At 45.0% G+C, this 143,374-nt stretch overlaps 3 protein-coding genes, 1 long non-coding RNA gene and 3 pseudogenes across 23 annotated transcripts in view; 2 read left to right on the top strand and 5 right to left on the bottom strand.

Moving 5' to 3' along the window:
- The window catches only part of LOC129028684 (uncharacterized), a 51,950-nt gene extending 1,001 nt beyond the window's left edge, over positions 1-50,949 (bottom strand). Inside the window, exons 1-21 of one of the 13 annotated variants that reach the window (XM_063653223.1) lie at positions 50,855-50,913; positions 50,141-50,243; positions 49,152-49,253; positions 46,741-46,865; positions 43,868-44,423; positions 42,518-42,627; positions 38,407-38,483; positions 35,904-36,022; positions 34,384-34,527; positions 30,017-30,142; positions 23,921-24,042; positions 21,414-21,572; positions 21,212-21,328; positions 20,655-20,798; positions 20,438-20,562; positions 18,575-18,753; positions 18,390-18,487; positions 11,624-11,758; positions 9,560-9,650; positions 4,445-4,551; positions 3,561-3,631 (exon numbers count right to left, since the gene is read on the bottom strand). In XM_063653223.1, coding sequence (XP_063509293.1) covers positions 3,561-3,631; positions 4,445-4,551; positions 9,560-9,650; positions 11,624-11,758; positions 18,390-18,487; positions 18,575-18,753; positions 20,438-20,521 — 765 coding nt within the window. In that variant the 5' untranslated portion in view covers positions 20,522-20,562; positions 20,655-20,798; positions 21,212-21,328; ... (10 more) ...; positions 50,141-50,243; positions 50,855-50,913. Of the gene's footprint in view, positions 1-3,560; positions 3,632-4,444; positions 4,552-9,559; positions 9,651-11,623; positions 11,759-18,389; positions 18,488-18,574; positions 18,754-20,437; positions 20,563-20,654; positions 20,799-21,211; positions 21,329-21,413; positions 21,573-23,920; positions 24,043-30,016; positions 30,143-34,383; positions 34,528-34,625; positions 34,775-35,903; positions 36,023-38,406; positions 38,484-42,517; positions 42,628-43,867; positions 44,424-46,740; positions 46,866-47,627; positions 47,698-49,151; positions 49,254-50,140; positions 50,244-50,492; positions 50,691-50,827 lie in introns of those variants that run through there. The other 12 variants (XM_063653221.1, XM_063653232.1, XM_063653222.1 and 9 more) reach the window with 12 other exon arrangements.
- Positions 706-8,793, top strand: LOC129028680 (golgin subfamily A member 6-like protein 7). 4 transcript variants are annotated; one of them, XM_054474317.2, is made up of 9 exons: positions 706-1,776; positions 3,309-3,437; positions 4,263-4,292; positions 4,558-4,608; positions 4,697-4,790; positions 4,873-4,979; positions 6,258-6,316; positions 6,645-6,786; positions 7,084-8,793. In XM_054474317.2, exons 1-9 carry the CDS (start codon positions 1,693-1,695, stop codon positions 8,215-8,217), a joined length of 1,830 nt encoding a protein of 609 aa, XP_054330292.1. In that variant the 5' UTR covers positions 706-1,692; the 3' UTR covers positions 8,218-8,793. The 4 variants fall into 4 exon arrangements, with proteins under 4 accessions (XP_054330292.1, XP_054330289.1, XP_054330290.1 ...); XM_054474314.2 differs by lacking the exon at positions 4,263-4,292; XM_054474315.2 differs by lacking the exons at positions 4,263-4,292; positions 4,558-4,608.
- Positions 50,950-75,811: 24,862 nt separating the features above from the next.
- LOC129028675 (golgin subfamily A member 6-like protein 7) lies at positions 75,812-103,905 on the bottom strand. Of its 5 annotated transcripts, none has more exons than XM_063653194.1 (9): positions 103,769-103,905; positions 84,141-84,269; positions 83,295-83,324; positions 82,980-83,030; positions 82,798-82,891; positions 82,595-82,701; positions 81,193-81,251; positions 80,722-80,863; positions 75,812-80,426 (listed from the first exon to the last, which is right to left on the bottom strand). In XM_063653194.1, exons 1-9 carry the CDS (start codon positions 103,775-103,777, stop codon positions 78,744-78,746), a joined length of 2,304 nt encoding a protein of 767 aa, XP_063509264.1. In that variant the 5' UTR covers positions 103,778-103,905; the 3' UTR covers positions 75,812-78,743. The 5 variants fall into 5 exon arrangements, with proteins under 5 accessions (XP_063509264.1, XP_054330268.1, XP_063509265.1 ...); XM_054474293.2 differs by lacking the exon at positions 103,769-103,905 and adding an exon at positions 85,863-86,035; XM_063653195.1 differs by lacking the exon at positions 83,295-83,324.
- Positions 103,906-104,100: 195 nt separating this feature from the next.
- On the bottom strand, positions 104,101-126,751 carry LOC129028709 (putative HERC2-like protein 3; annotated as a pseudogene).
- Positions 126,752-129,941: 3,190 nt separating this feature from the next.
- Positions 129,942-132,837, bottom strand: LOC129028708 (E3 ubiquitin-protein ligase HERC2-like; annotated as a pseudogene).
- Positions 132,838-132,846: 9 nt separating this feature from the next.
- Positions 132,847-138,004, bottom strand: LOC129028699 (uncharacterized). The gene is made up of 5 exons (XR_010124084.1): positions 137,774-138,004; positions 137,489-137,565; positions 136,854-136,955; positions 133,094-133,148; positions 132,847-132,968 (listed from the first exon to the last, which is right to left on the bottom strand). It is a non-coding gene; the product is annotated as an uncharacterized LOC129028699 (long non-coding RNA).
- Positions 138,005-139,040: 1,036 nt separating this feature from the next.
- LOC129028694 (COX assembly mitochondrial protein 2 homolog) lies at positions 139,041-139,601 on the top strand (annotated as a pseudogene).
- The last annotated feature ends 3,773 nt before the right edge of the window (positions 139,602-143,374 follow it).

Raw genomic sequence — 143,374 nt, 5'->3', positions numbered from 1 at the left:
GCAAAAAAAAAAAAAAAAAAAAAAAAAAAAAAAAAAAAAAAAAAACAGAAGAAAAACTTAGACTCCACTTTCTCTTGTGAACGTTAAGTACAAAATTACCAAATGAAATATGAGCAAGCCCATCTCAACCACACATAATATGGTATTAATCACATATCACAACAAAGTTGATTTAATTCCAGAAGTGCAATGTTAAACATTCAAAAGCCAATCACTGTTAAGTTACCTTATCAACATAAAAAGATAAGAAAAAACATTGCTCAATCAAGAAAGAAAAAAGCAGTTGATAAAATTCAGTACCTATTCATAAATCTTAAAACCTGTCAACAGAGAGGAAGCAATATGTGAGCTAAACACTCCCCAAGCTGAGAATAGTGACATAACTTATTTGCAGCCAAAAGATGAAAATTGCAGGCCGGGCACGGTGGCTCACACCTCTAATCCCAGCACTTTGGGAGGCAGAGGTGGGCAAATCACAAGTTCTGGAGGAGTTCAAAACCAGCCTGGCCAACATGGTGAAACCCTGTCTCTATTAAAAATAAAAAAAAATGAGCCGGGTGTGGTGGCACATGCCTGTATTCCCAGCTATTAGGGAGGCTGAGGCAGAAGAATCGCTTGAACAGTGGAGGCAGATGTTGTGACAGTGAGCCGAGATTGTGCCACTGCACTCCAGCCTGGCAACAGAGCAAGACTGCGTTTCAAAAAAAAAAAAAAAAAAAAAAAAAAAGAATGAAAATTGAATTGCAGTATAATCTTAAAATTTTTGAGAAATCTACGTTTTTCAGCTAAAAAGAGACAGACTCAGCCTTTTGACCTTTCTTCTTTCCCTCCTTGGAAGGCAATCCAAGGCCTGGAAAAACAGCAGCCACATTGTAACCAAAAGAATAAAAACATGGCTAAGGAAGTATCAGGAAACTGAAAAGAACTCTGGACTGCCTTCCTCTGCACGTTTTAAGTGACAAAAATGAAATCTCTATTTCTTTAAGTCACTGAATCAGATTTATTCTTTCTGTGGCTACAAGTAGCCCTAAATGATGTATTAAATACTAAAATAAATACTAAAATACACACCAAAATACTAACATTTTGGTCTTGAACTGCTGATCTCAGGTGATACACCCATCTCAGCCTACCAAGGTGCTGGGTTTACAGGCATGAGCCATCACACCCACCTCAAAAGCTTTGTGTTTTTAAATATATTAGACATGTCTCTAGTTTCAAAAAAAAAAAAACCCTTAATAATGTAGGAGAATAAGAGAAACTTTTTCCAAAAAAGAGAAATTATTGTGATTATTTTACCTTATTGGAATGTTGGATAACATAGTCAGCTTTATTAATCATCAAGCATGCTGTAAATTTTCCATTATAATAGGATTTGTACCTCAATTAAGGTGATAAAGTTTTAAAGCTCAGAAAGTGAAAGCCAGCCCCACCCCTCTCCTAGAGTGGGTGGGGACAGCAGTTGCATGGGCGCCTTTCCTTGTGACATCACAGGACCTTCATGACACGTGGCTGCTTGACCCCGCCTCCTTTCCCTTTCATCTTTCTCATTGACCAATGGGCTTGGAGCATTAAGGCCACACCCCTATTCTGCATTCTAGTGCAGCCCTGGTGACGCCTCCTCTGGCTCAGTCACACAGCTGCGTGGTACGTGACTGGAGGCATATCACTGCCTTTGCCTGGATCACGCCAATGTGGCCCCAACCCCACCTCCCTCCCCTCCCCATGATGTCAGAAAAAAACCAACAGAGCAAATTGCCTGAGGCCAAGGAACAGGTAAAACGCATAGGATTGCGGGACCCCAACCCCAACCCAGCCCCAGGTCCCCTCTGATGGCAGAACAGCTGTCAGAGTCCATGTCACTCCAGAGGTACACCAGGCTGGGCCCCCCCAATGCCTCTGGGCTCCCTCAACCAAAATCTTGTGTCAGCCCCAACCCCTGCCCTCACCTGACTTTGAGCGGGTGACTCAAGGGACTCCCTGCTCTGTACTCTGCCCTCACCTCCTCTTGCCTGAAAACTGACCTCCCTGGGCCCTTCAGGTTCATGTTTCCAAGGAACTGGATGCCCCAGCACCTGCCCTCACCAGTCACCCCAGGGTGACTTTGGGCAGGTGACTCCTGGGGCTCCCCGCTCCATACTCTGCCCTTGCCTACCGCTGCCCCATGGCTGACCTCCTTGGGCTGTTTGGGCTCATGTCTCCAAGTACCTGGGTCCCAACCCTGCGAACCCCAACCCAATCTCAAAGAGGCAACTTGGGCATAGCACTGATGTCACCCGTCCCCCACCACCCCACGGAGGAGTGGAATGTACTGACGGCACAGTCCCTCTAGGAACTGTCATTACTGCTGCAAGACTGGCTTTTGATCTTAGGACCCATCCCCTAAGTGTTCTCACCCCGTTTCTGGTTACGCTGGTTGCAGCACAAATTTCCATCTGGAAGGGGAGTGGGGACCATGTGACCTAGGATCAAGAAGTTTCAGGCTGCCTTACTCCCTTAACACAGAAGTTGACTGTTTGAAAAGCCTACACCTCCCTTGTGAACTCAAAATGTTGAGAGTGTCTCTGGGTGGCAATGGGAGAACGGGTTTGGTTTGGTTTTCTCCCAGGCTTCTACTCTCCAGAGAGACTTCAACAGTTTTTCCTAAGTTCTCCACCTCATATTTGAATTCTCCATGGTTCTGGCACCAGAGTGCCCATCAGTCAGTGATCTTTGAAGTGAGATTTGCTCATCTTCTGTGGAAGAGACCTTGGGAAACTGAACTTGACAACTTGAATCTTCCTCATCTCATCTCAACCTGGGGTACTTTCAGTGCCACAGGATACATATGGGGCATCATTCTGAAGCATCACTTTCCCTTGATTCTCTTGAGAGAGACAAAACATTAATGTTCTTAGGGATGACAGTCACACATATATTTCTAAGAGACTAGCAGACTTCTCTCCAAAATGAAGCTTGGGTTGTCCTCTTTCTGTTCAATTCCCAGATTTAACAGAAAGGCTGCCTTCTGCCCTGAGGATACGTGACTTTTACTTTTCTACCTCTGCCTCTGGTTTTGGTCCCTGGCAGCTGCTGATTTGTGGCAAAATCCCAGAGCTCGGAGGCAGAAGAATGAGTTTCGGTTCCATTATTGCCTTTCTTTTAGCCATGGTATCAATCTCTCTCAGTCACTAAGTGATTGCAACAACACCTTGTACAGTTGTCGGTAGCATTAAATCAGATAGTCTATAAGAGTATTTTGTATAAACTGTAAAGTGACTGTAGGAGCTTGTAGTTCTCATGAGTATCACTGCTCCTCTTTTCCACAGTTTACAGATGATCATCAGTGGAACAGTGCTGGTGCTGGTACCGGAGCAACCGACAGCAAACAGAAGAAAATAAATAATGGCACTAACCCTGAGAAAACCACTTCTGGTGGTTACCATTCACCTGAGGATGTGAGTCGTGGCTGGCTGGTCTCCTGAGGACAAGGGGCACAAGGGGAAGTCGAGGGTAACTGTTGAGATTGTGGAAGGAAGAACTGCTGGATACTGGTTAAGAATTCTGGGTTTGAATCCTACCTCTCTCTCCATCTGCGAGGGACACGATTTATGGCAAATTGCTTGAGTTCTTTGGACCTCTCTTTTCACATCTGTAAAATAGGGGTGGTAATGTTTTACTTACATGTGTGAAGCTTAAATCAGATTTGTTGTTGTTGTTGCTGTTGTTGTTGTTGTGTTAATCTCTAGTCCAGGGCCTGCTGTAAACTCCTCTCCTCTTTGGGCTTCCATTTCCTGAGGAGGTAGAGTTAGAGTATTAGAGGTTTCTGTTTGCTCTGAGACTCTGGGATTTAAAGATTCACTAGAATGGAAACCTTGGGGCCAAGGGCTCCTGTCTGCCTTTTCCGTCCTATATCCCAGCTGGGAAGAACTGTCCCTGGCCCCTATGTGCTTGCTCAATGCTTGTTGAATGAACACATCTTTCTAAATCACAAGCTAGCAGAAGGGTGGGCTTTTCTCACATTCCATGTCTGAAGGTTTCTGTTACTGTCTTTTCTGGAGAATCTAGTTTCAGACTTTCAGTATTGTGGCTGTGGGCAAAAACCAATAAAGACCCAAATCCTTTTTCTTTGGGCATTAAGGAGAGTTGATCAGTTCATGTTCCCATTGGGTCTAAGAACTCTGCCCTTAAAATCCATTCCTGACCCCTGCCTACCGCTTCCTGGCCTGGGGAATAGAATCGAGGGGCTACCCTCAGTCACCTTCCTTTGACTCTCCCCACAGAAACAACAGAACCGAGCTCAGCTGAAAGAAGTAACATGGTTTCTTTCTTTGCTCACGACATGACTGCTGGGTTTCGGGGGCACTCAGATGTAGAGGCCCCAGTCTCGTCTCGCCTACTCCCAGTACGGGGAGGAAGGCTCACCTCCCAGATTCCACCCCATCCCCACAGGGTCCCTGATAACCTGGTCCCATGGGTGGGCCTGTCCTGGGGCAGTGGTGCCATTCTGGGGGCATGTCTCTTGCTGTGCCATCTCTGCCTCCCTCTAGTAAGAGCTCTGTCTTCCTCTTCCTATAGGAAAAGCAGGAAAGCCACCAATATCAGCAAGCCCTAAGGAGGCAGCTAGAGGTGAGTGGAGGGTGTGAAGTTCCCTCCTGTCATCTGGAGAAGGTTTCTTTGCTTCTCTTTCAGCACTTGCTTGTCTTTTCTCCCAAAGGCCCAGGATCATACCATACGAATCCTTATGTGTCAGAAAACTGAACTGGAGACAGCGCTCTATTACAGCCAGGATGCTGCTAGGAAATTTGAAGGTGGGAATCTGGGCACCCCATCTTCCTTCAACCTGGCATTTTCACAGGCCTTTGGGCTGCATCTCAACCTCTCTCATTCCAGAAGAATCCAAGGATCTGGCAGGATGCCTGCATCATTCCTGGAACTTTGCAAGAGAGTTACAGCGGGCTCTCTCTGCTGTGTCCACACAGCACAAGAAGGCGGACAGGGTGAGTCCAATCACCTACCCGGTCCCCTGGGAGCCCAGCTTCACAGATGGAGGAATGAGCCTAAAGGTCCCTTCTGCAGGATGCAGTGTCCTGTCCAGAAGACAGCATGGGCCATTTCTTGCTGCTTTTGTATGTGGTTGTTAGAGGCAGGTTGGGGCTGGGTCAGCTGCTGTCAGTGAGTTTCGGGGCGCTGTGGGGAGCAAGCACTGGACACAGAGCTCCGAGGCCAAGTGCCCACCCTGCCCATACTTGGCTGTGCCCTTGGTCAAATCCTTGGTGGGGATTAGGGTACTTGTACCATGAAGGTACAGAAGAGTATCTTTAGTATGTTACCATTTGTGTAGAGAGAGGGAACACATGTACGTGTGTGTGTGTGTCTCTGTGTGTGTACGTATTATGGTAATATACATAAAACATGTTTGTAAGGATTCATAAAAAACTCAGGCGAGAGGAACAGTATTGGGGGGAGATATTTCCCTTCTGTACCTTCTGAAGTTTGGACTATGCCAATGTATCGTTCTTTCAAAAATCAACAAAGGATTAATTTCCTCCTCCTTATCTGTGCCCCTACCCCCACCAAAAGAATGGGTTTAGAGAATCAGATATACCTGGGTGTTGAAATCCCAGCTCTAAGTGATCTTAGGCAAGCACTTAACCTTTAATACCCCATGTTTTTCATCTACACAATAGAGGTGATAATGATAACTGTCTCCTATGGTGGTGGTGAGGATTAAATGGGATTGTTAGCTTAGGGCCTGGTGAAGCACTCAATAAAGTTTCCAACAGTGGTAGTAATAATAGCAATAGCAGCATTACTGTAATAATGCTGTATACAGTAATAGTAAAATTTTCTCATCTCTCTGGGCCCCTGTTAGCCAGCTAACAATTCAGTCTTTTTCCCTGTCCCTTCCACCCTTACTGAGTTCTTTGAAAAACAAGTGAGAGCCAGGTGTGGTGGCACATGCCTGTAATCCCAGCTACATAGAAGGCTGAGGAGAAGAATCACTTGAACCCGGGAGGCAGAGGTTGCCGTGCAGTGAGATTGCGCTATTGCACTCCAGCCTGGGCAACAAGAACGAAACTCCATCTCAAAAAAAAAAAAAAAAAAGAAAAAGAAAAAAAAATTATACCATGGACTTGGAAATGCCTTGAGAACATGTCAGGTGGGATTGAGAGGGAGCAAGTGTTACTGTGGAGTAGTCACTGTAGCTGTCATCACTGGTCGGTCAGCTGCTCCTCTGCCTGCTGTATCCTGACTTGACCTTTCTCTATTTGCAGTATATCAAGGAGTTAACAAAGGAGAGGGACGCTTTGAGTCTGGAGCTGTACAGGAACACGTAGGATAGGGGAAGGTGGGATGGGAGGTCTGAGAGCCCTTAGCGTGGGTGGTGTGCTGGGAGGTGGGGGGTACAGGTGAGCATGGCAGGGGGTCATACAGGTTTGCATGTGTGCACAGGGAAGCTCCAGTGCCGGCTGTGCCACTGACTCATGGGGTAGCCTCAGGCAACTCATGTCTTCTCTCTGGCCTGCCACCTGGGACTTTTAATTCCTGGGTCCCTTCTAGTGCCACGGTTCTGTGGTTGTGGGGCGAGGGTAGAGGGTCGATCACCAAAGCGGTCCTTTCTGTTCTTCGTTCATTCCTTTCTCTATTGCCTCCGGCCATAGCATAACCAATGAGGAGCTGAAGGAGAAAAATGCCGAACTACAAGAAAAACTTCGACTTGTAGAAACTGAAAAGTCTGAGATCCAGCTCCACATCAAGGAGCTAAAAAGGAAACTGGAGACAGGCAAAATCCTGCTGCCACAGGTGAGCAGCGGCAGCCCCGGGGGGTGTGGGAGCCCCATCCAGCTGGGACCATGGTCTAGGGATCATGCAGGGTATGGGGAGGCTCCAGCCAAGAGCTGGAAAATTTGGGTCCTTGTTCTGGTCCCGCCATAGAATCCTCTAGAGTGTGCTAAAAATCTACAAATTGGGACCATGCCTGGGAAATCAGAAAACCTCAGGGTTAGGGCTTAAAATTTCTTTTTAAAGAATCATAGACTAAAACCGTTATTTTATAGATTACATTTATATACCTAGCTTATGAGTCTATTTCCTTTTGAGGTTCAAACCAACACTTTGCAGGAGGAGAAGATGTGGAATCAGGAGGAGGAGCTACGGGATCAGAAGGAGAAGCTACGGAAGCAGGAGGAGAAGATGTGGAGACAGGAGCAGAGGCTGCGGAAGCAGGAGAAGGAGCTGCGCGAGCTGGAGGAGCAGATGCGGAAGAAGGAGGAGCAGATGTGGGAGCAGGATAAGCAGATGCGGAAGCAGGAGGAGCATATGTGCGACCTGGAGGGGCAGATGCGGAAGCAGGTGGAGGAGATGCAGAAGAAGGAGGAGCAGATGATGAAGCAGGAGGAACAGATGTGGGAGCAGGAGAAGCAGATGATGAAGCAGGAGGAGCATATGTGTGACCTGGAGGGGCAGATGCGGAAGCAGGAGGAGGAGATGCGGAAGCAGGAGGAGCAGATGATGAAGCAGGAGGAGCATATGCGCGACCTGGAGGGGCAGATGCGGAAGCAGGAGGAGGAGATGCGGAAGCAGGAGGAGCAGATGCGGAAGCAGGAGGAGCAGATGCGGAAGCAGGAGGAGCGGATGCGGAAGCAGGAGGAGCAGATGCAGAAGCAGGAGGAACAGATGCAGGAGCAGGAGGAGCAGATGCGGAAGCAGGAGGAGCAGATGCAGGAGAAGGAGGAGCAGATGCGGAAGCAGGAGCAGATGCGGAAGCAGGAGGAGCAGATGTGTGAGCTGGAGGAGCAAATGCGGATGCAGGAGGAGCAGATGAGGGAGCAGGACGAGAGGCTGCGATTTAAGGAGGAGAGGCTGTGGGATCAGGATGAGAAGATGCAGGAGGAGGAGGAGAAGATGCGGGGGCAGGTGGAGGAGAAGATGCGGGGGCAGGTGGAGAAGATGCGGGAGAAGGAGAGGACGGGAGAGCAGAAGATGCAGGAAGAGCGGTGCTCAGAGCCCTGCCTCCCTCCCTCCGAAGATCTGTATGATACGAGCCACCCTGGCAGCGTGAAGCCTGCACGAGAGGCCACGGAGGGTTCTCCTGATGACAATTGCACTGCACAGATCATGCAGCTGCTTGGTGGAAGGAAGAATGCCCAGGAGTGCCCAGTCTTAGGCAGCACCTCCTGCATCCCATTCTTCTACCGAGGAGATAAGAAAAAGATCAAGATCATCAGTATCTAAAAGCCGGCACTGTCAACAAGGCCTACAGAAGTGTAAGCCGCCACGTGACCTTGTGAATATCGTCTGAGAACAAACTTGAAAAAAGAAAATTTATTTTAAATTGTGGCAAAATACTGGCCGGGCACGGTGGCCTGCACCTGTAATCACAGCACTTTGGGAGGCCTAGGCGGGGGGATCACCAATCCCAGCTACGTGGGAGGCTGAGGTTGCAGTGAGCCGAGATCACACCACTGCACTCCTCTCTGGCTGACAGAGTGAAACTCCCATCTCAAAAAAAAAAAAAAAAAAAAAAAAAATTTCTACTTGAGGACTCTAATATCTATGTATGCTTCTATTTTTTTTTTTTCTTGGTCTTTCTCGTTTAGTCTTGTGTTGTCTTGTCTTATGGCATGCCTAGTAAACTTTTATCTGCCTCCAGAGAGTATTGACTTTGACTTTATGGCACACAATTGGCGTTCAAGCAGATCACCTTCATCTAGTTTGGGACTAAGCTGGCTCAAAGCAGGTTTTAGTTTTTGTGACAGCTGGTCTATTTTTTATTCTTTTGGATTCTTAGGGGTGGCCCTTCCAGGATCCCCACCAAGGTCCCATCTCCTTACTGGGACCCAAATTCTCAATATGTCATTTCAGCCCTGTGAGAGCACCAAACATTCAGCTAGGCTCTCCAGCCTCTTAACTATCACTTCATACTCAGTTTCTTAGCCTCTTAGCCCTCCACTGTTGACCAATCACCAAATGGGGGAAAGCACTACAGACTGTCAGGGTCACCTCCTAGGCCTGGTCACTCAAGTCCTGGCTGAGGTCTCCAATTACCTTCCAACAATTGTTTTTGATGGTGAGGGGGGACACATTTTTGTCCAGTTTTTCTAACTGTTCCTGTGGGGAGGCTAATCTATAACAAGCTATTCTGCCTTTAATGAATGTTGAAAATCTTTTTTTTTTTTTTGAGATGGAGTCTCGCTCTGTTGCCCAGGCTCTAGTGCAGTGGTGTAATCTCTGCTTACTGTAACCTCCGCCTCCTGGGTTCAAGCAATTCTCCTGCCTCAGCCTCCCAAGTAGCTGCAATTACACGCATGTGCCACCACCCCTGGCTAATTTTTATATTTTTAGTAGAGACGGGATTTCACTATGTTGTCCAGGCTGGTCTCGAGCTCCTGACTCAGGTGATCTACCCGCCTCAGCCTCCCCAAGTGCTGGGATTACAGGCGTGTGCCACTGCATCCAGCCCATCTGTCTTTTTAAAAATGTTTCTGATTTGAGGTATAATTTATATTCCGTGAAATGCACAGATCTGGTTTACATTTTGATGACTTTTAACAAATGCATTATCCATGTAACCCACCTCCTTTGAAGATATGGAACATTTCTATCATCCAGAAAGTTCTCCTGTGCTTTCATCCTGTCCGGCACTCCTCCAGCAGCTGATGAACCTGCTGAGGACATTGGTACAGGATTCTGGCCTCCCCAAAAGAGCTACTTTGACAAGACTGCTTGCCTTACCCAGCACTAAATCCCTGCCTGCTCTCTCAAAATTTCCATCTTTAAACTGCTTGTACCTATAACCCTCCCACATGAAATCCATAGATAAACCAGCCCACAGCCTAATATTTACTGTATACCCAAGCTTTCAGAAATATGACTCCCAGGAGTGGGGACTGATGGCTGCATCCCCTCCTCCTCCTGGAAGCCTCTACCAGCCTACAGAGCCCACAGAGTAGATCTCACCAGGCAGCTTGAGCCTGAAAGTGCTGCGGAGCCTCCTGCTGGTTCACCCTCACTATGGTGGCAGCTGCATGGGAGCAGCTGGGCTCACCCATTAAGCAAGAAGACGTTGGCTTGATACTGACACTCCAACCCCAGCCTGGGCAAGCCTGGCTGAAAGGACCCTTCCTTCTGGTCAGACTGTGGGGAGATGGGCCAGAGCATACACGCTCTACCGCCCTCCTCATGCTTCAGCTGTGCTTCCTTCTTAACAGAGGGAGCAGCTCATGGATTTGGCCAAAGTCTTCTTGAGGGCTGTAGGTTTGACAGGCTGGGTGTGTGGGGGCCACTGTGCTAGAGAGACAGACTGGTGTGTCAGAAGGCAGCCACCTGGCCAGAGGGGGGTCAACCCCCTTGGTAACCCCCTTCCCCCATCTGGACACAGAGCCCTGCACTCTCCACATGTGACTGCTCCCCTCAGAGCTGCCTCAAGAAGAGGGGTTCTAACCCTGTGGGTGGGGACATTGTGTTACTTTACAGTGGGCCATGGCTCCCTCTGATATCTCCAACTCAGAGGCAGTAGAGAGAAGATGAGAAATTCCCTGCACCTCTAGTCCTAGCTACTTGAGAGGCTGAGGGAAGAAGGTCACTTGAGCCCAGGAGTTCAAGGCTGCAATGAGCTATGATTATGTCAATGCATTCCAGCCTGAGCAACAGAGTGAGACCCAACCTCAAAAACAATAATAAGTTAAACATAAAACTACCACATTATTGGCCAGGCATGGTGGCTCACACCTGTAATCCCAGCAACTTGGGAGGCTGAGGCGGGTGGATCACGAGGTCAGGAGATCGAGACCATCTTGGCTAACACGGTGAAACCGTCTCTACTAAAAATACAAAAAAGTTAGCCAGGCATGGTGGGGGGCGCCTGTAGTCCCAGCTACTCTGGAGGCTGAGACAGGAAAATGGCGTGAACCTGAGAGGCGGAGCTTACTGTGAGCTGAGATGGCGCCACTGCACTCAAGCCTGGGTGACAGAGCGAGACGCTGTCTCAAAATAAATAAATAAATATGTAAGCATTCCACATTATTGACCAATTCCACTCCTAGGTATAGACACAAAGAATGAAAAGACACTTGTAAACCAATGTTCATAGCAGCATTACAACAGTCAAGAGACGAAAGCAACCTGATTGCCCACTGATGAAGGGATAACATGTGGCTTACATATATAATGGACGAGTATTGAGCCTTTAAAAGAAAATTCTGATGCATATGGATGAACCCCAAACACCTAAGAAGTTCAATAACCCAGTCACAAAAGGACAAATACCACATGACTCCCCTTATAGGAGACACCTTGAATAGTCAAATTCTGAGACAAAAGTAGAATGGTGGTTGCTTGGGGACACAAGGAGTTAGTGTTTCATGGATACGGAGTTTCAGTCAGAGAAAAGGCAAAAGTTGTAGAGATGGATGGTGGTGATGGCTGGGCAATAATGTGAATATACTTAATGCCAATGAACTGTACACATAAAAATGATTAAAACGGCAAGTTTTACGGTATGTATATTTTACCACAATATGTAAATTTTTTTAATTACATTTTTAAAATTGTTATGAAAAAATACAAATAATCCATCCAAGTCATTTAGAAAAGGAGCATCGGATCAAGCTTTTCAAAGTGCCAAAACTCAGAAGATTACCTGGTTGCTTGCCCCATACCCAGCTGTCCAGAATTGACTTGGCCCTATATACAGGTGCAGGAGTTTCTTCTTCATCTTTTTTCTCTTTGTCATTCAGATCTTCTTTCTTTGTTCCACTTGGTTCGACACTATCATCTGCAGAATTAAAGATTTTTTAATCTGTAACTGCTTTTCAGAATGTCATACCGTTAGTCTCTGCAAATGTCCCTCCCCGAAAAGTTACAACACACATCGTTAACTGAATGGCATGTGGTGTCCCCCACCCCCAGGGCTGTGAGCATGTGTGACTAATAAACTGCTATTTCATCTGTCCAGTGTCGGCGTCCTATGTTCAGCCATCCCATATCCCTAGGGCAGGAATCTTCTAGGGTTATAAACAGAACTTTAATCAACCTCTCCTTGGTTATTTTACTGGTTCCATGATACAAGTTTTTCTGTGCAAAAGATCTGAACAGAAACTTCACAGAGGATACAAGAGTGGCAAGGAAGAACATGATATTCAGCATCGTTAGCCATTATGGAAGTGCAATTAAAACCACAACGAGATCCCACTAGACTTGTTAGAATGGCTCAACTAAAAAACACTGAGAACACCAAGTGCTAACAAAGACACAGAGCAACAGAAACGTGACAGATTGCCAGCGGGAAGGCAAACTAAAACAGCCACTTTGGAAAACAGTTCAGCACATGACCCAACTTTCACACTACTAGGTCTTTATCCTAGGGAAATGGAAACTATATTCACACAAAATCTGTACAGAAATGCTCACAGCAGGATTACAATTGGGAAAGAAAAATGGAAACAACCACAAGGTCCCACAGTAGCAGAATGGATAAACACCATGTTGTACATGCACATGACGAGATACTATTCAGCAATAAAAAGAACTATCAATACACAGAACAGCAGATAAACCTCAAACATATAACTGGGAGTAAATGAAGATGGTTTCAAAACGTTACTTAAAATATGGTTCCACTCACATGACATTCTCAAAAAGAATACTCTATACTGATGGAGAACAGATCAGTGGTTGCCAGGATACGAGGCCAGGGAACACGTGATAAAAAGGAGCAGCACAAGAGAGCTTTTAGGGTGATGAAACTTCTCCATCCTGATGATGATGGGGGTTACGTGAATCTATAGAAGTCAAAATTTACTGAACTACATACCACAATAAAATAAATTTCATATAAGTATTTTAGTTAAAAAAATGTTGGCTGGGTGTGGTGGCTCACACCTGTAATCCCAGCACTTTGGGAGGCTGAGGTGGGCAATTCACAAGGTCAGGAGTTCGAGACCAGCCTGGCCAACATGGTGAAACCCTGTCTCTACTAAAAACACAAAAATTACTCAGGCTTGGTGGCACATGCCTGTAATCCCAGGTACTTGGGAGGCTGAGGCATGAGAATGGCTTGAACCTGGAAGGCGGAGGTTGCAGTGAGCTGAGATCACGCCATTGCACTCCAGCCTGGACCACCGAGTGAGACTGCATTTCAGAAAAAAAAAAAAAAAAGGAAAATATCTAGGTCCAGGGAGGACAGCTGGAATAGTCTGGTGGAATCATGTCAGAGCAGGGAGCTGGGTCTGGAGGGCTGGAGTAGGGTGTGGCCCCACTCTAGGAAGGAACTAGGAAACGCATCCTGGGTGAAGCAAGAGCAGAGTCCCGTTCTGCAACAGGTGAGCATTTATCTTGATCTGAGAAACTACATGCACATTTAATAAGTCTCACTTAGCCTCTTATTTTCCTTAACAACATGGAAAATGAGAGAACAAACAATTCAGAAGGTTAAGACATGAAATACATTTAATTCAGAAATCATACACAGGAAGGTAGGAAATGAATGGGGGAAAAAAGCAGCTAATGGAAAGTGAAAATGGGCCAGATGCAGTGGCTCACGCCGGTAATTCCACCACGTTGGGAGGCCGAGGTGGGCGGATCACTTGAGGTCAGGAGTTTGAGACCGGCCTGGCCAACATGGTGAAACCTGATCTCTACTAAAAATATCAAAATTGGCCCGGCATGGTGGCAGCCACCTGTAATCCCAGCAGTTCGAGAGGCTGAGGCAGGAGAATTGCTTGAACCTGGGAGTCAGAGGTTGCAGTGAGCTGGCATCTTGCCACTGGACTCCAGCCTATACAACAAAGCAAGACTCTATCTCAAAAAAAAAAAAAAAAAAAAAAAAAAAGTGAAAATAACCCAACATGTACTATGCAAAGCCTCTGGCCTAACAACAATACATTACCCTTTTAAATCTTTACAAACAACCTTGAAGGAGGCAGGCTTTGTTGTCTCCAGTTTACCAAGGTAGACACCTCGGATCACAGAATACAGAGTAGAACCCAGCCAGAAACATAGCTCAGGTGAGAATACAGGTGCTGGCTCTAAATGCCACACTCTGCCCTACGTGTATGTGTGTGTGTGTGTGTGTGTGTGTGTGTGTGTGTGTGTGTGTGTGTGTGTGGTCACAAACCACAGCCCAGGGGCCAAACCCAGTCCACAGCCTCTTTGTGTATGGTCTGAAAGCAGAAAAAGTATTTTACTTTTGTTGTTCTTTTGAGACAGTCTTGGCTCACCACAACCTGTGCCTTCAAGGTTCAAGTGATTCTCCCAGGTTCAAGTGATTCTCGTGCCTCAGCCTCCGAGGAGCTGGGATTACAGGCGTGCATCACCATGGCCGGCTAATTTTTTGTTTTGAGTGGAGATGGGGTTTCACCATGTTGGCCAGGCTGGTCTCGAACTCCTGACCTCAGGTGATCTGCCTGCCTTGGCCTCTAAAAGTGCTGGGATTACAGGTGTGAGCCACCACGCCCGGCCACTGTATTTTATATTTTTTAATAATTGAAAAATAATCAAAAGAAAAACAGTATTTTGTGACTTGCAAACATTCTGAGGACTTCATCTTTTGGTGTCCATAAATCAACTTTACAGAATGAACGTCCCCTGCCCGCTGACGCAGTATTGTCTGTGGCTACTTTGGCACTACAGCTGCAAGGTCCCATGGCTATGACAGAGACCATAGGGTCCATTGAGACCTTAAAATATTTACTATCTCACCCTTTAAAGAAAGTAGGCCACCCCTACCCTACATCTGGCTATAAATTTTACACGTTAAAAAAATGCAACATTCTTAATTTTAAACTCAGTACACTGGAACACTGCTCATCTCCCTTCTTCAAGATGAAAAGCTTCGACAGTCACCAGGAAGCAGACAAGAACCCTAAGTACACCTGAAGAGTTATTCTCAGGAGCATAAATTACAACATTTTACAACAGCAAAAGCAGGATGAAGTCACTGGAGGGTATGAAAACAACCAAGAGTAATTAGCACCACCAGCTCCAAGACCACACCACATCAGCTTCAAAGTTGTCTACTCTTCCTTTCACTACTGTACAGTTCAAAGTAGACACAGAGAAAATCGAACACATACTGCCCAGACACATTGCTTATGGAATGCTGGAGAGAAGGGAAGCGAGACCTCCCATTGGCCAGGTGTGGTGGCTCACGCCTGTAATCCCAGCACTTTGAGAGGCCAATGTGGGAGGATCACTTGCACCCAGGAGATCAAGACCAGCCTGGCCTACACAGCAAAACCCCATCTCTACTAAAAATACAAAATACGGCTAGGTGTGGTAGCTCACATCTGTAATCCTAGCACTTTGGGAGGCCGAGGTGAGAGGATCACTTGAGGTCAGGAGTTCCAGAGCAGCCTGGCCAACACAGTGATACCCCATCTCTACTAAAAATGTGGCTCATGCCTATAATCCCAGCACTTTGGGAGACTGAGGCGGGTGGATCACGAGGTCAGGAGTTCGAGACCAGCCTGACCAACATGGTGAAACCTCATCTCTACTAAAAATTCAAAAATTAGCCGGGCGTGCTGGCGTGCACCTGTAATCCCAGGTACTCAGGAGACTGAGGTGGGAGAATCACTTGAACCCGGGTGGAAGTTGCAGTGAGCCAAGAAGGCGCCACCGCACTCCAGCCTAGGCCACAAAAGCAAGACTCCGTCTCAAAACAGAAAACAGCAACAACAAAAATTCCACTGTCAAGACAGCAGCGTGACCACATGCTACATCTCTTTCTTCTATAGAACATCATTAGACATAGTAAAAAAAAACCAGTATTTTGAGACAGAGTTTCATTCTGTTGCCCAGGCTGGAGTGCAATGGCGCGATCTTGGCTCACTGCAACCTCCAGCTCCCAGGTTCAAGCGATTCTCCTGCCTCAGTCTCCCGAGTAGCTGGGATTACAAAAAAAATACATACATTTTAAAGCAGAGTAACAAATTGATAACTAAGCGTGGAGTGGAAAGAAGGGACCACCGAGGACTGGAAATGGCAACGTTAGACTATGAACTAAACTTCTCCCATGGTTGATTTGGCCTATGCCCAGGAATGAACAAAGACAGCAGGCCCGTGAGACTGGAAGAAAGATGGAGTCAGCCATGCTAGACTTCTCTCACCGTTATCATCTTTGCAAAGCTGGTCTCACCATTTATTGAAGTGAATTTTTTTTTTTTTTTGAGATGAAGTCTTGCTCTGTTGCCTAGGCTGGAGTACAATGGTGCAATCTCGGCTCACTGCAACCTCCACCTCCCAGGTTCAAGCAATTCTCCTGCCTCAGCCTCCCAACTAGCTGGGATTATAGATGCCCACCACCATGCCTGGCTAATTTTTGTATTTTTAGTAGAAACGGGGTTTCACCATCTTGGGACTCACAATACACATCAGCCCATCGCCTCTCCTGCTTGGCAGGGATGGTCATGATCCTCATTTCCCAGTTAAAGAAACCAAAACTCCATTATGGGGTTTCACCATATTAGCCAGGCTTGTCTCCAACGCCTGACCGCAAGTGATCCAAGCGCCTCGGCCTCCCAAAGTGCTGGGATTACAAGTGTGAGCCACTGCACTCAGCCAATTAGGAGGAAATATCCAACATTTAGCCAGGTGCAGTGGCTCACTCCTTAATCCCAGCACTTTCAGAAGCTGAGGTGGGAGGATCACTTGAGCCCAGGAGTTTGAGTCCAGGCCTGGCAACATAGTGAGACCGTCTCAACACAACATTTAAAAATTAGCCAGGCATGGTGGTGTGCGTCTGTAGTCACAGCTACTTGGGAGGCTGAGATGGGAGAGTGTTTCAGCCCAGAAGGTCAAGTAAGCTGTGACTGTGCCACTGTACTCCAGTCTGCATAACAGAGCAAGACCCTGTCTCAAAAAAAATCCAAAATATATAAATAATTGATACAACTCAAAACAACCCAATTTTTAAAATGTTTAAAAAAAAAACTTGAAGAGACCTTTCTTTAAAGAAGACATGAAAATAGGAAGTGGGTATCTGAAAGGTGTTCCGCATTGCAGATCATTAGGGAAATGCAAATCAAACCCACTGAGATACCCCCTCACACCCCTTATGACCATTATCAAAAAGTCAAAAGATAAATGTTGGCAAGAGTGCGGAGAAATCGGAACTTTTGCATACTATGGATGAGAATGTAGATTGATACAGCCATTCTGGAAAAGAGTATGAAGATTTCTACAGAAATTAAAAATAGAACTACCATATGACTCAGCAATCCCTCTTCTGGGCATACAGCTAAAGGAAATGAAATCATTACTTTGTAAAGATACCTGTATTCTCATGTTCATTGCAGCCTTAATCACAATAGCCAAGATATGGAAACAATCTAAGTGTCCATCAATGGATAAATGGATAAAGAGTCTGTGGCACACATACACAATGGAATATTATTCAGCCAGGAAAACAAACAAGGTCTTGCCGTTTGCTGCAAGATGGATGAGGCTGGAGGATGTCATGCTTAGTGAAATAAAGCATACACAGAAAATCAAATATTGTATAAACTCATTTATATGTGGGATGTAAAAATGTAAATAAATAAACCTACAGGGATAGAGAGTAAAACATTGTCTACCAGGGGAGGTAGGGGACGGGAGGAATTGGGGACATAGAGGCCAAAGGATACAAAGTAGCAGGTATGAAGGATGAACAAGCCTAGAGATGTTCTGTGAGACAGCTGATTTTTGTATTTTTAGTAGAGATGGGATTTCACCATATTGGGTCAGGATGCTCTCAAACTCCTGACCTCAGGTGATCCACCTGCCTTGGCCTCTGAAAGTATTGGGATTACAGGCGTTAGCCACTGTGCCTGGCCTGTATTGTATTTTAATGGGTGATGATTGGTTTTCATATTAAGATAGTGAAATCTAGCACAAAAATCTCAAAAATGTGTTTGGTGATTGAAGGAATATTCTGAAAATTACCTAGTATAGATGTTAGGATAAAGAGCAGACCCTTTTAAATATAGGTGAGAGGAGAAGTTGGAGGGTATGATGATACTCAGAAGTTTTTCACAGGCTGCGTGCAGTGGCTCACGCCTATAATTCTAGCACTTTGGGAGGCCGAGGCAGGTGGATCACGAGATCAGGAGATCGAGAGGCTGAGGAAGGAGAATTGCTTGAACCCAGGAGACGGTGGGTGCTGTGAGCCAAGATCGTGACATTGCAGTCCAGTCTGGGCAATACAGCAAGACTCCGTCTCAAAAAAAAAAAAAAAAAGAAAAAAGAAAAAATTATTACGTAAATAAATAGGCTGGGCATGGTGGCTCCGGCCTGTAATCCCAACACTTTGGGAGGACAAGGTGGGCAGATGACCTGAGATCAGCAGTTCAAGACCAAGCTGACCAACATGAAGAAACCCCACCTCTACTGAAACTACAAAATTAGCCAGGCGTGATGGCACACACCTGTAATCCCAGCGGCTCGAGAGGCTGAGGCAGGAGAATCACTTGAACCTGGGAGGTGGAGGTTGCAGTGAGCCAAGATCGCGTCATTGCACTCCAGCCTGGGCAACAAGAGTGAAACTATCTCAAAAAAACAAAAAAACAAAAAAAGTAAATAAATACAATACAGTACAGCTACTACGATTTACCTAAGAAGCTGTTGTATGAGCTGAACCAGAGGCAAACACTGTTTGCCAGAAGGCTCACAGATCCCCGTATTAATAAGGTCTTTATCCAATGGAGTCCTGCTTCTATGAAATGTTGAGGCATTCGCTTCCTGTTCATCAATTTCTTTTTCCTTCTGTGCTTCTTTTTTGGCCTCAGTATCCTGTAATTCATAAACAGAAATTGTTTACAAGTGATCTCATCAGCAGGTGTGAAGGCACACAGGCTGGCTGAGCCCTGACCCCAATGCCAAGCTATCCCAGCCTCCGTGGCTAACGCACACACCTACCCACAGGCCCCCACCTGCCCTGTTGGAAACCCTAACTCAGTTATGCAGTTCCAAACAGTGTCTTCTTTTTACAGATCCAAGGTCCAGGCTGCCTCTGCTGATGCTTTCCAACCTCCTTCTGTGAAGTCCCTAAAATCTTTAACCCTGCTACTGGCTCTCACAAAACCCAATGTGATCTGCCCCACACACGCAGCATCCAGCTGCTTTGTAAGGACAAGAAAAAGCTGGAATTCTCACACACACTGGTTCAAATGTAAATGGCAAAGCCACTTGGGGAAACTATGAACACACACTGACCCCAGGACCTAACAAATTCCACTCCAAGTGTTTACCCAAAGGGAGAACATATGTCCACTAAAGTACTTGTACATAGCACAATCGTGGCAGCTCTACACGGCCAAAAACCAGAAAGCCTGGGCATGGTGGCTCACGCTTGTAATCCCAACACTTTGGGAGGCCAAGGTGGGGGGATCACTTGAGCCCAGGAGTTCGAGACCAGCCTCTGCAATACAGCGAAACCTTGTGTCTACAAAAAAATCAAAAAACTAGCTGGGCATGGAAACATGTCTGTGGTCCCTGCAACACAGGAGGCTGAGATGGGAGGATCATTCGAGCCTAGGAGGACAAGGCTGCAGTGAGCCAACATCAGGTCACTGCATCCAGCCTGGGTGACAGAGCAAGTCCTTGTCTCAAAAAAAAAAAAAAAGAAAACAAAAACCAAAAGCAATTAAATGCCCTTCAATAGGGGAATGAATTAACAGTACTACACCTATAAAATAGAACACTTCCCAATAAGAAAAACGAAGTCACAATACACATAACAGTGTGGAGTGAATCTGAAAATCATTCTCCAAGGCAAAACAGGAAAGAGTGCATACTATACAGTTATATTGCTGCAACACTCAGAGCAGGCAAAATGAATCTAATCTCAGGGCAGGGGAGTATCCTGGCTGCAAGTGCCAAGGGCACAGGGATCTTTCCGGGTGACGGGAATGGTCTACATGAGGAACAGGTTACCTGTTAACTTCACTGAAACAGACAACCTGCAGTATTTCATCACAATTAAATCATAACTCAAAAAAATTTTAAATTAGCACATAAGGTCAGTCGCGGTGGCTCACGCCTGTAATCCCAGCACTTTGGGAAGTTGAGGCAGGCCAATCACAAGGTCAAGAGATCGAGATCATCGTGGATAACATGGTGAAATCCCGTCTCTACTAAAAATACAAAAACTTAAGCAGGCGTGGTGATGGGCGCCTGTAGTCCCAGCTACTTGGGAGGCTGAGGCAGGAGAATGGCGTGAACCCAGGAGGCGGACCTTGCGGAGAGCCGAGATGGTGCCACTGCGCTCCAGGCTGGGTGACAGAGTGAGACTCCGTCTCAAAAATAAATAAATAAATAAATAAATAAATAAGCACATAAAATAATTTTAATTTAAAAAATACTTGGATATGATAAAAGTTGAGTGTTTTACTGTGTTCTGTTATTCTTCACATGTGTGAGTGTGTATTTCCGATCTCAGTGCACCACCAGGTCATGTGTGCCTCCAAGGCCATACCTGGATCTCCGCAGTAATGGCTGCGTGTAAGGCTGACTCCAACCCTCCAGCAGCCATCAAGCTGCCCACCAGAAGATCAATCATGAATTGACGACCTGGACTTATGTTCACTTCATTGCCTGAAACTGAAATAGAAAGTGTGTGGCAATTGGAGTGAAACGCCATCCCCTCCCAGCACCCTGACCCATGCCCTCTCCTGTTCCTTCCCCGAGCCCACCTGCGCAGGGCAGGAGAGCAGAGAGTGCCCGGGCCTGCTCCTCCGTGGTGGGCAGCAGCACGGACAGCCGCTCTGCAGCACGGCCTGGGCAGCCGACTGCACGATGCTCAGCACGTCCGCGCTCCTGGCCAGGGTCACCACTGTCTGGTTAGGAACACAAACAGAAAACCAAAATTAAAAGCAAGTAGATCCCGTAACGTCAGACTATAGAATACAGAAAGACTTACCACAGGGAATCTAGAGTGGCCAAATGTTAAGAAATGTAATACTACTAACCAGAGACAATTCAGAGTATCAATCATTCCATTTCAACTCTCATTCTTAATAAATAAAATGCCCACACAGGAATGGCGGCAGCTGCTAACCAGCTGACAGCCCCCAGGCAAACAAGTCCAGTAACCACCAGGGCCTCTTCCCCAATGCCACTGAGCCCCACACCCACTGGATGACAGGGTGGGCGGCCTCATGAGGCCCACTGTACTCCTCATCTCTTCCTCCAGGGAAGCTGCCATGTGTGTCCTTGAGGGCCTATCCAGGGTGGCGAGAGCTCTACGTACCATTCTCAGTGACAGCCAGGGTTTGAGCGTCCCCACTCCCACACGCCACATCGGTGACCTTCAGTCCTTATTTAAGCCCAGCTACCAGCATCGGAGTGGCCTCATCTTCACTGGAGCCTTCAAACAGATAGGACAGAGGTTACTAAGTCCTGTAAGAGGCCACCTCCTGCTGCACGCTCCCACTCATGCAGAGCAGACATACCGTGGCCCAGCCGGCCGCAGTTCCCGTGGCCCCAGGTGTACAGCTCCCCCTCGGCAGTGATGGCCGCGCTGTAAGTGCTCCCGCAAGCGATGTGCACCACGTGCTTCCCGGCCTGCTTTCCAGAGAAGGCGGAGATCACCTTAGGCTCCTCCAGAGACCCTGGGGAGGATGGGAACAAACAGGAATGCCCTTCTTCTTGGTGTTTTTTCTTATTAGCAAAGGAAATTCAATATCCAAATTTAGACCATCACAGCATCAGGCCAGTTTCACCTTCCAGGTACTTTATAAAATAAGGAAGAGAGAATTCCAACACCTAACACCTCCATGACTTTTTGTTCAGTTGGAACCCGATGCCAAGCATGGTATCCAGTAGAAATATAAAAACAGTGTTTGTTAAAGACTCGTATGACAGGCCGGCCACGGTGGCTCCCACCTGTAATCCCAGCACTTTGGGAGGCCAAGGAGGGCAGATCACCTGAGGTCAGGACTTCGAGACCAGCCTGGCTAACATGGTGAAACCCTGTCTCTACTAAAAATAAAAAATTAGCTGGGCATGGTGGTGGGCGCCTGTAATCCCAGCTACTTGGGAGGCTCAGGCAGGAGAATCACTTGAACCCAGGAGGCGGAGGTTGCAGTGAGCTGAGATCGCCCCATTGCACTCCACCTTGGGCAACAAGAACAAAACTCCATCTCAAAAAAAAAAAAGAGACTTGTAAAGTCCATTGCAGCTTTATTCACAATGGCCCAAAACCATGGTCCATCTGCAACAGAAGGAATGAATTACCCATACACACAACAACATGGCGTGTTCTCAAGACATCTGCTAAGTGAAAGACGCCAGAAACAAAACACCATACACTGTATGGCTTTGTTTATATTAAATTATAGAAAAGGCAAAATAATAACAACAGAGAGCAGATCACAGGTTGTCAGGAACTAGAGGTAGGAAGTGGGGATCAAAAGGGTACAAAGACGGCCCTGGAAGTGACGGGAGCACCCCATGTCTTGATGGTGGTGACCCAACTGCGTGCACTTGTCAAAACCCACCCAACTCTACATCTGAAACTCATGCATCTGGTTGTATGGAAGCCTCATAAAGCTGACCGACATTTGTATGTATTTGTTAAATGAATATGGATGGAATGAACCCAGCACTCTGCAATCTACACTTTACAAATGAAAAGTATGAGGCAGTGGGGATTAGGGTAGAGAAGTCTTACTAGTTGAAGAAATTGCAAAGTTAGCTACTATGAACCTGACTTTCAAATAACTGATTTGTAACTACTTAATTTACTAATATTTACTAACACTTCATGTTAACTTTCACTAAATGCAAGTTACATACATGTGGTGTAAGGTCTAACATTAAGACCCAATATTACATGTTGCCTTGACATCTGCTATAAACCGGGAGGTTTTAATGGCCTCAGGGCAAGTTTCCCTGCCCCTGATGCCAAACAATTCTCATCACAGTGACCAGGCACAGGTACAGTTCCAGCTTATGCCTGAGGAGTAGGCCCCACTGCCCTGCCAGCCCAAGGAATTCTTAAAGCAATTATTAAAGTCTTTCTGCAGGAACCACAGCCACTCTCGTTACTACACAGCCTGCCTCTCGCAGCCCCTGGTTCTCTGTTCTATCCTGAGCAAAAGACTAAGAAACTTCCGTCCATCTCGTCTGCCCAGCGTCAGTACTGTGGGATGGAAATCCCTCCCACACTGACAAGGTGAAGAGGTGATTAAAACAATACATATAATGGAATTTTACTCATTTAATCCTAAGGCCACTGAAAATTATTCCTAACCTTACTATGGCTATCATATGAGATTTTCTCCACATTTACTTTACATAATGCTTCATGATGCTATTTAAAATCTAGTTTCCCCTTTCCCTTTAATCTATGTGTTATGGGAAATTTCAAACACAAAAAGCAGAGAGAAGGCCTTTTCTGACCAGCTGGGTCCATCATGTGCATATGGCTTTCGAGAGTCCCCTTGGCCAGGCACCCCTCTCCTGCCCTCTTCATTCCCAACACAGGAACCTCACACCCTCAGACAGGCCCTCCCCTCCTCCTCCTGCAACCCAAAGCCTGCTCTCCACTCAAAGCCAGGGTACACCTTAAAAAGACTTCTGCAATTAACTCCAGCCCACAGGCATTTTCTCTTCTTTCCACTATTTACTTAGCCTTTTAAATTTAATTCTCAATTACTATTCTATCTTCAAGGTAAACTCTTTACGTTCCTTAAAAACAATTACTTAGGTTTTTTTGTAGTAGTTTCCCCACAAAAGGCACTCATTTACGGTAGCAAATTGGATTTACAAGCCTTTCTAGAATGAGGCACATCACCAAATAAGGTGATCTGGTTGTTCTGTTTGTTCATGCATGGAACTGTACCAGGGTGTATGTGTGGAGGGCTGGGGGATGACAAGCAGCATACAATTTGCAAGCCTTCAAATTATAAAGCAGCCTTCTGCCACCAAGAAAATAAGTGATCTCATTCTGACTTACAGTTTGAAAATAGGACATCAGAGGGAATGTCCTGAAAGGAATGAGTTGCTTCACTATTCTCAGACCTGGTCCCACTCTGCTCCCTCTCTCTGTAACTGAAGGTCAATCACAGCCGGGAGAGCCTGCAACAGAGATATTTTTTATTCTTAAGAATTAGCCACGAGGCAGGGCCAGTATTAAAGACAGATAAACAGTAAAACTTTCTAAATTTCACTTCAACTAGGTTCCCAAACCACAGATGACAAGCTCCATGTGGTTCACCTGCCCAATTTACTTAGAGGGACTCAGGGGAGTAATCCCAACTGTGACCATTGCTCAACAAACACTGAGCAGCTATTATCTGCCAGGCACTGAAGTTGTAAAGACGATCAAAGGGCCTATCCTCAAGGACTCCACAACTAAGAGAATTAAAAATTCCAAAAATAACCTACTGATATTTTAAACACTTTTAAAGACCCTTATGATTTTCTGCTTATTCTCTTTGTGTGTGGGAGGGGAAGGGTTTGTTTTTTTTGTTTGTTTTTTTTTTTGAGACAGTGTCTCGCTCTGTTTCCCAGGCTGGAGTGCAGTGACGTGATCATCGCTCACTGCTGTCTCAAATGCCTGGGCTGCAGTGATCTCCGACCTCAGCCACTCAAATCGACAGGACCACAGGCGCATACCACCACACCTAGCTAATTTTTTTGTTCTGCTTGTTCTCTCTAAATTTTAACAAACTCTTTTTTGTTTTTTGAGTCACAGTCTCGCACTGTCACCCGGGCTGGAGTGCGATGGCACCATCTCAGCTCACTGCAACCCCTGCTTCCCAGGTTCAAGTGATTCTCCTGCCTCAGCCTCCCGCATAGCTGGGATTACAGACGTGTACTGCCATGCCCAGCTAATTTTTTGTATTTTTAGTAGAGACGGGGTTTCACTATGTTGGCCAGGCTGGTCTGGAACTCCTCACTTCATGATCCACCCATCTCGGCCTCCCAAAGTGCTGGGATTACAGGAGTGGCGCCCGGCCAACAAATTCAATTTTCACAATTGATTTTACTAATATTTGTAATGTGAACTTTCATTAAACATAAAGCATGTTAAAAGTGGAAAAAATACATCTCAAATAAAAGAAAATTATGAAATCGTTCCACCTTCTTAAATAATGTGGAAAACACATAACTAAAGAACAGGCAAAAATGGACTAGTATTCTAATAAAGAAAACCTAAACTAGGACCTGCTTTGCAAAATGATTATCAGTAGGCAACAAAATCACCAAAGTTAGCAAACTTTAAAAATCACACCAACTTGGCCGAGCATGGTGGCTCACACCTGTAACCCCAGCACCTTGGGAGGCCGAGGTGGGAGGATCACCTGAGGTCAGGACTTTGAGAGCAGCCTGGTCAACATGGTGAAACCCCGTCTCTACAAAACACACCTGGACAACATGGTGAAACTCCGTCTCTACAAAAACACAAAAATGATTTTTTTGTATTTGCCGTGAGAGCAGGTGCCTGTAATCCCAGCTACTGGTGAGGCTGAGGCAGGAGAATCGCTTGAACCTGGGAGGTGGAGGTTGCAGTGAGCCAAGATTGCACCACTGCACTCCAGCTTGGGCGACAGGGTGACACTCCGTCTCAAAAAAAAAAAAAAAAAAAAAAGAAAAGAAAAAATTGAAAAAATTACACCAACTGAAGTACACAGACACCATTAAACTTTTCACAGCATTTTTGACATTTCATTTTAACAAAGGCTTAGTTAAAGACATGTGGTAAGGGCCCACAATGAGGAACCAGGTCCAGAGATGTTAAGTAACTCGTCACACAGCTGAGGTAGCAGAAGCAGAAGCATAATCCAGGCCTCCTCATCTCTGCCAATCTCAGTCTTCTGCTGAAGAATTTAGAATCACTGTCTGTAGCAAGAAGACCAAATTGTGTAACCTAGTAACAAAGACCCTTCGCCATTTTTTCCAAACCTACCAATTATTATTATTATTTTTTTTAGACGGAGTCTCCCTCTTTCGCAGGGGCTGGAGTGCAGTGGCCCCATCTCCGCTCACTGCAAGCTCCACCTCCTGGGTTCATGCCATTCTCCTGCCTCAGCCTCCCGAGTGGCTGGGACTAGAGGTGCCCACCACCACGCCCGGCCAATTTTTCATATTTTTACTGGAGACGTGGTTTCACCATGTTAGCCAGGTTGGTCTCCATCTCCTGACCTTGTGATCCACCCACCTCGGCCTCCCAAAGTACTGGGATTACAGGCGTGAGCCACCGCGCCCGGCCTACATTTTATTTCCCATACCATATTTCACACATCCTGTGTTCTACCCCGGTCAGCACTCTGCTGCTATTCTAACTTGCTCCTACCTTTCCTCCTCCGTATTTGGTTGACACTAACTACCCGTCTGTTACGGTTACTTTGGTACTTAACTAGTATTGCCTTCACTGTGGCTCCCAGTGAACATGCGGCTTGCTTATATCATTTACTCAACCAACCAACACTTACTGAGCACGTACAATATTCTAGGAGCAGGGGTACAACAGCCCACATGGGGTTATCTCCTGCTAGAGGTAGGGCGAAATAATAAACGAAATAAAGACATTATTCTGGAAAAGTGGCAAATGTTATGGTAAAAAATAAAACATGTGCAGGGCACTGGGGAGTTGAGTTGGGGGATTCTATTTTAATGACCGTAGTTGGGAGGCCTTGCTGAGCAGGTAACACTTGAGCAGAAGCTTCCAAGAGCTTTTTGAAAAGAACAAAGGAGAGAGAAGCAAGTGCAGGGGCTCTGAGGTGTGAGCGGGTGTGCAGTTTCCTCAACAAAGGCCACTGTGGCTGACCTTGAGTGAGGGCAGGTTTGATGCATTCGCGTGAAAAAGCGAGTGTCGGCCGGGCGCGGTGGCTCACGTCTGTAATCCCAGCACTTTGGGAGGTCGAGGCGGGTGGATCATGAGGTCAGGAGTTCGAGACTAGCCTGACCAACATGGTGAAACCCCGTCTCTACTAAAAATAGAAAAGTTAGCCAGGCGTGGTGGCGGGCGCCTGTAATCCCAGCTTCTCGGGAAGCTGAGGCAGGAAAATCACTTGAACCTGGGCGGCGGAGGGTGCAGTGAGCAGAGATCGTGCCACTGCACTCCAGCCTGGGTGACAGAGCAAGCCTCTGTCTCAAAGAAAAAAACATCAACAAAACAAAAACAAACAAAAAACAACTTTAGACCTCTTAGTTTTTTTATGAAATCTTTACTGCTTGGTTTCCATTGCTATCTAAGTTAGCTTAGGCCTGGCTCAGTGGCTCACGCCTGTAATCCCTGCACTTTGGAGGCCAAGGTGGTTGGATCGTATGAGTCCAGGATTTGGAGACCAGCAGGTGTAACATGGTGAAACCCCGACTTTAAAAAAAACACAAAAATTAGCCACTGCACTCCAGCCTGGGTGACAGAGTGAGACTCTGTCGCAGATTAAAAGAAAAAAAAAAAAACTTTGTGACACTGGGTTAAGCAAAACTTCTTAGCTATGACAGCAAATCACAGTCCATAAAAAGAACAAATTGATAAACTGGATTTCATAAAAATTAAGAACTATTAGTCTTACAAACACATCATTAAGAAAAAGAAAAAGTTGGCCAGGCACAGTGGCTCATGCCTGTAATCCCAGCACTTTGGGAGGCAAAGGCAAGTGGACCACCTGAGGTCGGGAGTTTGAGACCAGCCTGACCAACAGGAGAAACCCTGTCTCTCCTAAAAATACAAAAATTAGCCGGGCGTGGTGGCGTATGCCTGTAATCCCAGCTACTTGGGAGGCTGAGGCAGGAGAATCACATGAACCCAGGAGGCGGAGGCTGCAGTGAGCCAAGATTGCGCCATTGCACTCCAGCCTGGGCAACAGTGCGAAACTCCATCTCAAAAAAAAAAAAAAGGAAAAAGAAAATGTGGCCAGAAGTTGTGTGTTGTACCTATAATCCCAACACTTTCAGGGGCTGAACAAGGAAGACTGCTTCATCCCAGGAGTTCAAAACCAGCCTGGTAATAATGTAATAAAACCCTGTCTCTACAAAGAAATTTAAAAATTAGCCAGGCATGTGGCAGGCACCTGTAGTCCCAGCTACTAAGGAGGCTGAGCCAGAAGGATCGCTTGAGCCTGCGAGGTTGAGGCAGCAGTGAGTCAGAGTTGTACCACTGTACTCCAGCCTAGGCGACAGAGAGAGACCCTGTCTCAAGGAAAAAAAAGAAAAATGGGAGGGGGAGGGCAGGGGCAGGGAGGGTACAAAGTGTCCAAAAACTTGAATGTTCTTAGCAGCTTTATTTATAATAACCAAAATGGGAAACAACCCAAATGTCTATCAACAGATGAATGGACCAACAACCAATTAAATCCATACAACAAACTACTACTCAGCAATAAAAAGAAATGAACTATCGATACATACAACAACCTTACTGAATCTCAAAATAATAATGCTGAGTGATGATTTCACAGGTGCATGCATATATACATACCAAAATTTATCAAATCATGCACCTGAAATATGTGCAATTTTTTGCACTTCAATTCTACCTTAATAGAGCTGTTTTACACACTCAAAATGATTTTTCTCTTGACCATGTAATATCCTCCCTTTAGGTACTGTCTTCCTTTCTGTTGAAGTCAAGTTTCTTCAAGAAGTTATGTATATGGCTATTCACTCACCCTTCAATCTAGTGTAATGAGACATCCTCTGGCAAAAACTGAAGCATTTTCTCACTGCCACATACAAAAGCCTCTCTTCACTCCGGAATTTCCTTAGTGTCTTTGCTGCATCTGCCCCTACAGATAACACCTGACTCCTGTGGCTTCAGAGATATTCACTAGCTCCTCCTCTCCTTCCAGTAACTCATTATAAGAGCCTATATGCCCAGGTAGTGTCACTGACCATTATCTTACCCTAATGACACTTTTTCTTTGGGAAGTATGATCTATATGTGCGGCTTCAATGACTTACAGGCATAAGATCCATACCTCAGCCCTGATTTCTTCAGTTTACATGCTGTAATGTCTACATATCATGCTAAAAAAAAAAAAGAGAGAGAGAGAACACTTTCCAGCCTGGGCAACATAGTAAGACCCCCTTCTCAATAAAAGTAAAAAAATATTACCCAGGCATGGTGGCAAGTGGCTGTAGTCCCAGCTACTTGGGAAGCTGAGTTAGGAGGACTGCTTGAGCCCAGAAGCTCAAGACTACAATGAGCTCTGATCATGCCACTGCACTCCAACCTGGACAACAAGACCTCATCTCTTTAAAAAAAAAAAAAAAAAAAAGAACATTTTACTTAGCACAGCTTTATGAAGGGCTTTACCAGCAGGTCTCAGCTGACTATTCCTATTTTCTAACCCAATCTATTATCTTTTTACTTTTTTGGTACATATTTTTATTGATGTATGATGTACACACCATGAAGCACACACATCCTAAGAGTATAGTTGATGAAGTAAACATGCTCATGTAATCACTATGCAGATTAAGAAATATAAAACATTACCAGTAACCAAGAAGCCCTCTTAGTTACTGCCTATGCCTCTTAACTAAAATATCCTAAACTCTAAACACATTGGCCTGTATTCTATATTCCCCAAATGTTTTACACACTTTCTTTACTGGACCTTCTGCCCTTCCCCTCCCGACACCATTTTCTCTTTCTCTCTTAAAGCTAAACACAGATCTCTTCCTCTATGGCATTAGCTCATCTTTGCTTACATTACACTCTAAATGTATCACCAACACAATGCTTTTTGCACTGTATTATGCCACCCACTTATTATTCACTTGGTAACTTTTCTGAAAGCAGTGACCCCACAGCACCATTTCTATATGTGTAACAACTAGCCCAGTGTTGCCACAGGAAAGTGTCTCCAATAAAATTCAGAGGGGAGGGGAGAGGGATAGCATTAGGAGATATACCTAATGTTAAATGAAGAGTTAATGGGTGCAGCACACCAACATGGCACATGTATACACATGTAACAAACCTACACATTGTGCACATGTACCCTAAAACTTAAAGTATAATTAAAAAAAAGAAAAAAAAAGGAAAACTTAAAATTCAAACTTTCTTTGGAGGAAGACCATTTGATATCTACTTTACCTGTGTGTGACATTCATTGCAGATAAATTTTCCTCTTGGCATCTCAGTCAATCCAAGGCACTCCAGGTGGAAAGCCCTGCAGCACTGAGCCTCACATAACAGCAGCTCACCTGATTTTTCACAATTCTGTTAAGAGAAAGAAAACATCTATCTGTTTTTCCATGTTTGAGAATGAAGAGTAAAACCAGTGTCAGTGGGTTAAAATAAACAAAGGTTAAAAGTGGCAGAAAATGAGGTGAGAAAGAGGCAAGGGCCTGTAGTTGTAGATTTTATTCTAGTTACAAAGGTGTACCACTGGAGAGCTTTGCCAAAGGAAAGCTAAAATCAGGTATTCATTTTTAAAAAGATTGTTCTGACTGCTACATGGAAAATGAGTTCAAGAGTAGAAAGGTCAGAAAAGAGCATAGAGATAAACCAGAAAGCTACTGAATGGTTCAAGCAACAGACACTGGCTAGCTAGACTTGGGCCATAAAGTTCCAAAAGAGCTCCCACCAAGGTCTGAACAGCCCTTTTGGGACACATCTAGAACCATCCCAGAGAGAGATCACTTTTCTGAAATAATCTCAGCTAAGATAGGGCCTCACTTAAGACAGGGGCTTAGGAAATAACAACAGGCATCTGTCATTATAAAACACTGTAAGATTTATGTATTTATTTATTTTTTTTTTTTGAGAGAGTCTTGCTCTATCGCCCAGGCTGGACTGCAATGGTGCAATCTCGGCTCACTGCAACCTCTGCTGACCAGGTTCAAGTGATTCTCCTGCCTCAGCCTCCCGAGTAGCTGGGATTACAGGCACGCGCCACCACGCCTGGCTAATTTTTGTATTTCTAGTAGAGAGGGGTTTCACCATGTTGGCCAGGCTGGTCTCGAACTCCTGACCTCATGATCTACCCACCTCAGCCTCCAAAAGTGCTGGAATTACAGGTGTGAGCCACTGCACCCAGCCTTGTACTACTATGAAAGGCAAACAAGGGGAAAGGTGACTAAATAACTTTTAGCTTCAAGAACTCATAGAAACAGAATAGGTCTTGATCACTTAAGAATTAAAGCTTAAATAAAAAACTAACTAGGACAGCTTTAGGGAGAAAGGTTAGAGAGGTAGGCTAGAATTGATAGGGGACCCCAGGGACTTTATCAACCTATAGTCTGAGCTATCCTCAAATGTCTGACTCCCCATTATCTACTATTCACATGTAAAAATTGAAAAATAGCATTATACATTGTACTTCGCATATTCAGAGTGCCAATAACATAAGTTTTTATATATAGTGAAAAAAAAACTGACCTTCAGCACTTAAATAGGAAAATGTTCATTACAATGTGAATTAGAAACAACATTTTTGCATTAACTAAATGTTATAGACTCATTCTTCAACTGGGATAACCATGTAATTTATCTTTCAAACTGGGACACTTGAGTGAAAGGAAGTGCTATTAATAAATTATGACAGAACAAGGGACCTACACAAAGACCGATCCAGACAAGCCAGGACCACAGGGTCACCTTACCTTTAATCTTTTTATTAAATGATCTTTGCAAAATGTATTTACACTCTGACCTGTCTCACTAAGTAAATAATGGGCATAACTGTTTTTGATGATTAACACTGTTGTTTGGGATCTGGTCCAAGTATGTAATAGTGAAGATAACAGGCAAAGAAATTCAATTGAAATTATATTGGCCACGATAACATTTTCTGGTCTGAGTTTACTTTTTTAGAGATCTCAACTTATTTATCTATTACTATTTATAATTTATGAGATAGGGTCTCACTCGGTCACCCAGGTGGGAGTGCAGTGGCATGACCATGGCTCACTAAAGCCTCTACCTCCCCAGCTTCAGGTGATCCAATGACCTCAGTCTCCCAGTAGGGGAACTACAGGCATGCACTGTCATGCCTGGCTAATTTTTTTTTTTTTTTTTTTTCCTTGTCAGGGTTTATTTCATCGGCTAACATTCATTCTCGACCTAGACAAAAACAATTAGATGATTATGACTTGCTTTTCCATCATCAACTCCTTTTTTTTTGTATGAATAACCAAAAAATTTCTTCAACACTTTTTTTTAAGAAGAAGCTATAAATAAATAAAGCTTTAAATGATCCTGGGTTCAAGTTAAACAGTTCCAGTTCCCGAAAAGTTCACAGCCTTGTTTTGTGGGCAGTTCTGCTGTTCCTGGCTTCCCCCTCCAGGAGGGGACGCTTGCAGGTCTGGGGGTCCTGGTGACTAAGCTGTTAGCTCCACTGCCTGCCTGCTTCCATCCTTGCAGCCCTGGGAGGGCCCCAAGTGGACACAGTCCTTACAATTTAGGAGATGCTGCTGGCGAAGGAACCACTGACCCAAAGCAGGTGGCCTGAATGGGAAGTGCCAGGCTGGACACTTGGGGGCTGAGGGCACTGCCAGCTGCCGCCGCCTCTGGACACCTCAGCCCGGCACTGGCCCAAGAGGAGACTGCTTTCCAAATGCAGTGAAGAGACCGAGAGAAGACCCGTGCTTCCGTGTGAGTTGGGATGCGGGGCATAAGTTAACACATATTCCAATATGTACAAAACAACCTGCGCTCGGGCCCGTGCACCCAGGAAGCCCATGGTGAAGGTGAGGCCACCTCGAGCCAGGCCTCTGGCTGGGTGTCCACCTGCTGCCGGGAGGCCAAGGTGCCCCACGTGGCTTGTGCAAGACCTCACGATCCCCTTAACACGTTCCTCCACCTCCAAGGAGTGTATCCGCTCCAATGCTGAGTGTCCGAGCAGATTCCCATCGACCCTGACCTCCCTTTGAAAGAACCACACCACAAGATCCCCTTGGCACTTGCTTCCTTAGTGTGATGCATCCACCCAGGGAGGTGGCCCTGCGCGACGCTGGCACACTGTCCACCCTGCCCTGTTGACCATCCTGTCCTTCGACCCCAAAGTAAAATGGGGCCAGTGTAGGAGGCCTGAGGGTGGGGCCCTTATACCAGACCTCCAGGGGTAGCAACCTCATCTGACCCCAGCTTCGCCTTCCTGTGCTGCAGAAGGCGCTTGCTCCCAAGCCCGTGGTGACCCATGTCTCCACCCCATGGTGGGGCAACTGTGGTGGCTGAGTGGAAGCTGGGAAAGGAGAGAGGACCCCCGCCAACCCCAGCCAATGCCTGGCTAATTTTTATATTTTTGGCAGAGACAGGGTTTTACCATGTTGCCCAGGCTGGTCTCAAATTCCTGGGCTCGAATGATCCACCCACCTCAGCCTCCCAAAGTGCTGAGATTAGTGCTGTGCTCGGCCTATGGTTTCAACTTAAAAAAGAACTAATATCCTCAAGTTTTTTGTTTATTTAAAAGTCTGTAATCTTGACCTCTTGGGCTACAGGTATGAGCCAATGCAGCTGGCTAATTTTAAAAAAAAGACAAACTTTTTAAAAATAGAGACAGGGGTCTCACTGTGTTGCCCAGCCTGGTTTAGAACTCCTGGCCTCAAGCAATCCTGCTGCCTCAGCTTCCAAAAGCACTGTGATTGTAGGTATGAGCCACTGCGCATTGCCTATCTTCAAGTTTTTATATACCAAATTTTAAGAATTACATAGGTACATCAAGACCATTAAAAAAAAATTCAAATGGTCATTGACTCTACTCACAAAGACTTAAAGGCTCTTTAACAATAAAGTGGAATCCCCTATCTCACAGAGAGGCAATCCAGCACAATGGTTAAGACTCTAAACCAACCAAGTCCAACGGAGCTTAAAGGTTAAAAAAAAAGGAGAGGGAGACTCCATATCCAGACGGCCAGGCTTCTCTCATGAATATAAGCAAGCTATTTATCCTGTCTGTAATTTAGTTTCCTCATCTGCAAAATGGGGATAATCACAGAACTCTACTTATGAGATTATTACAATGACTAAATAATGTAATATTTATAAAGTGCTTGGAACAATACTTCATACATAGTAAATACTGGATAAATATTTATTAAATAAATAAAATATAGATGATAGGCTTTCTAAAGTCACCACGTTAAAGGAAAAATATCTCAAAACTAAAATTACCCTTGAAAAGTTCCTTACAAACCCAAAGATTCTGACACCATGAGAAGTACTGGAGAATTATATTTGAATAAGCCACCAGAGATTCACATATTCCATCTCAGACTTGCTTCACAGCATATATTCCTTCATGGGCCTTAAGGGCAGGTGGTTCACCAACACTAAACTATTTCTCCAAGTATCTTTCTTTGTGGGAAGAAAAAAGGGTCAAATCCTTAAAGAAAGTGACTCTACTGGAATCATCCAAAAGCACTGTTATTCTACCAAGAAACCATCATAAAGAGATGGAGTGGGTTTCCCTTTAAAGATGAACATGCAATGAAAACACAAGTGGGCAAATATTTCTCTACCTGTCAAACATTCTCCTTGAGTGCAGCTCCTCCACCACATTCACCCTGCATTGTGTTAGAGGCAGCCATCCGAGGATCGTGTTCTATACCTTCCTCAACAGTCTCCTTGGGGCTTGTGGCCGTCCTGTGAGGCATTAGTTCTCCCTTGCAAAGAAAAAACAATGTCCCACATCTGTATTATTGATGTCTCTTCCATTTGACCCCCTCCCTCTGGGCTATTTGACTAGCCATTAAGCACTTACAGATGTTCAGCCAATCACTCGGGCGGACTGCATGCAACGTTAGTTCTAACCCTGCTGTGATTGGGCAGGTAGTGGGCGCCTCATGCCCTGCCACTAACTGCTCTGAGGCTGTTTGTTCCACTGGAACTTTCTGAGCTGTTCCATTTTAAGGTTTCATTAAGGGAGAGAAAACATTCTTAAGTTTATTTGATTACTTATTTGTCCTTCCAAGGTCAGTGTTTCCTAAATAATGCCCCTCTTGGGCATTCTATTCAAATCGTCCTGGAAAGAAACATTCTGCATCATAATGTGTGATGCTGACCTGACTTCTAACTCTCTTTTAACCTGAGTTGGAAACCCAAAGGTCATATCCATGATTGCACTGATGCATTACAAGGAAATGGTTTTAAATCTTTTGTTTCCTGAAGGTCAATATTCATAAAAATTGTCCTAAGATTAAGTGGCTGATGGTCTCAAAAAATAAGCAAGTAAATCTTCCCGCTGATCACAGCAGTCTCAACTTTTTTTTTATTTAAATAGAGACAAAGTCTCATTGCATTTCCCAGGTTGGTCTTGAAACCCTGTTCTCAAATGATCCTCCCACCTCAGCCTCCCAAAGAGCTGAGTAGCATGAGCCACAATGCCCAGCCAGCAGTCTCAACTTTTTTCTTTTGAAACAGAGTCTCACTCTGTCACCCAGGCTGGAGTGCAGTGGCATGATTTCAGCTCACTGCAACCTCTGCCTCATGGGTTCAAGCGATTCTTGTGCCTCTGCCTGATTAGCTGGAATTATAGGTGCACACCACCAGTCAGCTAATTTTTGTATTGCTAGTAGAGATGAGGTTTCACCACGTTGGCAAGGCTGGTCTTAAACTCTCAACCTCAAGTTATTTACCCGCCTCGGCCTCCCAAAGTGCTGGGATTACAGGCGTGAGCCACAGTGCCTGGCCAGTCTCAACTTTTATAGGGCAGTATCTAAGTTCCTTCAGGTCACATGTTGAGTTGATATTGTGCTCTCTGGTTTTACAAGTTTACTTAACGATGAAACACATATACTTGATTGGACACCTACAGCACAGGATGTGATGATCTTTTAAAAAGACCATATTGACAGTTGCAATACGTGCCTTGCCTTATTATTAGGATAAGGCTCTACTTTTCCTCCAGGATGCCTTGTGGCCATGAGCCACTTTGGTAGAATAGTGTTCTTAAGAAAACTCAAGGGAAACAGGGATGTGGCCTCTGGTGTGAAAAGTAGCTTCTCTTTAGAAGGTGAAGAGACCAGGAACTGAGTAATACCTCTGAGCACGGAATCTCTTTTGATGAGTCATCATTTTTCACTTTTTTGCATTGCATCTTGGCTGCAGCATGCCTCTGTCGTTTTTGCGTCCTTGGTTTGTCAAATATCTTGATAGTGCCTATGACAGGAAAATAGGTGCTATCTGCTGGCTAATAACACACATGTCCAAAATCTCTTATCCTATTATTAGAATAAAAACCAACCTTAAAACTCATTTAATTCTCCAGCTTTATGGATTAGGAAAATGGGGGAAATAAGAATTGAGACTAACTCATCATGACATAACTAGTTGGGAAATGGCTACATATATGTAACTTCTCCCTCATACAGATTAAATAGTAAGTGTATAGGTTATTACAGAAATTTTAATTTATGTGATTGAAATGACAAATCTTGTAGTTCCTCAAAGGAATTAAATCCTATAGATGAAGGGGAAATGCATTTTACTAGTCATGAAAAGATAGCACTCCCTAGGCTTCAAGATTGGAGACAATAATATCAATCACTATATGATTTAAGGATTAAGGGCCGGGCACCGTGGCTCAAGCCTGTAATCCCAGCACTTTGGGAGGCTGAGGCCGGCAGATCACATGAGGCCAGGAATTCAAGACCAGCCTGACCAACATAGTGAAACCCCATCTCTACTAAAAATACAAAATTAGCCATGCATGGTGGTGCATGCCTGTAATCCCAGCTACTCAGGAGGCTGAGGCAGGAGAATCACTTGAAACCAGGAGGGAGAGGTTGCAGTAAGCCAAGATCACGCCACCACACTCAGCCTGGGTAACAAGAGCGAAACTCCATCTCAAGAAGAAAAAAAAGAAAAAAAGGATTAAGATGGAGAGTTGAGGCTGGGCACAGTGGTTCACGCCTGTAATCCCATCACTTTGGGAGGCTGAGGCAGGCAGATCATGAGGTCAGGAGATTGAGACCATCTGGCCAACATGGTGAAACCCTGTCTCTACTAAAAATACAAAACAAATTAGCCGGGCGTGGTGGAGTACACCGGTAGTCCCAGCTACTCAGGGGGCTGAGGCAGGAGAATCGCTTGAACCCAGAAGGCGGAGGCTGCAGTGAGCCGAGATCGTGCCACTGTACTGCAGCCTGGTCGACAGAGCCAGACTCTGTCTCAAACCAAAAAAAAAAAAAAAAAAAAGAAATTCTTCTAGTCCCTCCTGCACTTTCCATTAAACACATTTCAACTGTGTTATAGAAACACAAAGAGGAATATAAGAGGTATTTCATAAAACATTCCAGGATATTTCTGCTAGTTAACAATATGAAAGCTGGAGTTTTGAAGACTGCCTCAGTGAGCTCTTTTTTTGACTGCCTGATTTGAGCTGGAGAAGCTCTGCCATCAAAACTGCTCACAGCCTAACACTATAAGACAACTTAATATGAGCACAACAGAAAGGTTTGAAATTCTCATAAGCTGGAACATTTACACAAAATTTATAATGGATAAAGTTCATGTTTTAGGTTTTATTTTAAAAATGAAATATAAAAGTATAGGAAAAGAGCTGATGATATTATTATTACTGCTATTATTTTAAGACACATGGTCTCTCACTGTTGCCCAGGCTACAGTGCCTGCTGTGAGCAACAGCTCACTGTAGCCTTAACCTCTAGGACTCAAGGGATCCTCCCACATCAGCTTAACAAGCAGCTGTGACCACAGACATACACCACCATGCCTAGCTGAAGTTTTTTAAATTGTAGATAGAGACAGGGTCTCACTAAGTGCCAAGCCTGGTCTGGGTGGAACACCTGGCCTCAAGTGATCCTCTTATCTCAGCCTCCCAAAGCGCTGGCATTGCAGTTGTGGGCCACCATGATCGGCCTGATATTATTTTGAAAGCAGCCTGTTTTTAAATCTTACAAGCAAATTGACCAACCTATGGGATTACAATTGCCACGTGGCTAAATAAGCTAACATATTGCTAGATTTACTTGTTAGAAAATTTAATAATCGTAGGTCACATGAAATATAATCTTGCCTCCATGATACTCTTTGCTGGCAGATCATGTCTGCTGCAGTGTGCTCAAATTTGGAATAACATTTCAAAAATGACACTAATCAATAAATGGCTTTGGCAGACAAATGAAGAGTGGAAGACAGAAGTGGCAAGGAGGAAACCTGGGGTGGATAAGAAGACAGGAGTATGACCATGAAATTGGTCAGGTGTGGATTTAGTTCCCTGACCTTGCTACCTTGTTCATCTTCACTTTTCTTCTATAAAACAGGAATACTATAGATAATAACCCAACTCTCTGTAATGCTTTAGAGAGATTACAGGTAGCATTCCTACTAAAAGTCCTGGTAGAGTAGATGTTCAATTTATGAATATTTTATCTGTTTCAGGAAGCAGATTTTGGGCAAACCAGTTTGAAAACTTGTACCTCACTGGTCTGGCTTACACATGAAACATTTTTTGTGGTTAAAGGACAAAGTGCTTCAAACTTACTACTGTATTACATTCTTTAAATCTCAAAAATACTCACCTCCACCAAAATCTGTTGAAAAAGATGTGGCACAAGATTCAGTTATTCCATTCTCCAGGTGACCAGCTTCTTAAGCACTACAAATAAGTGAAAACAACACCATTTACAGATGAATGAAAAAAATAAACCCGTTACCTTATATGCCAAAGTCTAAATTGTCAGCTGCTATGGATATACACTTTTGACTTGTTTTAGCAATTAAAAAAATCAATATGACCACAGTAAACGGTTAAACAGAAACTTCAGGGGGAAAAGGAATCAGATTTAAAAATGCTCCAACAGACTGGGCACGGTGGCTCACATCTGTAATCCTAGCACTTTGGGAGGCTGAGGCGGGTGGATCACCTGAGGTTGGGAGTTGAAGACCAGCCTGACCAACATGGAGAAACCCCGTCACTACTAAAAATGCAAAATTAACCGGGCATGATGGCACATGCCTGTAATCCCAGCTACTTGGGAGACTGAGGCAGGAGAATTGCTTGAACCCAGAGGGAGGAGGTTGCAGTGAGCCGAGATCGCACCATTGCACTCCAGCCTGGGCAAGGAGAGAGACTCCATCTCAAAAAAACAGAAACAAAAACAAAAATTAAAAAAAAGCAACAACAAAAAAAACTCCAACAGACCTGTGAACACCACAATAAAGACTGGCCAGAGATTTCCAACATATAGACTATATAGACTAGATACACAATGCTTTCTGTGAATACACTATGCTTTCTGTGACTGAAGTGGAGAAAGAGAAGGGGTATGTACCCAGAGACCCACAGGTTCAATGTTATTGCACTGCACCCTGTACTTAAAATCCATCTTCCTGGCCAGGCACGGTGGCTCATGCCTGTAATCTCAGCACTTTGGGAGGCCAAGGGGGACAGATCATCTGAGGTCAGGAGTTTGAATCCAGCTTGGCCAACCATGGCCAACATGGTGAAACCCCGTTTCTACTAAAAATACAAAAATTAGCTAGGTGCGGTGGCACATGCCTGTAATCCCAGCTACTCGGGAGGCTGAGGCAGAATTGTTTGAGCCCAGGAGGTGGAGGTTGCATTGAGCCAAGATCGCATCACTGAGCTCCAGCCTGGAGACAGAGCAAGTCTCAAAAAAAAAAAAAGAAAAGAAAAGAAAAATAATCCATCTTCCTACAATTGTGTTCACAGCTATTAGATTTGACACAGACCTGTTTACTTGGTGAACTGTACATTAAACAGTTCTGAAATACTGAATGGCATTCCAACTTAAAATGACTTCAGATTAATCCAAATTAAAGCAACATTAAAACTCAAAACAAATACTCAACATCAGGAGTCCAATCAAGGGCCATTTTATTCACCCACTACTAATACTTGTACTTGTATGAATTAGTTCCATCCCAAGCAAATGTCTTTTCCTACAAGAATGATAATATTCCTCATCATAACTGTAAAACAACATGTAGTGGTCACAAAAAGTCAATACAATAAAGGCCCTTCTGTCCGGGCATGGTGGCTCACGACTGTAATCCCTGCATGTTGGGAGGGTGAGGCGGGTGGATCACCTGAGGTCGGGAGTTCGAGACCAGCCTGACTACCATGGAGAAACCCCGTCTCTACTAAAAATACAAAAAATTAGCTGGGCATGGTGGCACATCCCTGTAATCCCAGCTACTCGGGAGGCTGGGGTAGGAGAATTGCTTGAACCTGGGAGGCGGAGGTTGTGGTGAGCCAAGATCACGCCATTGCATCCTGCCTGGGCAACAAGAGCAAAACTCCATTTCAAATAAATCAATAAATAAAAAATAAAGGCCATTCTTGCTGTAGAGTTCCTAATGTTTGGGACTACAACAAGATAAAATACAGCTGTGAATTTCTCAATGCTCATTTTATCATATTAATAAATCATAAGACTGCAATTCTCCTCATGTTCAGTATATATCAGAAGTCTAACCAAGTGAAGTAAAATGAATGGGCAAATGTTAGGTATCCAATTCAACAAAACGAGACTCCTAGACAAATCCACAAAATACATTTCCCCAATTTTCTTTAAATACCAATCATTTCATTTAGATAACAAATTGGTTCATTCTTTAACAGTTACCCAAAAGCTGTGGAATAAAATAATTACAATGCTCCCCAAACTACAGTCAGAGAATAATGCAGGAAATATTCTCATTTCTATTCTGATCAATTTTATAAATTAAAATAAAAATTAACAGCACACACACACCCACCCACCCACACACACACACAAGAATCATACCATATGAATAAAAATCAAACTGTTCTGTTTAGAATGAAAAAGACCAAAGAACTTCTTAGAGGATGTGACTAAGATTCCAGTGACTTACTGTGTAGATAAAGTCTAGTGTAGATATACATTCAGCCAGAGTACCCTTAAAGCACTACCAGAACAGATCATCTCTCATTCTGTTACTGATTATTCCACCTGCAGACAGGGTGGTGGTGTGCCTGGTAAACTAAAATGGAACTGAATCATGGCTTTAGCCTTATGACAAAATATACCTCAGGGTAACCAGGACTTCAACAATGAAGTAGACCAGGTCAGATGGCAAGACAGACTCCCAAACAGACAAGAAGGCACTTTTCTCCAGAGTTTGGTGCTAGCCATAACCAATAATTATGATTTTCTCTTGCTCTGATCCCAAATTTAATGGCAATTCCCTCTCCCCAAAAGTAAAAATTCAACAGTGACAAAGAGTTATTAAGCATGATTAATACTTAAAAGAGATTAGGCATCTGAGAGATGGTGAGGATAAATAGCAGGGAATTTTTTTTTTTTTTTGAGAGAGAGTCTGGCTCTGTCACCTAGGCTGGAGTGCAGTGGCATGACCTCGGCTCACTACAACCTCTGCCTCCCAGGTTCCAGCAATTCTGCTGTCTCAGCCTCCCGAGTAGCTGGGATTACAGGCAGACACCACGACACCCAGCTATTTTTTTTTTTTATTATTAGTAGAGATGGGGTTTCACCATGTTGGCCAGGCTGGTCTCCAACTCCTGACCTCAAGTGATCTGCCCGCCTCGGCCTCCCAAACTGCTGGGATTACAGGTGTGAGCCACCGTACCCAGCCAATATCAGGGATTTTTTGGTAAATGGTGGTAAAACAACTGGACATCAATATGGGGGAGAACAAAACTCCGTCTCAAAAATTCAAGATGGAACAAAGATCTGTATGTGAAACCAGAACCAAAAAGCTCCTAAAAGAAAACACAGGAAGAACACGTTTGTGTCCATGGGGTACACAGAGATTTCACTGATTGATTGACTGACTGAGACAGGGTCTTGCTCTGTCACCCAGGGTGGAGTGCAATAGTGCAATCATAGCTCACTGCAGCCTTGACCTCCAGGGCTCAAGACATCCTACCACTTCAGCCTTCTGAGTAGCTGGGACCAGACACGCAACACCACAGCCGTTTTCTGGTGTTTTTGGCATTGTGTTTTGTTTTGTAGAGACAAGGTCTCCTTTATTGCCCAGGCTGGTCTCAAACTCCTGAGCTTAAGCAATCCTACCGCCTCAGGTTCCCTAAGTCCCCGGATTATAGGCTTAAGCCATCACACTAGATTTCTTGAATAAAACACAAAAAGTATGAATCACACAAAAAAATTGATACCCTGTCTCTACCAAAAAAATACAAAAAATTATCTGGGGAGCCTGGGAGGCAGAGATTACAGTGAGCCCAAATTATGCCACTGCACTCCAGCCTGGGTGACAGAATCAGACCCTGTCTCAAAAAAAAAAAAGAAAAATACAAAAGGGCTACAACGACATGGCAATAGGATAGAGCAGACTAGTGATGTTTGAGATAGTAGTTTAGTAGAAAACAGTTAAGAGGATTTGAACGAAGAAAAGAAATTATAACAAACACAAACTTAATCTTAAAAGCATTTTAAAATTTTTTTCATTGGAAAGGACACCTGAAACCAGTTTATACACATACATGGTTACACAACTGCAAAACAGCCTTTCCTGTAGGAAATCTCAGATCATGTATGCCTGCTGACACACACACTAATTTCTATATGTATGTACATCAATGTTATAACTACTACTCAAAATGTCATTTTAAAAATTCCTCATTTCCTGAGTTTATTTCTTTTAGAACTTACAAAAATAACATACCTTTTTAGAAAGGCCAAGGTCCCCCTTCTTGGGCATAAATCTAGGGTCTAAATCATTGGATTCAAGAAGTTTCTTAGTTGGTTTTCTTTGATGTTTACTTTCATAAAGTCCTGAAATGCATGTATCTTTATATTAAATGATTTAGAAACTGGGCACAAGTTAATTTTTTAAAAATCTGTATACCACACAAAGTGAATCTCAATGTTTTTGATGTTTTCTCCATCATCTTATGGGAAGAGGCAGGATGGTAATTTGATTATAAAATATTAGTAAACAAAACAAGTAAACAGTTCTCAATGCAAACACAAACTAATGTGAGGGATGTGTGTGTGTTGACTTTAAATCACAAAATAACTAAGGGAGAAATCAAAAGGACAGAACTATCTTTATGACAACTGATTGTTGGTGAGGACAAAATAAGGAGGAGTGAAATAGAGCTTGGATAATGGTCATAAATGGACCACGATTACAGTTTCTGCTCTGCCCCTAAGAAAATAAAATTCAATAGGTAAAAGATAATTCATAGGATCACTCAAGAATTATATAAAAGAGCTGACTTAATAAATCGAGTTTGGCACATAATAGGTACTGAAACAACAACTATCTTTACTATTCTCTCAAAAATCTTTTTAATTATACCCAACTAGTTTAAGCACAATTGGAATCATTTCTTTAAGGAATAACATCAAAAGCTCCTGTTGATGATGTAAAAAAGTTACATCCAAAATTTAAACGGGTACAGAAAAGAGGATTCTTCCCATTCCTTGACTGCCTATAATATTCAATAGTTACAAGGTGAATTAGAGACAATATGTTTAGATCCAACTCTCCCCAGGTGATATATAAAGAATGATCAAGTGAGAAGTAACTGGTAATTAACTTCTAATGAACTGGTAATTACTATGTTGTCAGGTATATAACATCATACATTAATACATTATGATCTCTATTTTATAGATGAGGAAACAAGTTCAGAGACTAAACAACTTCCCAAGTAACACAAGGACTGGTGGAGCCAGCACTTGAAGCACAGTGCTTATTCCACTAATGTGCGGTGCCCCTCTTGAAGCCCTGTTATTCTGGTTGTTAATTTACACAGTGGCTGATCAACAATCATGAAGAGCAACACTGGAGCAAGGAGCATAGTTATCAAAAATACGTCTCCTTGATAGCGTGCTACAATTCATAGTAACTATATCTAATTAGCCATCATTGTAACTATTTCCCAGGACAAAAGGGGGTAGTTTATTGTATATAGATACAATGTTGGCTTTACATCAAAACATACTAAAATCTCCTGCTTCCTCTAATCATATCTGCTCAAATACTGAGACCCCAACCACACCTTACCTGGTGTTTTAACTAGCAATTCCTCAGACTCAAGGGCAGGCCGTGGAGAGACTCCCGGAGCCACAGGTACAGACAAGGTCAGCTGTGGCAACTCAGCATGTCCACCTCCAAGTTCTGACTGAGCCAAGGGGCCCTCCAAAAATGGAACCTCCTTTTTTTTTGAGACAGAGTCTTGCTGTGTCACCCAGGCTGGAGTGCAGTCATGGGATCCCCGCTCACTGCACGCTCAGTCTTCCGGGTTCATGCCTCCCTAGTAGCAGGGACTACAGGCTCCTGCCACCATGCCCGGCTAATTTTTTGTATTTATAGTAGAGACAGGATTTCACCATGTTAGCCAGGATGGTCTCCATCTCCTGACCTCGTGATCCACCCGCCTCGGCCTTCCAAAGTGCTGGGATTACAGGCGTGAGCCACTGCGCCTGGTCTACAGAGCCTCCCTTTCAAGAACTGGAAGCTCTTCCTTGGTTGAAATCAAAGAATTCTCGTCCACCTGCTTGTTCTGAGCACTAGATCGACCTCGGGCTAGAAGGCTTTCCTCTTCACAGCGGGAATTTACCTAAGAACAAAAAATAAAATTAGAGTCCACAGGCCAAAATTGTTGTAATTTAAGTGTCAAAAAGAATAACGCACTTTAAAAGGAATGAAATTCTGACAAAGGCTACAAAAAGTGGATGAACCTTGAAGACATTATGTATGCTAAGGGAAATTACTTAGACACAAAGAACAAATATCATATGATTTCAAATATATGCGGTATCTAGAATAAGAAAATTCTTAAGACAGAACATAGAATGGCAATTGCCAGGGGTTGAGCAGAAAAGGGAGTTATTGGTTAATGGGTATTGACTTTTAGTTTGGAAAGATGAAAAAAATTATCGAGATGGATGGTGGAGATGGTTGCACAACAATGTAACTGTGCTTCATGCCACTGAACTGTACACTTACAAATGGATAAAACAGGCCCAGCGCTGTGGCTCATGCCTATAATCCGAGCACTTTGGGAGGCCGAGGCGGGCAGATCACGAGGTCAGGAGATCGAGACCATCCTGGCTAACACGGTGAAACCCCGTCTCTACTAAAAATGCAAAAAATTAGCCAGGCGTGCTGGCGGGCACCTGTAGTCCCAGCTACATGGGAGGCTGAGGCAGAAGGAGGTGTGAATCCGGGAGATGGAGCTTGCAGTGAGCCGAGATCATACCACTGCACTCCAGCCTGGGCGAGAGTGAGACTCTCTCTCAAAAAAAAAAAAAAAAAAAAAAAAAAAAAGATAAAATAATAAAATGTTTTATATATATGTATATTTAACCAAAATTAAATAAAGAAAAAAATGAAGGTGACTGAGATACACTGAAGCTATAATATTGATAAGTCCACAACAATAATTCAAAGGCAGGGGAAAAAGACTGCTCTAATGTCTCCAATTAAAACAACTACTAATGAACTCCTTAATGTTACAATTGGTAATTAATGGGAAAGAAAGAAGCACTTATTCTGCCTTTCAAGTATTTCAGGACAATAATAGAGTCCAGTTAATGAAAGAGACTATCACTTAATAAAAATAGAGAAAATAATAAAATCTGAAAGTCTTCATTTTGTAACCTCTAATAAAATTATTAATATAGGTAAAGATCTTCAACTGGGGTTTTCAAAAAACCATCAGGGAAGCTGGGCATGGTAGCTCACACCTGTAATCCCAACACTCTGGGAGGCTCAGGCAGAAAGATCACTGGAGCCCAGGAATTCCAGACTAGCAAGGGCAACATAGTGGGATATCGCCTCTACAAAATACTTGTTGTTAAAAATTAGCCAGGTGTGGTAGTGTGCACCTGTGGTCCCAACTACTCAGGAGGCTGAGATGGAAGGATTGCTTAAACCCAGGAGGTCAAGACTGCAGTGAACTGTGTTCATGCATCTCTGCACTCCAGCTTGGGCAAGACCCTGTCTCAATTTTAAAAAAGAAAAAACAAACTGTCGGGGAATGGCTGATGGGAATAAAATATTCCTTTTTTTTAAAACTCTCAATATGCAATGTATTACACATTATCATCTCTGATACAGTCTAGCTAAAAATGTTCAACTTCAATCTATCAAACTGTTAGGTTCTATCTTCCACTTCACAGAGAACAGGAGATAGAGAAAATCTAAGTGACACCTATGAGAAAGCAATTACACAAATATAGAGAAGTAGATAACTTTACATGTCACTCTCTTATAGACATGATCCTGATCATGAAAAAAGGGGTTGTTCTGAATTCAAAGTGATTTGAGAACCATAACAACCAGTTACAATGAGTAGTCCTAGACTGAGTCCTGGTATGAATAATCCAAAGGTAAAGGTTAGGGGATAATTGGTGAAATCTGAAAGACAGCTGATGTCAGATAAACAGATCTTATATAAGATGTAAGTCTGTTAAATTGATTATAAAGGAAAATGTTCCATTTTTTAACTACATATTAACCTATGTAGGCGTAGAAGGTCAAAATGTCTCTAAATACTTCATTTTAAAACAACTGAATTAAAAAATAAGACAAATAAGATGTATTTATTTTTGAAATTAGGATCAGACTATATATATTTCACTTTATATCCTATATTTTTACTTAAGATAAAATCATAACAATATTCCTCAGTCATTAAATACTCTTTGAAGACAAAGAGGAAAAAATATGTACATAAAGAAATATAATATGTAGACTCATTTATATATTTCCTGAATAACCACCAAATCCTAAGTACTGTGCTAGAAGCTGAGAATAAAAAACAAGATCCCAGTTAAGGAAATTACTGTTTCATGAAGCTAAAGTATGACACTGAAGATAAAATTTCAGTTTCCTAAGGACCAGTGAAAGTTTGCCGAAATTTTGCAACACACCTTGTGCACCTGCTCCTGTACCTTCTTTTGTTTTTTCTTAGGAGTAAATATCTGATCATATTCTTCTGTATATTCCAAAAGCCACTTGCTTGCCTTTCTAAGGCATTTCTTCTCTGACTGCACAGCTAAAAGATGATAAACAAGTTCAATATTAATCCAAAAGTTTCAGGAAAACCCACTCTTTTTATGAGACCATCTGGTACTCCCAAAAATAACCAGATGGGAAACCACATAGTAAAATAGACTATGGCTTAAGATGCAAGAGGCACAAAATGGCTTATGTTTTCTCATATGCAAAAGGAACTGGGGGAGACAAAAGGACTTGTGTTACCTTATATACACATACAACAGTGTATATGGGGCCCATCCAATATTAAGGAAAAGGTTAAATTTAAAGCCAGGTCTTATAGTCACTGACACCTGTACATATAAAGTTAATATACACCTAACAAAAATATAGCATCTAGATCAGGTAAATGGGTAAAATACATCTTGAATTACAGATTAAGTATGGCTTATCTGAAATGCTTGGGATCAGAAGTGATTCAGAATTTTTCATATTTTGGAATATTTGCATCTACATAATAAGTTATCTTGGGGATGGGACCCAAGTTGAAACACCAGACTCATTTATGTATTATATACATCTTTTATACACATAGCCTGAAGGTAATTTTACAAAATATTTATTTTCTACATTACACAAAGTTTGTGTACAGTGAACCGTAAGAAAGCAAAAGTGTCATTATCTCAGCCACCCACGTGGAATATCTGTGGTTGTTTGGCATTACCATCATTCCTGCCTCTGAATTTATATGCTACTGATAGGCAAACATTTCCTTACACTTATTCACACATAAGTACTTAACAGTAAAAATATGACATACCCTTAACACAGTGAGAAAGTAGTGTGTTCAGGGTAGCTACGCAGCACAGCAGCATCACGAGAATACTTGTACCGGCTGATAAAAAACAGTAATAACAACGTCGGGCTTTGCGTCTCCATCTATGATGCTGTGTTTTGATTAAAAGGTTACTGTATCCTGTTTTATTTTATAAGGTAAGCAGAGGCCGGGCGCGGTGGCTCACGCCTGTAATCCCAGCACTTTGGGAGGCCGAGGTGGGCAGATCACAAGGTCAGGAGATCGAGACCGTCCTGCCTAACACGGTGAAACCCCATCTCTACTAAAAACACAAAAAATTAGCCGGCCATGGTGGCGGGTGCCTGGAGTCCCAGCTACTCCGGAGGCTGAGGCAGGAGAATGGTGTGAACCCGGGAGGCCGAGCTTGCAGTGAGCTGAGATCATGCCACTGCACTCCAGCCTGGGCGACAGAGCGAGACTGCGTCTCAAAAAAAAAAAGACTTTCTAATCATATTGGAAATGTGTAACAAGGGCCAAGTACTGTGTATTAAACTTAATAAATCAAAACAACAGGCCCTCTAAGGCCAACACAGTGAAACCCCGTCTTTACTAAAAATACAAAAATTAGTCGGGCATGCATGGTGGCTCACACTTGTAATCCCAGCTACTCAGAAGGCTGAGGTGGAGAGAATCACTTGAATTCGGGAGGCGGAGCTTGCAGTGAGCCAAGATTGCACCACTGCAACCAGCCTGGGCGACAGAGCAAGACTGCGTCTCAAAAAAAAAGACTTTCTAATCATATTGGAAATGTGTAACAAGGAGCAAGTACTGTGTATTAAACTTAATAAATCAAAACAACAGGCCCTCTAAGACACAAATGTGCCTCCCTGGGTTATCTGCCTAACCCATCATAGGAACTCAATTCAGCATTAAACTGGTTTTAGATCAAGACACTAGAACTCATATTTAGCAGTTATTAAATTACAATCATTAAGAAAAAAACTTTATTAGGTAAAGTCCTTTACTCCAAAATGTTTCTCAAAATACATAGACACTAATATAAAAACAATTATTAAAACAACTTTGCCTGAATCTCAGGATTTCAGAAATATGAAAGTACTCATGTCTCACCTCTCCCATCCACTTAAAATGACAAAAACAGACCATTATAGTTAAATCAAAGGACATGTTTAAAGAGAAGCAAACCCAAAGAGTAACTACACCAATTCTTGACCCAATTCTCTGTGCTCTGTCTTATGTAACATTACACTATGAATAACAATCCCATCATCCACAACAGTTTTTTTTTTTTTTTTTTTGAAACAGGTTTGCTCTCATTGCCCAGGCTGGAGTGCAATGGCGTGATCTTGACTCACTGCAACCTCTGCCTCCTGGGTTCCAGCGATTCTCCTGCCTCAGCCTCCCGAGTAGCTGGGATTACAGGCATACACCAGTATGCCTGGCTAATTTTGTATTTTTAATAGAGATGAGGTTTTACCATGTTGGTCAGGCTGGTCTCCAACTCCTGACCTCAGGGGATCCACCCACCTCGGCCTCCCAAACTGCCGGGATTACAGGCGTGAGGCACTGCGCCTGGCCACACAACACAGTTCTAAACACTGGACTCTCATATCTACCAACACTCAACACCTGTTTAAAAAGAAAAGGAAAAATTAGAAAGGGGCAATAACACTTCAGTGTAAGTATCCATGATCAACTACTGCTTAACAGCCTACACGACTTTTGATGAACAGTCAAGGCAGATTACTTAATACTTAAAATGGTTAACCTTAGGGAGTAGGAAAATACACAGACACACACAAAATATTTCAAACACTTCTTTTTGCTGCTAAGGAGTTCCAAAAGTAGTTTTTCCAAGCTATTTCCAAATAAAAGTAGATTAGGTGTAAAGAATTGTCTATCGAAATATTACTGTTATTTATTTAATAACGTCCTGACAAGCTTGCAATTATCTCATTAAATCAAAAAATTAGGACCTAAGGCCAACACTGTTTCCTCATATTCTTGATGTGAAAATCTGAGCACTCCTCTTAATAAGGAGTTACAAATACAAAACAAACAGCTCAACTGAACTAACTCCTCTCTCCAGAAACACAAACACAAGGCCTCATAATGAGTGAGTTCCTAGCGGCCATAATTACTGCAACTTACTTCTCCAATTTTCCCCTCCACAGTTAACTCAACAGCTCAAAAACTGTCAGTAACAAACAACAGTCACCATGATATGGTTAGGAGTGTGGCAGATTTCTTAACCAGTAATAATAGGAAAAAAATTTTGCCTATTAATAGATCTCAAGTTTCGTGCACTTGCAAGAAACTAATTAAAAGGCAGCCGTGCACGATCTACAAAAACAGCCATAAAGACTGTTAACATTTTAAGTTAAAGGAAACAAACCTGCTCCTCAATATAGCAAGATACAACTGACTTCCCCTTACATACCCTAAAAAAAGCCTTACATGAGAAATTTAAACATGGGAGCAGAAACACACCAACAAAAACACATGTCAAACCCCACCTGTATATCTGTTTTCAACCATTTGGAGTCAAGGCGAGCCTGGGCAGCCAAACAGAAAGATTCAGAGGGCATCTTTTCTCCAGCTTCCTCCCAGGTCTCAGGCCTGCAAGTAAACGTACATGTTGAAGACCTAACGCTTTTTAATAGTTTACAAAGACACTCCCGAAAGGTTTAATGCAGAAAAGGAAAGAGAGAGAGAGAGAACAGAAAGGGGGGCGAGAAGAGCTGGGGAGGGGAGTGAAAGGGAGAGAGGGAAAGAGGGAAGAGATGGAGGGAGAGGGAGGTGGGGAAGGGAAAGCCTCCTTCCAAGGTAGGCAGGGTGTGCCGAGTTTCTGCACCACGCTGACCAGACCTTGAGAATGGACGGTCACAGGAAGCCAAGTCACAATGTCATCTCCCTGCCCTCAAATCCAAAAGGTACACACAAGCCCATCGTTTTAACGACAAATGACAGCAGCATGAATCTGCCGCTTTACCCCACAGCAGGGCGCGTGCGTGAAACAAATCACTCAAAAGGATCGCCTGCAGAAAAACCCACAGCCGCCACCACTTAAGAGATGGAGAGAGGCCCGAGGCTGCGCCGCGGGCGGTCAGCGCGTCCACGCCCGCCTCCCGGGCTCCGCCGCCCACCAGCCTCGCGCCCGCACCGCCCCCGCCACCGGCCGCCCAGGTGCCCCAGGCCAGGACCTGACGCGCAGGGCCCAGTGGCCTCACCCCGCCGACGTGCGGACGCAGCCTCCCAGGAGCCGCTGGCTCAGCCGGCGCCTGCGATCCCGGCGCCTCTCGCGGCCGAGGGGCGGGCCGACGCGGGACTGCCGCCCCCCTTCGTAAGGCCAATCGCAACGAGGCTGCTCCGCGGGCGCAGCCAATGGGGAAGAGGAGCCCTTCGCTGCTCCTCCCGACTCTCCCGCTTCCAGCAATCCCGCTTATCTTCCTATTTGGAGCGCCCTGGCCGCGCCAAGGCCAACAGCGGGCGCCGGAAGGCGGGATTTCCGCACGCCAGCACTCCCACGGGAGACTGCTTGGCCCAGAGCGCTCTTAATCAGGCGGCGGCAGGTGGTCGCGCTCACACAAACTGGAGCTATCCAGGGCGCGGGTCGAGTGGGGAGACCAGCTCCCCTGGGTATGAGAACAGATCTTTGTGCGGTTGGCTCGCTTGGGCCTGCAGAGCTTCCTCCTGTGTGTTCAACTGAACACAGCAAAAGTCTTGGGCAGATTACACGGAGCAGCTGTGGAAGCACTGTGCAGGGAATCCAAGAAGGAAACAGACCTCCAGCGACCACAAAACAAAATTGAAGAAATATAAAACAATATAGGCTGGGCATGCTGGCTCATGTCTGTAATTTTCAGCCTTTGGGAGGCCGAAGAGGGAGGATCCCTCGAAGCCGGGAGTTGGAGGATCCCATGTTGCCAGACTGGGCAACATAGCAAGACCCCATCTCTAAAAAATAAAAATAAAAATTTAACAATTGGCCAGGGGTGGTGGCACACACCTGTGATCCCAGCTGCTCGGGAGGCTGAGAGAGGAGAATCGCCGGAGCCTGGGAGGTCAGTGCTACAGTGAGCTGAGATCGTGCCACCGCACTCCAGCCTGGGAGTGAGATCCTGCCTCTAAGAAAGAAAAATACCGGCCGGGTGTGGTTTCTTATGCCTGTAATCCCAGCACTTTGGGAGGCCGCGGCAGGTGGATTATTTGAGGTCAGGAGTTCAAAACCAGCCTGGCCAACATGATAAGACCCGCTTCTCTACTAAAAATACAAAGATTAGCTGGGTGTGGTGGCGCATGCCTGTAATCCCAGCTACTCGGGAGGCTGAGGCAGGAGAATCGCTTGAACCCAGGAGACGGAGGTTGCAGTGAGCCGAGATTGCACCACTGCACTCCAGCCTGGGGGACAGAGGCTGCACCACTGCAGCCTTGACTTACTGAGTTCAGGTGGTTCTCCACCTCAGCCTTGCCAGTAGCTGGGACTGCACGCACGTGCAACCACGCCTGGCTAATTTTGTATTTTTTGTAGACAGGGTTTTGCCATGTTGCCAAAGCTGGTCTCGAATTCGTGGGCTCAAGTGATCCGCCCGCCTCAGTCTCCCAAAATGCTGGGATTACAGGTGTGAGTCACTGCACTCGGCTAATAGTAATGAACTTTGAACAGAAGGAAAGATGTTATTATTTTGTTGGTTATGTTTTATCTATATTTTCTAATTTTTCTAAACATGTAAAGATAAAATTCTAAAAACTCAATAAGACCTCAGAACAAAAAAATTAGAGTATAAATATTTATTTTAGTTAACTTGTACAAATTTGGTTTCTGGAAAAAGAATGGAATAGATTTCCTGAGAAAAAAAATACACCACTTTGGCCGGGCGTGGTGGTTTACGCCTGTAATCCCAGCACTTTGGGAGGCCGAGGCAGTGGATCACCTGAGGTCAGGAGTTCAAGACCAGCCTGACCAACATGAAGAAACCCGTGTCTCTACTTAAATTACAAAATTAGCCAGGCCTGGTGGCACGCACCTGTAATCCCAGCTACTCAGGAGGCTGAGGCTGGAGAATCGCTTGAACCAAGGAGGCAGAGGTTGCAGTGAGCTGAGATCGCACCATAGCACTCTAGCCTGGGTAACAAAAGCAAAACTCTGTCTCAAAAAAAAAAAAAAGAAAGAAAGAAAGAAAAGCAGACTGGCTGAAAGGATTAAAAAACAAAATATGATCCACCAATGTGCTATCTACAAGATAAATATTTTAAATACAGAAACGGATTGAAAGTCAAAGTATACAGAGATACAATTAAAATAGTAACCAAAAAAGAGCTGAAGGGGCTGTACTAATATCAAATGTAATACACTTTAAATTAAAGCAGGGCTGGGCATGGTAGCTCACGCCTATAATCCCAGCACTTTGGAAGGTGGAGGCAGAGAGATACTTGAGCCCAGAAGTTCGAGATCAGCCTGAGCAACATGGCATAATCCCATCTCTACAAAAAATACAAAAATTAGGCGGGCATGGTGGTACCCACCTGTGGTCCCAGCTATTTGGGAGGCTGAGGTGGGAGGATCATGTGAGCCAGAGAAGTTGAGGCCGCAGTGAGCTAAGACCGGGCCCCTGCACTCCACCCTGGGCAACAGAGCGAGACCCTGTCTGAAAATAAAAAGAAATAAAACACGGGGTTGAGAGACAAAAAAGGACATCCTTTTTTTTTTTTTTTTTTTTGAGATGGAGTTTTGCTCTTGTTGCCCAGGCTGGAGTGCAATCGTGTGATCTTAGCTCACTGCAACCTCCGCCTCCCGGGTTCAAGTGATTCTCGTGCCTCAGCCTCCTGAGTAGCTGGCATTACATGTGCCTGCCATCACGCCCAGCTAATTTTTGTATTTTGGTACAGATGGGGTTTCACCATGTTGGCCAGGCTGGTCTCGAACTCCTGACCTCAGGTGATCCACCCGCCTTGGCCTCCCAAAGTGCTGGGATTAGAGACGTGAGCCACCACGCCAGCCAAAACCTTCATTTTAAAAAAGGCTGGGTCAGGCATCATGGCTCATGCCTATAATCCCAGCACTTTGAGAGGCCAACGCAGGTGGATCACCTGACATGAGGAGTTCGAGACCAGACTGACCAACATGGCGAAACCCCGTCTCTACCAAAAATACAAAAATTAGCCGGGCATGATGGCCCGTACCTGTAATCACAGCTACTCAGGAGGCTGAGGCAGGAGAATTGCTTGAATCCGGGAGGCGGAGGTTGCATTGAACTGAGATTGTGCTACCACACTGCAGCCTGGGTGACAGAGTGAGACGCCATCTCAAAAAAATAAAGGCTGGGTGCCAGATGTGATGCATAGGCCTAGTTTGTTGACTCCTGTGCTTAAAATATAAAACTCTAAAGAACAGTGGGAGGGAGCTTCCCTCTAGAGGCACAGGAGTGGGCAAGTTGGTCCCTGAACAGTGACTTTATAATAACATGTTACACTGTGTTTTTTGTTTTTGTTTTGTTTTTTGTTTGTTTGAGACGGAGTTTCGCTCTTGTTGCCCAGGCTGGAGTACAATGGCATGATCTCAGCTCACAACAACCTCCGCCTCCCAGATCAAGCGATTCTCCTGCCTCAGCCTCCCAAGTAGCTGAGATTTCAGTCATGCAACACCACGCCCAGCTAATTTTGTACTTTTAGTAGGGACGGGGTTTCTCCATGTTGGTCAGGCTGGTCTCGAACTCCTGACCTCAGGTGATCTGCCCGCCTTGGCCTCCCGAAGTGCTGGGATTACGGGCATGAGCCACCACACCCAGACTTTTTTTTTTTTTTTTTTAGACAGCGTCTGACTCCGTTGCCCAGGCTAGAGTGCAGTAGCGCGATCTTGGTTCACTGTAACCTCTGCCTCTCAGGTTCAAGCGATTCTCCTGCCTCAGCCTCCCAAGTATCTGGGATTACAGGCATGCACCATCACATACGACTAATTTTTGTATTTTTAGTAGAGATGGGGTTTCACCATGTTGGCCAGGCTGGTCTCAAACTCCTGACCTCAAGTAATCCGCCCGCCTCGGCCTCCAAAAGTGCTGGGATTATAGGCCTGACCCACCGGGCCTGGCCCTGTGTTTTGTTTTATGTACATTTCTATATGTGTTATATGTCAAATAAACTAAATATTAAAACAAGGAATAACTGATAGCTATGCACAATCAAAGGCATTTAAATTTCACCCTCACAAATAATTTTTTTTTTTTAAGCAGGGTCTCACTCTGTTCCCCAGGCTGGAGTGCAGTGGCACCACCTTGGTTCATTGCAGCCTTGACCTCCCAGGCCCAAGCGGTCCTTCTACCTCAGCCTCCCGAGTAGCTGGGACTACAGGTGCACTCCACAACACATGCCTAATTTTTGTATTTTTGGTAAAGATGGGGTTTCACCATGTTGGCCAGGCTGATCTTGAACTTCTGGGATCAAGGAATCCACCAACCTTGCTTTCCAAAGTGCTGGCATTACAGGCGTGAGCCACTGTACCCGGCCGAGAATTGCTTCTTCTCTTTACCTAAGTAGAGACCTCTGCAGAAACACTGGGAGATCTTTGGAGAGGGGAGATTTTTCAAATAAGAAATTTAATACTTGGCCGGGCATTGTGGCTCACCCCTGTAATCCCAGCACTTTGGGAGGCCGAGGCGGATAGATCACAAAGTCAGGAGATCAAGACCATCCTGGCTAATATGGTGAAACCCCATCTCTACTAAAAAATTATAAAAAATTAGCCGGGCATCGTGGCAGGCGCCTGTAGTCCCAGCTACTTGGGAGGCTGAGGCAGGAGAATGACGTGAACCTGGGAGGCGGAGCTTGCAGTGAGCAGACATCAGGCCACTGCACTCCAGCCTGGGTGACACAGCAAGACTCCATCTCAAAAAAAAAAAAAAAAAATTAATACTTTGGGAGGCCGAGGTGGGCAGATCGTGAGGTCAGGAGATCGAGACCATCCTGGCTAACACGGTGAAACCCCGTCTCTACTAAAAACACAAAAAATTAGCCGGGCATGGTGGCAGGCGCCTGTAGTCCCAGCTATTCAGGAGGCTGAGGCAGGAGAATGGTGTGAACCCGGGAGGCAGAGCTTGCAGTGAGCCGAGATCGTGCCACTGCACTCCAGCCTAGGCGACAGAGTGAGACTCCTTCTCAAAAAAAAAAAAAAAAAAAAAAAAAGTAAGCAGAAACATCATCAGAAGCAGTTGATAAGAATTCCAGGGAGTCCTCTAGGAATAAAGAGGCATTCTGAGGGATGGCTTTTTAAAATGTTTCCTCTAAAGTCATCTGTCTCATTAACAACGAGTATTGTCTAGAAGGATCTCCTTTTATTTATTTATTTATTTTCTGAGATGGGGTGTCGCTCTGTCACCCAGGCTGGGGTGCGGTGGTGTGATCTCGGCTCACTGCAACCTTCGCCTCCCAGGATCAAATGATTCTCCTGCCTCAGCCTCCCGAGTAGCTGAGATTACAGGTGCCTGCCACCAGGCCCAGCTAATTTTGTATTTTCAGTAGTGACAGGGTTTCACTGTGTTGGCCAGGCTGTTCTTGAACTCCTGACCTCAAGTGATCTGCCCGCCTTGGCCTCCCAAAGTGCTGGGATTACAGGCGTGAGACACTGTGCCCAGCCCAAGGCTCTCATTTTATAAACTGACATGATTTCTTTTTCTGTTATGAATGAACACTGTTCTGGTCCTTCAGTAAACCCGTCACATACCATTAACCATGTCATCTATAGGTACTTTTTCTGCAGTGTTAATGTCGTCTTCATTATCACAATCACCCTGATTCAGATCAATGTCAGCTCTATCACCATGGGTGAACGAAGAAACCGGAGCCTCTTTGTCGATATTAAAAGCTTTCTTGTTATCCGCTTCTTCCAGCTTACTGACAAACTGAAGGTATATTTTTTGCATATGTAAGGATGTTACATATTTTTCTCACTTTCCTGAAGAAGCCATCAAAATCACCACCTTGTTCATTATCATCAGTGATACAGTTGAAGGTCAGAAGTTGTGCCAGGCATGCAGAGCTGTACCTTTAGTCACTGTGTTGCAGGCACTGACAACTGCATATATGGCATCCTTCACTCCTTTTGAAACCCTTTCACACCCATACATCTATTCACAGCTGCGAGCGTATTGTTCAAGAAAGTGTTTTTATGTTTCCTCTTCATCAATCTAGGGATTCCCTGGTCACATGGCAGTGAAGTCACACTTCAGGGAAAGCACACAGCATAAACATTATTTTTGATAAAATTGCAGCTGCAGGATGAGCTGAAGAGTTTTAAGGAGGAACAGTCATCATCCAGTCCAGCTTCCCTGAAATAAGCACCAACTACTGCTACAAAATGTTTGTGAAACCAATCAGAAAAGATGTTCCTAGATATCCATGTCTTTCTGTTAGCATAATAATGAACTGGTAAGAAATTCATGCCTTTAGGGCAGGTGCAGTGGCTCAGGAGCTCGAGACCAGCCTGGCCAATATGGTGAAAGCCTGTCTCAAAAAAAAAAAAAAAAAAAAAAAAAAAATCAGGAGATGCTTTATCACCACAAATCTTTTTTATTTTTTATTTTTTTTTGAGAGATTTTTTCACTCTTGTTGCCCAGGCTGGAGTACAATGACATGATCTCAGCTCACTGCAACCTCCGTCTCCTGGGTTCAACTGATTCTCCTGCCTCACCCTCCCGAGTAACTGGGATCACGGGCACGCGCCACCACGCCCAGCTAATTTTTGTATTTTTAGTAGAGACGGGGTTTCACCACGTTGGCCAAGCTGGTCTCAAACTCTGGACCTCAGGCGATCTGCCTGCCTTGGCATCCCAAAGTGCTGGGATTGCAGGCATGGGCCACCATGCCCGACCCTAGCACCACAAATGTTTAAAATGTTAATATCATGATTTTTCAGAAATTTCTGCAACCAGCCTGTTGAATATTCACAGTTCCTTTCAATTTTCAGTTCATCATGATATATCTTTATTTCATGATTAGTGCACAGTAAGTTGCATGTGTTCACTGCATTGCTGATGGAGCCACTCTCAATACACAATGGAGATCTTCATTATTAGCTTCATGTGGTGTTTTTCTATATTTCATTAACTTCTGTTAATCACCTTCAGCACAGAACATCAACAGTTACCCTCCTGTTTCTTCATATCATACATGGTGGTCATTCTAACACCATACTCTTCTGTAAGATATTTCACACTTACACCACTGTCTAGTTTCTCCAAGAGCCTGACTTACTTTCTGCACTATACATAAACATAAATTCTTCCTCTTTTCTTATTACTCTTATCCATGGGGATATCTGCAGGCTTTCTGAAAAGTTCAACAAAAGATTTATACCACAAAGCAGGAAAAAAATTGTTTTTAATTTCAAAACACAATGAATAATGCAAGGAGGCTTTTGCCCCATGTGGGTTATTTTGGAAAACTTTCTGTTGGTGCATCCAGCCTGCACGTGTGCCATTTTATCACCTTTTATGGCTATAATTGCATGGGAAAATCTGGCCATGCACGTAAAAGATACATCTAAGCTGAAGGGAGCTGGAAGGATAGTTTTTCCCTGGGGGATGTTGAATAAACTGTGCTGTGTTCCTGTGTTCTGACTGACCCATTGCATGAGGTCAACTGTGGAATTTTCCACTTGTGGCATTATGTCAATATTCAAAAAGATTTTGATTTTGGAGCATTTTGGATTTTCAGATTAGGAATGCTCAACCTGCATTTTAAACAACATCTCTGTGGATTATGTAGGATATCAGAATGACATTTCAACAGAATATTATATAATTGGCACTACCATGTGAATTTCAAAACCACTTTATAAGCACTTCATCAATTTAGTGTCATATGGTTGTGTTATTGTCTCATGCTAAAAAACTGAGAACTGTACATCTAAACAGAATTATCAAAAAATATAACAGACATGGGAGGCCAAGGTGAGCAGATGGTTTGAGCCCAGAAGTTCAAGAACAGCCTGGGCAACAAAGTGAGACCATGCCTCTACTGAACATAAATAAATAGCTGCCTGTGGTGGCACACACCTGTGGTCCCAGCTACATGGGAGACTGAAGCAGGAGGATGGCTTCAGCCCAGGAGATAGGGGCTGCAGTGAGCCAAGACAGTGCCACCGCACTCAAGCCTGAATGACACAGCGAAACCCTATCTGTAAAAACAAAATAATAATAATATATATAATTGATTATATGTCATTAGCTCTATAAGATAAAAGTATATGTCATGTAGGCAAAATGCAGGAGAATAAGATTTAATATATATGCAATTGCTTTATGGATCAAAAGAAAAGAAAAAAATTGAAAGATTAAAAATGGAATTTTGGGTATGGCCTTTAAAAAATCTTGTTACAGGTCGGGCACAGTGGCTCATGCCTGAAATCTCAGCACTTTGGGAGGCCAAGGTGGGCAGATCACCTGAGGCCAGGAGTTCGAGACCAGCCTGGCCAATATGGAAAAACCCCATCTCTACTAAAAATACAAAAATTGTGTAGTGGCGCACACCTGTAGGCCCAGCTACTCAGGAGGGTGAGGTAGGAGAATTGCTTGAACCCCTCAAGATCACACCACTGAACTTTAGCCTCCATCTCAAAAAAAAAATAGCAAAATCTTATCATGTTTTATGATCAAAATATCAAAGTATATATTTTTCTTCAAAGTAATGATGAAAACAGCTAGGCAAAGTGGCCCACGCCTGTAATCCAAGTACTTTCGGAGGCACAGGCAGGAGGATTACTTGAGTCCAGGAGTTCAACACAAGCCTGGGGAACATGGCGAGACGCTGTCCCTACAAAAACTTAAAAAATTAGCCAGGTGTGGTGGGAAGCGCCTGTAGTCCCACTCAGCTATTTGGGAGGCTGAGGCAGGAGGATCACTTGAGCCCAGGAGTACGAGGCTGCAATGAGCTAGGATTGTGCCACTGCACTCCAGCCTGGACAACAGAACAAAACCCTGTCTCAAAGTGGGGGCAGGGTGGTGACTTACACAAACCCATCAAATTAGTTAAGTTTTCTTTTTTTTTTTGGAGATGGAGTCTCACTCTGTCGCCCAGGCTGGAGTGCAGTGGTGCGATCTCGGCTCACCGCAAGCTCCGCCTCCCAGGTTCACGCCATTCTCCTGCCTCAGCCTCCCGAGTAGCTGGGACTACAGGTGCCCGCCACTTTGCCCGGCTAATCTTTTTGTATTTTTAGTAGAGACGGGGTTTCACTGTGTTAGCCAGGATGGTCTTGATCTCCTGACCTCGTGATCTGCCCGTCTCAGCCTCCCAAAGTGCTGGGATTACAGGCGTGAGCCACCGCGCCTGACAAATTAGTTAATTATTGAGGTGGCAAGGTCATAATTCCATCCCAACGTCTCTCAAAACTCCCCATGAACACTGTTCATTAAAACAGGTCCCTATGCTGTCACATCATGCCCCTTAGCCCCCTCCATCACTACCCTCCTCACACAAATTGGATCTCAGTCCTAGACAGTCTCCTTCTTTTGTCTTCTTCTTGGCAGGTTCCACAGGCTGTGTCTTGTTGCGTTTCCTCTTTTTTTTTTTTTTGAGACGGAGTCTCGCTCTGTCGCCCAGGCTGGAGTGTAATGGCGTGATCTTGGCTCACTGCAACATCCACCTCCTGGGTTCAAGTGATTCTTGTGCCTCAGTCTCCCAAGTAGCTGGGACTACAGGCACATGCCACCACACCTGGCTAATTTTTTGTATTTTTAGTAGAGACGGGGTTTCACCATGTTGGCCCAGCTGGTCTTAAACTGCTGACCTCAGGTGATCTGCTCGCCTCAGCCTCCCAAAGTGCTGAGATTATAGGCTTGAGCCACCACAACTGGCCGCGTTTCCTCTTATAATTGCTGTTTCCACTCTACCTTTGGGGTTTGCTTCTCTCACAGAGTAACTTCTCAGACTAGGTTTCAATCCTCCAGCTCTCTATTTCCTTGCAGCTCACAATGAAACCAGCAGATAGCACAAAAGACTGGAAATTAAAGTGAGAAATTCTGTACTGGGTACATCTATTAGGTGACAGAGACCTTATGGCTCGTGAAACCTAAAATATTTACTATCTGGCACTTTAAGAAAAGTTTACCAACTCTTTTCCTAAATAAAAAATAGAGTAACATACTGAGGCTGAGGCACGAGAATCGCTTGAACCCAGGAGGCGGAGGTTGTAGTGAGCCGAGGCAGCTCCACTGCACTCCAGCCTGGGTGACAGAGCAAGACTCCATCTCAAAAAAATAAAAAATATATAAAAAGATGCATACATTGATTCTCCTTTTTGAGCTCCATCAGACTCAAGCCTTAGGCCCCCAGGGCCAGGGAGAAAGACTTCTTTCTAAAACCCAATCACCCAAAGGTGAAAGAAGCTAGAAAAATATCTTACCGCTCAAAAAATGAACAAAGTGTCAATGCATGAAAGGTTCAGTACGGAATCTTTTTGTGATTTCCAGTAACACAGGTGATTCTGCGTACGGAGAACAAAATAGTAAGACTGGCTTCAGACCTTTTGGTTAGAGGTTCAAACACCCCACTGTCGCTGGCTAGTGAATAATCCGACAGGCATGTGGAGATGCAGCGTACCCTCCTCTCCAACCTCTTGGCACTGTCTTCTCAAAGAGTCACTGCTGCAAGTAAGGGACACATACAGGGTCAGGAAATGACAGCACCGGGTACCGGGGTCCTTGACGCTGGAGCACACACTTTGTCACTGAGTGTTCCAGAGACTCACTGGGACACACACACGGAGACTTGCTGCACTCTAGTTGTTTTTCACATTGGAAAATTGAAGAAATGAACTTCTGGCTACCTCTTGGATTCATAAATCTATTTCCACCCCCTTAATGAACACACAGAACATAAGATGTTGGTGAGAAGCCCCTCAAATGGCACTTTCTGAAAGCCGCGCACACCCACGAGACAGGAAAGCAGCATTAGCCTGATGGGAACAGCAGTGGCGCTCGCCAAGAGGTCATGGTTTTCACTGCCTTCTTTATGCTGTCGGATATTTCCCATGTTTTATACAACAAATACTGCTTTTATACTCAAGAAAAAAACATTTTAGTTATCCAAATAAATGCTGGAAAAATTAGCAACCTTCAAAGCAGAGGACACAGTTGAACCCACACTCATCCTCTGAAAACACCACCTGGGAGGCCTGCGGCCCTGGGGGAGGAAGCTGGGGCTCAAGCCTGGTTGTCTCAGTGACAGCAGGCAGGAGCCTTCCAGCCGCCCTTCTGGGTTAGCACGCTGCTATTCCTGGCACGCTTATTTTTATCTTTCACATCAATTTTATTCAAGAGCCAAAAATAGCCATTGAAATGTTTCCTTTTAACATTTCATCAGCCATTTCTACCCATTTCCTCATAGCAATAAGTTCCTTTTAACAAAACCAATACAAACGTGTATATAATCTTCCCACACTAAATGCACCTGTGAGCCCAGGAGTCTGTTTTCTGGAGGGGCGCACTCGGCTGGAATATGGAATCAAATTGGAAGCCCCAGCTGGGCACTCCACCGTCACTCAAAGCCAGCTCCCGCTTTCATCTCTGCACTTTTCTTTGGCTGAGTTCTAGAAACGGAAAGGGTTGACCTTTGTGCCTTCCTAAACTGACTCCACTGGCAACCATCTCTCCTTTCAACCAAACTATCATCCACGCCAATGAAATACGAACATGTTTAACAGCACACGGAGCACATGGGGCTGTGGCCTTTGGCCTCGCGAGGTCAAGTGGAGGCCGAGTGAATCTTCCAAAGATCCGCCATGCCACATCCGGGGAATTCGCTGCTTCTCCCCCATCAGCCAGGGCTGGAAGCTGGCCTCCATCCTGGGGTGGCCGGAGTCACTGCCTCTCAGACAGATCAGGACTCCAGACGCCAGCTCTTCTCTTTATCCCCGCCACGTGGAAGGACCCAAACACCTGGCCCTAAACTGCAAATGGAAGCACCCCCATCCACTGCATCAACCCCCAGCAAAGGAAACCACCACTACCATTTGCATTCCCAGCCCTGACACGCATGGTCCCCAGACTCAGCTGTAGATGCCTGAAAGGAAATAGCACCAGGTAACGAGCCTAAGCACCTGCAACCACCCTAGCCCAAGGCACAAGTCTGGCCACATTTCTCTCTCATCATCGCCATAGAAGTCAATGCAGAGAGGAAAGAAATGAAGGAGCTAATCCTCGAAGCCCAGGCTGAGTCACTGGACCCACAGGGTGTGTGGAAGTAGGAATTGCCAGGAGGAAGTCCCATCGGCAACTGCCCCGGCTGAGAAAAAGCACAGACTCTACGCTCCACACCCAGGACGCCTGCCCTGGGGCTTCAAGGGACAGAGGTGGGCCCTCACGAGCAGTGCCAGGGAGAGAAGGGTCAAATCTTCCCCATGTTCATGTGAAAATCTCTTTACTCCCTTTTCATCATTCAAGACAGACAGACACTAAGAGCCAAGGACGTGAACACTGCTTGGTAAAAAGGAAGAAAATATAGTAAAACCACAGCATAGCAAAGCTGCCAGGTGGCATATGACAGCAATGAACGCCATTACATTCCAGAAACAAACACATACAGGGAATAAACAGTGAAAGTGTCTAGGAAAGTTCTTAAACAGCTTTTGTAGCCACCATGAATATTAACAATGCGATAATGATAAGGCCAATTGCTAAGTTGTGTTGAAGCGCAGCTATAAGGTAACCCTCGTTGGCCACACCCCAGCCATCCTGAACACATCCATCCACAGCACAAAGGTATGCCTGGGGATTGAGCAACAACACTGAGCAAGGGGACTCCCAAGGCCACTTACAGTGAGCACTTCTGTCGAGCCACATGAGAACAGATAAAAAAAAAAAAAGCACAAAGTGAAAACACTGCAGAATTTAAGCCAACAACATTAAATGGAGTATCAGTATCATAAAAACATCAATATGAGCAAAGTCAAGATTTTTACAGGTTTTGATTAGCTAATACTAATGGGTAGATGAAAATAGATAAGTATTTCATAATCACAACACATTTGACTTTTTAAAATCCAGGGAAGACAAAACTGTAACAAAAACGTAAATAGCATGAAAGACCACAGTGTATTGCCCCACTCCTTTGACCTGCCTTCTGTTTCCTCCAATTGATTGAAAACACAAGGAAAAAATCATTCAGAGGCTGGTTTGCAAGTTTGGACAACCTTGATTTTTATCTCACAAAAATTTTGTCTTATTAAGACTTGCTGGGGGACGAACTTAGACCGCAATGTTCCCAGCACAGCTGATACATGATGGGGCAGGGGAGGCGAGGAGCCCCCCAGTGTCCATGCCTGAAGCTGGCTACACAACCCGGCCCTCTGGGGACACCCAGCAGGGTCAAGTATGTCAAGTTTCTAAGGACACAAATAAATGTGTCCTTGGAACAACATAATATATATGTGTCCTTGAAACAATGTAATAGATGTAACGTATAAAACTACCACCAGATGGCAGTATCATAAAAAGCTACCACTAGTCGGCAGTGTCACCCAAGAAACCACCACCGATGTCATATAAGAGTCTACCACCAGATGGCAGTGTCACTCGGGAATTTATCGGCGGTGTCATATAAGAATCTGCCACCAGATGGCAGTGCCATACAAGAATTCATCACCAATGTCATATAAGAATCCGCCACCAGATGGCAGTGCCGTGCAAGAATTCATCACCAATGTCATATACGAATCCGCCACAAGATGGCAGTGCCATACAAGAATTCATCATCAATGCCATATATGAATCCGCCACAAGATGGCAGTGTAATACAAGTAATAATCACGAATGACTTATGACTCCACCACGAGATGGCAGTGTCTACACACATAAGCAAATACTTCCCAGTCTGAGAAATTTCGACCATTATAGCATCTGCCACGGAAAGCAAAGGAAAAAATAAAGAAATCAGGATGTGAAATTAAGTCAGCGCTTCTCTCTCCCACTCTGTCTCTCCTCTGTCCCAAAGTGGCCCTTGGGCCTTGTGCAGATTTCATGCCTAACTAGACTGACATTCTGGACTCTCAATCCCTTAAGGAGAAGGTGGTGGGAGAGAGGAAGGAGACTAAGAAAAAAGTCCTAATTGGATATTTCCTTTTTGACTGAACGGAATAAACATGGAGCAATCAACGTGTGGTTATAAAGAGGAACAAAGCTAATGAAGGATACCTGCATGTATGGACTTCAGAAACAATATATCTGGGGATACCAAAGTGTGTTTGCAAACACAGGGGCAGACACCAAAATAGAGATACCAAAAAGCCATGGGGCAGTCTGAGGACATGATGGCCTCTGGTTACGCAGGTAAGTGCCAACAGACTACTATTTTATAGAGTGATGAACCTATCTATTGATCCACCAATCCATCTATCTCTTGGGTAACAGAATGGTGGTGAATGGAGGGGGTCACAGAGTTGACTGCATTCAAGGGTGGAAAAGGTGAGACTCAGTCCAGGTATGTGTTCAAGGTCACACAGCTAGAAGTGGACAGGGCAGGGAACAAAAGCTTGGTCTCCCAGGTGCTAGTTTGAAGCTGTTTCCACTACACCACACTGGATCTGCTCTCTAGTTTTATTTCTACCCTTTGAAGCATAAATACTCCATGGTATGTGACTAGGGTTTCTCAGCCTCAGCCCTCTTGACATTTGGGGCTGGACCATTCTCGAGGGGGAGGGGGTGCTGCCTTGTGCATGGTAGGGTGCTTAGCAGCATCCCTGGCCTACAGTCCCTACACTCGCCAGATGCCAGGAGCATCTCCCATCCCCTTGTTGTGACAACCAAAAATGTTTCCAGACATTGCCAAGTGTTCCCCAGGGGCAGGAGGCAAAAACACCCCTGGCTGAGATCCACTATGCTGCACAAATTATCTAGTGTTTGCCTCAATGGAACATTTAAAACATTTTTGCTGTGCAAATAAAAGTCAATTAAATGGGCTGAACTTCAGGAACGGGAGACCTTGTTCTTGATCCTCTTTAAAACCAAAGGAAGATAAAGTTGCCATGGGTGGCTCACAAAAGCACATGGGATCAATATTCCCTTCGATAGCAGTTTGGTCTTCCAAGCAGGCTACAAGCAGAAAGACCCCAGCTCCAAGGAGGAGCTGAACCAACACCATCTGAATGGATGAGGCTCCACAGAGCTCTGTGTTTTTCCATTTGAAGAACCACCAGAGCAACCAATTCAGTAGAAATGACTGATACTTACAGGCATGTCTTTTGAAATTACCCAATTATTTTCACTTCCACATTTGATAGAATTATGTTCTTGAAAACTATAAAAGATACAGAGATGTCAAAGCAACAAAAGAAGTCGAGATTTCCACTAGTTACAAGCAGACACCTGTTGGCATAATGGTCTCAGGCGGGCACACACTGACGGTTCCATCTCAGCAGGCATGCTGCAAAGGTCACGAAGGCCCTAATCCATCTCTAGCAGCCTCTGAATGTGGAAGACTGTGTGGTTCTTACCCTAGTTTTCAACAATTAAGTATTTTTTGAAAACAAGCCAAATACCTAGGAAAGACAACTTTGTCAACTTCAATGATCTTTCCCCAACACAGATCAGAAAGAGCAGGTGTGTGCTCTTCCCAATCACATCAATATTCCTAAACGTAGAGCTCACCATGGACCTGGAAAGCCAGCCGTCCTCACTCTGGACCCCACAGTTTCCTCCCTGGACATAACCCTTGCCCCGCAGGAGGCCGTGTCCACACTTACTTCCACCCAGGGGAGCGCCAGCTGGTGGGAGTCCTCGCTCGTGCGACCCTTCCCCATCCCCAGGGACCCCGTGTGGCTCAAGGGCCGCCACGCCTGGTAAGTCTTCGTCCCCCAAAGCTGAGGCGTGGGCCCACAGTGTGTCAAGGGTCCCCAGGCCTGGTCCCTCCCAGCTGTCCGCCAGCTGCGCCAGTGGCGAGTCCCGCCAGCAGGGAGGAAGGGCATGTCCAGGGGTGAGCTTGGGGGCGACAGCGAGGACAGGGAGGAGCGGGAGGACAGCGAAGCCAGAGACTGGGGTGTGTCCGGGACCACCTCTGCTTGTGGAAGCCGGAGGGACCTGGGGGCTCTGAAAAGGGGGCATCTCACCCCAGCGCATTGAAGGGAATGAGGTGGAAGTGTAGAAGCTGGTTGCCCTCAGCGATGGGCTTCTCGTACTGCGGGAGGCCGTAGATGTCCATGAAGCTGACCGAGCTCAGGGAGCCCCAGCTGGAGGCCAGAGACCACGGCTGCTCTCCGAGGACACTGGCAGGGTGCTGGCACACAGGCTGAAATGAGACAGCATGGCCATCTGAGATGGCCGGGCAGCCACCCCTGCTCACCCTGTGAGCACGGAAAGAGTAGCAGAGAGCAGTCAAGTCGGCAACAGCAGAGACCCGTGCCCAAGTCCCAGTCCCAGTCCTGGCTGGAACACCTACTAGCCAGGTACACTTGCTTAAGCCATTCATCCCCTCTGGGCTCCCACGGGCTCACTGCGGCTGGGGTGAGAACAGTTCCCACCTTGGGCATTGTTAGGAGGAATATCTGAGAAAATGACACATGTAAGGCCCTTGACATTGCACTCTACCATATGGTCAGGGCTGAAGAATGTGCGCAGAGCCATTCTTGGCAGCCAAATCTTACTAGCTTAAAAAATTCATATGCTTTAAAAAAAAACCCAAAAGAAAAATGTGCATGTGTATAGATGTACACTCCTGAAACTGTTAATTAGGTTACAAAATCCTTGAATACATTTGACTTCAGGCCTCTTACCCTGAAGCCAAATGTGGTTCTCTCCATATTCCTTGAGTCATACAGCAGTAGCGTGTTAAATGTATAATGTATCCATTCTGTGTTAACAACATTTCAGGTCGAGCTCCAGCAGGAGAAAAACAAGCTACAAGAAACGAGTTCACGTACCAGTCATTGGAACACTATGAACAAATACAGTTTTCTCTTTGAAAGTAACCTACCTTTTCAACTGGGACTGGAGGTAGGATGTTAAGTGGGTGGCTTCTTCCAGCTGCATAAGTAGACAATTCCTTTATTCCTGAAGCAGAATCCTGTAGGTAAGAAAACAGTTGATGAGTACATTTCAAAAAACAGGGAGAATATTTTCATAACAAGACATTCCACTATCAATTCCCTCCAACTGAATCAGGTTGCGATGACCCCCCATTCTCAAAGCACCCAGCTCACAAGGGCCAAGATCACACATCCCTGGCACCCTGAGCAGGGCCTGCTACTCTGTGAAAGCACCAGGCACAGTGCACGGGGGAGGGGATGCCTGAGAAGAGGAGTGGGCACGGGGATGGGTCAATGTGTGGGTGGGTGGCTGGGTGGGTGAGCTACAGGTGGACAGATAGGTGGGCAGCTAGATGGGTGGGTGGCTGGATGGGTGGGTGGCTAGATGGATGGATGGGTGGGTGGGTGGCTGGATGGGTGGGTGGATGGGTGGCTGGGTGGGTGGCTGGGTGGGTGGCTGGATGGGTAGGTGGCTGGGTGGGTGGCTGGATGGGTAGGTGGCTGGGTGGGTGGCTGGATGGGTGGCTGGACGGGTGGCTGGGTGGGTGGCCGGGGATGGCTGCTTGGATGGATAGGAGGAGGGTGAAGTGAGCAGAAGGACAGATAACTAGCAGATGAGCTCAAATGCAGAGCACGCAGTCATCTGTTCAAATTCCTTGGAACAAATCAGATTCCCTCATACTAGGCCACCTTCTAGACAAGAACAAATATCATTCTAAATTTATACAGTTAAAACATTAGAAGCAAATGAAACAAAATAGCAGCCGTTGCCATCTCCAGGTTACGGGGTTGGAGGTATTTTTGTTTTCCTTCCTTCTACTTTTTTCTACTTAGTAATTTTCTAGAATAAAATTTGTTCCTACTGCAGTAAGCCCATCACCTAGAATCGAGCGTACCATGGATAGGCACTCAATAAACAGTTGTTGGACAACTCCATGAATAAATATGTTCGCCTCTAGAAGGAAACACTCATGGTTTACAAATGGAAATGACACTGTGACGTGTGGCCACAGTAGGCCCCTTTAATACCTTCCTCTTTCCACCAACAGGGAACGGGACATGCTGAAGGGGTTTGAAGAGCTTGGCTAGGTGGGAGTGAGAGGAAACCAGACACAGTGTCCGACAGCAGCCTGGGATTCAGAGAATCCCACCTGGCCGGTCACTCACAAGCTGTGTGGCCTTAGGCAAATGTCTCACCCTCTCTGAGCCCTTAGTTTCATTACCTGTAAAAATGGAGTCCACAATCTCCAGCTCAGGGAACTGATGCTGCATAGATAAAATAATGTATGGCAAATGACACGTGATCGACAAAGAGCTGCTATCACCCATAAAGGAAACAGATGTGCCACCAACTTAGGATAAGGAAGACAAACCAGTCTGAGTTTGTTTATGAGTTTCAACCACATGCCAGAAATTCTGATGAGCCTTTGTTTCTCTTGACGCAAACAAAATTCCAAATGGTGCCATGCAGAGGTCAGCTGGCGAGAGAGTACAAGCATCGTCCTACATGGAGCCATGACACAACCCACTTTCAAGTTCAATATCATATATTGAAACCAATGCTTTCCAAAGCGTGATCCAAAGACCCCTGCGGATCCCTAAAAGGCCTTCAGGGGTCCCATGAGGTCCCCTCCTTCCCAATGGCATTCAGTAGGCAGCTAGATGGTCTTCATGTGTTCTCTCAAAATGACCCCATCTCAACTGGCCAAATGCACCAAGGGCCAAAGCAGCTGCCTTCTAGCAAGCCAGATGCTAAAGAGATGGACAGCAAGGGCAAATAATACCACTCTTCTCACTATAGTTTTTTGTTTCAAAAAAGTTATCAGTCACAGAAATGTTACTAATATTAACACATAATAGGGTTTTTATTGTCTTTTTTTATTTGTGGAGATGGGGCCTTGCTCTGTTGTGCAGGCTGAAGTGCAGTGGTGTGATCAGAGCTCACTGCAACCTCCACCTCCCGGGCTCAAGCCGTCCTCCCACCTCAGGCTCCCAAGTAGCTGGGACTACAGGCACGTGCCACCACACCCAGCTAACTTTTGTATTTTTTGTAAAGAAGAGGTTTTCTCGTGTTGCCTAGGCTGGTCTCGAACTCCTGAACTAAAGTAATCCTCCTGCCTTGGCCTCCCAAAGTGCTGGGATTACAGGCGTGAGTCACTGTGCCAGGCCTATTGTTATCTTTAATAAGTAAATATTTAAAAAATTCCCCAGGTCTAACTTCTAAATTAGTAAATACTGACAGATAAAAATCCACGTAAACACTGACAGGTCCCTGGGTGGGGAAAAATGAAAAACAAAACAAAACAGTTAGAAAAAAGAACTTTAAAAAAACCAACACAAACAAAAGCTCTTTGGAATCCACTGCATTTTAACATTGGAAGGAGGTTCTGAGACCAAACTATTTGAGAACACCTGTAATAAACTCTTGAGTAGAATGTTCTAAGATTCCACTTACCTATGATATTTTAATTTTTAAGGAAAATGTTTTGATAGCTTGTACAGATGAAAGTAATGTTTAAAAAGCAATTCTGGGGCCAGGCGTGGTGGCTCACACCTGTTATCCCAACACTTTGGGAGGCTGAGGTGGGTGGATCACGAGTTCAGGAGATCGAGACCATCCTGGTTAACACAGTGAAACCTGTCTCTACCAAAAATACAAAAAATTAGCTGGGTGTGGTCATGGGTGCCTGTAGTCCCAGCTACTTGGGAGGCTGAGGCAGGAGAAAGGCATGAACCTGGGAGTCGGAGCTTGCAGTGAACCGAGATCGCGCCACTGCACTCTAGCCTGGGTGACAGAGCGAGACTCTGTCTCAAAAAAAAAAAAAAAAAGAAAAAGCAATTCTGAAGTTCCACTGAGGGGCTTATAGAAAGCCACACTGCTTTGTATGCACTGCCTCATTCCTTACCGGTCTTTGGGTTGTATCCCTGCTTTTCAGATGAAGAAACTCACATAAAGTAGCTTGCCTCTGCTACACAAGTTCAAAGTTCGGTCAGGCTGGCTTGACCCTAAAGCCAAGGCACATTACCAACAAACAGGCATTTCCTTTACTACTGAAAAACATTTCCCCAATTTTCTGTGATACTCACATCCTATCTGATGCTTATCAAGGGTGATATCCTCAAAAACCCCATCTTTTTCAGAAGATGGGGAGCTGAGAGTTTTCAAAGGGAGTTTAAAAGTGAGTTCAAAATACATCCCTCATTGGGCTTTGGAGCTGTAACTTGGAACCCACTCTCACAAGCACCAGGACACTATTAAGTCACAGAGGACCCCAGGGGCAGAGATGACACCAGCAGAGCGTATCCAGTGGCAAACAGTGACCAGCCCCAGGAAGCGATTTGTTGTAGGGAATTTACCCAAGCCCGGTCCAAGGCTATTAACTTTTTTCTTAATGCTTTTCAGAAATTCTAACCCAACCTGAATTCTATTAGCTCAAATCCCAAATTAATAGAATCTAAATTGAGTTCCTACTGAAAACTGGCTCCACTCTTGAGTGACCAGGTAGAATTTCCACCCCATCGCTAAATCCATCAGCACATTCCAGCTCTGTTTTCACACAGATGATATATAGATACATTCATATGTATGGCTCAGTTTTAGACTGCCTTTAGTCATGACTTATTTTCAGATTGTTTTATCTGTAGTGAAAAAAGTTTTAGATCAAATTCCCCCCTTCTATCCAATACAACACATTTGTCATTATACAAATAGGTGCATTTTGGAGTGTGCAAGAGACAGTGCATCTGGATACAAGATCACACACAAGTGCCCATGAGTGCCACATGTGCAGTCTAATTTTATGCTGGTTATTCTGAAAGTTGCAGATGACTAAAAATGTAACTTCCTTACCAAACAGGGGCTATGCTGGCAATAACTGAGACATCTAAAAACTGGCTGGAAAATAAACTGCTAGAATAAGAGTCTTAGGCATTTGCCTGACTTCTGTACTTATATTTTCAACAAAAAGAAAAGGGGTTACAGTTTCCTGGCAGAAAACTGGCCAGGGCCCAACTCCTAAAGCACATAGCCTTGTGTCTCCAATTCAAAGGAAACTAACTTCAAAGAATATTTACCACTGCTATGAAAAGGAGTAGAAAAGTAAGCTAACAGATTAAGAAAATATAAAGTCTAATTTACTGTCTTCATTTACTTTACATAAAGTACTTTATTGTAAAGATGCCATTAAATTATGACAAAGGAAAACGTGACTTCAGGTTCCGCAGAACCAAATTTTTGCTTTTTGATAGATCTTTCATTTTATAATCACCCCTATAATAAAAGCAGTCATCCTTGGAAAGAGGATTTCTCAGGATGACAGGCATCTTGCAATAGAGACGTGGGGTTCTCTGTTGAACATCAGCATCTTGTATAAATGCCTGCCACACACTAACATGAGCAAGCTAAAATAACAAAGGATATCACAAGCATTGACACAAGCCTTCCGATAGATTATCTAGGTATGTGTCCTTCACCTCAAGCCTGCTCCCTCAGCCCAGGAGATGTGCACCAGCTCCCTCCAGAGATGCCGGCTCTGAGCAGCTGGGAGGCCGCTGCACGTATCATCTGCCAGGGCGGGAGGCTTGAAGGAGGTGAGCATCTCTCTCTTTCTCCCCCCGGATGACACCCCAGCCAGGCAAACGCCTCCCATTTGCTGCTGATGACACTGCAGGTGAGACAGGCAGACTGGGCCCAGCTCTACAGCTGGCACAGCTCAGCCTTAAGGCGCCAACCTCACTCTCTCTGCACCTGGCCCACGCCAGTCTCCTAATGCTGCCAGCCTGTGCTGGGGGAAGCCTCCTACCATGTGGCCCCATACTTGCACACTGCAAGCACCCCTCCATTGAAGGGAGGCGGCATGGAGAAATGGGCCCTGTGTGTACCGGCACAGAAGGCCCAGAGCTACAAGCGCCCCACCCCCATGAGATGTGCGTGCCAGTGCTTAGCACATGTGGATGTGCTTCTCCTGCCAAGGTCATTTAGCGGCAGATTCAGGAAACACACTTGGGGCTATTAGGTCCTGGTCGAGGGCTCTGAGTCCCAGGACTCAGCACCTGGGCTGGTCTCACGTGAGGCCCCCATGTGAGTCAAAGCTGGTCTGGCTTTGCTGTCCCCACCCTTGAACCCAGGCATCGGGGCTAACACTGGCTCCATGGAGGGCTGCAGACTTGTACTCAGGGGCCACAGCACGTGTGTGTGCTGGATTTCCACATGGTGACAGCAGCCACAGTCAAAGGAGCATGGGTGTGGGGCCCTGAGATGCAGGCGACATTTGTGGGGCCAAGTCCTCCCCCCTTCACAGAGAAGCAACAGCAACTCCCAGGCCCTCCTATGCAGAACACACATACAAGAATATCAGGGGTGGAACAGAAGGAAATGTTTAGCTGAAAACAAACGCAGCCGTGCAAGAGCACAGTAGAAAACTTCAGCTGCACAGTCCCTTTTACATTCAGATTCTCCTCGTGGTTGATTCCAGGTGAAGTGACAGGGCATGCCACCATCTCAGGCAAAATGAAATTCACCTGCCCAGGGCTCTGAGCTCAACTCTCCAGACACCACCGCTTCCCTCAGGCTGCCATGAGCCCCTCGTGCCAAGCCACAGACTTGTCTCCTATGAAGATGACCCATGAACATCCAAGCATAAAGGACGCCAACAATACAGACACCCATTGTGAAACAGTAGGAGTAAGAGCATCTGAACAGATCCAATCATCCAAGCGTCTATTAGAGTCTCTGTGGAGCTGCTCATGTGAGCTCCGGGGGCGAGACTTTAACACGTGGGGAGGGGCTGCTCTCCAAAGCCCAGCTGATAGCCACAGAGAAACTGCTGCTAAGTGTGGAAGGCAGGCCCAGCCTTTGACACAATCTGCAATCTCACACAGCAAGTGGAAACCAGGACACATGGCACACGAGGAAAGGCTGAACGACCTAGTGGCACCGAATACCAAAGCCACCATGCTGGCTTTGCTTGTCCTGCGTGGTGAAGGAGCCTCGGGACAGATGCACAACAGGTGGCCAGCTTCCCAATGCCAGAGAGGAGCAGGCTCTCCTGGTTAGAAATCAAAGTTGGAGAGGAAAGCAGTAGGTGGACACCCACCATGCTCACCATGTCAGGAACAGGGAATTCTTCCCCCCATGCAACAGAGCTGCCCGGGCCGGAGTGGGACCACAGCCTGCTCAGGGCAGGGTCCCACAAAGGCAGGTGAAAGCACCAAGCACAAACTTCGGGAAGGGTGGGGCATGGTGGGAGGTGGAGGTCACCCATCTTCCCTCACTCCTTCCCCCTTATCACCTCCTGCTTCAGAGCAGAGGCTCCAGAGACCCAGGGAGCAGAAGGCAGTGTCCCCCACTGCATGCCCCTCCTAGACCAGGGAACATCCAGGCAGGAGAAGCTCTGAGCGATCATCAGGAACACCCTTCCGCCACACACAAGCCACCCCGTGGAGTTTTTCCAGCAGGCTTTCCGCTGGAGGTCCTGTCCCCGCTGACCCATCTCTCCATGGCGCTTTGTGCGGAGGTGGCCCGTGCACATCGCAGCTCCTCCTCCAGGCGCTCCCGCTCCTCCTCCAGCAGGACCACATCTCCGGTGGAGCGGCGCTGTGCAATGATGAGCTGAAGCTCCTGCCGCAGGGCCTCCTTCTCCTTGATGAGCTGCAGCCGGTCCCTGTCAGCCTCGGCCGTGCCTGGCCGGGACTCATTGTCAAGCTGGGCCAGCTGCTGCTGGATGTTGGCGACTTTGCAAGAGAGACAGGGAGGAAACAAGGACATCAGCGGACTGAAAACGCCATCTTCACATCGTCTCCACGTTCCACACTGATTCTGTAAACTCCCTTTGCCAAATAAGTAGTGAAATGATTGCACCAAGTGACCCTTACACTTTAAAGGATTTGGAAACAATGTCCTAAAAAAATGGTGCAGAAATCTTTTCCTGAAGCTCCCTTAGCCTGAGATTCGAGATGACAATAACCCCATCGTGCCTGTTCCGAAGACCTGACAAAAAGGCCAGCAGCCCTCAACATGCCCATACTCTGGGCGGCTCAGACTCCTGGTTTCCTACGTGAAACTGTCCCAGAGCAGGAGGGAGTCTGCTTGTTTCTTCTGCCCACCCTCATCAGTAGCTAAACAGCATGCTGGACCCCCGGAAGCACTGCGGGCCTCCCGCCTCCTCAGCTGTGTCTAACTACTGTCAGCCGCTTTAGCAAAGTAACAAAGGAGAAATGCCCTCATCATCTGGCTTCCTGAAGGGAAGACCTTGGAAGCCCCATGCTCCATGTCTTCTGGTTCTGTGTGCTCCTCCCTGCACCAGAGCCCCTGGCCATACGTGAATTCAAAACACCTTGCAGAGAGCAAGTGGGCACTTGACAAAAGCTGAGTGCATTGAATAGTGAACAAACACGCCTGAAAATATGTGAGAGGACGAGAGGCAGCCCTGTGAGCGTGGATGCTGCTGAGAGATGACCTGGGTGGATGCAAAGTGCAACAATCCTCAAGGTGGAAAAACGGAGGCTCCTATCAGTTTCCGTGCCTCGAAATTTCCAAGTGCTTGCTTGGCAAACAGACTGCATTACTTTTTGTGTCATGAGGTGCTGTTGAATGCAGATTAAGTGAAACAGATGTGGCCTGTATTTTTAAAGCATCCTTTAAAAGTAAGAGTAGAATGTTTTAAACCCTTTAAGTAGGGTTAAAGAGGAGGGATATGTTTCCAAGGAGAAACTAGGAATGGCAAACTCAACCTGAACCCTGTGCTGTGGAGGTCATAGTTTGGCATACTCTCCCAAAAACAAAATCCAAAGGCTTCTCTGACATCACAAAGAGCTGTGAGAACAGGGAAGTGGCAGGCACACATGGCCCTATATCTTCTGAGGGAGATGCAGGGCAGAGGTGCTCCTGAGACTGACTCCTCCTGTGCCCGTGTCCACGGCACTAACCAAGGCTGGCTTCCCACCTGCTGGGTCTAGACCTCAGAAGCCTTCTCTACACTATGAGCAATGTGGACATCCCCAATTGACTAGCATTGCCACACACGTTAAAACCTGCCACCCAGCCCTGAGCCAAGTCAGGCTTCACCTAAACTAGACACGAGCCCACGGACTCATGAGGATCGGGCATGACTCCCTCTCTAGCCACCAAACAAATCTGAAAGCCCACAGTTAAGGAAAGAAATGGGTACACAAGTTACAGTTTAAATGTATGCATTTTACTCAAGTCCACTTCAACAAGTTAAAGACACTAGTTGAATGCCAGTAGCTTTATTAGACAAGTTATTTTCGAACTTAAAACTAATTTCCGGAAAATGTGTTGGAAGATGGTGCCAAACCATGTCACCAGAAAAACTAATGACAGAGGCAGCTGAACAGGGCTAGGACTCCAACTGGGCTTAAGCATCCACCTACGTCTAATTAGTGTAATTAAAATTTGTGGCAGTCATATACCCAAAGCCCAAGGAAAATACACTCGAAGCAAACCCACAAATAAGTCAGTGCTAAATCAGACATTATACCCAATGACATTTCTGGAACATTCTACAGTAGACCAAGACAAGTTAAGAAATAAATATAAAAGATGGAGAACAATCAGCAAATCTGTGTCCTCATACTTTTTTTCATTTCCATTTATCTGATCCATAGGAAAGTCTACCTGAGCCCAGCTAAATTTTGCCCATTTTGTACTCATGCTAATTATCATACATATAATATAAACAGAAGTATTTTACAAAGCACTCCTTTTGAGTTTTCTGAGCCTTAAATATGAAGAGATCAAGATTCCATTTGAGTCTGCCAGCTCTAGGTTAGCTGCTAGCCTACAAGGATTCGAGCTGTTGAAGGTGGCAGAAGATCCAATTCCAGATAATCACAACTTTTCCAGGAAAATCTCAAGTAATATGCACTATCAGAAAAAAAATGAGGAAAAAAATGAATTATAGGAGGGAGGAGAGGCAAAGGGTGAGTTTCAAAAGGGCTGTCTGCTGCAGGCTTAAAGAAACAGAACAGCAGCCCAAATTAAACCATGTCCTGTCACTTCCCACAGCTGGCAGGAAAAATATGCAAGGACATACAGCAAGGGACGACATCTCCAGCAGAAACAAAATCTGGATGAGGTTGACTTCTTGCAACCCATCTGGAAATGTTTGGGGTGTGCTGAATGCTAGGCAAACATTTCCGTGCCTTCGAATTGTGGGGTTTAATAATAAAATTTCAAAACAAAGCAACAATGCAAACAATCTCATCTTCATTTCAGAGCTATATTTGAATCTAGAAGAAACTGGAATATATTGGAAAGTTCAATTTCTTTCTTTGTCTCCATGTTCTAGGAGTGAATATTTGGGGCCTGCTTCAGCAAGGTCGAGAGAGGCACATCTGTCTGTCTGTACTGGAAGCCAAAAGCCCTAGGATTCCTTCAACAATCGATTGTTCTTATGTCCCCATGAGACAGACAAGACGGCTTTGCCTTTAAAGCCATGTGACTTGTCTACCTTGCCATGGGCTGGAAACAAGCCATCTGCAGGGAGTATCTTTAGTATATTAGGTTTACTTGAAGAAACAGACTTTCTGCCTAAGGCTAAACACAGATGTACTGAGTTTCAATGCACCTTCTTCTACATCCACGCCAAACAGCTGATCCACTGGTTGGAGCCTTGCTCCTGTGAGTGCTGTTGTTCCAATTTTGGGTATTAAAGTAAAAACAATTTCCAGAAAGACTTTTCTTTGAAATATAATTTCAGTGAAATTAAATACATGGAAGTAAAGCGAGGTCATGGTTAAAGTTTGCAAAAAAATAAAAATAATAACTTTCCCAAGTTTTTTGTAAAGAGAACTAATAGCGGCTTAAAATTAGAGAGGATTTTTTTTTTTCTGTGAGTCAACTATATTCTTCAGTGATTCTTATTTTTGAGGGGTAATGCATTTTATGGCCTATATAAAATCTCTCCCAAATGCCTTTAAAAGCCTTAAAATATATGTCCCCATGTCCTGATAGTGAAGAAAGCAAATGTTCAATCAAGCATGCAGTTTCTTATTTATTATGTGATTCCCAAATTTTATTCCCTGAGCAGGTCTAATGTAGACAGACATAAAATATGAATCATTTTTCTCTTATGATTTTTGCCCATATACTTTTCTGTTACAACCCAGGCACCATTAAACCATGCATTTATGCCACAGAAACTATTTAGACTCTCACAAAAAAATGTGTCCCCCCCACCATTAAAAACAGTTGTTGGAAGGTAATTGAAGACCTCAGCCAGGACTTGAGTGACCAGGCCTAGGAAGTGACCCCAACAGTCTATAGTGCTTTTCCCACATTTGGTGATTGGTCAACAGTAGAGGGCTAAGAGGCTAAGAAACTGAGTGTGAAGTGATAGTTAAGAGGCTGGAGAGCCTAGCTGAATGTTTGGCACTCTCACAGGGCTGAAATGACCTAATGAGAATTTGGATCCCAGGAAGGAGATGGGACCTTGGTGGGGACCCTGGAAGGGCCACCCCTAGGAGTCCAAATGAATAAAACATAGACCAGCTGTCACAAAACCTAAAACCTGCTTTGAACTAGCTTAGTCCCAAACCAGATGAAGGTGGTCTGCTCTTACTCCAATTGTGTGCCATAAAGTCAAAGTCATTACTCTCTGGAGGCAGATAAAAGTTTACTAGGCATGCCATAAGACAAGACAACACAAGACTAAATGAGAAAGACCAAGAAAAAGCAATAGAAATGTACATAGATATTATAGTCCTCAGGTAGAATTTTTTTTTTTTTTTTGAGGTGTAGTCTCACTCTGTCACCCAGACTGGAGGCAGTGGTGTGATGTAGGCTCACTGCAACCTCAGCCTCCCGCGTAGCTGGGATGACAGGCGTGCGCAACCATGCCTGGCTAACTTTTTTAACGGGGTTTCATCATGTTGGCCAGGCTGGTCTTGAACTCCTGACTTAAGGTGAACCACCTGCCTAGGCCTCCCAAAGTGCTGCGATTACAAGTGTGGGCGACTGCACCAAGCCAGTATTTTGCCACAATTTAAAATAAATTTTCTTTTTTTTTTCTTTTTTTCAAGTTTGTTCTCAGACTATATTCACAAAGTTCCACGGCGGCTTACACTTCTGTAGGCCTTGTTGACAGTGCCGGCTTTTAGATACTGATGATCTTCATCTTTTTCTTATCTCCTCGGTAGAAGAATGGGATGCAGGAGGTGCTGCCTAAGACTGGGCGCTCCTGGGCGTTCTTCCTTCCACCAAGCAGCTGCATCATCTGCTGTGCAGTGCGGTTGTCATGGGAATAACCGTTCCCGGCCTCTCGTGCAGGCTCCACGCTGCCAGGGTGGCTCCTATCAGAAAGGTCTTTGGAGGGAGGGAGGCAGGGCTCTGAGCACCGCTCCTCCTGCATCTTCTCCTCCTGCTCTCCCATCCTCTCCTTCTCCCGCATCTTCTCCTCCTGCCCCCGCATCTTCTTCTTCTCCTCCCGCATCTTCTCCTCCTCCTCCTGCATCTTCTCCTGCTTCTGCATCTCCTCTTCCTTCTCCCGTAGCTCCTTTTCCTGCTCCTGAAGCCTTTCCTCCTGTATCCACATCTTCTCCTCCTCCTCGCGCATCTTCTCATCCTGATCCCACAGCCTCTCCTCCTTCAATCGCAGCCTCTCGTCCTGCTCCTGCATCTGCTCCTCCAGCTCGCGCATCTGCTCCTCCTGCTTCCACATCTGCTCCTCCACCTCTCCCATCTGCTCCTCCTTCTTCCGCATCTGCTTCTCCAGCTCGCGCAGCTCCTTCTCCTGCTTCCGCATCTGCTCCTCCTGCTTCCTCATCTGCTCCTCCTGCTTCCGCATCTGCTCCTCCAGCTCGGGCCTCTGCTCCTCCTGCTTCCTCATCTGCTCCTCCTTCCGCATCTGCTCCTCCTGCTTCCTCATCTGCTCCTCCTGCTTCCTCATCTGCTCCTCCTGCTTCCGCATCTGCTCCTCCTGCTTCCTCATCTGCTCCTCCTTCTTCTGCATCTGCTCCTCCTGCTTCCTCATCTGCTCCTCCTGCTTCCGCATCTGCTCCTCCTGCTTCCTCATCTGCTCCTCCTGCTTCCGCATCTGCTTCTCCAGCTCACGCAGCTCCTTCTCCTGCTTCCTCATCTGCTCCTCCTGCTTCCACATCTGCTCCTCCTGCTTCCGCATCTGCTCCTCCTGCTTCCACATCTGCTCCTCCTGCTTCCGCATCTGCTCCTCCTGCTTCCTCATCTGCTCCTCCTGCTTCCGCATCTGCTCCTCCTGCTTCCGCATCTGCTCCTCCAGCTTGGGCCTCTGCTCCTCCTGCTTCCACACCTGCTCCTCCTGCTTCCACATCTGCTCCTTCTGCTTCTGCATCTGCTCCTCCAGCTCGCGCAGCTCCTTCTCCTGCTTCCACATCTTCTCCTCCTGTCTCCACATCTTCTCCTCCTGCTCCCGCATCTTGTCCTCCTCCTCCCGCATCTGCTTCTCCTGCTGCCACAGCCTCTCCTCCTGTCTCCACATCTTCTCCTCCTGTCTCCACATCTTCTCCTCCTGCTCCCCCATCTGCTGCTCCTGCTCCCTCATCTGCTGCTCCTGCTCCTGCATCTTCTTTTCCTGCTCCTGCAGCTCCTTTTCCTGCTCCCACATCTGCTCCTGCTGCTCCCGCAGCTCCTTCTCCTGTGCCCACAGCCTCTCCTCCTGTCTCCGCATCTTTTCCTCCTGCTTCCGTATCTTCTCCTCCTGATCCCGTAGCTTCTCCTCCTGCTTCCGTATCTTCTCCTCCTGATCCTGAAGCTTCTCCTCCTGCCTCCACATCTTCTCCTCCTGTAAAGTGTTGGTTTGAACCTGAAAAGGAAATAGACTCATAAGCTAACTATATAAATGTAATCTATAAAACAATGGTTTTCATCTATGATTCTTTAAAAAGAAATTTTAAGCCCTAACCCTGAGGTTCTGATTTCCCAGGCAGGTCCCCACTTTGTAGATTTTTAGCACACTCTAGAGGATTCTATGGCAGGACCAGAATAAGGGCCCAAATTTTCCAACTCTTGGCTGGACCCTCCCCATACCCTGCATGATCCCTTGACCATGGTCCCAGCTGGATGCTGCTCCCACAACCCCGAGGGCTGCAGTCTCTCACCTGTGGCAGCAGGATTTTGTCCTTCTCCGGCTTCCTTTTTAGCTCCTTGATGTTGAGCTGGATCTCAGACTTTTCAGATTCTACAATTTGAAGTTTTTCTTGTAGTTTGGCATTTTTCTCCTTCAGCTCCTCATTGGTTATGCTATAGCCAGAGGCAGTAGAGAAAGGAATGAATGAAGAACAGAAAGGACTGCTTTGGTGATCGACCCTCTGCCTCACCCCACAACCACAGAATCATGGCACTAGAAGGGACCCCAGGAATTAAAAGTCCCAGGTGGCAGGCCAGAGAGAGGACATGAGTTGCCTGAGGCTACCCCATGAGTCAGTGGCACAGGCGGCACTAGAGCTTCCCTGTGCACACATGAAAACCTGTATGAGCCTCTCACCATGCTCACCTGTACCCCCCACCTCCCAGCACACCACCCCCACTAAGGGCTCCCAGACCTCCCATCCCACCTTCCCCCATCCTACGTGTTCCTATACAGCTCCAGACTCATGGCGTCCCTCTCGTTTGTTAACTCCTCGATGTACTACAAATAGAGAAAGGTCAAGTCAGGATAGAGCAGGCAGAGGAGCAGCTGGCCGACCAGTAACAACAGCTACAGTGACTACTCCACAGTAACTCTTGCTCCCTCTCAATCACACCTGACATGTTCTCAAGACATTTCCAAGCCCATGGTCTCATTTTTCCTTCCTTCCTTCCTTCCTTCCTTCCTTCCTTCCTTCCTTCCTTCCTTCCTTCCTTCCTTCCTTCCTTCCTTCCTTCCTTCCTTCCTTCCTTCCTTCCTTCCTTCTTTCTTTCTTTCTTTCCTTTCTTTCTTTTTCTGAGATGGAGTTTCTCTTGTTGCCCACGCTGGAGTGCACAGGCGCGATCTCACCCCATCGCAACCTCCGCCTCCTGGGTTCAAGTGATTCTTCTGCCTCAGCCTCCTAAGTAGCTGGGATTACAGGCATGCACCACCGCACCTGGCTCTCACTTGTTTTTCAAAGAACTCAGTAAGGGTGGAAGGGACAGGGAAAGAGATTGAATTGATAGCTGGCTAACAAGGTCCCAGAGAGATGAGATAATATTGCTATTGCTATTACTGTTATTACTACCACTGTTGGAACCTTTATTGAGTGTTTCACCAGGCACGATGCTAACAATCCCATTTAATCCTCACAACCTCCATAGGAGACAGTTACCATGATCACCTCTATTGTGTAGATGGAAAAACATGGGGTATTAAAGGTTAAGTGCTGCCTAAGATCACTTAGAGCTGGGATTTCAAAACCCAGGTATATCTGATTCTCTAAGCCCATTCTTTCGCTGGGGGTAGGGACACAGATAAGGAGAAGGAAATTAATCCTTTGTTGATTTTTGAAAGAACGATACATTGGCATAGTCCAAACCTCAGAAGGTACAGAAGGGAAATATCTCTCCCCAATACTGTTCCTATCTCCTGAGTTTTTTATGAATCCTTACAAACATGTTTTATGTATATTACCATAATACATACAAACACACACACGTATGTGTGTTCCCTCTTTCTACACAAATGGTAACATACTAAAGATACTCTTCTGTACCTTCATGGTACAAGTACCCTAACCCCCACCTAGGATTTGACCAAGGGTGCAGCCAAGTATGGGCAGGGTGGGCACTTGGCCTCGGAGCTCTGTGTCCAGTGCTTGCTCCCCACAGCACCCCGCAACTCACCCACAGCAGTGACTCAGCTCTAACCTGCCTCTAACAACCACACACAAAAGCAGCAAGAAATGGCCCATGCTGTCTTCTGGGCAGGACACTGCATCCTGCAGAAGGGACCTTTAGGCTCATTCCTCTATCTGCAAAGCTGGGCTCCCATGGGACCGGGCAGGTGGTTGGACTCACCCTGTCTGCCTTCTTGTGCTGTGTGGACACAGAGGAGAGGGCCTGCTGTAACTCTCCTTCAAAGTGCCAGGAATGATGCAGGCGGTCTGCCAGATCCTGGGACTCTCCTGGAATGAGAGAGGTTGAGATGCGGCCCAAAGGACTCCCCCTAAAGGCCTGTGAAAGTGCGAGGTTGAGGGATGATGGGGTGCCCAGATTCCCACCTTCAAATTTCCCGGCAGCATCCTGGCTGTAATAGAGCACTGTCTCCAGTTCAGTTTTCTGACACATAAGGATTCGTACAGTATGATCCTGGGCCTTTGGGAGAAAAGACAAGCAAGTGCTGAAAGAGAAGCAAAGAAACCTCATCCAGAGGACAGGAGGGAACTTCACCCCCTCCACTCACCTCTAGCTGCCTCCTTAGGGCTGGCTGATGTTGACGGCTCGCCTTCTTTTCCTATAGGAAGAGGAAGACAGAGTTCTTACTAGGGGGAAGCAGAGATCCACAGCAAGAGACATGCCCCCAGAATGGCCCCCTTCCCCAGGACAGGCCCACCCATGGGACCAGGTTATCAGGGACCCTGTGGGGATGGGCTGGAATCTGGGAGGTGAGCCTTCCTCCCCAGGCTGGGAGTAGGTGAGAGGAGACTTGGGCCTCTACATCTGAGTGCCCCCCCAAACCCAGTAGTCATGTCATGAGCAAACAAAGAAACCAGGTTACTTCTTTCAGCTGAGCTTGGTTCTGTTGTTTCTGTGGGGAGAGTCAAAGGAATGTGACTGAGGGTGGCCCCTCAACTCTATTCCCCAGGCCAGGAAGTGGTAAGCAGGGGTCACGAATGGATTTTAAGGGCAAAGTTCTTAGACCCAGTGGGAGCATGAACTGGTCAACACTCCTTAACTCCCAAAGAAAAGGGATTTGGTTCTTTGTTGGTTTTTGCCCACAGCCACAGAACTGAAAGTCTGAAACTAGATTCTCTGGAAAAGACAGTAACAGAAACCTTCAGACATGGAATGTGAGAAAAGCCCACCCTTCTGCTAGCTTGTGATTTAGAAAGATGTGTTCATTCAACAAGCATTGAGCAAGTACATGGGGACCGGGGACAGTTCTTCACAGCTGGGATATAGGACGGAAAAGGCAGACAGGAGCCCTTGGCCCCAAGGTTTCCATTCTAGTGAATCTTTAAATCACAGACTCTCAGAGCAAACAGAAACCTCTGACACTCTAACTCTACCTCCTCAGGAAATGGAAGCTCAAAGAGGAGAGGAGTTTACAGCAGGTGCTGGACTAGGGATTAACACAAAAACAACAACAATAACAAATCTGATTTAAACTTCACACATGTAAGTAAAACATTACCACCCCTATTTTACAGATGTGAAAAGAGAGGTCCAAAGAACTCAAGCAATTTGCTGTAAATCATGTCCCTCACAGATGGAGAGAGAGGTAGGATTCAAACCCAGAATTCTTAACCAGTACCCGGCAGTTCTTCCTTCCACAATCTTAACAGTTACCCTCAACCTCCCCTTGTGTCCCCTGTCCTCAGGAGACCAGCCAGCCAAGACTCACCTCCTCAGGTGAATGGCAACCACCAGAAGTGGTTGTCTCAGGGTTAGTGCCATTATTTATTTTCTTCTGTTTGGTGTTGGTTGCTCCAGTACCAACACAAGCACTGTTCCACTGATGATAGCCTGTAAACTGTGGAAAAGAGGAGCAGTGATACTCATGAGAACTACAAGCTCCTACAGTCACTTTACATTTTATACAAAATACTCTCATAGACCATCTGATTTAATGCCACCAACAACTGTACGAGGTGCTGTCGCAATCACTTAGTGACTGAGAGGGATTGATACCGTGGCTAAAAGAAAGGCAGTAATGGAACTTAAACTCAGTCTTCTGACTGTGAGCTCTGGGGTTTTGCCACAAATCAGCAGCTGCCAGGGGCCAAAACCAGAGGCAGAGGTAGAAAATAAAAAGTAGGCAGGAAGGTGTACACTGTGTGGTTTACAGTCATACATCCTGTTAGAGTCATGTATCCTCAGGGCAGAAGGCAGCCTTTCTGTTAAATCTGGGAATTGAACAGAAAGAGGACAACCCAAGCTTCATTTCAGAGAGAAGTCTGCTACACTCTTAGAAATCTATGTGACTGTCATCCCTAAGAACATTAATGCTTTGTCTCTCTCAAGAGAATCAAGGGAAACTGATGCTTCAGAAAGATGTCCCATATGTATCCTGTGGTACTCAAAGTACCCCAGGATGAGATGAGATGAGGAAGATTCAAGTTGTCAAGTTCAGTTTCCCAAGATCTCTTCTGCAGAAGATGAGCAAATCTCACTTCAAAGATCACTGACTGATGGGCACTCTGGTGAGAGAACCATGGAGAATTCAGATATGAGCTGGAGAACTTAGAAAAAACTGTTGAAGTCTCTCTGGAGAGTAGAAGCCTGGGAGAAAACCAAACCAAACCAAACCTGTTTTCCCACTGCCACCCAGAGACACTGTCAACATTTTGAGTTCACAAGGGAGGTGTAGGCTTTTCAAACTGTCAATGTCTGTGTTAAGGGAGTAAGGCACCCTGAAACTTCTCACTCCTAGGTCACATGGTCCCCACTCCCCTTCCAGCTGGAAATCTGTGCTGCAACCAGAGGAACCATGAGAACACTTAGGGGATGGGTCCTAAGATCAAAGGCCAGTCTTGCAGCAGTAATGACAGTTCCTAGAGGGACTGTGCCGTCAGTACGTTCCACTCCTCCGTGGGGTGGTGGGGGATGGGGGACACATCAGTGCCATGCCCAAGTTGCCTCTTTGAGATTGGGGTGGGGTTCACAGGGTTGGGACCCAGGTACTTGGAGACGTGAGCCCAAAGAGCCCAGGGAGGTTGGGCTTGGGGCAGCGGTAGGTGAGGGCTGAGTATGGAGCGGGGAGTCCCAGGAGTCACCTGCCCAAAGTCACCCTGGGGTGACTGGTGAGGGCAGGTGCTGTGGCATCCAGTTCCTTGGAAACGTGAGCCCAAAGGGCCCAGGGAGGTCAGTTTTCGAGCAAGAGGGGGTGAGGGCAGAGTACGGAGTGGGGAGCCCCATGAGTCACCAGCTCAAAGTCAGATGAGGTCAGGGGCAGACTGCTGAGGGGTTGGGGCTGACACAAGATTTTGGTTAGGGGAGCCCAGAGGCACTGGGGGGGCCCAGCCCGGTGTACCTCTGGAGTGACATGGACTCTGGCAGCTGTTCTGCTGTCAGAGGGGCCTGGGGCAGGGTTGGGTTTGGGGTGTCACAATCTGATGCATTTTACCTTTTCCTTGGCCTCAGCCAATTTGCTCTGTTGGGTTTTTTCTGACATCATGGGGTGGGGAGGTGGGGATGGGGCCACATTGGCGTGATCCAGGCGAGGACAATGATATGCCTCCAGTCACGTACCACGCAGCTATGTGACTGAGCCAGAGGTGGCGTCACCAGGGCTGCACTAGAATGCAGAATAGGGGCATGGCCTTAATGCTGCAAGCCCATTGGTCAATGAGAAAGATGAAAGGGAAAGGAGGCGGGGCCAGGCAGCGGCGTATCATGAAGGTCCTGTGATGTCACAAGGAAAGCTGCCCATGCAACTGCTGTCCCCGTGCACTCTGGGAGAGGGGCGGGGCTGGCTTTCACTTTCTAAACTTTAAAACTTTATCACCTTAATTGAGGTACAAATCCTATTATAATGGAAAATTTACAGCATGCTTGATGATTAATAAAGCAGACTATATTATCCAACGTTCCAATAAGATAAAATATTCACAGTGATTTCTCTTTTTTGGAAAAAGTTTCTCTTATTCTCCTACATTATTGTTAAGGGCTTTTTTTTTTTCAAACTAGAGACATGTCTAATATCTTTAAAAAAACAAAGGTTTTGAGGTGGGTGTGATGGCTCATGCCTGTAATCCCAGCACCTTGGTACGCTGAGATGGGTGTATCACCTGAGATCAACAGTTCAAGACCAAAATTTTTGTATTTTAGTGTGTATTTTAGTATTTAATACCTCATTTAGGGCTACATAAATTTAATCTGATTCAGTGACTTAAAGAAATAGAGATTTCATTTTTGTCACTTAAAACGTGCAGAGGAAGGCAGTCCATGGTTCTTTTTAGTTTCCTGATACTTCCTTAGCCATGTTTTTATTCTTGTGGTTACAATGTGGCTGCTGTATTTCCAGGTCTTGGATTGCCTTCCAAGGAGGGAAAGAGGAAAGGTCAAAAGGCTGAGTCTGTCTCTTTTTAGCTGAAAAACATAGATTTCTCAAAAGTTTTAAGATTATACTGCAATTCAATTTTCATCCTTTTTTTTTTTTTTTTTTTTTTTTAAATGCAGTCTCGTTCTGTTGCCAGGCTGCAGTGCAGTGGCGCAGTCTCGACTCACTGTCACGGCGTCTGCCTCAGCCTCATCTAATAGCTAGGAATAAAGGCACATGCCACCACGCCTGGCTCATTTTTTTTTGTATTTTTAGTAGATACAAAAATCTACTAAATTTTTCACCATGTTGGCCAGGCTGGTTTTGAACTGCAGACCTTGTGATCTGCCCGCCTCTGCCTCCCAAAGTGCTGGGATTACAGGCGTGAGCCATCGCGCCCAGACTTGTGAGGTTTTAATACATAGTATTAAAGCTATGCTGGTTAGACAATTTGGAATATGTTTCTTCTCCTATTTCTGACAGAGTTGATGTAAGATGTGTGCTATTTCTTCCTTAAGCATTTGGAAAGAATTCACTTATTAAGCCATGAGAGACTGTAGTTTTCTTTTTAAGGTGTTTAATTACAGGTTCAATTACATATATTTGAATATTCATTTTGGTAACCTGTGTTTGCTGAATCAATTTGTTCATTTTATCTAAAATTTCAAAGTTGTTCTATTATTCATTTATCTTTTTAATACTTATAAGGTCTGCGGTTAGAGTTTGTGCCTTTTGTCTGTTTTGTTAATCAATCTTGCAGGGGCCATCAGTTTTATTAGTGTTTCAAAAAAGCAAACTTTGATTTTATTCATCCCTTTACCATACTGAAAATGTTTTGCTTAATTTCCAAACTTATAGTTCCACTCTGATTAAATATTTGTATAACTAAAACTCTTTGGAATTTGTGTCTTCTCAATGATCGTAAATATGATTAATTGTTATAAATATTGCTTCTGCACTTGAAAAGGATATGTATTCTGCATGTTGAGTGTAGTGTACCACGTATCTCAATTAGGTCCAGCGTGTTAAATGCATCCTTTAAAGATTCTATTTCCTTACTGATGTTTGGCTGTTTATTTTTCAGTGGCTGACAGACAAGTATTAAAGTTTCCCACAATGATCATCAACTTATTTCTTTTTTTCATTTGTTAAGCTTTGTTCTGTGTGTTTTAAGGTTAAGTTACCAAGCATAAACAAATTTAGAATTCCTTTTTCTCCCTGCTGGTTGCACCCTTTTATCATTAGGAAATACCCTCTTTATCTCTCACATAGCTCTTTCATTAGAGTATTTTTTAATATGTAAAAGAAAATAAAGTCTTGGAACCACCAAACCTGTTATGCTAAGGGAGACATGAGTTTGGGAGCTGAGTCGTGCAACACTGCCATTCTTTCTCCCCAAAGAGACAGCTGCCATTTCACAACCCTGTGTGATGGCATTAGACATAAGCCAGGTCCCCACTACCACAAAAGGCCACGTACCTCTCCATATGGCCCCCCTTACAAACTGTTCACAGGGACATTCCTTGCTAGCCCCTAAATCTTTCCGGATCTATGTCCCCCTATAAAATAAGCATATGTTAGTTGTAACTGTGGCTATGCAACCTCAGCTTAAAATGTAAAACTGAGTTCTATTCAATCTGACACTGACAATGTTGATTACAGGCTTATCTTCCCAGGTACAGAACAAGAACATGAGATCAATCACTCTTCCACCTACCCTAAGATGGCTGCATAATTGACTCTTTCCTCCCTCTTTTCAGATGTTTACCTTATCTTACCTAAAATGAAGATTACTGAGCACTAATTAGAGCTTCCTAAGAATGTAACCACCCCTTCACTCCCTGCTCCCCCTCCCTTTCTTCTGTCCTGCCTGCATTCTCCCCTTACATGCTGAGTTCCCAAAACCCTCTTTGGAAAGCACAGGTCACAGGCGTTTCTGTGGCTTGTGTTTTTTCCAGGGGTGTCATGAAATTGTGCTCAACAAAGGTCTATTGATGGAGGCACTTGCCTCATTTGGTCGCTCATTTTTTGTTTAACAGATATAAATAGAGTTACCCCTGTTTTTATTTACTTAGTCTTTGCTTTGTCAGTCTTTGTCAATTTTTCTTTTTTAAAAATAAATTTTCTTGTGTACAGTTAAGGCTTACAACATGATGTTATGGGTTATATACAGATTGTAAAAAGACTCCTATACTGAAAGAAATTAACACACCAATCATTTCACATAGTTCCCCATTTCCTTGTTGCTTTTGTGGCAAGAGCAGTTGAAATCTACTCATTGAGCATGAATTTCACATACAGAACAATTTTGTTCCCTGCAGTCCTCATGTCACACATTACATCTCTAGGCTTGTTCATCCTTCATACCTGCTACTTTGTATCCTTTGGCCTCCATGTCCCCAATTCCTCCCCTCTCCTACCTCCCCTGGTAAACAATATTTTACTCTCTATCTCTGTAGATTTATTTACACTTTTAAATCCCACATATAAATGAGTTTACACAATATTTGGTTTTCTGTGTATGCTTTATTTCACGTAGCATCACATCCTCCAGCCTCATCCATCTTGTGGCAAATGGCAAGACCTTGTTTGTTTTCTGGGCTGAATAATATTCCATTGTGTATGTGTGCCACAGTCTCTTTATCCATTTATCCATTGATGGACACTTAGATTGTTACCATATCTTGGCTATTGTGATTAAGACTGCAGTGAACATGAGAATACAGGTATCTTTACAAAGTAATGATTTCATTTCCTTTGGCTGTATGCTGAGGAGAGGGATTGCTGAGTCATATGGCAGTTCTATTTTTAATTTCTGTAGAAATCTTCATACTCTTTTCCAGAATGGCTGTACCAATCTACATTCTCATCCATAGCATGCAAAAGTTCCCATTTCTCCACACTCTTGCCAACATTTATCTTTTGACTTTTTGATAATGGTCGTAAGGGGTGTGAGGGGGTATCTCTGTGGGTTTGATTTGCATTTCCCTAATGATCTATAATGCGGAACACCTTTCAGATACCTACTTGCTATTTTTATATCTTCTTTAAAGAAAGGTCTCTTCAAGTTTTTTTTTAACATTTTAAAAATTGGGTTATTTGTTTTGAGTTGTATCAATTATTTATACATTTTGGATTTCTTTTTTTGAGACAGGGTCTTGCTCTGTTATGCAGACTGGAGTACAGTGACACAACCACAGCTTACTTGACCTTCTGGGCTCAAATACTCTCCCATCTCAGCCTCCCAAGTAGCTGTGACTAGAGGTGCACACCACCATGCCTGGCTAATTTTTAAATGTTTTGTTGAGACAGGGTCTCACTATGTTGCCAGGCCTGGACTCAAACTCCTGGGCTCAAGTGATCCTCCCACCTCAGCTTCTGAAAGTGCTGGGGTTAAGGAGTGAGCCACTGCACCTGGCTAAATGTTGGATATTTACTCCTAATTGGCTGGGTGCGGTGGCTCACACTTGTAATCCCAGCACTTTGGGAGGCTGAGGCACTTGGATCACTTTTGGTCAGGTGTTCGAGACCAGCCTGGCCAATATGGTGAAACATCATAATGGAGTTTTGGTTTCTTTAACTGGGAAATGAGGATCATGACCATACCTGCCAAGCAGGAGAGGAGATGGGCTGATGTGTGTTGTGAAGCCCAACATGGTAAAACCCCGTTTCTACTAAAAATACAAAAATTAGCCAGGCATAGTGAGGCTGAGGCAGGAGAATTTCTTGAACCCGGGAGATGGAAGTTGTAGTGAGCTGAGATCGCACCATTGCACTTCAGCCTAGGCAACAGAGCAAGACTTCGTCTCAAATAAAAAAAAGAGAATATTCACTTCAATAAATGGTGAGATCAGCTTTGCAAAGATGATGGTGAGAGAAGTCTAGCATGGCTGACTCCATCTTGCTTCCAGTCTCACGGGCCTGCTGTCTTTGCTCATTCCTGGGCATAGGCCAAATCAGCCATGGGAGAAACGTAGTCCATAGTCTATCGTTGCCATTTCCAGTCCTCCAGGGTCCCCTCTTTCACTCCACACTTAGTTATCAATTTGTTACTCTGCTTTAAAATGTACTTTTTGGTTGTCATCTCAGCTACTTGGGAGACTGAGGCAGGAGAATCGCTTGAACCTGGGATGTGGAGGTTGCAGTGAGCTGAGATCACACCTTGCACTCCAGCATGGGTGACAGAACAAAACTCTGTCTCAGAAAACAAATATAACATGAAATGGTAATGTCTTTCTTTAAAACCAAGGAAAACATGCAAGGCGGATATCTTCCTGTCACTTCGCACAGTCTACTGCCATAGCACCTGAGCCCCAGACCCCAAACTCACTGTCCTGCTCAGGGACCCCCAGACCACACTGGCCATTGAGAGCACCCCAAGTACTCTCCTATCCTCACCTCACTCCTGCAGTAAATGGCTAAATGAATAACTCAGAAGTGAAGCCTAAAACAAAAAGAAAATGCACATGCGGAACAGGAGAGGCGAGCAGAGGCCAGTCTGGAGGCCTGGGCTGATATGCTGCAAAGAGATGTCTCCGGGTGCTGCCTGTGGGGCACAGTCTGCCATTCAGAACACACCTAGAGAAGCCCTAACCATTAAAGAGCACCCATTCCTGAGTCCCCTGCCTGCCCACAAAACTTTCCTTGAAACACCCTAAACTCTGAGCCTTTGGGGAGGCAGATTTCAGTGATAACTCCAGTCCTTCCATGTGGCTGGCATTGAGTTAATTCAACTCCTTTCTGCAATAACATGGCCTCAGTGAACTGGTTTGTCTGTGCAGCAAGCAGGAAGAACCCACCGGGAAATTACAATGGTATTGGGAAAACTGGATTTCCACGTGCAAAAGAATTAATGATGTTACCCCAAGTGGTTGGGGATGCAATCACAGGGGTGTGGACATGGTCCTCATGTACTGAGTCCACGTCTGGATGAGGCCACAGGTTAAGTCCAGGTGGGGTGAGTCTAAGAAACATCCCAAAAGGCCAATCTTTGGTTCCACAATAGTGATGTTGTCTACAGGAGTCATTGGGGAAGACACAAATCTTGTGACCTCTGGCCACATAACTCCTGAGCAGTAAGGGATTACAGAAACTATGCCTGTATTTTCACAGAATTCAGGATCCCCACCCCAAATCCTAATCTTGTGGCCTTTCATTCATCTTACAAAAGTGGGTTCAGCTCCTGGACAAGGACAAGATCAGTTTTAGGGAGGTTCTATTATCATCCTTGTTTCAACGTTAGCATAGCAGACAAGCGCAGAACCAAAAATTAACACGTGGGAAATTATACACCACAAATAGACAGTACAATCCATGGACCAACCAAGGGAATGGTGATAGCAGAATGTCAGGAAAGGACTTTATAATGTGTAGACCTTAGAGAAATAAGGAACTGAGACAAGAATCCATTTGAATTCTTGGAAATAAAAAATGTAATTACCATGTTGGCCAGACTGGTCTCCCACTCCTGACATCAGGTGATCCACCTCCCTCAGCCTCCCAAAGTGCTGGGATTACAGGTGTGAGCCACCATGCCTGGCCTGGTCCTGCATTTTTGTCTTTCATATGCAGAATACAGCTAAAAAATGAGAAGAAATCTGATATATTTTCATTTTTGTGATTTTATTTTGTTGTTTGGTTTTGGGGTTTCTTTTGAAACAAGGTCTCACTCTGTTGCCTAGGCTGGAGTACAGTGGCATGATCATAGCTCACTAAAACCTCAAACTCCTGAGCTCAAGCGATTGTCCCACCTCAGCCTGGGGCTACATGTGCACACCACCATATTTGGCTAATTTTTTAATTTTTTTATTTTTATGTATTTTTTGAGATGGGGTCCCACTCTGTCACCCAGGCTGGAGTGCAGTGCCACCATCTCGACTCACTGCAAGATCCACCTCCCGAGTTCTCGCCATTCTCCAGCCTCAGCCTCCTGAGTAGCTGGGACTACAGGCAGTCTCCACCCTGCCCAGCTAATTTTTTTTAATTTTTAGTAGAGACGGGGTTTCACCGTTTTAGTCTCCTGACCTCGTGATCCACCTGCCTTGGCCTCCCGAAGTGCTGGTGTTACAGGCGTGAGCCACCGCGCCTGGCCTAACTTTTTTATTTTTAGTAGAGACAAAGTCTCGCATTGTGGCCAAGGCTGGTCTTGAACTCCTGAGCTCAAGCGATCGACCTGCCTCGGCCTCCCAAAGTGCTGGCATAAGCCACTGAGCCTGGCCTGATTTTCAATGTTTTATGCATCATTCATCATCTCTTCTCCCGGTACCTTTTTTCTCTTTTTCTTTGTCCTTGATATTCTGAAGTTTCATTCTGTATGTGTGCGTGAGCATGTGTATACAGACACACACACACAATTCTTTACAAGTTCTGTTCAGCTCTCAGTTCAGTAATTGCTGAATTGTTAATTTCAGTCATGACATTTTTTATTTCCAAGGATTCAAACTGATTTTCGTCTCAGTTCCTTCTCTATTTCTCTAAGGCCTACATATTATAAAGTCCTTTCCTGACATTCTGCTTCGCCATTCCCTTGGTTCTTCCACGGATTTTACTGTCTATTTGTGATGTATATCTTCCCCCACATGTGTTAATTCCTGGTTCTGCCCTTGTCTGCTATGAGAGGCTTGTCTAGGTGTGTTTTGAATGGCAGACTGCTCTCTCCTGTTCCCCGTGTGCATTTTCTTTTTGGCTTCTCTTCTGAGTTATTTAGCCATTTCCTGCATGAATGAGGTGAGGATAGGAGAGTAGGTGGTGTGCCCTCAATGTTCAGTGTGTTCTGGGGGTCCCCGAGCAGGACAGTGAGTTTGGGGTCTGGGGCTGGGGCACTATGTCAGTAGGCTGTGTGAAGTGACAAGAAGACATCCATTTTGCACACTTTGTTTTCTTTTTTAAAGAAAGATGTTACCATCTCAATTCCCTGGGGGTCCCCTCTTTCACTCCATGCTTAGTTATGAATTTGTTACTCTGCTTTAAAATATATGTATTTTTTGTAATCCCAGCTACTCGGCTGACTGAGACAGGAGAATCGCTTGAACCTGTGAGGTGGAGGTTGCAGTGAGCTGAGATCATGCCATTGCACTCCAGCCTGGGCGACAGAACGAAATTCTGTCTCAAAATACATTTTTTTTTTTTTTTTTTACTATGTCTAATGATGTTCTATAGAAGAAAGAGATGTAGCATGTGGTCACGCTGCTGTCTTGACAGTGGAATTTTTGTTGTTGCTGCTTTCTCTTTTGAGACGGAGTCTCGCTCTTGTGGCCTAGGCTGGAGTGCGGTGGCGCCTTCTTGACTCACTGCAACTTCCACCCGGGTTCAAGTGATTATCCCACCTCAGCCTCCCGAGTAGCTGGGATTACAGGCACCCACCACCATCCCCAACTAATTTTTGTATTTTTAGAGGGCCAGGGTTTTGCCATATTGGACAGGCTAGTCTTGACCTCCTGATCTCAGGTGATCTGCCTGCCTCAGCCTACCAAAGTGCTGGGATTACAGGCATGAGCCACCGCGCCCGGCCAACAGTGGACTGCTTTTATCTGTCTACCGCATGAAATAGTAACACCTCGCAAGCGAGGAGCTCAATATGGATCTAGACCAGAATGAGGATGGAAGAGGCGGAGCGGTGTTGGGGCCTGAGTCCCAGTCCTCCAGCTCATTCTGGCCACACTGTGTGGGTCTTCTCTTGTGCCTACTCAGCCCTGGATGCTGGTGTTGGCTGAGATGTCCACTCCTTCAAGGGTTCTTGATCTCTGGTGCAAGTTCCGTTGTCTCAGCATCAACTTGTTCTGGGCCCAGCCCACCCAGCTGACTGTGTCCTGTCTTGCAGTGGCCAAGCCGCTCTTAAGAGGGCTGCAGGCAGTTCTGTGAGGCCACTGCCTGAGGACACTCTGCTTAGTAGCCTCACTGTTTCTTTTTTTTTTTTTCTTTTTCTCTTTCTGGGATTTTTATTTCTTTAAAATAATTCATACAGACGGTTACAATCACAGACATGATTTTAACCAAAATCTTGCTAGCCTATCACATCAGCAGGATGGCACTGGTGCAGGCGGGGATGCTGCTACCCTCTGTGTCCCCAGGACAGAAGTCGATGGGCAGCGGGCAAGCTGGGCAGTGCCCAAGCTTTTTGTCTTGAAGCTGCTTCGTGATGCTGTCTTCATTTGGAACAAGGGGGGATTCATGGCAAAATTAGGAAAAACAGCCTTTGTTTTGTTTTCCTATTCTAAAAATAAGCAGGTAGAAGAAACAATGCACTGTGTGGCATGAAAAGAAAAACGGGAATGATTCATTGTCCTGAGAAGTTTGCCAACTGCCTCATTCCGGGGCACATTCCAACATAAAAACAAACAAACAAAAAAACAAAACAACAAACAAAAAACAAAACTCTGAAACTGACTTCCGAATGTTCCTTCAGGTTTCCTTTTTGTTAACAGCTAAGCAAACAGATCTTTGTAATGTTCTAAAAACTGTACACAGACAAGAACGTTCATGGGAGAATAACTACTGACTTCTGCTTAACGAGGAAGGCAAAGGACACAGGGCAGAGCACCCATAAGACAGACGACGACAACCGACACGAGGCCCAGCGCTGCCCCCTCCCGCCTCCTGAAAGCCCGGACCAGTCTCTGCAGTGCCAGGGCAGCCACACAGGCGCCTCCTCCACACACTCTGGTCCAAGGGTTTCCAGGCCCTCCGCCCAGGCGCCCGGGCTGGAGAGCTCCTCCGGGGCTACAACTGGTCACTGGTGTGGTCTCTATCCGCCTTGGGCTTGATGGTTTGGCCAGGAGAAGGGGCCCCTGTGGGGCGGGTGTGCCATAGGGGAGAGGCTGTGGGACACGAACAAGGCGCTGGGGACGATACCTTCCACAGCAGCTGGGATGCCAGTGGGGCCACGCCCACCACACCCGGAGGGTACCCGTCGAGCTCAGGGTGCACGACGGCGGGGTCCACGCTGGCCCAGTGGGTGGCAGCCGTCAGATGGTCCTTGTTGACACAGTTCTTCAGGCTGTCTGGGATCCGGCCTGTGATGGCTCTGCGGATCTCCTGCACCGCCTCCTCTGGCATCTCGGTGGATGCCAGCTCGCTGTACCACGCAGCGTGGGGGGTGCAGAAGAGATTGGGTGCAACCTTCGGGGGCCCTGGCTAAGGCTAAAGGGTTCCCACTCGTGCATGACCAGGGCCTTGCTGCGGATCCGACCCTCCTTCAGGGCCTGGGCCAATGCCTTCTTGTCCACCAGGCCGCCCCAGACAGTGTTCACCAGTGTTCACCCTTGTCTCACTCTAAGGAACAGCAGCATTGCAAAGGAAATTGGCAGCCAGGCGCAGTGGTTCACGATTGTAATCCCAGCACTTTGGGAGGCCAAGGCAGGTGGATCACTTGAGGTCAGGAGTTTGACATCAGCCTAGCCAACATGGTGAAAACCCATCTCTACTAAAAATACAAAAATTAGCTGTGTGTGTTGGTGTATGCCTGTAATCTCAGCTACTCAGGAGGCTGAGGCAGGAGAATCGCTGGAACCTGGGAGGCAGAGTTTGCAGTAAGCAGAGTTGATGCCACTGCACTCCAGCCTGGGTGACAGAAGGAGACTCTGTCTCAAAGAATAAATAAATAAATAAATAAATAAAGGAAAGCAACATAAACTGTGTTGTCTGCACAAACAGTTTAGGCACAGTGAGCCACTCTTATTAGGTAGGGAATGGTGACAGGCCTCTCTAAACCCATGTTCCCAGACGCCAACTTTGCAAGCAGCCCTCTCTAAGGATAGTAGTCTCAGGCCTGCTATTCTAACTCTTCTGAACAGCATCCTAGACAAAATTCCTAATTCTTTTTTTTTTTTTCTCACTATGGAGTCTTGTTCTGTTGCCCAGGCTGGTCTTGAACTCCCGGGCTCAAGCAATCCTCCCACTTCAGCCTCCCAAAGGGCTAGGACTACAGGTGTGAGCCACCACCCCTGGCCAGGTTCTACTTTTTAATATTTAAAATATGAAATAGGCTGGGCAAGGTGGCTCACCCCTGTAATCCCAGAACTTTGGGAGGCTGACGCGGGTGGATCACTAGAGGTCAGGAGTTCCAGACCAGTCTGGCCAACATGGTGAATCCCCGTCTCTACTAAAAATACAAAAATTAGCCGAGTGTGGTGGCAGATTCCCATAATCCCAGCTGCTCGGAAGCCTGAGGCACTTAAATCGGGGATGTTGAGATTGCAGTGAGCCGATAACATGCCACTGCACTCCAGCCTCGGTGACAGAGTGAGACTCTGTCTCAGAAAAAAAAAAAAAAAAAAAAAGAAACCTAGATGGTGTCAGTGATTTCTATTTCATCAGGTCTGGAGGCACTCTGTACCTGATTGCTCTACTTTTAGTGGTGCTAAGTTCAAATAATTCAGGTGGTGAGAACTGACTCCTTCACTGCAAACATCCCCCATCATCCTCTCATCTAATACGGTATTTTCATCCATTGCCATCTTTGCCTCAATTAATTAATTAAATACCACAAAATGGTGATTTTTTTTTTTTTGAGATGGAGTTTCACTCTGTTGGCAGGCTGGAGTGCAGTGGCGCAATCTTGGCTCACTGCAACCTCTGCCTCCCAGGTCCAATTGATTCTCCTGTCTCAGCCTCCTGAGTAGTTGGAATTAAAGGCACACACCACCACACCCAGCTAATTTTTGTATTTTGAGTAGAGACAGGGTTTCACCATGTTGGCCAAGATGGCCTCGATCTCCTGACCTCGTGATCTGCCCTCCTCAGCCTCTCAAAAGTGTCATCCTAGGATTATAGGTGTGAGCCATGGCATCCGGTCACAATGCTGATTTTTATAATTCAATCATTCTATGTTTACTAATGGAATATATATATATATATATGTTTTTTTTTTTTTTTTTTTGAGATAGCGTCTTACTCTGTCACCCAGGCTGGAGTGCAGTGGCCCGATCTTGGCTCACTGCCACCCCAGCCTGCCCGGTTCAAGCGATTCCTATGCATCAGCCTCCTGAGTAGCTGGGATTGCACGAGTGCACCACCATGCCTGGCTAATTTTTGTATTTTTAGTAGAGAGGTCTTTCATCATATTGGCCAGGCTGTCCTCGAACTCCTGACCTCGTGATCCACCTGTCTCAGCCTCTCAAAGAGCTTGGATTAGAGGCATGAGCCACAGTGCCTGGCCAGAATCTTTGTTAATGTGCATTTTGGCATATACACTGAGACACACACACACATATTCCAATATATATCAATGTATGTGATAGCCTCACCTAGGTGAAGATATAGCAGATTTTTTTTTTTCAGATTTTTTTTTTTTTTTTTTCCTTTTTGAGACAGAGTCTTGCTCTGTCACAGAGGCTGGAGTGCAGTGACGTGATCTTGGCTCACGAGTTCAAGGGATTTTCATGCCTCAGCCTCCTGAGTAGCTGGGATTACAGGCATGTACCAACATGCCTGGCTAATTTTTGTGTTTTTGGTTTTGCCATGTTGTCCAGGTTAGTCTCAAACTCCCAGCCTCAAGTGATCCAGCTGCCTTGGCCTCCCAAAGTGCTGGGATTACAGATGTGAAACAGTGCACTCAGCCGTTTCTTTTCCTTTCTTTCTTCCTTTCCTTTTTTTTTTTTTTTTTTTTGTGACTGGTCTGGCTTAGTCACTGAAGTGACAGGCTGCGGTGCAGTGGCACAATCATAGCTCATTGCAGCCTCAAACTCTTGAGCTCAAGCAATCCTCCTGCCTCAGCCTCCTGAGTAGCTGAGACTACAGGCGCACACCAGCATGCCATGCTAATTTTTAATTTTTTGTAGAGATGGGATCTCGCTATGTTGCCCAGGCTGGTCTCTAACTCCTGGGCTCAAGTGACCCTCTCGCCTAGGCCTCCCAAATTGCTGGGATTACAGATGTGAAGCAGTGCACTCAGCCTTTCTTCTCTTTTCTTTTCCTTTCTTTCTTCCTTTCCTTTCCTTTCTCTTTTTTTTGGCGACTGGTCCTGCTCAGTCACTGAAGTGACAGGCTGCAGTGCAGTGGCACAATCATAGCTCACTGCAGCCTCAAACTGTTGAGCTCAAGCAATCCTCCTGCCTCAGCCTCCTGAGTAGCTGAGACTACAGGCGCACACCAGCATGCCATGCTAATTTTTAACTTTTTGTAGAGATGGGATCTCACTATGTTGCCCAGGCTGGTCTCTAACTCCTGGGCTCAAGCGACCCTCTCACCTAGGCCTCCCGAAGTGCTGGGATTACAGGCGTGAGCCATTGCACCCAGCCAAGATACGGCAGATTTCTAGTACCCCAGAGAGCTCCTTCCTGATCTAACTTTCCCACAAAAGAAACTACTCTTCTGACTTCAATCATTGTCAGTTCTGCCTTCCTGCGCTTCATCTAAGTGGGCTGGTACAGTGCACTGTCTCTCATACCTGGCTCCCTCTATTCACCCATGTTGTTGAACGTTCCTACCACTTCATTTTTCTTTTTTGGCTGTGTAGTATTCCATGATGTGACTATCACCACTTATTCACTCTCCTGTTGATGGACATTTAGGTTGTTTTCATTTGGGGCTCTTATGAATAAAAATGGCAATGAACATTCTTATATGTCCTTTTGTGGACATATGCACTCATTTCTCTTGTGTACATGCTTAGGATGGAATTTCTGAAGGTAAGCATAGATATAGCTTTAGTAGAAGCTGCCAAACAGGTTTCCAATGTGCTTATACAACTTTATGCTACTGCCAGCTGGACCATTCTTGTAGCTCTACATCTTTACCAGTACTTGGTATAACACAGCATTTAACTTTAAATAGAGATAAAACGATGGAAAGATCCAAAGAAATGTGCATGTTCCTGAAGAACATCCAATAAACGGCCTATTTTATTCATCTGTTTCTGGCACTGAAAACCACTGCATGGCCAGATCAGGAAGGAGGCCTGGTACAACTCCCAAGGAGGCACGTGTCCCTCGGGTGGGCTTCGTGTCCCAGAAACTCCAGGGAAGGGGTGGAGAGGTACCTTCTGGGTGATCTGGTCTCCTCTGGATTTTCTTGTCCCCTAGGGCTCCCTCCAAAGAGACAGAGCACAGCCTGGCCAGGGAGCAGTATCTCCTGCTGTGCTTGCTGTGAGCCAGCCACTCTGCCCTCTTTCAGGAATTACAAAATCCATAGGTCCCTGGCATCCTTATTTATGTATTTATTCATTTATGAGGCATGGTTTTCCTCAGCTCTGTTGGATGGGTCTCTGTGAAGGGAGCTTGGTGGGGGCGAGTGGCTCCTCCCTGGAGGCAGGCCGCTGGTTAGAATCTTTGGAGCTCCAGGTCTCATGAGTGGGGGCCAGGCTCCCTAGAGAAACCCTTCTTGGCTAGGGCTGGGGAGCCCACCAGAGTGACTCAATCAGTTCTCAGGGCCTGTGGTGGGGCCAAGTGGTTTTGAGAAGCCAGTGTTCGGCTCCATCCTAAAGAGCACTCATGCAAGTTGGGGAGGAGGGCCGGGGTGCACAGCTCTGAGCCGAGTCAGACCCACCTCAGCACTGAGCCCAGCAGAAGGAGGCCCAGAGTCACTGACCATAAAACGAGCAGATGCCTCCCCCGTGCTGGTTGAGATGAGTCTTGGTCATCAACTCTAATAACTTCTAACTGCACCCAGAAATACTGATTCACACAGCAACTAGTGAATAATAGCCTTTTAGAGCTAAAAAAGCCTTGTATGATTTATTATAAGTTGACATATGCATTTTACACAAACTAGAGGCACCGTGGTGGGCCAGCAGCAGCCTGTTCAGGGGCCACAACAAGGAGACTGGATTTCCTTAAGTGCAATGGGAGTTACTGGCAAGGCTTTAAGGTTTTAGCCACAGGAAAGATGAATGTATTTCAGAGCAATGTGGGTGGATTCAAAATGAGGTTTAGAACTAGATCAATGTTTTTTTTTTTTTTAGATGGAATCTGACTCTCATTGCCCAGGCTGGAGTGCAGTGGTGCTATTTTGGCTCACTGCAACCTCTGCCACCTGGGTTCAAGCGATTCTCCTGCCTCAGCCTCCTGAGTCGTTGGGATTACAGGCACCCACCACCATGCCCGGCTAATTTTTGTATTTTTAGTAGAGATGGGGTTTCACCATCCTGGCCAGGCAGTTCTTGAACTCCTGACCTCGTGATCTACCCGCCTTGGCCTCCCAAAGTATTAAAATTTTTTTTTTTGAGACGGAGTCTTGCTGTGTCACCCAGGCTGGAGTGCAGTGGCCTGATGTCGGCTCACTGCAAGCTCCTCCTCCCAGGCTCACGCCATTCTCCTGCCTCAGCCTCCCGAGTAGCTGGGACTACAGGCGCCTGCCACGATGCCCGGCTAATTTTTTGTATTTTTTTAGTAGAAACGGGGTTTCACCGTGTTAGCCAGGATGGTATCGATCTCCTGACTTCGTGATCCATCCGCCTCGGCCTCCCAAAATGCTGGGATTACAGGGGTGAGCCACCATGCCCAGCCAAGTATTAAATTTTTTATTTGAAAAATCTCCCCTCTCCAAAGATCTCCCAGCATTTCTGAAGAGGTCTCTACCTAGGTAAGGAGAAGAAACAATTCTTGGCTGGGTACAGTGGCTCACGCCTGTAATGCCAGCACTTTGGAAAGCAAGGTTGGTGGATTCCTTGATCCCAGAAGCTCAAGATCAGCCTGGCCAATATGGTGAAACCCCATCTCTACTAAAAATACAAAAATCAGTCGGATGTGGTGGTGCATGCCTGTAATCCCAGCTACTTGGGAGGCTGAGGCAGGAGAATCGCTTGAATCTGGGAGGTGGAGGTTGTTGTGAGCTGAGATCACGCCATCGTACTCCAGCCTGGGCAACAAGAGTGAAACTCTGTCTCAAACAAACAAAAAACAAAAACAAAAAACACAGTGTAACATGTTATTATAAAGTCACTGCTCAGGGACCAACTTGTCCCCTCCTGTGCCTCTAGAGGGAAGCTCCCTCCCACTGTTCTTTAGAGTTTTATATCTTAAGTACAGGAGTCAACAAACTAGGCCTATGCACCACATCTGGCACCCAGCCTTTATTTATTTTTTCAGATGGCGTCTCACTCGGTCACCCAGGCTGCAGTGTGGTAGCACAATCTCAGCTCACTGCAACTTCCGCCTCCCAGATTCAAGCAATTCTCCTGCCTCAGCCTACTGAGTAGCTGGGATTACAGGTGCGTGCCACCATGCCCAGCTAATTTTTGTATTTTTGGCAGAGACGGGGTTTCACCATGTTGGTCATCTGGTCTCGAACTCCTGACATCAGGTGATCCGCCTGCGTTGGCCTCTCAAAGTGCTGGGATTACAGGCATGACCCATGATGCATGACCCAGCCTTTTTTAAAATGAAGGTTTTGGCTGGTGTGGTGGCTCACGTCAGTAATCCCAGCACCTTGGGAACCACTGTGCCTGGCAAATCCTTTGACATTTTTTGAAACTTTGTTTGAGCGTATGACCCACTTAGCATATGACTGGATTTTATGAACATTTTCTGTGTGCATAAAAGAATGTCTTCTATAGTTCTGTTAGATATGTATTTGTATAAAATGTATAAAATTTTGGCTGGACGTGGTAGCTCATGCACATAACCCCAGCACTTTGGGAGGCTGAGGTGGGTAGACTGCCTGAGGTCAGGAGTTCAAGAGCAGCCTGGCCAACATGGTGAAATCTCACCTCTACTAAAAATACAAAAATTAGCCAGGCGTGGTGGCAGGAGCCTGCAATCCCAGCTACTCGGGAGGCTGATGCAGGAGAATTGCTTGAGCCCGGGAGGTGTTGGTTGCAGTGAGCCAGGATCACGCCACTGCACTCCAGCCTGGGCGACAGAGTGAGACTCCATCTCAAAAAAAAAAACAAAAAAAAAAACAAAAGCAAAACATTAAAATATGTTAAGAACGCATAAATCAGAATGAAGATAAATGATGTTAAAGAGAACTAAGGTCTTTGCATTGTTTAAGAGAATATACTAAATAATAATAGATTTGAATGAGTCAAAAATAGATGTTATAATTAATATCTTCAGTAAGTACTAAAACTAAAAATGTATATAACATATACACTCCTTATAGACAGAGTGAGACTCTGTCACAAAAAAATAATAATTAAAAAAAAATAGAAAAGTTAGCTGAGCATGGTGGCACCGGCCTGTAATCCCAGCTACTCAGGAGGCTGAGACAGGAGAATTGCTTGAAGCCAGGAGGCGGAGGTTGCACTGAGCCAAGATCATGCCACTGCATTCCAGCCTGGGCAACAGAGTGAGACTCTGTCTCACAAAGAAGAAAAGTGATATATGCATACAGTGGAATATCATTCAGCCATTAAAAAGGATGACGTTCTGACACATGCTACAATACGGATGAAGCTTGAAGACATTATGCTAAACGCAAAAGGATAAATCTTACATGGTTCCATCTAGATGAGGTATCTGGAGTGGTCATATTCATAGAGACCAAGGTTAGATTCAAGGTTACCAGGGTTGGGGTAAGGGGAAGTAGGGTAGTTAAACTGCTTAATGGGTACAGTTTCTGATCAGAGTGGTGAAAAGTTTTGGTAAGAGAGAGTTGTGATGGTTGTGCAACTCTGTACTTAAGGTACTTAATACCCTGAATTATAAACTTAGAAAATGATTAAGTGGCTAATTTTAAGTTATATATATTTTGCCACAATGAAAAATACAGTAAAAGGTATATAAATGAAAAACCTCACTCTCCATCTAACTAATTCCACATGCCATGCAACTAAACACTTACTAGTTTCTTGAGATTCTTTTAATGTTTCTTTATGGAAAAACAAGCAAACAAGCCTAGTTACTCTAATTCTTCCCCGACACTCCATCCTGATTTTTTTAAAAAGCCAGCCAGTCATCAGTGGGTAGGACCGTCATTTCCGTTTCACTGTACTCACTCTACAGAATTACCGTATACATAGGAACCTTAAAATAACAAATTCCAATACATTGTGGTCCACAATAAGTATTTCATTAATATTTGGTGGAAGAGAGAATATAAACATTCTGCCATACCTGGTTCATTTATTCTGCCAAATGTATGCCTGGTATTGTGTTTTTCGGTCTTGAAACACATTTCACAAAAATCAAAGTCATCACACTTTCTGCATTTGAATCTGGATCCATTGATAGGAAACATCTGACATCCATCACACCTATTTGTAAAATAGCAACTGAGTTAAGAAAGGTCATTTATTAAACTTACTTCAACAGAAAACCATTCGTCCCAAAGCAAATCTAGCAATCATAAAAATAACTCACGTAACCCCAGGATGAATACTGGGCACCAACTCCATTTCTGATAGCAACCCAGTCCAGTGAGACTGCTGGGGAAAGTCATCAATGATATCTTTTCCATTGGCACTGAAAGCTAGGACAGAACACAAATCACCTGATCCATCTTCCTCTTCACCAATAAAAACCTGAACTTAAAACTGCACCTAGCCATGTCATACTACATTGTAGTTATTTGTTTTTTACAAAGAGTCTATCTTTTAGAGATAGGTACTAAAATGCTTATGGATGAAATAATACATGATGTCAGCGCCTGGTTTCAAAATAATCACAAGAAGGGAGCATGAATAATTTTGGCCGTGAGGTGACAATCGTTAAAGCCAGGTAATGAGCACATGGAGGTTCATTGTAAACTACATTCCTTACTTTTGCATTAGGTTTAAAATAGGACATTTGGGTTTTTAATTACACCAAGTCAACAATTCCATATAATACCTTTGGTATCTCAGGGAATAAAAACCACATTAATAACATGAAGACTTCTTTTGTCCTTTGATAAGAGCAACATGTCACTCAAAACAAAGAAACCAAATTCTTATTTTAAAAATTTGTCTTGTTTTGATTTGCAAATATTTTAACAATCTCTTAAGCAAAGAAAAATGTTTAAAGTAAAATATTAAATAATCCATTTGTTCTTATGTAACATGAGAAGCTCTAGGAACCTCTCACCACTGTGGAACCACCACCAACTGTGGCCATTTTCTAAGCGATCTGATGAAAAGAGAGGCTTCCACAAGGTTCAGATGAACAAACAAACAATCTCTTTATGGCATCAAGAGTTTATAAAACTATACACATACTTATTTCTCATGCAACTGTTAAAACGGACATAGTATACCTTTCAAAGTGTGCCACGGATTTGATTTGGAATCTCAATAGTATCATATTAAACCAGTTCCTAATTCCCACCATTAGCACATTTCCATTTCTTAAATTCAGTCCTAAATTTTTATACAGCATGAAAAAGGGAGCCAGGCGTGGTGGCTCACGCCTGTAATCCCAACACTTTGGGAGGCCAAGGCGGGCGGATCAATAGGTGAGGAGTTCGAGACCAGCCTGGCCAACATGGTGAAACCCCATCTCTACGAAACATACAAAAATTAGCCAGGCACGGTGGTGGGCACCTGTAATCCCAGCTACTCTGGAGGCTGAGACCGGAGAATTGCTTAAACCCGGGGGTGGAGGTTGCAGTGAGCCGAGATGGCGCCACTGCACTCCAGCCTGGTCAGGGGAGGAGACAGAAAAAGCAGTCCTGACAGTCAGGAGGTGGCCTGTTAATGTCAGTGTTAGGTCATTTCACAGAACAACTGACAGGACAAGTTGACAGAACACGAACATCAGGTAAGGCCACTCTGTGACTGATGAATCAAGGCACAACCAAAACCCCTCCTTAACCATGTGTGATTAAAGTTGAGTCTGATCCAAACCACAAACAACCACACAGTCCCCTATCCTGGTGATATGAACGACTGCTTCCTTACCAATCATGACATTAGCATGGCTCTGTTCTTTCTGCCTGCTAGGTAAATTTATTAAGACATCGTGTCTTAGAATTACCCGTTTTCTCGACCCCTCCCCCAAATACCCAACATAAACTTCATTAGTCCTCGCTCACTCCCTCTGATGGAGACACCCATTCCCCAAGGTGTGTGTTCTCCTGCACTGCAATGAGTTGACATTAATAAATCTGATTGTTTCACTGCAGGTGAGTTCCTCTGTGGCCTTTGGCAGAAGGCAATGACAAGCAAAGGAACACTCTATCTCTTTCTTCACACTTGTTTTCTTTTTTTGTGTGCTTGAACAAAAAGAAATACTAAGTACACATGCGTTAATGAAAAGTTAACATCAGGAATTTTATTACCCAGATAATATTACCTTTCACAACCCCCACACTCTGATGAGTCACAGATCCCCATTTGTATTTTGGTGTGGTGACAGAGGCTTTGACCCGCACTTTATCACCAATCTTGATGTGGGAAGAACTTGGTGGAGGATAGCCTACAGATTTCAATAACAAATCATTATAATCAGTATTCATTTATGGGAATTCTGTCTCTAAGAAAAAGCAAAAGCACTGAACAAAGAATGTGCTCACCTATAAGTTCAGCATGAATGTACCTAACCCAGTAGGTGCCCCCTTTCTGCTGCCAGTCACACTGCACATTGAGATCATGCAATCCATCTCTGTCCAGTTTGATGACTTTGCCAACATCACCTTCGCACACTTCTTCGTACACAGGTCCAGGTCCACTTGTCCTGCGGAAGGAAAGACTCAGTGAGAAGGGCGTGCCCTGCTCAGACTCCCTCTCGCAAGCATCAAGCCTCCGCCACATGGCGATGAGTAACGCTCTGCCCTTCAGGAATCTGCCGACCGCACACACTGTCCGTGACGAAGGGCTCACCCTTCCCAGTGTTACACTCGGTGCTTCTGGGTAAGCACCTTCTGCCTCCTGGGTCTTCCTTCCCTGCTCTCCAGACACCTAACTTGATAGGACGCAGGATTCAATGGGTTTAACACAGTTAGAACCATGTCAGCTACTATTAATATGATCAAATGTTCCCCAAGTTGCTGAAGTTTCAGCTGCTTTCACTCTTCTTCTAAGACTCCTCTGAGAGAATCTGTCAGCCCCACTAGCTCTTTAACTGATGAAGATGGCAGCAATGCCCAAGGCTTATCTGAATACAGAGGCCACAGAAGCAGCACAGAGAGCATGGGGTGGGAAGGAAGGAGGGCTGCAGGTGCCGCTCGGGCACTGGCTCGACTAACTGGCAGACAGGTTTATTCACCACGATGGGAAACGGCAGCTACTAGAGAAAGCCAGCTGAATTTCGGACATGCGGTGATTTGCATGCACTGCACCTCCAACCAGAGATGTGAATGGGAAATCCAGACTTGAAAGGGCTTACATCATAAATGCTGAAGCAGCAATCCTAGGTCTGTGGGAGCAAGAGGGGAGAAAACGTAGGTCTGTGGGAGCAAGAGGAGAGAAAACTCAAGAAGAGTGGGCAGAATATGCCATAGTTATGGGTGAAGCCACACAGACTTCCAGGATATAAAGAATGAGCAGAGAGAAGAGCTCCCTAGAAACATGGAAAGAAACTCAGGAGAGCTGCATTCTAGACCCAAAGGAAGGCAAAGTCAAGCAAGGCTACAGTCTCAGCCACGCTGAATGCCACAAGCAAGCCAAGTGCTTCCGGGACAGAGGCCCCTGGATCCGGCAGGGAACAGACCGTGAGCCATGGTCCAACAGGGTGACTGGGCCACAGGGCCCTGGAATGGAGGGGAGGAGGGAAGAGGTGAACACAGACTTCTCTTCCGGGATAAAGGGTGACACGGAGAAGAGGGTGTCAGCCATGGGGTTCTTCAAGTGTGGCTCCGAACATGGCAACAAAGGCTGACTCGAAAACACTCATTACCACGAACACAGGGTTACATTGCCAACCGCAACTCAACAAATGGTGGGCCCAGGTGAACCCCAGGACTTTAGCACGTCCATGAACTCACTCATAAAAGAACACTGTACAAACAACACGAGTTTAAGACGGCAGCTATTTCATCAAGAAACACGATGTACTGACCTGCAAAGGCCTGTTTAGTTGATTTCTTTATTTTGTGCTTTTCTAACTTGCTTCCAGCGAGGTTCACCAACTGAGCCCAGACAGACAGCATGGGCTCTGTGAAGGGCAGGCTGTTCACATTAAAGGCCACGGCAGGGAGCTGGAGAGGACACAGAAGCTGTCAGCGTGTGGCCAGTATGACTAACCAATGAAACGTGCTGGAAGTCATCAAAACCATGGGCTTAATCCTGAAATGCCACACATACCCGGAAGCCTTTTTATAGCTGAGAATAATCATTTTTTAAAATGACATTAAAGGCAAGATAGAGACTTACACATATAATAAGTATAATCTATATTAATTTTTCTTTACAAACCTGTCAACAGTAATTACATCAGTGTGGTGGTTACTATCTTCTCAGGTATTTTCTATATACTTCAAAAGTTTTCTACAACATGTACATATTCCTATAATAATAAAAAAGAGTACTTTATAGAAAATATAGTCAGGCCGGGCACAGTGGCTCACGCCTGTAATCCCAGCACTTTGGGAGGCCGAGGAGGGTGGATCACCTGAGGTCAGGAGTTTGAGACCAGCCCGGCCAACATAGTGAAACCCCATCTCTACTAAAAATACAAAATTAGCCAGGTGTGGTGGCACACACCGTAATCCCAGCTACTCAGGAGGCTGAGGCAGGAGAATCGCTTGAACCCGGGAGGCAAAGGTTGCAGAGGGACGACAAGATCGTGCCATTGCACTCCAGCCTGGGTGACAAGAGCAAGACTCCATCTCAAAAAAAAAGAAAAAGAATATACAGTAACATTGCACTTGGGCTACATGAAAATAATGTAAATGGCTCCTTCTCCCTGTGCATCCTTGATTCATAGGTTAAGATAACAGTAGCTGCTACATTAAGTCACGTCACTCAAAACAACTAAGCATTTTCTACATGAAGAAAGGCTGTTTTTTTTTTAAAGGTGTTTAAACATGTTTAAGTTTTTTTAAAATTTGAGTTGTTTAATAAAAAGTAGACTTCATAAATTCACATTTTAAAATAATTAGAACTACCTCATAGATGCATGGTACCTTCTAGGTTGCTAAAGCCCTCTCCGTGTCTCTGAGGCTGAAACACACACGAACCACTGCTTTAGGTGCCCTGAGAGACAGGCCCTGCTCACCACAGAAGCGCAAGCTCACACAGCTTCCTGGAAGGCAAACTTGAAGTACCAGAATCAAGTTCTTTCAAGTGTTAATGTTGGTGCTGGGTTCTAGTGTAAAGCCAATTTCCCTTATCATACAGTAACTGCGCACAAGTTCACCTACTGGTTTCAGCTGATTCAATGGGCAAACGCGACACGTCTGCATGTCAGAGAACTGCACGGTGATTTTGCCCTTCGGGGTGATGCGAGTCACGGTGCCTTCTCCAAACTCATCGTGCATAACTTGGCCACCCAGGCGCAGGCAACCATCGATGCCTCCAATCACGGCCAGGACCGCCATGAGGCCCCCCACTTCAGGGTTCTCGGAGTCGGGGAAGTAGTCCTCTAACTAGGCCTAGTGCAGACCAAACAGCGAGCTCCACCAAAGACACTCACGGAGCTGCCCAATCCCTACAGGTTTACCGTTCAACTAAATTAATTCTGAGAACACAAACCCACCCCTTCAGAAGGCCTTCCCGCAAAGCTGTGGATGATGGAGCGGAGCTGGGAGTTGATGTACTTGTCGATGAACCCATTCCACTGAGTCAGGGAGTGCAGCGTGCGCAGCAGTGCCACCACCTCCTCCGCCAGTGTGCTGCTGTGGGTGGCAGTCAGCGAGGCCTGAGGGCGCACCCTGCGCCGCCTCGGCGTGGACTCTGAGGAGGTAACAAGGGGAGAAACTGCTGCACCGCTCTTCACCAGGGCACAGGGAAGGGAGATGGCCACCCACCTCTGAGTGACGGCACTGTGCTGCTCTTCACCAGGGCACAGGGAAGGGAGACGGCCACCCACCTCTGAGTGACTACACTGTGCCGCTCTTCACCAGGGCACAGGGAAGGGAGACGGCCACCCACCTCTGAGTAAGGGCACGTCGGGGGAGCAGGTAGTGAGCAAGCTCCCCAAGAAGTCAAACAGCTTCTCCACGAGGCATTTCATGTCCCTCGCCCTTTCGGTCTTGTCCCATGATGGAAGGACTGCTTGCAACAAATGCACAGCTAAGATCTGATAAAAGAAAATTTAAAATGACAAGCATTAAAAAAAAATCTGATTAAGAAACTAGAGATTGTTATTTTCTCTTTTCTTTTTTGAGACAGAGTCTCGCACTGTCACCCGGGCTGGAGTGCAGTGGCACGGTCTCGGCTCACTACAACCTCCACCTCCCAGGTTCGAGCGATTCTGCTTGCCTTAGCTTCCTGAATAGCTGGGATTACAGGCACCCACCACCAAGCTCAGCTCATTTTTTTTGGATTTTTAGTAGAGACAGGATTTCACTATGTTGGCCAGGCTGGTCTCAAACTCCTGACCTCATGATCCACCTGCCTCGGCCTCCCAAAGTGCTGGGATTACAGGCATGAGCCACTGCGCCCAGCCTCTCTTTATTTTCTGTTCTCATAATGCAAGTAATCATGTGAAAATGTTGAGATGCATTACTTTACAGCCAGGTAATTACACTCAAGTTGATTAGTGATTAGGATTGTCAGGGACTTTAGAAAAAAACATTACAGATGCATGTGTTTAATTAAAAAAGAATTATTTTTAGTTTAATTCTTAAGAGAATTACACTACAAATTCTGTGAAGCAGATGAGTGAGTAGTTGCAGGATTTACCACTTAAGAGAAAAGCAGGTAAACTAAAGGTTAGCAACTTACCAATTATCAAGGACCTCTGCCCCTTGCCTCCAGAAAATCTACCCTGTCACTTCTAGACCCTTTCTGCACTCGTTACTGAATAAAGGCCCCTGAATCTGAGGGCAGGGAACTTCAGTACATGGAGGCCTCTCTCAGGGAACTGGTTTTGCCTGGCAGCACATTACCTGTCTCTGCAGCGAGGCGGCAGTGAAGGGTGCGTGCCCTTCCACGACCTTCATGAGCAGCGTGATCCGCTGCGGGGAGCTGAGGGCGCCGCACACCTGCGGCGTGAGAGCGATGCTCTGCACAAACCCCAGCATACATCAGCTCCGGTGTTGCTCCCTGTACATCAGCCTGTTTGGAGAAGCTGTGGGAGGGAAAATAGATATGCTTGGTTAACAAGTCCCTAAAGACAAATCCCTAAAGATAAATCCTTACTTTTTTTTATCAACTTATTTTATTTTCTACAATAAGCTCCTTTAAAATATATTGCAGTTTGTAAATTAATTCAAACTAATTCAAAGTGAGAAGTGGAAGGCGGCTTTTAAGTTAGTTCAAGAAACATTTCCGAATTTTTTTGTTTGATTTTTTTAGAGATGGGCCCTCACTATGTTGCCCAGGCTGGTCTAAAACTCCTGGGCTCAAGTGATTCTCCTGCCTTGCCCTGCCGAATAGCTGGGACTACAGGCATTTTTAAAACCTTGTAAGCATGTGTAGTAAAAGTAGTTAGGGAATTTTAGCTATGCATTGTTTCTAGGCAATAGGAAAATGATCTATAATTCAAATAGCAGTAATTTGCAACAGTGCATCTATTATATTTTTAATTTCGTGTTTTAAATATCTCCACATTTGCTTATATTTAATCTGCACCACTTAAATACTTTTTTTGTATTTTTAGTAGAGACAGTTTCCAATCCAAGTTTAATACATCTGCATTAACAAAATTGAGTTTTTCACTAGGTTTACACCATTGGATTCTGGCACCAGTGGGCCCACCTCTGCTCTGCCTGGCTCTAGGACTCCACTACTCCCTGAATGGAGGCTGAGGCTTGGAGGCTGGGCCCCCCAAGGGACCCCGCCCACAGCTCCACAGGACCTGCTCTCCCTCCCACCTCCCCCACCCTGCCCTCAGCTATCCAAGCTTATGAGGACACCTGCCTTCCTTCAGCACACTCACATGAGCTCACACACACACACTCTCACACCCTCATATGCATCCTCACACTCACACCCATACTAAGTTATTCAGACACACTCATGGGCACTCACACACCCACCCTCACACTCTCAGGTGCACCCACCACTGTCACAATCACTAACACACACACAATCCCAGTCACACATATGCACACACAACAGATGCAAGCTGACACACTCCTATGCACTCTCACATACACTTACCCCTCCCAATGCATACAAAAACTCACATATGCACTCACGCTCCTAAACACTAGTCACAACTGATTACTCACCTACTCACACCTTTACCCACACACTTTCTCACTTTACACTCACACCTACACTGTTATAACCTCCCACTGACACGAGCAAAATACTCACATTCACTCACACGCATTCACAATAACGTCACTCGTGCTCACACAGATACAAGGCACTCATACACATTTACACAAATGCTCGCACTCAATCGCACACTTACACGAGTGGGTGCTGCCACCCACTCATACTTCCTCACACTCACCAAGCCTCACTGACTTACACTTCATCTCATTCGCTCACCCAGTAATCCCCTCACACTCATGCCCCCCTCATGCTCACCCTCACACACACACACTGGCTCAATGCACTGATGCTTTCACTCCCACTTCACCTGAATGTAGTCACCTGCCCACTCACACGCTCTCATGGACATACACACCACTCACATAAATGCACGCATACACACACCCACACAACCACATGCTACAAACACACCGTCACACTTGCAACACAAACGCTCAGCCACTTGCCCATCGACTGCTAACACACTCACTCTCATCAATATGTGCGGATGCTCCAGCACACCACTAATACACGCATGCTCTCACACACACTGGAGCACGCCCACATACCCACCCACACTCACATGTGCTCACTCTCAGTCACAGGCACACTCACCCCACTCCCTCAGCTCACATTTCTCATACTTACTCTCCACACACACAAACACTTTATGGATTAAACTGTGCCTGTCCCCCAACTTCACATACATTCGGAACCTCAGAATATGATCTTATTTAATGAGGTCTTTGTAGACGTCATTAAGGTAAGAATTTAGGTGCCATCATGTTGGATTAGAGTCAAAGAAACTCAGTGAGAGAGTCCTTTCAGAGAGAAAAGGACATGCAGAACACAGGGGCAGGGGCCATGTGAAGACACAGGCAGAGACTGGCACAATGCGTCCCCACACCGAGGAAGCCTGGAGCTCCCAGAAGCTGGACGAAGTAGGGAAGGACCTTCCCCTAGAGCCTGTGGAGGGAGCATGGCCCTGCCCGCACTTGGATTTGCGACTTCTGGTCTCCAGAACTCTGACAGAACAAATTTGTTGTTTGAAGCCAGTGTTATGGGTTAAATTCAGAATTGCAAAATTGGTATGTTGAAGCCCTAACCTCTACCGTACCTCAGCAGGTGACCTTGTTTGGAAACAGGGTCGCTGCAGATGTAATCAGTTTGATGAGGCTGAATGATGTCCCTATGAAAAGGGGAGATTTGGAGGCGACTCACACACAGGGAGAATGCCATGTGAAGATGACGGCAGAGATCGGGGTGACACCTCTACAAGCCGAGGAACGCTAAAGAGGCCAGCAAACTCCAGAAGCTGGGGCAGAGCCCTGAAGCAGCTTCTCCCTCACAGCCCCAGAAGGAACCACCCTTGATCTCAGCCTTCTAGCCACCAGAACCATGAGAATTTCTACTGTGTAAGCCCCCAAGTTTGTAGTACTTTGTTACAGCAGCCACAGGAAAGGAATCCACACACATCCACACCCACCCACATGCACACCCAGACACGACAAGCGTGCGGCCCCCAGCGCAGACTCCCTGGGCCCTCGATCTCTCATTCCATACATGTCTTGTCCGTCGTTCCGCTTTCCACTAACATTCGCAGCAGTCCGCATAAAGTCTTGGTGGCTTCGCTCTGCATGATCTCAGCATGAACTCCGGCAGACAGACAAAGAGTCTGCAGTAAGTTAATAGTGCTGGTAAACATCATTGCAGTGGGGTGAATGTTCCTTTCAGTTTGTTCGGCTTCTAAAAAAAATAATCAAAATAACAAATTATATTGGCAGCCCCAGCCTCTTGGATGGTCTTACGAAGCCCACCCATGTGAAGCTTCACATGTCTTTTAGGAACAGCTAAGAAATGTCACGAAACCTCCTCCCACAACCTGGATCTCCACAGATAGGATCTAGCTTTCTTGGTCCACCCCTAAATTCTCACCTCTGCTTCCCTAGAAGCGATAAAGTGCTGACTAACTCCACATTACATGAAGAGTTCAGAGTCAGGGACCGCAGAGGAAAGGTAAAGGCAGGTAGAAGGTGGGGTGTGCTCCGGCGGGGGCTCTCACTGGAGGAGGACGCGATGGACCGAGACTGCAGGGCAATTCCACCAGGCCTCGGCTCACTCGCTCAGATGCAGGCTCAGCACCAACCACATGAGACTCACTGGTGGTGCAGCTGCCCCGGCCTGGCCACCACATTCTCAAAGAGGGGCGGGTGCACTCGTGAGAGGAAAATGCAGAAAGTCAGTTCCAGCCAGATTGCCAGATCCCACAGCCACTCCACGCACCTGCATCGGAGGTGCCTGGGAGCTTATTTAAATTGCAGGCTCCAAGGACAGAGTGCCAGCTGCAGATGTGTCCTGACATCCCATTCTAAGGCCCAGATGGCAGTGGTGGCAGCCAGCACCTGGACAGTTTGTGGGCTGCCTTGGACTAAATGCCTTCCTGAGTCACCCACCAGAGTCGTCCTCTGTGTCCGAGTCCTCTGCTGAGGGCTGTGCAGCGGCCGGCAGGTCTGCCAGCTTGAGGTCGTATTTTCCTTCTTTCCCCATCCTGTAGGAGTTGGTGCTGCCCGTGTCCCACTGGACTCTTATCCACCCGTCCTCTCCCAGCTCACCAATCACTCGGCCTAGGCCTGGAGGAGGCCCATCCTGAGAAAGACAAAGGAGAGATCAGTTAGGAGGGTGCGTGCCCCGCCCTGGTCCTTCCATGGCTCCCAGCAGACCTGCCACACAGATGTCGCCATATGCCACCATGTCTGTCAGGGGCTGTCCCCAGACACAGATTTCACCTCTCCTACAAAATGTGTGCTTGCATCATTTTAAATTAAATGGCATAAAATAACGTGATCATGCTGCTTTACCAAGGAAGTCGGGGAAATCTCATCTCAATGAGGATCCTCTGAGTCAATGCAGAGACAGGGCTTTGCAGCAAGTCCTGACCCCTCCATCCCTCAAGGGCCTTGCAAGAGCAGAAACCTGAAACAAGCACCAGCACCTCCACATTCCCTTTGCTTCAGTTTCCCCCGGGCCCCAGGGGGAAGCTCTGTCTCTCACTTCTGCAGGAGAAAGCTGTTTCTAGGATGGATGCTGCTGTCTCCAGACACTGCTATTTCTAAGATGACTGTGACAAAGCCGGGGCTTACCAGCGTGGCTGAGAAAAGCTAGACAGACCATGGGAAGGTGAACACTGCCCTAACTTAGCTAGGGCTGTGGTAAGTGACTTCCACCTGGAGGCACCTGGCAGAGATATATATATATATATATATAAAGAAGCTCAATGTCATTCATCATTAGTGAAACACAAATCAAAATCACAATGAGATACCACTTCACACCCACTAGGATGGCCTTAATCCAAAACAAACAAAAAAAAAGAAAACCACAAAAAATAGTGTTGGCAGGGAAGTAGAGAAACTGGAACCCTGGAATCCTGCCCACTGGTGGTGGGAATGTAAAAATCATACAGCAATGTGGAAAAGTTTGGTAGTTTCTTAGTAAGTTACACATAGTTGTACCATATGACCCTGTAATTCCAGTCCTAGCTGTATAATCAAAAGAACTAGAAACAAGTGTTCAAACAAGTATTTGTATATAAATGTTCCTAGCAGCACTATTCACAAAAGTCAAAAGGCAAAACCAACCCAAATGTCCATCAACAGATAAATGAATAAACAAAATGTTATCTATTCATACAATGAAATCTTTTTCAGCCATAAAAATAAGGTACTGATATATACCAAATGAAATAACCCAGACACAAAGGCCACAAATGGTATGATTCCATTTATATGAAATATCCAGGATATGCAAATCCATAGACAGAGAAAGCAGATTTGTGACTATCAGGGGCTGCAGAGCAGGGTGAGTCAGGACTGATGGCTAAATGGGGTGCATTTATAGTGATGAAAAAGTTCTACAACTAGACAGTGGTGATGACTCTAGAAAATTGTGAATGTATTTAATACCGCTGAACTGCGATGTTAAAATGCTACACTTTCTGCTATTTGTGTCTTACCATAATTTACAAAAAGCTTAAAAAAAAAAAAAAAAAGAAAAGAAAAGAAATCAAAGCAAAATCCTGACGTTTTCCCAAAGGCTCTCAAGCCAGTGCAGACCTACCAATCAGGCGCAGTGCCGTCTGAGCGAGGGCCAGCATGCCGGAATTGAGCAGGAGGTCGAGGTTGTTTGCGCCGTGCTGCAGGATGAGCATGCTGAGTACCACCAGGAGGAAGCGGGCTTGCGGGATGGTCCCCAGGCTCGGTCCTGACAGGTTCTCATTGGTGATGGTTTGCAGGGGAACTGGCTGGATACCTAATGAGCATTGGCACCCACTGACATTTCTTGTGATGGATACAAGAATAAACGTAACGCAGAAAGCACGGGCGATTACTCTAAACATCTGACTATTTTGACACCCACTGACTTTTCTCGTGCATGAATGCAAGAATAAACTAATGCAGAAGGCACGGGCGATTACTTTAAACATCTGACTATTTTCCAGGGGTTTCCACTGAGTGGGCAGCTCTGTCATGCTGCACGATGGGCCTACCCCCTGTATTCTGTGCACAGGTCGTTCCATCTGTCTACAGGACTTAGCATGGTGCTCTCTGAATACCTTGGTGCCCTATTCCATTCCTCCCATTTCAAATGTAAAAGTTATGTCTCCCTTTTCCTCCACAAAACCAATCCAATCAACTCTCTGTAGATGCTCAAACTATACAGAAAATAAATATTAATATAGGACACAGACACTTTAGGATATATGGTGATACACATAAAAAGGTCAAAATGTGAAAATGTTATACTAGAGTACTTCAACATTGTCTCCTGCTAAATTTTAAAGTTTTGTTTAAAATCTGAGAAAGCTGACAGCAGCATAGATTATACAAGTACAAAGTACAAACTTATTAAAGTCTTCTCAAAAGCAAAAATTGGCATTTGCAAGTTTCCACAACATATAATTAAAGGCAAACTATAAAATAACACTGATGCAGTTGTTGACTCACCAAACTCTTTAAATTTGGCACTGGCATCCATCAAAACATTTCGAATGTTCCTAACAGTCCAAGCATACAGCTAGCCAAAGGTGACTTCCAGCAGCATCCGATTAAAAGGTGGGATCAAATCAACATCCTTTAAACAATCAGTAAGAGGTTCCCTTTCAAATAAAGATAAAGAATTTGACTCGGGACACTGCCAGACTTCTAACTGTTACAGAACAACATTCTGTTGCCACAGCTTCCTTAATTAAGAAAAAAAATATGCTAACGTTTTACCCTGTATCGATTCCTTCAGGAATAAGTCTTTGCCATCCACAAAACATCGCATACTGCACAGATGGAAGTAAGAAATTCTTGCTCACCAGTTTTAAAATTGTATCTATCCCTTCCAGGCGAACCTCTGCTCTCTCCAACTGCAAAATATCATGCATACAGTTAAGTGTTATGTATATTACCCAATGCAGAGATGCATTTCTCATCAAATGTTACCTGTTTTAGTAGGCACTTTCTTATTTTTTTCCACATCCACTGGCTCTTCTTTAAGGGCAAATTCAGCAATTGTACTGAGGAGTGGAGACTGCGGATAAAGAGCCTGCACATTCTGCTTCAACCACTTGTATTTGTGAACACCTGTAACAGTACTCAACCGCGGCTGCCATTTGTCCTAACAAAGGAAAACAATTTTCATCATTAGTCTGCCCTATTTAATATTAAACTGTGCTCTAAAAGTTATTCAAGTAAAATATAAATGATGCTCACAGGTTTAAATTGGTTAAAATATGTTAAATTTAGTAATTAATACACGGTTTTAAAACTATGCTATAAATATAAGTGAATTTATAATCTTTATACTAATGTATGTTGGAACAGGCTAGCTTGGCATATAAAGTTAAGTGATGGTCCATATTAATAGCCACAGGGCCCAGCACTGTTTCTGGAACAAAGAATATATTTAAGGAATGAATGGTGGATAACTAATGATACAATCTAGTACCAAAAATAAAAGGAAACCCTTCTCCAGCTACAGCTCTGACCAGGACATCATAAGTCAAGTTCATGAAGCATCACTGGGGCCGTATTTCTAACAACCACCCGTCCCTCCCTCCGGATGCTCAGGTACAGAGGTACGAGACTGTGGATTCCTTTGCTACGTGCTATGATTCTATTCAACCAACCTCAGAATCACAGAAAATACTGCACCTTGGGCGATTTAATCGCAAGGGGTCTCTTGTCCACATTTATTAGACTATGAGGCAAAATGCAAGCTTCTTCTAAATCACTCTCTTCATTTCCAATTTTTTCTTCATTATCCGTAGATTCTGGCTTCTTAGGAACTGTGTTTTAAAACATCATTCACTATAAAAATCATACACTTAAATATAATTTTAAATTAAGAAATACTTAGATTTGCATGAAGGACAAATATTTCATTCAAATAAACATCTAAACAACATTATAAATTGCAACGCTCAAACAACAAGAGTGAAATGATCACCCTGGCAGAACAAAAAGACAAAGTGAGAGTGCGATGAGGGGAGAAGCCCCAAAGCAGGGGAAGCCTGGCAGCCAGCAAGCTCTTCCTCAAGTGCCAGAGAGTGAACATTTGAGTCTTTCAGGCCATGCAGTCTGTTGCAAATACTCAACTCTGCTGCTGTAGCACAAAAAGTAACCACAGATAAAGCAACAGGTGTAGCTGTGCTCCCGTAAAACTCTATTTATGGTGCTACAATTTTAGCTTCATGTAATTTTCATGTGTCAAAAATAATATACCTCTTTTGATTGTTAAAAAACAATTTCAAACTGGAAAAAAAGAAAAGGTCTTAGTCCATGGGCAACACAAAGCAAGCAAGAGGTGGAATTTTACCCACAGTTCCTGGCTTGTCCACCCTGGTCCAGTTCAGAGGTTCTGTTAGTGTGTAACCGAATCAATTGAATTCACTGTGATATGTGGAATTTCCTCCCTATATTTTATCTCTTTTAAAATTTTTGGTCTAAATCTCCTCAGCATATAATATAAAAAATAAGCAACATGATAACACACCTGGGCAGTAAAGAGCTAACATAGCAGGCCGGGGTTGCTCAAACCCTGCAAATTCCCAAGGAAGGTCTGTCCCTTCAGGATTGGTCCTTCTTCTAAGAGCTGAGCTCTGAGCCCTTGGAACATCCTGCCTGACAAGCTTTTTGGTATACCTGACACCCAGGACCTTGTGGCAGTGGTCTGGCCAGGTAGTTTATGCTAATGATGTGACTTGCGAGGGACCACTTGTTTTTGCACCAGGGCACTGGAGTCTGAGTAATTGAGGTCAGTCACATGGGCACTGCCTGCATAGGTGACTGGCCCCCAACAAAATCTCTAGACTCGAGGCTCAGGTGCGCTGGCCCGGTTAACATTTCTTCACACATGATGTGACACACTTGCTGGGAGAGCTAAGCACATGCACGTGATGCCACTGGGGAGAGACACCAAAAGCTTGTGCCTAGTTTCCTCTGGACTTCCCTCCATGCACCCTTCCCTTTGCTAATTTTACTCTGTATCCTTTTTGCAGTAAAAAAACACAGCTGTGAGTATAACAGCTCTTCTGAGTCGTTTTAGTGAATCATCAAGCCTGAGAGAAGGCTCGGGGATCCCTGACACAGCAACAGGAATATTAATCACTTAATCTTTTCAAGTTACTTAATTTCCAAAAAAAAAGAAAACCAGCTTGAAACAACACACAATAAATCTATAAACCCACAAGAAACTCTAAAAGTGACAGTGTGGGCTCAGAACCCACGGATATGAGATGGCAAATGGTGGAGTCTCTCTCCCTCATGCCGAGGCAGCCTGTCTCCTAGGCCCGGGCTGAGTTCCTGCGTGCCTGGGTTAAAGGAATCGCAGCAGTGTGACTGCTGTTACTTCCTGATCCAGAGCACCCATCGGATCCAGACAGGCTGTTATGGTGTAGGGTTTGTTCAGGAACAATCAAATTAGGATGGCTTCTAAAACACTTTAGTCTTTCATAAGCTTATTGTTCAAAACACCCATCAGAAACTCAGTAATTAATACTGTTCAATAAGCAGGTTTGTGAGTAAATCAGTATAAGTCATAATATGATCAGAGGCCAGGCGCGGTGGCTCACGCCTGTAATCCCAGCACTTTGGGAGGCCGAGGCAGGAAGATCACGAGGTCAGGAGATCAAGACCATCTTGGCCAACATGGTGAAATCCCGTTTCTACTAAAATACAAAAATTAGCCAGGTGTGGTGGCGTGTGCCTGTAATCCCAGCTACTTGGAAGGCTGAGGCAGGGGAATCGTTTGAACCTGGGAGGTGGAGGTTGCAGTGAGCTGAGATCACACCACTGCACTCCAGCCTGGCGACAGAGCAAGACTCCGTCTCAAAGAAATAAAAAAAGGATATAATCAGAAATTTCTGTAGTTTATTTATAATCACAAGTGACTAAATTCTAAACTACTTTATAATTTCTAAGCATTTTTATTCAAATTTGGATTTAATGCAAAAAGACTTTTCTGTACCCTTACACAGCTACTTCCAGGAAAATGTCAGTAACTCTTTTAGCTTCCCTTTATAATTCTCCATGTATCAGAATACTCAGTATTTCCAAACAAAAAACATTTCTTTAGAAGAATGGCAATAAGTTTAAATGTTCCCATTATATCTCATTACCAGGATAACTAATAAAATAAAAATACTTCCTCGTTCCCATCAATTTAGCAAAGATTATTTACATTTTCAACATCAATTTACTAGTAATCAAATCATACCACACTCAATTCCTAATCTGCCTCATTGTCTGATTGCTTGGAAAAATAAGCGAGATTTCTGTATTTAATCATAAGTATACATAAAAATGATGGCAGCAGGTAGAAATGTCACATGGAATCAACAGTAGAGAAACTTCACTCTGAAATCACAGGTCCAGTGAGGCAGGGTGAAGCACATGCTTTAATAGTATCTTCTGTCCTTTTACATTCTCACCTCTCTTTTTCCTTCATTCTTGAATTATCTTCTGAGCTATCCTCCTCCAACGGGGCAAAGAACTTAACGATTTAAACTTAGACATTATAGAGAGGTCATTACAAACAGCAGGTCTCAATTCATTAAAGAGGAATCTCAAACGTTCGATGACAGGAGCACAGACCTCCTTGTAAGAACGGCCCTGTTCTTGATGAGTCTGCAAAGTTAACCAGGAAAAGACAACTTTAACAACAAATATTTCAGCAACTGTCTGCAAAGCACAGAATAAAAAGAATTAAAATCTATCACCTTAATGAGCGAACATTTTGCTTGGTAGACAACTCTACAAACATCCACCACTGACTTAGGCAACGTTCTGTGCTTTACTTGCTCAATACCAAGTGCACCTGAATGAACTAAAGATAATGCCACATGACCTGTAAAAAGACATTTAAAAGAAGGGCAGGGAAGGAATGAATATGTACTGCAGGTTAGTCAAGGGATCTGCAGTGTAGCTAAAGTACACAGATATTGAGCTCCTTACCTAAATCTTCATGTTTCGAGAGGCAACATAACAGCAAGCGACTGACATCTTCCACGGGATGCTCGGGGGGAAACATGATCGGTGTGGTCAAATGGCACTGCCTACAGTACCTTTCTATTTGACACAAAAAGTCCTGCAACAGAAACAGCTGGAGGTAACCTCAGAGCCACCCAGTGAGTCTTCACAAATCTTAAACATGCCACAGCTTCTGATGCACTTGCAGTCAGTAATGCTTCTGAAGCCTCGCTAGCATGTTAACACAATCAGGTTCTCACCTCAAAACCCTCCAAATAATACATGAAACAAAGTCTGTGCTGTGTTAACCAAAGAGCACATAAGTATTCCTATGTCAAAGTCCTCAGATAAACAGAGCACTGAGGTGGCAGTGGGGGCAGGCCTAGCTCACCTTCACGTTGTGATCCTGAATGTTATTGTCTGCAATGGCTTGCAGAAATGCCTGGGAATGGTCCCCCAGAGCCCATCTGTGGGAGTAGAGTCGAGATTTGCTGGCAGGTGTGCCCCTGGGGAGCTGCAGTGGTCCTCATCTTTCTCCTCTTTGTAGCTGTAGTGGATCTGGCTGGTGTGAGGCTTCCAGAGAAGATGGATGACTGAAGCCATTCTAGAAAATGCACATGCAGACATGAAAGAGAAACTCAAGTGCACAACTCAAAATAAATACTATAAAAAAAAAAGATGCTCAACTGAACACTCAATTTAGAAGGTGAAATTCAGCATCATTCATATGAAAGAGCTCCACCTAAGATGTTTACACAGGTTGACTTATAATTCCTCTATCTATGTGAACACACTTTCTGGTGATTCCACACGCCTCAGGCATGGCATCAGAACTCAGGATCGTAGTTCCAGTCCAGCATTCACTGGATACCTGTGCTCTGCCTGCAGCTGCCTGGTTCCACAGATACCGTGTGAAGACTGAGGTGCACATTCTAACAAGGAAGGCAGCAAAGGGCACCACTGACACAATTAATCACAGGATTTCAAGTCCAAAACTATGTGCAATGGATGACTATGGGGGTACCAGGGAGACCGGAAGACAGACCACCGCTATTCTGAGGGTCAGTAAGGGACTTGTGGAAGCAACAACTGAGCTAAGATGAGAAGTAAGACCTAGACGCTGAGTATCCAGGCAGGGAAGAGCACATCTGAAGGATTTCTACAAAGAATTACATCCTCAGGGTAAGCTACGTATTCCTAGAGCACTTATAAAGGAACGAAAAGGAGAAAATATTTAACAAACACACAATCTTTAATGAAGGATAGATCCCTGGAGATGCGAGGGCCGACGGACTGGAAAGGAGACCTGTGCGTGGTGCCAGGCACGGGATCGGCCACTGCGAATGTTAATTACAACTGCTTATGGTCACTTGAGGGAGTGGCACATACACACAAAATTAGTATGTGCACCACTACAGATCTCTATTAAGGATCTGTGTTATCAAATACTGCTCCAAATCCAAGCAATCAAAGCGGGCATGCACTTAGTGTTCTTTTACTGGACATTTAGATTTTAGAGCACTCAGGAGCATTCCCCAACCCACCACATTCATTCTCCTGAAACACTAATCCAATGCCGACTCTCTCTGGCCCTCTCTCTTTAAGCACAGGACCGCCCCTCCTTACTGCTCCAAGATAAGCCTCTGAGCCTCCTGTGGATCGGACCCACCTGCCAGGGCCCATGGCACCCTCTGCCCTGGAGCTCGCCAGCCCTGCCCTCCTTGCCATTTTAAACAAAGCCCATCTTCTGGCAAGCAATGAGCCTTGAGGAGGACAGAGGGAAGCAGACACCTCAGAGGGCACCACAGGCAGCCCAGCACTGCACAAAGGTCCACCCATCGGGGGGCTGTGTGGACACCAAGATCCTCCTTCCCTGCAAGCCTCTGTCACACCCACTCTCGCAAGCAGCAGGAAAGCCCTGCTCCTCTCAGCAGTGCCCTTGACACTCCTGCGTTTTCTGCCCAGAATGCTCCCTCACACAATTTCAGGACTGCTGCCAATGTGAAGCCTTTCTTCTCCCAGAACCACGTATGAACCTCTCCATTTCACCATTCACCACCTTGTAACGTGACCTGCTTAGAATGCTGGCTCATCAACAAGCAGCAGCTGAAGGCAGAGGCATGTCCTATCCATCACTGCATCCTGAACACCTCACATGGTAACGGCACTAGAAAGCAGAGGCGTGTCCTATCCATCACTGCATCCTGAACACCTCGCACGGTAACGGCACCAGAAAGCAGAGGCGTGTCCTATCCATCACTGCATCCTGAACACCTCACATGGTAATGGCACCAGAAAGCAGAGGCGTGTCCTATCCATCACTGCATCCTGAACACCTCACATGGTAATGGCACTAGGCAACTGCTCAACAGAAGCTGCTCAATGGACAGACAGACAGACAGACAGATGGGAAATGCACAACTACATGAAGGAAAATGTAAACCCATCTTAGGAGACAGGAAGAAACTTATTATTTTAGGTGGTTACAAAGGCTGCCATCCTGAACTATAACTGACTTGAGCCTGGTCTGGTAAAAACGCAGTCCTCAAGTAGAATGCTGTTCCCTGAGAGGACAGCTGATCCACATTCTGTGCAATTTCTGGGCATTCAGGCAGAAAAAAGCCATGCTGAGCCCATCAGGCAGAGGCTGCAATACGTGAGAACACCACAGGGTAGACGGGTAGACATTCCTGCACACTTTTTAGCTTCCTCTGCAGCAACAGACCATGAGGGCAAATAACAGCCACTCACAGCTGTTTCTACCTGATTCAGTCTCACTATCCTTATTATTTTTTTTTTTTAACGTCATCAACTGTGTTGAATACTCCTCTCCTTTTTTTGTTGAGACGGAGTCTTACTCTTGTCACCCAGGCTGGAGTGCAGTGGTGCGATCTCAGCTCACTGCAACCTCTGTCTCCTGGGTTCAAGCAATTCTCCCACCTCAGCCTCCCGAGTAACTGGGATTACAGGCACCTGTCACCACGCCCAGCTAATTTTTGCATTTTTAGTAGACATGGGGTTTCACCACATTGGCCAGGCTGGTCTCGAACTCCTGACCTCAGGTGATCCACCCGCCTCAGCCTCCCAAAGTGCTGGGATTACAGGCATGAGCCACCGCCTGGCCATCTCCTACTTTTTTAAAGAGAGAGTCTTGTTTTGTCACCCAGGCTGGAGTGCAGTGGTAAGATCATGACTCACTGCAACCTCAACCTCCCAGGCTCAAGCGATCCTCCTACCTCAGCCTCCTGAGTATCTGGGACTCCAAGTATGTGCCACCATGCCTGGATAATTTTTGTGTATATTGTAGAGATGGGGTTTTGCCATGTTGCCCAGGCTGGTCTCAAACTCTTGACCTCAAGCAATCCACATGCCTCAACCTCCCAAAGTGCTGGGATTACAGGCATGAACCACTGTGCCTGGCCCTCTCCCACTCTTAATGGCACTTAACAGTTCAAAAAAAATAATCTGCTAATCAGCAAAAAGCAAAGATTTTCTTACTGGCACATTCAATCTCGACAGGAGACAGCGGTGTGCTCATTGCTAAATAGGAAGCATGTAATCCGAGAAGCAGGCCCAGATTCCTCTCTGTGTCTATCAGAGGTGAAGAGAGACTTCCCAGATCTGGTATGGTGACAACTTCTTGGTCAGGCTGGAAAAATAAATTTCATCATCAATCTGAGGAAACAGAATTAATTAAAAACATAAAACCAAAAGGACAGCTCTGTCCTGCAACTGTACCGCCATGTGAGCCCAGGGGTGCTCTGGGCGTTCTGCCCCTCCATCCTGTAATGAGTTTTTGCTGCTGTGCCCAAGTAACAGCTGATACCACAAAAACCCACATGCCCAATAAAGCAGGCAGCAACCGCACAGCCCTACTGTAGAAAATCTAAAGCACAGATACGTGATTTGGCTAGAATATTCCTTAGGAATCAGTTTCCAAAGTGACTGTACACCATGCTTCAGAAAGTATAATGAATTGTTACATGCATAAAGAACCCACTGGGCAACAAAACTATGACAAGTATTCGATGACAAGTATTAGTGGACTGTGACCACACATGTAGAGGAAATGAAATTTATTCTAACAAAAATCAAACTCTGAAAAAAGCAAGAGTTCAACTTTTCCAGTCACAGAAGATATTTACAGCAAAGTTAATTCTCCCCTTCATAAAATGCTTTAAGCCCTGCCCTAATGGCATTTAATACATTTTATTACTTGCAGATACCTGGAAAGCTAATCCCAATATATAAATTCTATGTGTTCGTGAATACATAGGAAGGACATATTTCTATTGTAAAGAATTACACTTCTACATAGTTCTTCCCAAAAAATACACACCTCAAGATAATAAGCCATTCCAAATTTCTACATAAGACCAAAGTTTAACCTCTTTTCTTGTGGAACACTGTCTATATTTCTCACAAATTGAACATTTACAAAACAATCTTTCAAGACCAGTACATCACAGATCTTAACACGAATAAATGTAAATTCATTTATGACAAAACTTCTAAAGGATCTTTATATTTATCCCTAATGCCCCCCAAAAGACTCAGATATCAGTACTTCTAGATCCAAATATTCCTATCACAAACACACAGAGGGTATCCCCTGCCATCCTCTGCATCACTCAAGGCATACAGCCTCACCTCCAAATATTGGCCAACACAAAATGCGTGCATGGATTCCCGGGTGTCTTCAAACTGCAAAGCAGCTTCCAAAGCTACCACTGGGTCTTCTCCTGCAAACTGAGCTGAAACAAAAAGAGAAAAAGCAACATGAGTTCAATTCAGCTTGCCTGAAGAGCTACAGGAGAAACAGTGAGTAGGAAATAAGTTAGGCGCTTAACTCAAAAGTGAGAGTTACCAGAGTATAATGACCTCCCACTGTCTCCCAGGGTTGCCTGGGCGGACTCAGAACTTGAAATGAGTTCCAAGTATTAAAACAAAAATGCATAATGAAAGGAAATTCTTCAAATGTGCTCAATTTGTTGATAAGACAGACACCAAAGCCACCGATACATTAAAGTATGCGGGGGCTGGCACAAAACTAAAGAAATCATTTATAAGCCAAATACTCTGCTTAGAATGATACAGGCTGTAACTTTTAACCAGGAAATAAGAAGTGTAATCTTACCAAGAATACTATTTCCTGTTAACAACTGTGTCTGGAAGTCCTTTATATCATACACTTTCCCGTCAATCACAGTCCAGAAACCTCCATCTTTATTATGGTTCTCCAAATCAGCTTTGCGTATAAGTGTCACTTCCTCATTATTTCTACAGTTCTGACCTGTAAAAAATGACTCTGTATATACAGAAACCAGAATCAGTCCATCGATCAATCAACAGGTAAAATGAAAAGAACAAACTGTGTGAAAGAACTACAAGCAGAAATAAACAAATCCACAATCAAAATGGGAGAAATACATACCTAGCTCTGAAACTAATACCACACATACAAATTCTATTAAACATAGAATGCTTTAAAAAAAAATCTAGACAGCATGAATATCAAATCTGGCCATGCCAGGCCACAGAGCAAATCTCAACAGATTTCAAAGAAATAAAGTTACAGAGCATGTGTGCTGACTACAATGCAGTTAAATTAGAAACAGGTTTTCAAAAATTCATTCAAAATAAAATAAAAATGACTCTGTATATACAGAAAATAAAAATATTCATTCACATATTTGAAAATTACAAAATACACTTATAAGTAACCCAAAATTCTAAGAAAAAATGACTATGAAAATTAGAAAATGTGTTCAATTAATAATCAAAATACTGCAGATCAAAATTGGTGACATACAACTAAATGCATGCTTGAGGGCATTTACGCCTTTAAATGTGTGTATTAGAGGGAAAAAGCTAAAAAAGAAAAGAAACACCAAATCAACAAAAGTCTATTATTTCATAAAAATACTCAAAAAAAGAAAACCTGAGTGGTGGTCACCTATGCAAGTGCTAGGATACCAACTCAATATTACCAAAAATAGTTAAAGGGAGGTGGCAGTTCAAGAAGTCAAGCTTAGACTATGTCCTTCCTGTACACATTGTACCTCCTGCTAACCAGACAGCAGAGGGCAAGGTTGGTGGGGATTTTATAGAGGACACGCAGCACATGAATTCCCTGGTCTAGTTCACAGAACTAAAGCGGGAGCCACCGAGCACTACAGGCCTCCTGAGCCAACAGAAAGCATGCAGCATGACTCCAGACATATCACCACCCCAACGAGACTGAATCCAAATCCAACCAAACCTCTAGATCTAACCAGCAGATTAATGTAACTAACAGAAGAACATGTTGGTCTAGAATAAGAGAATGCAACCAACCAAATTCAGAAAATGTGAAGTTCTCCAAAATAACCAACCTGCTTCTTTGAAAAAGAAAACGGTATGATCAGAGACAGGGAGAGGAGGGCCTGGAGCCATGCTGTTTGGAGAAAGAGACTAGAAGCATATGTCAAGCAATGCCAACACAGAGAACGTGCTCAGGTCGTAATTCAAAATTACCACCTAAAAAAGGCATTTTTGAGATAGTCCAGGAAAATGTAACATGGGCCGCATGTTAGGTTAAGGAATCACTGTTAATCTTATAGACAGGATAATGATATTGTAGAGTTTTTTTTTAAATCCTTAAGAGGTAAAATGCCTTAAAATGTTTTAAAGACAGAGTTATGCTTTAAAATAATCCAATCAGCCAGGCACGGTGGCTCATGCCTGTAATCCCAGCACTTTGGGAGGCCGAGGCGGGCAGATCACGAAGTCAGGAGATCGAGACCATCCTGGCTAACACAGTGAAACCCCATCTCATACCACGCCGTATTACTGCATTTAACAGGTATAATGAAGCAACTTGAACAGGCTATTTTTCCATTTCCATTGCATTTCAACAGAGCCCATTAAAAAGTAGTATAAATGGCCCTTAAATACTAATATATTTTAAAATGCTCAAACTATATCGGGGTCACCACTTTGTGCTTTAGCAGGCAAAATCCCAAAAGCCCACACACAAGGCTGGGAGGCCAGCAGCCCTATTGGTGGTGAGAGAAATCAAGATGTACAGGAGCAATCTGGTGACAACCAGCCCACACTAGATGCATCCCCACCTGTGCATGTGCACAGGCACACACGCATGCACACATGGAGGACATGTGTTCCAGGTCAGGCCCTGCAGAACTATTTTTGTTGTTGTTGTTGTTGTTGTTGTTTGAGATGGAGTTTCACTGTTGTTGCCCAGCCTGGAATGCAGTGGTGTGATCTCGGCTCACTGCAACCTCTGCCTCCCAGGTTCAAGGGATTCTCCTGCCTCAGCTTCCCGAGTAGCTGGGATTATAGGCATGCACCACCATGCCCCGCTAACTGTTGTATTTTTCAGTAGAGATGGGGTTTCTCCAAGTTGGCCAGGCTGATCTCCAACTCCCAACCTCAGGTGATCCACCCACCTTGGCCTCCCAAAGTGCTGAGATTACAGGCGTGAGCCACCACACCCGACCCTCAGCACTATTTGTATAGCAACATTGTGGCAATAAGCCCAAGTGTCCACCAATAAGAGACTCACTAAAGAAAGATACATAAAAGACACATCCACACACTGAAGACTAAGCTGCTTTATAAAAACAAAGAGCGACACTCTGATAAAATACTCCAGTATATATGGTTAGTAAAAAAAAACAAGCAGCACAAGTAATGCAACATGCTACCACTAGCGTACTCATTCCAGAGAACAAGGAGGTTACAGAGGAGACTGAAAAGTCAGAGGCAGCAGGTGGGAAATGGGTGGAAGGGGTGGGTGGGGAAGCGACAGTGTGTCTCTGCCTAGGTTTGATTTTTGAACCATGTGACTGTATTCCTTTTTTTTTTTATGACTGTAAAACAAAATAAACGCTCTTCATACTAGAAATAAAATGTTAGCAAAATCTGCATTCAAAACTAGGATTACTGTTCTACACTGGCAAAGTTCACTACCATTAGCAAAAGCAGTTTTCTCATTGACATAATGAGATACAACAGCGTGCACGGGGTCCTCAGCGGGCCTGCACCCTACAGGTGCTCCACACATGCAAATCACTACTATTACCATTACTATTACATAACAGATATAATATATAATTATACTGTCACTACTATAACCAGCATTACATACTAAGACAGCCTGCGTTCAGAGTATAAAGAAGGCTGTGGAACCCCCTGCAGAAGGTGGGAGGGCCTGGGGCTGTGCATAAAGGGGAGCTCTCTGGGGCTGTGCCAACTGAACCTGGAACCTGGGCCCCCAGGTTGGGTCCCCAGGCCTGTGTGCCTCAGCTTGCTCATCATTCACTCTCAACAAGGATAACACCTTCAACTGCAAACACATTTAAAAACCACAGGCCAGCTCCCCCTACCAATACCAGAAAAACCAAGTCTCCACACAGGCCCAGGATGAGAGCCTACAAGTGGTACTAGCTACAAAACACATGGAGAACACGGTTCTTGCACACACACCTTATGAGATGTTGGAGAGCTACATGGCGGAGGCATCTACAGGGTGTAGCCAGATGGTCTAAATGGGCCAAGACAACAACTGCCATTTCTTGCAGATCAATGGCAAGCTCGTTGTCTTGTGGAAGGGTGAGGTACCTCAGGAAACTCTCACTGGGGCTCAGAGGGCCAGACAAAAGCTAGAAGGGAAAAGTAAACAAACATTCAGAAACGGTGGGAAAAATTAAAGTAACACAGTGAGCCTTTACCCACTCTTTATATTTTGGTATTGACTCATTTGACCCATCAAATGAAATGCTGATGATGATACAGTTATACTATACAGCTATGTATTTGTGCAGCACATAAACTGTGTAAATGTCTAAATTTGCGGTATACATGTACACAACATTGACTGTGCATGTATACATTTATGATACCACAGGTAAGTTGAATCCACACAGATTACTAACATGAGCAAACCACCCTACAGGCCTAGGAGCCCTGGAGAAAGGCAGAAGCACCTCTGTGGGAACCCAGCACAGCATCTCAAGCTGGCCTTGAAATCTAAAACCAAAACCTTTATTTTAATCTAAACGTTGCCCACTCTGGAGAACACCTACTTTCATTTGCAAATTAAATCATAGTTCTAATTCTTCTAAAGGCAGAAGAGCCCTATTATCATTAGGTTAAAGACTACCAAATAATAGAAAAATTAAAACAAGGCATGATATTGAAATGCCTAAGACTGTCCCAAAAAGACACAAAATCCAACTTGTACTTGACCTGTAAAGACCAGCAGTCCTGGAGGTTTACGCCCAGGGCCCCACATGCCTGCTCCTCCCCCAGCTCGGCGTCCACACCTGTTAAGGGGGGAGCTGGTACTAAACAGAGTGACAGCTCAGGTGACACACCCTGCACAGAGCCCAGTACATAGGAAGGGCCAACAAAGCAAGTCACTATTTTCGTTGTTCTTTTCTGGTATTGATTTAAAAGTGCGTGTTTCAAGCTTGGTTCTGTGCTGACAAGGGAGTCGGTGCTCACTGATCTGAGTCTTCTCCACAAACAAGTGGCTTCCCAACCTGTCTCATCTGACTCGCTGCTGTTACCACCACACACACACACACGCCAGAGAAAAACACTGCCGTGGACACGCACACTGGTCTTGCTTTAAAAATAACTAGACTCGAGTGCCACCTAAACACAAAGTTCCATCATGACACTCACATGCTTGTTGCCCTCGGAGTGGGGTGTATCCTTCCTGCAAATGATGCTCTGGAACCTTTGCAGCAAGGGCAAAAGCAGGGCGCTGGTGCCCTGGGCAGAACGCTCATTGTCAGTCTCCTGTGCCCCGCTGTCCCACAGCTGAAGCAACAACAGGATGGCAGACAGCATTTGGCTAAAGGAGAAAACATATTTATTCTTAGTAAAAACAGGTTAACTTTTTTTTTTTCATGGTTGATCAAAAATAAAAGCAAACAGCTAGATAGAAGTGAAGCAATACTTGGGATATGAAAGGAAATGAAAGTAAAGCCATGGTAATTAAATCACTGAATTGACCCCAAGATTTTAGCACAAGTCATTGCCTTCTGCTGATAGGAAAGACCAGTTAAGAAGCTCAAAGAGCATGTTCACATGGAAGTTCTAGGATCTTAAACTCATGGAATAAAAATAATTAAATGAGGAAAACTGAAAGAAAAAAAAAAGAACAGTTCCCAGGCTAGAAAACTGAGCATAAAAAAGGAAGTGAAAAAAAGGTAAAGAGAGAGCGAGCTCTGGGACATGGTTCTCTGGTTACAGAGCACCACATCTGCTGCGGTCACACACGATTCAGTGAAATGCACACAATGCAACAGGTATTTGGACACAGAGGTGCTTCCCCGAAGCGTTCCCAGTCTGCGGCAGCCCTCACCTCAACGTGCCTCTCTGCACAGCCAGCTCCAGCAGGATGGCCAGGGCCAAGTGCTGGTCCTGCAGGGGGGATGCTTCCTGGCCCTTTGGTGGCTGGCATTCCATGAACATCCCTGAAATGAAAACAGTGGATGCAGGAACAAAGCGACCTCTAGAAAGACAGCATGCTTACAATCACACTAACACATTTACTACATGCTCCCTCCCAAGGAAGGATATATTTTTAATATTTAGAATCAAGTTTCTGAGACTTGCTACTCAAATTTTTCAGAGATTTTTAAAGTATACAATTAACTCACAGAAATGTATTTATTCATTCAGATGCTATTACAGCAGACGACATACTCCAAGTGTGTGAAGCATAAAATAATTTATCTCATTATCCAAAACATGAGTAGGAGAATATCTAGCTATCTTTTCCAGTTTCAATGACGTGTAAGACTATGCCAGTATCTACCTCCTCCTACAGAATTAGAGAACCAATTTCTAAAACCACCTGAGGATCTGGAGGCAAAATGTCTACACTAATTTCTATCTCTGATCAAAGATTACCTGGTTGCTTACTCCATACCCAGCTCTCCAGGATTGACTTGGCCCTATATACAGGTGCAGGAGTTTCATCTTTTTTCTCTTTGTCATTCAGATCTTCTTTCTTTGTTCCACTTGATTCGACACTATCATCTGCAGAATTAAAATTTTTTTCATCTGTAACCGCTTTTCAGAATGTCATACCATTAGTCAGTCTCTGCAAATGTCCCTCCCCGAAGTTACAACATCATTAACTGTATGTTTGACAACTTAAAAATAAAATACATCAATCATACCTCTAACAGATCCAGTATAATTTTCATAAACAAACCAATAAATTGGCCGGGAGTGGTGGCTTATGCCTGTAATCCCAGCACTCTAAGAGGCCGAGGTGGGTGGATCATGAGGTCAGAAGATGGACACCATCTTGGCTAACACGGTGAAACCCCGTCCCTACTAAAAATACAAAAAATTGGCCAGGTATGATGGTGGATACCTATAGTTCCAGCTACTCGGGAGGCTGAGGCAGGACAATGGCATGAACCCGGGAGGCAGAGCTTGCAGTGAGCCGAGATGGCACCACTGCACTCCAGCCTGGGCAAAAGAGCAAGACCCCATCTGAAAAAAAAAAAAAAAGAAATAAAACCAATATATCAAATTATTTAAAGCATGTCTTCCAAAATCATATTTCATTAACTTCCTAGTAGATTTCACAACCGAGAAACTTAGTCTTTGATATTTACCTACTTCAATTTCACACCAATTGCTTTTATCCAGTGAGTCCCAGTGCTTGTGTATCTGTGGGAAAAGGGAGGGTGTAGAAAAGGAGTACAATTCAAAAATCTTTTAACTCTTTACAAGGCCCTACTCCACTGCCAACCGGGAAGCACTGCTATGCAGGGGCACTGTCACTGATAGCATAATTCAAGAGCACTGGGACACAAAGGAAAAGCTGAGAAAAATGACTTTAGGCCACTGACAATGTCAAGTTTCAGTCAAAAATAACTGTCATAAAACTCCTTACACAGTAAGCGAAGAGAAGAGAGAACTAACCTTAACCTTGAAATCTAAACACCTTCTATCACAGAAGGCTGTGACTAAATGTCTAAACAACATAATTAGAAAAATGTATCTCAATCGGTGAAAGACAATATCCCATCCAGATTACAAATAATGACTATCTAAAAATCTCGAAGGAAACAGTTCCTGTTTACAACACTTCTGACACCACATGTATGCACTTTTGCACCAAGCAATTCTCCAGTTCTTTGCAACAGCCAGCTATGTGTCCCACAATGCAATTCAATTCTGAAACTACCTACCTAGAATTAGCACAGACCCCACAGGTTAATAACAGGAGAGAAAAGGTACAATGCTGAAAAAAATATCTAAAGAACTAATGGCTGAAAACTTCCTAGGTTCAGGAAATGACATAAACTTAGCCAGATTGAAGAATCTGCACAAAGCCCAAACAAGATAAATCCAAAGGAAGCCATGACAAGGCACATCATAATCAACTGCTAAACACTAAGGGCAAAACCTTTTGAAAAGTGCCACAGAAAGTAGATATAGAAGAATGTCTTGTGTGGCCTGAAATTAAGGCTAAATATTATGTGCTGCCTTGACGTTGGTAAAATCAAGAAAGCCTCAAATGGCCTAACCACAAGGTCTCCCCCGAGCTCTGCTCCCACGGATAAGATCCCAAAGCCAAACAACCTCCTTATCGCAGAGACCCGACCCCAGCCTGCTCATCCCTGCCGGCCCAGAGTTATTCAAACAAGCCAATCACATCTTCCCATGGAAGATGTGTTAGCCAAATGAAATGGTATTCCAAATGAAATACCATTCAGCAATAAAAAGAACTATTAATACACGGAACAACAATAAATCTCAAACATCTAACTAGGAGTAAATGAAGATGGTTTCAAAACATTACTTAAAATATGGTTCCACTCACATGACATTCTCAAAAAGAATACCCTATACTGATGGAGAACAGATCAGTGGTTGCCAGGGTACGAGGCCAGGGAATATGTGATAAAAAGGAGAAGCACAAGGGAGCTTTTGGGGTGATGAAAATTCTCCATCCTGATGATGATGGGGGTTACATGAATCTATAGAGGTCAAAATTTACTGAACTAGATACCACAATAAAATAAATTTCATATAAGTTTTTTAATAATAAAAAAAAAGTTGGCTGGGTGCGGTGGCTCACACCTGTAATCCCAGCACTTTGGGAGGCTGGGGTGAGCAGATCACAAGGTCAGGATTTCGAGACGAGCCTGGCCAACATGGTAAACCCTGTCTCTACTAAAAATGCAAAAATTAGCCAGGTGTGGTGGCACACGCCTGTAATCCCAGCTACCTGGGAGCCTGAGGCAGGAGAATCGCTTAAACCTGGAAGGCGGAGGTTGCAGTGAGCTGAGATCACGCCACTGCACTCCAGCCTGGACCACCAAGTGAAACGTCATCTCAAAACAAAACAAAACAAAACAGAAAACAAAGAAAATATCTAGGTCTAGGTAGGACAGCTGGAATACAGTCTGGTGGAATCATGTCAGAGCAGCGAGCTGGGTCTGGAGGGCTGGAGTAGGGTATGGCCCCACTCTAGGAAGGAACTAGGAAACGCATCCTGGGTGAAGCAAGAGCAGAGTCCCGTTCTGCAACAGATTAGCATTTATCCTGATCTGAGAAACTACATGCAAATTTAATACGTCTCACTTAGCCTCTTATTTTCCTTAACAACATGGAAAATGAGAGAACAAACAATTCAGAAGTTTAAGACATGAAATACATTTAATTCAGAAATCATACACAGAAAGGTAGGAAATAAATGGGGGGAAAAAGCAGCTAATGAAAAGTGAAAATGCGCCAGGTGCAGTGGCTCACACCTACAATCCCAGCACGCTGGGAGGCCAAGGCGGGTGGATCAATTGAGGTCAGGAGTTTCAGACCAGCTTGGCCGACATGGTGAAACTCCAACTCTACTAAAAATACAAAAATTGGCCCAGCGTGGTGGCAACCACCTGTAATTCCAGCAGCTCGAGAGGCTGAGGCAGGAGAACTGCTTGAACCTGGGAGGCAGAGGCTGCAGTGAGCCAAGATCATGCCACTGTACTCCAGCCTGGGCAACAGAGCAAGACCCTGTCTCAGAAAATAAAATCAAATATTCATAGTCTTAATAATGGAAAATAAAAACATTTACTGAATGCCAGAAAATCTCCCTAAAAACCCCAATCAGTTGTGATCTACCTAAAGAACAATTGTGCTCTGCTTTCTAACCATAATTTTAAAGAACAAAAATATTCATCAAATGTGGGCCGGGTGCAGAGGCTCACGCCTGTAATCCCAACACTTTGGGAGGCCGTGGCAGGCGGATCATGAGGTCAGGAGTTCAAGACCAGCCTGGCCAATATGGTGAAACTCCGTCTCTACTAAAAATACAAAAATTAGCTGGGCGTGGTGGAGGGCACCTGTAATCCTAGCTACTCAGGAGGCTAAGACAGAGAACTGCTTGAACCCGGGAGGCGGAGGTTGCAGTAAGCCAAGATCAGGCCACTGCACTCCAGCCTGAGCGACAGAGCAAGACTCCCTCTCGAGAGGAAAAAACAAACAAACCGAAAATTCATCAAATGTAATAAATAAAACATATACTTTGGATTTTTCCATGTACTTAGCTTTTCTTAGAGCATCTTTTAGAATTATTGCTTCACAAAAAACACTTTGGGAAATGTTTTAATTTATTAACAAATACTGGAAGGCTAGGAAGAAGAGGTTAAAACTTTTTAAAATATACACAATGAATTACGCATATGTGAAAAAAAAGAAAAAAGGGTTGCTGACTCCTGTCATGGAAGGCACTGTCATATGGACACTCTTAGCCTCAGCATCCAGAGGTCCAGAAAGGGAAAATTTCAAGTCAGAGAGAATTCTATATATACCATTTATTTGGAAACTTCAGCCCTTAAGATCCCAGCATCATGACCTCAGTTTCAACACAATTGTCCTTAGACCTTGTATTGGTTACAAATACAAAACAAACAGCTCAACTGAACTAACTCTTGTCTCTCCAGAAACACAAACACAAAACCTCATAAAATGAGTGAGTTTCTAGCGGCCGTAATTACTGCAACTTCTCCAATTTTCCCCTCCACAGTTAACTAAACAGCTCAAAAACTATCAATAACAAACAACAGTCACCATGATATGGTTAGGAGTGTGGCAGATTTCTTAACCAGTAATAATAAATAGGAAAAAAATTTTGCCTATTAATAAATCTCAAGTTTCGTGCACTTGCAACAAACTAATTAAAAGGCAGCCGTGCACAATCTACAAAAACAGCCATAAAGACTGTTACATTTTAAGTCATAGGAAACAAACCTGCTCCTCTAATATAGCAAGATACAACTGACTTCCCCTTACATACCCTAAAAAAAAGACTTACATGAGAAATATAAACATGGAAGCAGAAATACACCAAGAAAAAGACATGTCAAACCCCACCTGTATATGTTTTCAACCATTCGGTGTCAAGGCGAGCCTGGGCAGCCAAACACAAAGATTCAGAGGGTATTCTTTTCTCCAGCTTCCTCCCAGTTCTCAGGCCTGCAAGTAAACATACATGTTGAAGACCTGACGCTTTTTAATAGTTTACAAAGACACTCCCGAAAGGTTTAATGCAGAAAAAAAAAAGACAGAGAACAGAAAGATGGGAAAGAAGAGCTCGGGGAGGGGAATGAAGGGGAGAGAGGGAAAGAGGGAAGAGATAGAGGGAGAGGGAAGTGGGGAAGGGAAAGCCTCCTTCCAAGGTAGGCAGGGTGTGCCTGGTTTCTCAGGAGGCCAAATCACAATGTCATCCCCCTGCCCTCAAATCCAAAAGGTACACACACACATGACAGGAAGCCCATCGTTTTTTGTTTTGTTTTGAGATGGAGTCTCCCTCTGTAACCCAGGCCTGAGTGCAGTGGCACCATCTCAGCTCACTGCAAACTCCGCCTCCCGGGTTCACACCATTCTCCTGCCTCAGCCTCCCGAGTAGCTGGGACTACAGGCGCCCGCCACCACGCCGGCTAATTTTTTCTATTTTTAGTACAGATAGGGTTTCACCATGTTAGCCGGGATGATCTGGATCTCCCGACCTCGTGATCCGCCCGCCTCGGCCTCCCAAAGTGCTGGGACTACAGGCTTGAGCCACGGCGCCTGGCCAGGAAGCCCACTGTTTGAACGACAAACGACAGCAGCATGAATCTGCCGCTTTACCCCACAGCAGGGCGCCTGCGTGAAACAAATTACTAAAAAGGATCACCTGCAGAAAAACCCACAGCCACCACCACTCAGAGATGGAGAGAGACCCGAGGCTGCCCCGCGGGCGGTCCGCGCAGGCCCCTAGTTCGCCCGCCCGCCCGCCAACCCCGCGCCCTCACCTCCTCCGACGCTGGCAGCCCCGGTGCCCCAGGCCAGGACCTGACGCGCAGGGCCCGGCCGCCTCGCCCCGCTGGCTTGCGGACACAGCCTCCCAGCAGCCGCTGGCTCAGGCGGCGCCAGGGATCCTGACGCCTCTCGCGACCCCCGCTACCCGCGCTTATGGCCAATCGCAAGGCGGCTCCGTGGGCGCAGCCAATGGGGAAGAGGAGCCCTTCGCCGCTCCTCCGGACTCTCCCGCTCCTGCAATCCGGTTTATCTTCCTACTTGGAGCTCACCGGCTGCGGCCAGGGGCAAAGGCAGGCGCCGGAAGGCGGGATTTCCGCCGCACGCACGCACACCCGCGCTCCTACGGGAGTCAGTTTCTCACCACCTGAATTATTTGAACTTAGCACCACTAAAAGTGGAGCAATCAGGTGCAGAGTGTTTCCAGACCTCGTGTAATAGAAATCACTGACACCATCTATTTTTTTTTTTTTTTTTTGAGACAGAGTCTCACTGCCTCGCCGAGACTGGAGTGCAGTGGCCTGATATCTGCTCATTGCAACCTCCACCTCCCGGGTTTAGGTGCCTCAGCCTTCTGAGTAGCTGGGATTACAGGCATCTGCCACCACACCCGGCTAATTTTTGTATTTTCAGTAGTGACGAAGTTTCATCATGTTGGCCAGGCTGGTCACGAACTCCTGACCTCTGGTGATCTGCCCGCCTCAGCCTCCCAAAGTTCTGGGATTACAGGTGTGAGCCACCGTGCCCGGCCTATTTCATATTTTAAATATTAGAAAAGTAGAACTTGGCCAGGTGTGGTGGCTCACACCTGTAGTCTTAGCACTTTGGGAGGCTGAAGTGGGAGGATCGCTTGAGCCCGGGAGTTCAAGACCAGCCTGGGCAACATGACAAGACCCTGTCTATTCAAAAAATAAAATTAGCCAGGTAAGGTGGCACGTGCCTGTGGTCCCAGCTACTCGGGAGGCCGAGGCAGGAGAATCGCTTGAACCCCGGAGGCGGAGGTTGCAGTGAGCCGAGATCGTGCTACTGCACTCCAGCCTGGGAGACAGAGCCAGATTCCGTTTCAAAATAATAATAATGATAATAAGTTTGGGCGGTGGAGGGCCACCCCCGGGCATTGGCCACCTGTGGAATGACCTGGCCTTTGGCTCCCTGGCAGCCAGCTTCTGGGTCAGGCATCTTCGTTGGTGACTGCCCCTTCAGCTCTCCTCGTGTGGCCGTGAGTGGTGTGGCACTGCCGTGACCCATCATCTTGTCTTAAAGATGCATCCTGACTTTCCTCCACACTCGCACACTCAAGAATGCAACATCGTGATTAACTTGCTAAATGAATATCACAAAAATCATAGCATTTGAAAATTTTTTGGTCATTGCAATGATCTTGATCAGGCAATGAGAAAATAAATGCTTGAAGAATGAGTACATGGAAAAGAAGACCAAGAGCAGAGAGTATGGCAATTCCATGCAAAAGAGACTTTTTTTTTTTTTTTTTTTTTTGAGACAGAGTCTTGCTCTTTCACCAGAGCAAGTGCAGTGGCTCAATCTTGGCTCACTGCAACCTCCGTCTCCTGGGTTCAAGCAATTCTCCTGCCTCAGCCTCCCACGTAGCTGGGACAACAGGCGTGTGTCACTACACCCTACTAATTTTTGTATTTTTAGTAGAGACAGGGTTTCACCATGTTGGCCCTGGCCAGGATGGTCTCGATCTCTTGACCTTGTGATCTGCCTGCCTTAGCCTCCCAAAGTGCTGGGATTACAGGTGTGAGTCGCCGTGTCCAGCCGTAAAAGAGACTTTTTAATTCTCCAGAGGAATCTGAAAAATAAAGTGCATTTTCACTGGATGCTGAGAGAAGACCAAAAGACTATGGGTTGGCCCGGGCACAGTGGCTCACGCCTGTAATCCCAGCACTTTCGGAGGCCGAGGTGAGTGGATCACCTGAGGTCAGGAGTTCAAGACCAGCCTGACCAATATGGTGAAACGCTGTGTTTACTAAAAATACAAAAATTAGCCAGGCATGGTTGTGTGGGCCTGTAATCCCAGCTACTCGCAGGCTGAGGCAGGAGAATCTCTTGAACCCAGGAGGCAGAGGTTGCAGTGAGCCGAGATCATGCCACTGCCCTCTGCACTCCAGCCTGGGTGAGAGAGCAAGACTCCGTCTCAAAAATAAAAAATAAAAAAAGAAAAAGAAAATGCAGAGTGCATAGCACATGGTAGATAGATACTGACACTGCACTGAGTCTCTTACACACATCGTCTCATTTTACTCTCACAAAACCCCAGGAGTTTGGTATCTTTATTTTAATTTTAAAGATGAGAAACTGAGGCTCAAAAATATTAGGGATATGTCCAAGGTCACACAATGAGTAATTTGTAGATCTGAAATGCAGACAGATCTCTCATTCTGAGCCAAGTGCTTCGACAGCACAGAAGGTAGAGAAACTAAAGTTCCCTGTGGAGTTGTGGGATGCTTACTGAAGGTAGATCATTTGGTGTGGAAACCAAAACACAAATGTCATTAGCGGGAGTAAGGGAGGGAGGAGGAGGGAGGGGAGTAGAGGATTTCATTGCGGGCTGAAGGAAGAGCATGCTAAAGATGTTAATTTGTGAAAAAAAAGCTTGGCAGTTTTAGTAATTTACTGTTGTGAGGAGAAATAAATTTAGAGTATGAATGGTGTGGCGGCAGATCATATGAGAGGTATAGTGAAAATTTACAGAATCTGCTGACCCCAACATCAACAAAATTAATGGGGCCCAACTCTGTACCTGCCATGACCAAGTTTTAAATTTTTCTGTAGATAGGCTGTTCCTTCCAAAGCTTAGAGATTAAGCATATATATATATATATATATATATACACATAATTTTTTTTTTGAGACGGAGTCTCGATCTGTAGTCCCAGGCTAGAGTACAATGGCACGATCTTGGCTCCCTACAGCTTCCGCCTCCAGGGTTCAAGCGATTCTCCTGCATCAGCCTCCTGAGTAGCTGGGATTACAGGCACGTGCCACCATGCCTAGCTAATTTTTGTATTTTTAGTAGAGATGGGGTTTCATCATGTTGGTCAGGCTGGTCTTGAACTCCTGACCTCATGATCTGCCCGCCTCAGAATCCCAAAGTGCTGGAGTTACAGGCATGAGCCACTGTGCCCGGCTGCATTTATATATTTTTAATTGAAGCCACTAGACCTCAGCATGTGGTCTAAACAAAGCCTGTTCTCCTAGTTCAGTCCATTTTCCATGATATCAGGTTCTCCAAAGGATGAACCCAAGAGGTTCCTGTTAGCTGAAGACAAAGTGAAAGGCTGACAATGACATGCAAATTTAGTAGAGCAAAGAATACGCATTTATAGTAGAATAATACATGAATTTTTTTCCTTTCTACCATACAAAAAAAATAATGCTTACAATGCAGGTACATTAATTTTATATTAAAAATACTCTTAGGTTGACCTCTGATGTTTTGCTTTTGCACCTGCAGTAAGCCTTAAGGCATTTGGCATTCCCATTTTCACAAACCTAATTTAGTAGACTAAATGGCTATGCTAAGCATTTCACTTGCTTTCTATTATTCTTTGGCTGTAGACTATCACATAATGTGAGTGTTATTGATTTTATCCATGTTAATTTCTCCTACCACGTACTATAGCAAGCTATACCTTTAGCATTTTTTTTTTTTTTAGGTTTTTGGCTTATAGGAAGGTATCTCCTAAACCATAAAACTTATCCCATATTATTTTCTTTTCTCACAATTTATTTATTGAGATTTGCTGTATGTAGCTTTTTGAAGTAGATTTTATAGTTTAGAATTGTTGCTTTCCGTTTTTAATCTTTCACTCTTCATTTTTATTGAGTTATGAATTAACTATCTTTATTGTAGTGGTAAAACCATTTGTAATAGTCATAGTTTGATTGAGTGTACATAAATAAATAAAACCCCTACGTTAAACTGGGAAGTGACATCAGCCCCTTTCTATTTTTTCATTTAAATTCTGAAAACACATGGAGATGAGTGTCCTTCATTTCTACCTTAAGTGGGTTGTTACAACTGAAGGTAATAGGGGCAGTCAGTTAGCACAAAACAAATGGGCAGCTACACACAAAGAACATGTTAAAGGTAAAACATGGGTATTTAGAAGGTTGCTTCCATATGTGCTATAAGTTATGTATGAGTATCGAGGAAAGAAGACAGTAACGACTACCTGGTAATCATTTGTGCTCTTACGAAGAAGGAGCAGTGGCTCCATAATGTCCCCAAAATGAGGCAGCAGTCTGTCACTGTAGCAAATGGTGAGAGGGCCCTTGAGCTAGCAGGCTGGGGCACATTCTACAACCCCTTTCCTTTGTCCTATAGATTCAACTTTCACATATGAGAAATACTAAAGGAATTTTCTCGGCATTCACATAAAAATAAGAATAAAGATAAAAAGGAATATATCAACTCTTGTAATCACTAGAAACGTGTTGCTACAAAACAGATGAAAAAAGGAATGAACATTTATACATTCCAACATAAATTGTAAGGGTGTAATATATCAACTCTTGTAATCACTAGAAACGTGTTGCTACAAAACAGATGAAAAATATGAACATTTATACATTCCAACATAAATTGTAAGGGTGTAATAAAACATAAAGAGACCATGAAGTGAAACGCAAGAGCATGGGGAAGAGATAGCCAGAAAGTGCAATAGAAACTGGCAGAATCCATGAAAGAAATAGGATTTAAAAACAAAATCATTGTCGAAAAACAGAAAACTAAATTGTAAAGAGAACGAGGGAGACTGAACCCCAAATAATGTAAGGTTTGTAAAGGGTGTAAGTGAGAAAAAAATATGTAATGAGTCCCCTCCCCTGTCCAAAAATCCAAAAACTGTGAAACATAGGATAGAATTAGAAAAAAGTTATTGCCTATATTAAGCCAAGATAGATCATCATAAGCACATACATTTACATTACCGTGTAGTATATGCTTATATATGTTTTTAGAATGTTCAACTCCAAGATATATCCCTGTATGGGACTAGGACTTTAAAGATTAAGAAAGCATTATTTGGGGGCTTAAGCAAAAATAGTCAACTTAGAGAAAAAGAAAATCATTTTGGCATCAGAGTTTTCCACAGCAAAAGTTAACACCAGAAAATGGGGGGAAATATTGAGAAAGAAGAGAAGGGAGAAGCCAATGGTTATCCTTATCCTTGCAAGATATCTATCAGCTATAAAGTGTACAGTTATAAGCACCCATAACTGCAGGGAACACTGTTTACAGAAAGTTCTTATTAAGAGATTTACCACAGGACAAAGTTCAATCAACCTAGTTCTGAGTAGGTAAAATACTACCAGTAAGGCAAGAGGTAAGCATTCACTGCGTCGTATATAGATTTAAGGGATACATGGTGTAGAAAATGTAAAAAGATATTTTACTGATGATTCTGATAATGTACAAATGATTGAACTGTAACAACTAGGAGGAGAGAGTAAAAGAAAGAGGAAAGTAGGAATTAGCTCCCTGATTGCCTCATCTATAATAGTTGAGAACAATGGGTTCATTTTAAATCTCAAAATTTGCCCATTGTTTAATGTATGAAAATATTAAGTGA

This window comes from Pongo pygmaeus, chromosome 16 (genome assembly GCF_028885625.2).
Source record: "Pongo pygmaeus isolate AG05252 chromosome 16, NHGRI_mPonPyg2-v2.0_pri, whole genome shotgun sequence".
NCBI classification, from domain to species: Eukaryota; Metazoa; Chordata; class Mammalia; order Primates; family Hominidae; genus Pongo; species Pongo pygmaeus.
This window is presented reverse-complemented; position numbering and strand designations above follow the sequence as displayed.

Coding starts and splice junctions, on each gene's coding strand:
- LOC129028675 (XM_054474292.2), bottom strand. CDS start 85,913: ATGATGTCAGAAAAAACCCAACAGAGCAAATTGGCTGAGGCCAAGGAA. Junction 81,252..82,594: donor AGCACAAGAAGGCAGACAGG/GTGAGTCCAACC, acceptor CTCTATTTGTAG/TACATCGAGGAGTTAACAAA. Junction 80,864..81,192: donor CTGGAGCTGTATAGGAACAC/GTAGGATGGGGG, acceptor CTCTGGCTATAG/CATAACCAATGAGGAGCTGA.
- LOC129028680 (XM_054474317.2), top strand. CDS start 1,693: ATGTGGCCCCAACCCCACCTCCCTCCCCTCCCCATGATGTCAGAAAAA. Junction 3,438..4,262: donor GTTACCATTCACCTGAGGAT/GTGAGTCGTGGC, acceptor CTCTCCCCACAG/AAACAACAGAACCGAGCTCA. Junction 4,980..6,257: donor AGCACAAGAAGGCGGACAGG/GTGAGTCCAATC, acceptor CTCTATTTGCAG/TATATCAAGGAGTTAACAAA.